The sequence below is a fragment of the Aquila chrysaetos genome, chromosome 15 (assembly GCF_900496995.4).
Source record: "Aquila chrysaetos chrysaetos chromosome 15, bAquChr1.4, whole genome shotgun sequence".
NCBI lineage: Eukaryota > Metazoa > Chordata > Aves > Accipitriformes > Accipitridae > Aquila > Aquila chrysaetos.
In genome coordinates, this window is record NC_044018.1 from 14,034,043 (window position 1) to 14,178,221 (window position 144,179).

The 144,179-nt window shown below is 38.6% G+C and overlaps 1 protein-coding gene across 1 annotated transcript; it reads right to left on the reverse strand.

The window, feature by feature from the left end:
• Positions 1 to 117,927: 117,927 nt before the first annotated feature.
• On the reverse strand, positions 117,928 to 119,989 carry LRATD1 (LRAT domain containing 1). Its single transcript, XM_030037859.2, has 2 exons — positions 119,852 to 119,989; positions 117,928 to 119,144 (listed from the first exon to the last, which is right to left on the reverse strand). The coding sequence occupies exon 2, from the start codon at positions 119,105 to 119,107 to the stop codon at positions 118,253 to 118,255; it is 855 nt and encodes a 284-aa protein (XP_029893719.1). The 5' UTR covers positions 119,108 to 119,144; positions 119,852 to 119,989; the 3' UTR covers positions 117,928 to 118,252.
• Between the last annotated feature and the right edge of the window lie 24,190 nt (positions 119,990 to 144,179).

Here is a 144,179-nt window from a genome sequence, read left to right on the forward strand (position 1 = left end):
TTTATGTCTTATCATGCACAGATCTTTCATATCTTATGATATCTGAGATGACACCAGATGCTAACACCTGGTAAACTAAATATCTCTTTAAACTCTGCTAACTGAACTGACTACATTTCTTTGGACTAACCTAGCAAAACTTTAAACATCTAAGTACGGACACTTGCATTTAAGTTACAATATCAAATTGAATGTTACCCTTCATGTCCAGTCCTTTGTGTTCTGGGGTTGTTTTTCTGTCTGCTTTTTTGATAAGGGTACTCACTGCAGAAGTGAATGATATGAGGTCAGTACCTTCTTTAGCTTGACAGTTAAATTTTCCATGTCCAAATTCACAAGTGGTGTTTCCAAACTGTGTTTCATTTATTGAAACAACTGAAGAAATATGATTACAATTTGGATGAATCTGTGTTGGTTGTACATCCCAGAAAACTTATTTTCTATGTTAAAATACTTTCTGGCAAATTCACTCAGCCTTAGGCAGACTATTATGTACACAGATGCCCTTTGTATATTAAAAGTTTGGGAAATATGCTTTAAGTAAGTTAAAACTAATAATCTTTAATTTAGGCTGTAGGTCTTTTCAGCATGACTCATACCCTCATCATTATCTTACCCTTACAGCATTACTAAAATACTAGTGTAATTAAGATGAGTATCTTACAAGATTTCTCCGGAGGAAATTTATTACAGAAAAAGAATACTTTCCCATTTTTGACATCATGAGACATAACTTCCCTTTATTTTCATAAAACTGACAATATAAGACTCCTACTACATGGTAAAGAAGTCTTCTATATGATTAATGTCTTTAAATACAATGCTAATAATTGCAGAATACCAAATGGGTAAAACTACTGTACTACTGTATCACGAATAATGTGACTTCACAGTCAGAATTAAAATGCTTAATAGAGTTGCTCCAATGTCAAGCTCTATTTTCAGTCATTTCAAGTATACGTTATTATCAAGGAATTTAAATTGAGCCAATATTTTAAAAGACATAATAGGCAGATAGCAAGACAGAGAAGTAAGCATGCGCACGTGCGCGCACACACACACATATGCATAAGTTGAACAGCCTTTCCCCACAGTTTTACAGAAGTATTTAATATTAGTATCAAACACTAAGCAAATCAGGTAGATGTATGCATGACATCACATACCCCCGAGACCTTTCTTTAACTGAAACTACATTAAAAATAATAATAATAAAAAGCTTGATGTCTACAATGAACTTCAGGGGGAAACAAGGATTTTCAACCAACTGCATGAAGAGTGGTTAGCTTCATTATGTTAAACAAAGTTTTAAATCAACAATGGTGGCTAGCTGCATAATCAACAGTATGACCAGTTTGTTTTAACAGCTCAAGAAGAGCAGAATTTTTATGTTAAGGTCTTCCCTGTGTTTACAGTCGTGGAAGAGTAGTGGCATTGGTGTGCCTGAGAACAAAAGTTATCATTAGATTTTTAGTGGTATTTTTGTACTTTTTGTCCACTTAGTAAAGGTAGTTTAATGTACCATCATAAAGACTGAGATACCTGCGTTTTTTCCTGCACTCACCATCTCAACGTATACATGCAATCATCTCCATTACACACACAAACACAAAATATGAGGTTATCTTATGATCCCTGTTACTTTGTCAATTTGCTTTGCAAACAGATGTTGATATGAGTATGATAAGGTGGTAAAAATGAAGAGTGACCAATGATGTTCCAGTGTAATAGTTAATCCCTTAAATTTCTATTGATGTTTGTGTTTGCATATCTATTCTACAATGCAGTGCACAGGGTGACAGACCAGGAATTGCTAGAAAAAATAAAGAGGAAGAAAATAGTAAAATAAAAACTAACATTTAAGTAGAAGATTTTGGGTTTGGAAAACCTCATGATTTTAAGAGTTAATATTAAGTATGCTCCTGACACCGGCTTTTAAAAAGTTTGTATTAGAAAAATAACACCTTAACATCAACAGGCTAAAATACAGCAGCTAGTGTTGCTTTCCAAAATTTTATTGTTATATTACAAAAGTTAATAGATAATTTCATATTATTTGTGGGATTGAGAACTAAACCCACAGGTATTCTTCTAACAGTTAGCACTTTTTCGCCTATGCCAACAGAAATGCCAAAGCAAGAAAGAAAATTTAAGAGACATGTCTGCCCTGTAAAGACACATGCAGTGTTTCAGTGGACTTTTAATTGCCTTTAAATAAGCTAACTTCAGTTCTGGAAATAACCTAGCAACAAGGAAAGGGATCCTTGCGGGTTTCTTCACTTCAGATTTGCTGTCCTGATTTCAAAGAGATCCCAAGGAATAAATAGATGAGAAGATTATATGAATAGACCAATTCAGGAATTCAAGGCTGGATTTTTTTTTTCCCATGTAGAAAAGTAGAAAAATAGTCCCTTAACAGTTCCCTTATAGAACATTTGAGGAGAAGGAACACTCCTACCTCTGAAGATGCATCTGAAAAAAAGCCTTCCATTATCCCTTCTGAAATGTGATTGAAATACTATACCAACATATCTGCATTGAAGACAAACAACAAAATGGAACTGAATATAGCAAATTTGCTGACTTCACCATTCGGGGAGAGGACTTTGCTCTGTTCATTGTTTCTTTGTGCAGTATTAGCCTTATGAAAGTTTTAAATCATACAGCTCAGCTGGTCAGTGTGATAGTAGATTACAGAGGCAACAATTCAAAGCTGCAGGAGCATGATCCATTTTCACTTTCTTTTGAAGAGACATGCTAGAGTTATTCCAGCCAGTTCAAATGACTGAGAAATGGGGAAATCAAAGCAGTAATAGAAAGTACAAACAAAGCCTAATGTCTGCTGGACCTGATTCCCATACTTCAGCCCTTCCAAGTACAGAAAGTTGACACTTCTTGTCCTTTACATTTAAAGGCCAGTCTTTCCTCCCCTGTAGATAAGAGACAAAGGAGTCAGTAGCGTACAAAGGTCCTCTCTTTCTTCTTCCCTGGGTTACTCCTACCTTTGTCTCCTAATAGAAACCACTTACTTTTGTGTTCTTTATCATACTTTTTTTTAAAAACTACATATATTAGCTGAGGCCCTTTTCCGAAATAGATCCTGACCCCTCTGGCTGCTTTTTTAACTGGGCTGCAGTCTTCTATGTCAGCTACTACTAATTGGTCCCTTAGTTGCAGCTAGAGACATAATAGGTTTATATTGGCCTCTTTAAGCTTTGATAAGGTCTTTACATCTCATCTTATTCACAATACTCCTGAATACTCATCATGCTGAAAGATTCAGAAGATCAGAGCTTTAAAAATTCTAATGCATTTGGTATTAAAAATTAGTCCTCAGAGTGTGTCTTTGGATTTGAGTGAGGTTGCTAGTCTTAACTTATATATTCTGCAGTGATGATGTATGGAGATTGTGCAAGGAATTGTTCGAGTGGATTCAGTGATCAAAGGATCCGCTGCTGTCTGACCTAGCAGAATGCAGTTAACTGGTTTCCCCATAGAAATACAAGTACACCCTTCACTGAAATCCTGCCAAATGAAGTAATATTCATCTTTATAGTGGGCTGTGACTGTACCAAGTGAATACTTAAAGATCACAGTCAAAGCTGTGAAAAAAAGACACTGATATATTATGATTCAGAGAGGTGACAGGACGTATTGTTTGTGGAAAAAAACCGACTTGTGGCAACATGCCTGCTTCCCCAGGTTCTGGAGCACAGCCAGCTACATTGGTATTATGACACAAATGAGTTTGTAAAGTACATTTAATGGTGTATCAACTTGTTTCATTTACCTGATAGCAGCTTTTTATAATTCTTAAGAGTTTGCATTTTATTCTGTTTGCTTTTCATTTTTCTTTGTAGTGCATAAACCATCCAAAATTTTTTGGCATGAATTGCAATGATGTTTACATTACTAGAACAGCAAATGTATGAGGATATTGCACTTTATGGGATCATTTTGATTTGTTGTTTGTTCAGCTTCTGTTTTTATCAGTGTCCAGTAATAGTGTTCTCTAATTGTCCCATTTATTTTGTTGAAATAGTAATCAGCCATGCATCTGAAGTAATCAGCTTTAGGAAAATGAGTATTTTTCAATGAGTTTCACCTATATACTTTTGTTGCAACTTGCAAAGTGTGACTTCAGTGATGTTTAGTGCATTTTTTGGCATGCTTCCATTAAATTTTGTGAAGCCATTTTAAATAAAAAAATATTTCAGCAAAATGAATGATGAGAATTCCAAACAAGTGGGCTGTTTTCTGAGCTCTCTTCCAACTCTCTCTGGGCACATATACTTACACAGAGAACAATGCAAATATAGCTTCTGATATTGAAGCAGTCTGTCCATGTTCAGCACTCTGCATTGCACCTGAACTATTAAGGACAGCAGTGAATGAGACTTCTGGATTCACATTGCCTCTTCTAGATTCAACCCAAGTACAGGCCATGGCTTCCAAGTACTTTGGATTCTGTGTTTAGTTGGGGCAAAGTGACTCTGGACTCATGTGTCGATACTTCTTATACAACCTTAAGCTCTCTGCATTCCTAACGTTTGAAATGTGGAGCAGAGGGAATGATGCTGGCTGGGGCCCTAGCTTCAGCGTAGGTCTGGCTCCACTGCTGATGAGGTGTTGCAATCTCTTGTTGTAACTTGTTGACATCTCTTGTTGACGAGCATGTCCTCTTTCTCCCTGAAGAACCACTGTTTTCTCAAACCACAGTTGATGAGGAAGGCTATGGCCAATATTACCTACTTCTTCTGATAAATCCACTCCTGCTATAGGCTTTGGTTCCATCTCTTAATCAAGCAGTGACTATATGGATGTAACATATATTGGTTCTACCATTCTGACAAACCTGGGAGACTGCAGAAGGGCAAAGTAGAATAGCACAACATTACCTCATTTGGGTAAATTAATAGTTAACTGACTACTTTCAAAGGGTATTTTAAAAAGTAAAATAAATATTTCATACCTTGTTTATTCTTAGTTTAAATCTATCTATCTATCTATTATTGCCATTTTAATAGAGCTTGATGGACCCCAAAAGAAATCAGCATTATTTCTCAACTTTGTAGTAAAGCACAAGCATCCAAACAGTAAGGTAGTTGGATTATTGAAGGGAGAACTTTATAATGAGATTTCTCAGAGGAGCACTTCATGAAAAGCCATATTGGCTGTTGAGGGCTACAACAAACTGTAATGAGATTTAAAGACTTGTCTACCTATTCTTTCACAGCTACAGAAAGATCATGTCCTTGGAGAATTTACTACAAACACAAGAATGCTACAACCAATTTAAAAGTACAAGTGTATAAAAGGGGATATTTGTACCCTCTGTTAAGATTAAGTTTCCTCCTATTTCTGAATTATAAAAATTTTAGGATTCACTGGCATGCTGTATATTAATATTTTATCCTTGCCTTGAGGATATTGATCTTAAATGTAAATTGCAGCATCTGCACTATTCAGATCCTAAGTTATCAACAAGTCAGATTGATCTGCACTTATTATAGAGGTTATTGTGAAGCTTACTTCAATTGATTCGTTTTATTCAGCAAATGAGTTGGAAAAGAACAGAATTTTAGATTTTGTGACCTGAAACTATGAGTACTGAATACTAAGCTCTCTATGGTTGATTGAAATATATTTTAAAGTGGATTTTATTTGTTTGGGTTTTATCTATCTGTTGTGCACAACTCCATTCTGTTAAATTACAAAACAATAATTACTGAGACCCTAAAGGAGAAGTTGGAAACATTAGTACAGGAACACTCTTTCAAGATGTCTTTAATTCAGTGTAGCAGAACAATATAGTCAATAGGCAAAGCAACCACCCTAAGCTGAACTGAAAGCTAAGAACTCTCATGCAACAAATTAAATTAGCCATTTAACACATAATGCAACATACTTGAATAAAGATGGATCCAAAACACCAAAGAGGTTACAAACACACAGACTGTATCTGTACTATTGCTCTATTGTGACTGAAATTAAAAAATACTTTATGTCGAAAAGAGCTGCTACTGAAGAGACTGAAGTATTTTAGATGTTGGTTCCATCCAACCTAAAGTGAAGAAAATGAAAGTTTAACAAGCAAAAAACATACCCAGTGAGAAAATGTTTCATCATTCATGCACAGATCCTTTCACGCTCTTTGAAGTGGATTTCAGAAGGGAAATAAGCTGTCCTGTGTCTTTAAAGCCACCTGGACAATTTAATGCACTGTCTTCAGTGCTGAGACATATTTAAATCAGTTTGTCTTTAGCCTAGGGAAGGGTTGCAGGGTTGTTCTTTTGTCCCCAACAGTACTATGATCTAGGTCATCCTAGGATATGTCATCCTGGGAGTGTCAGCACAGCTGGGTGGAAGACAGATGTTTTAGGATTGCGATGGATCTTGTGCTTGTGGGGTGATCAAGCTAGGTGAAGACAAAAGAATTTGGCTAAGAATTTCTTAACTGTAGATAGAACTCAAATAGGTACAATTAGCATTGAAATAACATGTAATTAGTTTTTTAGCATATATGAAATAATACAGTGACATTCTTTTTTTAGGTTGTTATTAATGGCTTAATTATTCGCCTATGTGATCTTAGCAATAATATGGAATGATGTTTAACCAAAACCTCTAATAGCAGAAATGGAGAATATAATCAATGATTTATTTCAATATTTTTACCTTCAGGTTATGCATAGCTTTTTTTTTTTTGTAGCAAGATCTCTCTGTCTCCTAAAGTAAGTAGTGCATTACAAGCTTTGACACTGTATTACTTAAACATACTTATTTCTAGTATGCAAGAAGGAATTACAGATTACTGTAGTTCAAAACACAAGATGATTAGTTTAAAAGTATATCTACCAAGAGTAATGTCTCTCTCAAACTAGTCTTTTCTATAGGCTGTGTTATGGAATTCATGCCATATATTAGAGGATTGATTTGAAACATTTTTGCTCACTGATGTAACCTCAGAAGATCATCTACTGATTATCTGTTTTGATGAAACAATATTTCTAAGTTTGGTTCCTGAGTACATTCTCAGTTAATGCACTGCTGGAAAAATTAAAAAGAATTTTGAGAACACTTTCCTCAAGATGTTCTCTTATGTTTTTTGGGTCTTTTTTTTTTTTTTTTAAATACTTCATTCTGAATCATTGCAGACAGGTTGATTTAATTTAAAACATATGAAAGGACAGAATTCTCAGTAGGTTGATTAATCTTTTCTTTTTCTTTTTTTTTTTTTTTCTCTCTGGGGTTGGAAATAAGAGGTGTTCCTACCACTTTTCCACCACTTTAGGCTGAAATCAAAGGAGATGAGCTGTTCATACAAGATTACAAGTACAAACAAACTCAGAGCATAATGTATGTCCATTCTGGATTTGTATTTGGCTCATATTTATAATTTGGGGTGAAGTTGGCCCTGAATCTTACTCTACTGTTTTTTCATACTTCTCTGAGATTCAGCCATTAAACTACATGGATTTGCACAAGTTGAAGATCCCGTATTGAGGATGTTGACCCACAGATGTTACATGCGGACAGGAAATACACTTAATGAAAACATGAAGAGGAAAATTACTTCTTTCAAAATGATGGTATGAACATAAACAAACAACTTGAATACATCTTGAGTTAATGAAACCACTGATAAATAAAGTCATTCGAGACCCTTGAAAATGGTCTGTCTCCCTGTGTGCATGTGAGAACAGGAAACCAAGAAGGTAGTATTGAAACTATTGGGTTTCTGTGACAAGGTTTTGGTAGTGGGGGGGCTACAGGGGTGGCTTCTGTGAGAAGCTGCTGGAAGCTTCCCCCATGTCTGACAGAGCCAATGCCAGCCGGCTCCAAGATGGACCCGCCACTGGCCAAGGCCGAGCCCATCAGCGACGGTGGTAGTGCCTCTGTGATAACATATTTAAGAAGGAAAAAAAGTTGTGGGGCACACAGAAACGGCAGCCAGAGAGACGAGTGAGAACATGCGAGAGCACCAGCCCTGCAGACCCCAGGTCAGTGCAGAAGGAGGGGAGGAGGTGCTCCAGGCGCCGGAGCAGAGATTCCCCTGCAGCCCGTGGGGAAGACCATGGTGAGGCAGGCTGTCCCCCTGCAGCCCAGGGAGGTCCACGGGGGAGCAGATCTCCACCTGCAGCCTGGAGAGGACCCCATGCCGGAGCAGGGGGATGCCCGAAGGAGGCTGTGACCCTGTGGGAAGCCCGTGCTGGGGCAGGCTCCTGGCAGGACCTGTGGCCCCATGGAGAGAGGAGCCCAAGCTGGAGCAGGTTTGCTGACAGGACTGGTGACCCCGTGGGGGACCCACGCTGGAGCAGTCTGTGCCTGAAGGACTGCAGCCCGTGGAAGGGACCTATGCTGGAGCAGTTTGTGAAGAACTGCAGCCCATGGGAAGGACCCATGTTGGAGAATTTGTGGAGGACTCTGCCATGGGAGGGACCCCACGCTGGAGCAGGGGAAGAGTGTGATGAGTCCTTCCCCTAAAGAGGATGATGCGGCAGAGGTAACGTGTGATGAACTGACCGTAAGCCCCATTCCCCATCCCCCTGTGCCGCTGGCGGGAGGTAGGTAGGGAATCCAGGAGTGAAGTTGTGCCCGGGTGTGAGAGACTGAAAGAGTTAATGTCTCAAACATAGTGGTGGGGCAAGTTCTGCTTAAAGATAAACCCTGCACAGCAAGGAACCAAGGTGAAAAGCCCATCAGCTCAGACATCAGCAACAGGAGGGGGAGGACGTGCTGGAGGGTGCGCAGCTCCCCGTTCTGATACAAAGATCAAACAATGGCCATGTCTGCAGGGAAGGAGAAGTTACTCCACAAAGGACCCCCAAGCCCAAAGGCTCACAAACTGCTCATTAAGCTGATGAGTTTGGGTGCCCGCCCGAAGGAGGGGCAAGGATGATAAAAGGTCACAAACTGAAGCCCCAGGCACGCAAGCCCACCGGGACTGGACCAACACTGGACCCAGGACCAGAGAAATCTTTCTCTCTTCCTTTTTCTCTCTCTGTCTTCTTCTCTCTTTCCTTTTCCTTTTCCACAATCCCCACACCTCATCCATTTCAAGATATAAACTGTTGACCAAGTCTGAGACTAAGAGTGGATCCAGCCGCCCCTGGGCCCTTCTCTGAGGAGGAGTCTGGAAAGCAAGGGGGTCTGCTCTGAACCTCGGGACTCAACGGGAGGGATCTCCGTATTCCCTGAATCGGTGTATATGGTTACAGGGTTTACAGAAGTAGTCCTATGCCAATTCCTGTTGTGAGAAACCCTGGCACCTACTACCACGCCTCCCCAGTTCAGTTTGTTTCTGTCATGAATAAAATCTTTAACCAATCATTTGGTGTCATTTCACCTTAAGTTAGCCTGAGGGAATTTCAAATTAAACAGGACTCCCTGGTCTGTCCAGTCTGGGTCGTGACACCGGGAAGAAGGAATGGGTGGAGGGAAGGTGTTTTGAGATTTGGTTGTATTTCTCATTACCCTACTCTGGTTGATTTGTAATAAATTGAGTTAATTTTCCCCAAGCTGAGTCTGTTTTGCCTGTGACGGTAATTGGTGAGTGATCTCTCCTGTCCTTATCTCGACCCACAAGCTCTTTGTTATATTTTCTCTCCCCTGTCCAGCTGAGGTGGGGGAGTGATAGAACGGCTTTGGTGGGCACCTGGCATCTAGCCAGGGTCAACCCACCACAGAAACACAGAAAGAGCAAATGGGAAGTTTCTCCCTTTCTTTTGTCACCCAAGCTGGCTGGTTCTATTGTAGCTTGGGTATTTCTTCAGGGTGCAGCAATCCATCATGTAAATATACCCTTAAGTCACTTTGTGTCTGATATTTGGTGCTGTTCTGTATGATAACATAGTTTTCATAAAAGTCTATTGGATTTTTTCTTTATATCTTTGGAAGGAACTTTTATCTGGAGATGGAAATGAACAATCCAACTGATATTTTGATTGCCATGGTTAAAGAAGAATAAGAAACAGAGAGATCAAACCTTATCAAAAGTTTGAACTTAATTTTAATTTTTCTGATGGGTGAATATTGATTGCCTGGTTTTATTACTAGACATTTTTTTCCAAGCGGCAAATTTACAGTGTTTTAGTATTGGTTGCCTGCTGATGTAGTAACATTTTCAAAGCATTCATTGAAATTTTTAATGCATTTGACGGTGAGCAGGCTCACAAACTTAATTTCTTCATACAAATCTTCAGGTGTTTTATGCACTGCTGATTTCAAAAGAACTTTACAATCTAGAGTCTGTGAATGACAAGTTCATGCCATCCAGTAGGAGCCAAATAGTATATCACCAAAGTTGGGCTGATGTTGATTTGCCTGCAGAAGTTAGAGTGCAACCTCATAAAGCAGTGAGAGTAGTTAAAATCCACAGACTATAACAGAAGAGGGTAAAAGCAGGATTTACAAGGTCACAGACCCATTTAGGTCAAAACTGACCCTCACATCAACAAACCAAACGGAATTAAATTCATGATGAATTCAGAGCCAGGGACAGGCAATATGAAAATCCGGGGAGTAAGGGGGAAGTTCAGGTGGTATAGTGTTGCTGGGACAGAGCTGAGCTCCTGCAATTTAGGGAACATCATCTACTTCAACTGAAGTGATACCAACACTAAGGGGAAAAAACAGTGTCTTCTGCTTTCCTCTCCAGTACTTAAATACAGCTATTCAATAAGTTCACTGTTTACCTCCTTGGTAGTGTTTCAGCAACTATGCTAAGAGAATCCAGAAAGCATCAGAACTGAAGGCCTGAAAGTCTTTACTGTTCAATTTCAGGTTTACTACTGGGGATGCCCAAGACTTTTATTGCCTTAATCTTTTAGGTGTGAAAAAGAGAGGAACATGTGCTTGTGTATCACATTGGGAGCAGGCCAATCTGAATTTGAGAGCTGAGAATTCAGGAATTCATCATATTATACAGAAGAAAGGGAAAGAATGGAACCTCCTTAGCTCACCTTAAATCTGTGGCTAGATGGGGAGGCACAACCGTAAAACATATAGTACAAATTAAAGTGATAGAAAGCTTGAACATCTTCCAATTAATACCCCCCCCCCCAATAAAGAATAGATAACTCATATATTCCTTACAAAATAATTAACTAAAATATACTTGACATTAAAAATATTGTCTTGCAATTTCTGATAAGAAAAACTGTCATCCTTCTAATCAACAGAATTATGTTATAATCTACTATACCTCAATTTTTCAGAGAAAAGAGTAAACAGTATCCTATAGAAATTCTAGGAAAAATCTGCAAAGGATACTTTTAACTCAATTTTGTGCTTGTTGAGTATATACAGGATAGGAGTTCTTTACCCTGTTACAGGTGTCTAAGTGTAAATCTCTGTCCTCGTGGTATTCTCTTTAAACTATTTTTCAATTTGGTCAAAAGAATAAAGTATTTGTATTGTATGATCGTTCTGGCCTGCTTTAAATACTGTGGACAAGCAGAGAGGAGTGTCAGATAAGTAAGTTCTTAAACTGTCTTTGCCAAAAGACACTTCATTTTGGGCAATTCCAGGTTGAGTAGGTCTGATAAAGCATTCAGAATATAGAGAGCACTTTGGGTCATTAACACTGTCACAAAATACACATGGAGTACTGGAAAGACAACACAAATACTCATCTGATTTATACAGGACAAAATTTTATCTGGCCTTTTTTGTGTCTGATCATCTTATGGCAATCAAATGGAAAGTGTCCCATTGACTTCACTGAATTTTAAATCAGACCCTAATGTGTTTCAAGAAGATAACTGCAAAATCAAGCATGAAGTGTGCATGTGCAAATATCCTTTTTTTTTGTGAAAAATTGGCAACTAAAGAGATTTTGCATGAATGCAATCAAAGAAGCAGCTGAAAATGTTGGCACATAGCACTTGGTTTGAGATTTCTTCTATACACTTGACATGAAATCACTTTTTCCTGATATTTCTATCCTGAGGAAAACAAATAAACACACAAACAAACAAACAAACAAACAAAAGATTATGAGGACAAAAGCATTTAGAAGAAAATGAAAAATAGAAAAAACCTACTTTTCCACAATGCTGTTCATTAATGTCAATATTGTCTTCAGTGAAAGGTCAGTTTTAGAAAGTAAAGTACTATTTCTTAAATAACTTTCTGTTTTTACTCTTACAGAACTATGTTTGGCTCTTATTTTGCTTCCTTACTGGTCATTAAAAAAGAAAACAAGAACACTGACATTTATGTTTTCTGTCCTATTTGCACACTCTTACTTTTGTTTTCTTGTTTGCTCCAACTATCTTTCTGTTTTGTCACACAAAGCTTACTTGCATTAGTTTCTGTCTAGATTATAGATTATTTACAACAGAAACAGTGCCTTATTGTACTGGTTTTGGCTGGTATAGGGTTAGTTTTCTTCATAGTAACTCATATGGTGTTATGTTTTGGATTTGTGACCAAAACAGTGTTGATAACCGACCCAAGTTTTAACTATTGCTGAACAGTGTTTCCACAGCATCAAGGTTTCTCATGCCACCCCACCAGCGAGGAGGCTGGGGGTGCACAAGGAGTTGGGAGGGGACACAGCTGGGACAGCTGACCCCAACTGACCAAAGGGATATTCCACACCATATGATGTCATGCTTAGCATATAAAGCTGGGGGAAGAAGAAGGAAGGGGGGGTACATTCAGAGTGGTGGCATTTCTCTTCCCAAGTCATCATTACACGTGATGGAGCCCTGCTTTCCTGGAGATGGCTGAACACCTGCCTGCCCATGGGAAGTGGTGGATTAATTCCTTGTTTTACTTTGCTCGTGCAGGCAGATTTTTGCTTTACCTACTGAACTGTCTTTATCTCAAACCTCTAGTTTTCTCACTTTTACGCTTCCAATTCTCTCCCCCATCCCACCGGGGGGGGGGCGGGAGGAAAGTAGCAAGTGGCTGTGTGGGGCTGAGCTGCCTACCAGGGTTAACCCACAACACTTAATGGTCTTGTCAGGTAGTTGAAATTTGAATACACTTTGGTTTGTCAACAAACTTTAAATAATTACTAATATCTCCAAGGGGAAATCTCATACTGGCTGTTTGTGTATGTACACTATTTTCTGGTAGGTGCCTGTATTTCTTAGTGCATCTCAAAGAATGGGATGAACTTTGGCTGTTTTACACATTTAGAGGTTGTAGATCCTGAAGAATACTAGAATAATCCTCCAAATCTGGTCTGCTGTACAACACAGTCTATTGGAATATCCTTGTAAATCATTCTTCTGCAGTGGAACAGATATCCAACAATAAGAAGAGCTGGTGAATTCTCCACAGCTCTTGTTCCAATTACTGATGCCAACAGGTGTTAAATATTGTTTCTTTTTTCCTAGACAGATTTCATCTAGTTTCAGCTACTACATCTTTGTCTGCCAATTTGATGAGTCCATTACCAAAGTTTTCTTTCCCGTGTAAGCATTTATACTGACTGACCAACTCATGCTTTGCAGGCTAGAATGCAAAGGCTAAACACTATTATAAAGGTCAAGGTTGATATTTATAGTGATGTATTTGCAGTTCAGGCTTGAAAAGCAGGAGTTCTGTCTCAGCTCTCATCCACAGTGGTATAACTGATGGACAGATCCAAACCGCATGCATTATCTATAACATGACGTGAGAATGACTAAGGCAGTTACATTTAAAAAAGAACATAAAGAATTTTCTCATAGATCAAACCAGTGGTCTACCTAGCTCAGCACCTTCAATAGTGGCAATACAAGATTTAATTCAGGCATACTGAAAAATCTACCCACTTTTTGTAGTCCCTTTGCTCAAACTGATCCAGGTTCCAGAACTGGTGTATTAGGATATGAGAGCATACTCTATTACTTTTTCCTCTTAACATCCACTATTGGACCTATGAATTTGTCTATGAAGCTGTATAAATTCATAATTTTTATGAGATATAAGTAGATACTATGTATCTACTTTTAGACCTAAGAATCCACTCACAGTTTATGAATTTCACTAATTTCTTTTTGAACTTGCTAATATTGTCAGCATCCACAAAATCTGATTTTATACCCACAACATCTGATTCCAGTTCACTATTTGCTGTGTAAAGTATTTAACCTATTTAAACTGATCTCCTACTAGTTTTTCTGGGTTTCCTCTTCTAGTATTGCATGATTCAGTGAACAACAGCTCTGCATTCAGCTTAAACATGAGATCCTTAATTTTAAAACCTTTCTCAAAATCCTCCCCTTTTAGTCCTCTCTCCTCTCCTCTCCTCTCCTCTGCTCTCCTCTCCTCTCCTCTCCTCTCCTCTCCTCTCCTCTCCTCTCCTCTCCTTCCCACATCTTAGTTGTCCTTCGCTGTATTTGTTGTAATCCCATCACATCTTGAGATGTGGGCACCAGAACTACACAATCATAGAATCTTAGAATAGTTTGGGTTGGAAGGAACCTTAAAGTTCATCTAGTCCAGCCCCCCTGCAGTGAGCAGGGACATCTTCAATGAGACCAGGTTGCTCAGAGCCCCGTGCAACCTGACCTTGAATGTTTCCAGGGATGGGGCATCGACCGCCTCTCTGGGCAACCTGTGCCAGTGTTTCGCCACCCTCACTGTAAAAAATGTCTTCCTTATATTCAATCTAAATCTACCCTCTCGCAGTGTAAAACCATTACCCTTTGTCCTATTACTACAGGACCTGCTAAAAAGTTTGTCCCCATCTTTCTTACAAGCCCCCCTGAAATACTGGAAGGCTGCAATAAGATCTTTCCGGAGGTTTCTCTTCTCCAGTCTGAACAACCCCAATTCTCTCAGCCTTTCCTCACAGGAGAGGTGTTCTATCCCTCTCACCATTTTCATTGCCTTCCTCTGGACTCACTCCAACAGGTCCATGTCTTTCCCGAACTGAGGACCCCAGAGCTGGATGCAGGACTCCAGGGGCTGTCTCACCACCCCGAAGGAGAGGGGCAGAATCACCTCCCTATTCAAGACATGGGATCACCAAGTTTTCAGCTAGCAGCAAAATGATGACCTCTGCCTTGCTCATACTATTCTTCCTTCTGAATGCTTTTTATTGGCTGTTTTTTAGTTGCTGCTGCATATTAAGATGATGATGATAAATCTTTGAAATCAATGATGACCTCAAGATTTCTTTCTTGCATTGTAACTGTCAGTTCCAAGTGCAGTTTTACATATGCATGACATATTATTTTTCCATGCATTGCTTTACCTTTATTCACACTGAACCTCATCTGCCACCTTTTTGACCATTCAGTTCTTTTTATGAAGTCCTTCTGGAGTTCCTAAACTTAGCCATGACATCTGAATATTTAAAGACTTCAGTATCATCCTAAAACTTGGATATTCATTGATTGCTCCCTTTTTCAGTTCACTGATAGAAAAGGTGTATAGAACCAGCCTCAAAAGCTGTCCTTGTAGGACTCACTGATGACTCTTCCTCATCCTGAAAATTGTCTATGGAAACCTCCCCTATGCTTCCTGCCCCTTGACCAGATTTCAGTTCTATAAAAGGGCCTTTCTTCCAAGCCCGTGACAACTTATATTTCTTGACTGGACTTTTCTTTTTTATTCTTGTCCACAGGATGCCCTTTGTCCGTGTGTTCACTGACATACCCATAACACTCCAGCATGCTAATGAGGCCCTTTACAGAGGCCGTGATGACTCTTTCCCACCAAAATATGTTTATGCATTTGCTCAGTGGTCTTATTCTTTATTACTGAGTCTGTCATCTTATCAGGGATGGAAGTCAGACTCCCTGGTCTGTGATCCCTGTGAGGGGAGATCTGTTTTTTAGACAGGGGTTACATGCTGGCACAGTGGTAATTTATAATATTCAATGAAAATTAGGCAATCTTTGGATTTTTTCCAGGTGCTAAACAACTTCTTCTTGGTCTTCCTCATGAGTCATGTACTTTGAGAATAATTTTTCCTTTTGATTCTTTAGCTGCAACTTCTTTTGTGCTTTGGCCTACATACTTGGCCACACTGCCATATAAAGAGATAGTGTTCAGCTGACTATCAACCATCATTCTTAATTTCTTTCAGGATCATTTTTCAGAGCCACTGCATTTCCCACCCTGCAAATATTTTTAACCCAGATACCAGTCTCCACTTTCGGCCATAGCTTTGTACTTCAATCTAATTTAGGTAATTTCATAATTATGATTTCAGTGTATAAAAATGTTATCATTAGTATATAAGTAATTTGTATCTACTTATTTCATCATTTAATTATATGGGTTAGATACTGAGAGTCCATGCAAATAAGTGTACTATAAAGAGATAAACTCCAAATATATAACATGAACAAATAGTGAAGTTGTCTAGAACTGTTACTATGCAAAAAAAGTAGTGTTTCATACTATTTTTTATTGGTTTTTTGAGAAACAATGTTAACTTTTATGTCTGTTTTAGTAATAGTACTAAAATTATTGGTAAAATTTCAACATTGGGAAAAATAATACAAGTGTTGTTATTTTATTCCCTAATGTTTGAATCTTGTAAATGTTTAGACCAATATTTATCCATTGATACAGGATTAGTTCTATGGATTGGAATCAAATTAAATATTGGCGGACATAAACAGACATAAACAGAAAGAAGTTGGGGAGCATTAAGAACCTAAGCAATCTCTATCTGGAAGTTTGGGTTTTCTTTCAAATGCCTGTAACTCATCTTATGCTGATTGCATATATATAAAGTAGGGTACATATGAGAAATTCATGTTACAGGTTTCTCAGTGTGGTTTAAAGTGTGTTTAGAAAGAATCTGGTTCTCAGGATGACTCTAGTTTTCTAAAGTAATTGCTACAGAATTTAAAAACATCTCTGTAGATCTTATTTGTTTCACTTCTACAAAATGATGAAGCATACAGAAAATTTGTCCAGTACAAGGAAAGTGACATAGATTGTTTGCTTCCTGCAGAAGAGGTACAAAATATGTTACATGAACAATATGCAGTCAGTTCTGTAGCTCACTGAGAACTTTGACTCCCTCTGTTTTATGAATAGGCAACCTGAAAAGGAGAAATTACATTTTGAGAACTTTTCTCCATTGAGATGGGTACACATGCATAAACTCCATTACAGATGAAGGGGTTGAATGCAGAGATGAGTAAGCAGGACAGAGTTCCAAATAACAGGTCTTGAATGGTCTTATTTAAATTTACATAAGAAAGCTCTAAAAGCTGCCCAGTGTAGTAAGAAATGGGAGGGGCCCATAGCTTGTTCTTGCTTGCCAACTATTTCATTCTACTTATGCCATTTTTCAACACCAGCCTACAAAATTCTCCATCTCATTCTCTTGAGAAGATACAGAATAGAGGAATCCAACTTTTATCACAAATTCCTTCTGCTGCCAGAAGAATTTCTGAAATAACACATACCATTTACCAGAATTTAACTCCTGAATTTCTTTAATCTTCATGTGTTTCTTTTAATGATTCACTTGCAAGTCCAGATTTCAACGTATCAAACTAAATACAAGAAATAGAGTTACAATTTCATTCACAGGAGTAACCAGTTTATGACTGAGGATTGCCTTTAAAATAATGAAATGACAATCCTAAACTAGTCTCATTTATCAGAGGTCTTAGAGAACAGGTTAGTTCTGTGAAGAACAATATAGGTATAGGTGGTCTTGCCTTGAAGAGAATGAACTAGATAATCTCTTGAAATTCCTTCCAGAGCCACCCTCTGTGAACATTTCTTCTAAAGTTACACTACCTCTCAATTTTTACCAGATCATCTTTGACTTCCCTGCATCTAGGGAATACTGTAGGATAAATCTCCAGTGGTTCCAAACTTGCTGTAAAGAGAAATGAATCACTTGAAAAAAGTTGAAAAGTTTTCTCTGCTACCCATGTCATGATGATGAATTTCAATCTTTTGCCTAGATAACTTGTAAAGGAAAAAAAAAAGGGGCAGGGGGGGGGGAGAAAAAAAAGAAAGCAGCTGCTTAGTTGGAAGTTTTATTGCAACTCTGGTAGATTTTGGGAAAATAATTGCTTCACTTTTTATTTAAAGTGACTACTTGTTGGTTAGAAGTCAGAATGACTGTACATTGTGAATCTGATGTAGTTCAATCCATGTATACATTATGAGAAAAAGGATTTAATTTACATACATTTATCCAACAAGGCATTCAGTGGTCTCATTCGTCCATGTTTCAAATACTAAGGCACTTCCTTGCAACTGAAAGTGACTTTTAAGAACTTACCGCCCTTTGCATAGATGATGCTCTCTCTTAAATGCAAATGATCATCATTTCAACTAAAATGCTGTAATTAATCATAGTTTCTTAAAATATGCTAATACAAGTAATTTTCAACCATGCAAATCGAATAGGGTGCAATATTTTCCATACTGTAAATATTATTTCTGTAACAACAGTAATTGCCATTACAAATCAGAGGCTACGTCCGTTTTGATATTTTCCCAATAAAAGGACCCCTGCTGTTAATGTAATATTAAAAGACAAAGACTTAGCATTAATCTGAACCCAAGAGCTTCAAATGAAGTAGGCTAATCAGTTCTGTTTTCTGATTATAATAGCACATTTGGGTAGTCATTTTTAACGTTAATCAATGATTCACCTCTTTCCTATTTCCTATGAATGCTAAAAATGCAGATTTTTCTATTCTCCAGGGTTTTAAGTTTGCATTTAATTATAAAGGGAAAGCTGATCAAAGAGAAGAAAAAAAACACCTACATTATTTTTGTGTATGTGTTTTTTTGCAAATAATTTTTTCTGAGCTATGTATTGGTACTTATTTTAAATACTTTTTGATAATATCAGGTACTTATTAAATTTTCATAAATGCTGAAAGATTGAGGAATTTGATTATTTGTCCAAAACATATATTAAAAGCATTTGATAGTCAATATTCTTTTCTCTAGAAAAACTGAATAATGAAAAGTCACAGAAGCAGCAACACAGGGCATATAGAAGAATGGGAAAGCAATATATGCAATAGAAATTATTATGGAACATATTTTATAAATTCTATGAACTAAGCGCTGTTGCAGGAAAAAGGATTATAGAAAATTTGTTAGTGCTGGATGACAAGCTTATACAGGTAATCCTACTGAAACTGAATGAAAACCTGCTAAACAGCAGGGGCTTGATTGAGTTTTTGATTCAAGCATCGAGTCTAGTTTGATGTTTTGTAGGATGTGCTTCCTGGTATCCTGCTGTTGTTGAAAAGGTCAGGTGTCTCCCACTGCTTTTTTTGTCATATCTGCCAGCCTCATATGGATTTTGGGGGGATTACGATATTGTAAAGGACCCACCAAATTGAGCAATAGGTGGCTACAGGTAAGTGTTTACAGAAATGTTGGATGACTAAGGTTCCATGGTGGACAATAGATATCTAGAAGCTTGAACTCAGCTTAAGGTTGACATCTAATATACACTTAATTGTCCCTACATAGACATCTAACACCATTTCAGATAAAATGTTTTGTACAGCTTTTAGCTGCAGATCCACAAGGATTCCTGTCTCCTATGATAGTTGTATCATATGTACTAGGTCTGTGCAAACCTCTTGCGCACCCAAAGGCAACAAGTCTCTGTGACTTAAATGACAACAGATATTTATTTGCTGGCAACTGAAAAAGCCCCTAAATTTCAATATTTTATTCTTAAATTGAATCCCAACTCTACCACATAAATACAGTGCAATTTCAACTGAGATGAGGATCAGATTCCTCTACTTCCTAAATCAATCTCTTTTCTTTGTCTTTTCTGCTATTGTAGGCCTGCTGTATTGTTCATACCTTCAACCCTCCACCTTCCATCTCTGTTTCCCCAAGTTTGAAGTCCCATTTAATTCAGAACTCTTTATTGCAGTATACCATGTAGAAATATATATCCAAAGTAGTAGTTTAGCTCTGTGCTTTCTAAGCCATTTTCTTAATTCCTCACCATTCTTAATAAAGTATTTTCTGGGCTCCAACTTCTCTTTAACTTAAACTAAATGGATATTAACTTCACATAATTTATTCCACTACTGACAATGGTTTCCAGTAACTTAGACTTAGAACATTATGTACCATACATGTCAACTCAGAATTCGAAATGAGGTAATTTCTTTAAAATTAAAAATACGAAAAGGAAAAAATGGATTCTAAACTAATGCATTTCAATTTGAAATGCATAGCCTGCTTCATTTTCCTCATTATATAGGAAAGGTAATTCAGAAGTCTACAATCTTCCAGCTGACACTCTTCTAATGATAGTGAACCAGATTTTGCCATCCTTATACATGAGTAGAATTTTCTGCAATGAGTAGTCTCAAATTTTTATGAAGATGGCCACCACTGGAAGTTAATGAGGATGACAAAACTGGGATACCTCAAATGTTAATGAATGTTAAGAATATTAAGAATAGGGTGAATGGAGAAAAACTAAACTAAGATAATTTTCTTTTGAATAAGAGCTTATAAGTTCCTGCATTTTTAGCCACGTACGTTAACATGTTGGAGTGGTTTTAGCCGATTAGCTCTCTCTGAGATAATACCTTGACATGGTGGTAGCCAACACACTGTGTTTGACTTAGAGCAGGAATGAAATCTCTGTGTTTGAACTCTGAGAGGCAAAAGGTTAGGGTTCACAGACCAGGAGATATGACTTTCCTCTTCGGAGCTGAAATTGTATATTGTTGGCAGAGTAAGTTTGTTGTATATGATGAAAAACAGAAAATTAATAGACCTACAAATAGTAGCTACAGTTATTCTATTAAGTAATTACTAATAATAGATCACTGAAGTGCATGAAAATTATTTTGGGCATCCTGTCAGTTCCAAACCCCAATAATGGCTCTTTAATGTAAACACCTGTGAAATCAATTGTACATCTCACTATATACAGCAGGAGGATAACAGAAAGCTATCTTGGAAAACAGGGTATTTTAGAAAGAGAACATTGACTACATGTTAATGATCTTATTTCATTCTTTCAGCTCTTTCAACTCAAAGTGATACTTTTGTGAGACTTACAAGAAAGATATTTTTACATAAAGGTGTCTACAATTATTTTGTAATTTAATTATTCAGACCTCAAGTCTGCATCAGCCTGGATTTTTCTAGAAATTTAAAAGAACAAAAGGGACTGAAGACTACTTTATAGATACTTTCTTGAATAAGAGATGTATATCTCATTGACAACCAACATTATCCAACAATTTATAACATAACAGCACAGCAAAAAGCCACTTAATTTCCACATTAGTTAAAAATAAGGCATTAGAAGAGATTTTTCATTTTGCTAGCACTGTTTTCTAAATTTGAATGAATGTTTAATGACATACCAAGAAATACTTGAAAGAAAATACTCATTTTCTTGTTTAAAATGCTCAAGTGTATATATATATGTGTGTATATTTAGATCATACAAATGTCACATATATGATCTATCTAATGCACAGTTTGGGTAATTTTTAAGCACAACAAAATGTTTGATGATCCAATTATTATAAATTAATTACTGTAAACCAGGTGGAACTGCCAATGGACTTCCACTAGTTTGATGGAATTCTGTGAATGAAATGTATACCAGGCTTTCTCTTGACAGTAACTCTTAGGTATTCATTAAGGATTATATTGCAAGTTGAAGTGTTGTGGTGATGGGGACTTATGCTATATTTCTAATTCTCTGTCTCTGTGTCACTTTGGGGATGAATGTGGAAGGAATGGGTTGGTATCTGTGACACCCAGGGCAGCACCCATTTGTGCTGGCAGAGGCTTTGAAGGAGGGGAGGCTTTGGAGCAGCATCAGCGCTCCACGGACTTTCTTCTGTCTCTCTGTGTCTCAATGTAGGTATACAGTAATATTGTTGAACTTGTTACTCTTCTGTTTCAAGTTATAGTGAAAGCTAATATGCCTCTGTGCCTCTTTACCTTAAAATGCAGCCACATTTATCCACAATCTGTCTCTTTGAGATATGCTCTCTCTACCACTCTTGGGTCATTTTCAAAGGTGAAGGTGATTCAAAGAAATCCTAATGTCATCTTTTTTTTTTTTTTTTTTCCCCCCAACTGATACTTTTAAAACATGTAGACAAATATCAAGACATTTATTGGGGTATGACTCTATGTATGACTACTGAATTTAAATCAAGGGCATCACTGTGAAAGAGGTTCAAGATAAAACTTTGTCATAAAAAACACCTCAAAGTGTCTAGGAAATAATGTCTCAGTAGTTGACGATTAACCAGAAAGCTATTATCTTCCACATCCAGACATAGTTTGTTTTATTTATTCTTAAAATAAAAAAAAATAAATCAGCTGAAACAGAAAACTTCTGCAGTGTAAAAATAGTATCTTTTAGGCAAACAGGTTTTTTTTTTTTTTAGGCAGTAAAAGGAGACTGACAAATTCTTTGATAGAAAGGCTTTCACAAAGAGTTCCTTATATAAATGTATGACATGAAATGGTGTGTGGTCCCCCCCCCCCCCTTCTTTATATTTTATGGATTATTTCTGTGGTTAAAATAGAGTGGTGTTCTAGTTGAATTACAAGTGCTAGATCATGTGGGACATGTTCAGATAGAGGTTGGTTCAATCCAGATGTGTGTTTATATAAATTTACTTGAGGAAATAACAGTTATATGAGACTTGATGTCTATGACAGTACTTTGAGGAAGACCAAAATGACAATGCAGCTAAAATGAGGCTTAAGCAGGATTTAGGTAAGATCGAGAGAATGATTTATAAAAATCTCTCCTCCACTGTTGAACATGCTTAAGTACCTATTATGATCTGGATCATGCCCAGAATTAACACTGCACTGGATAAACTGACCATGTAAACACCTATCTCTTTCAGTTGGTTGGGTTAGAGTATCCAAGCATTCTTCTGATTAAGTCCATGAATATTCCTGTATCACAGCTTTCAAATGTAAAGATTTTAAACAGTCCATGAAAAATAAACTAGATTTGCAGGACTCCTTTACAGGTACCTTTAAACAATAAGCTGCAGCATTGAATTCCTCCATATTTGCTCTTATTCTGGTGTTAATCTTACATTCCTGAGTTCATGACAACTGAGATTCCTTTCCTTGGATATTTTGTTTCTCCTTAGGACATTCTCTCCAAAATTGGGAGCCACAGGTTCAGATTGAAGAGTGCTGAGAATTGCTTACAGTTTATCCCAAACTCAGTTTTTTTCAGGTTTTGAATTAAATCTCTGGAGCACAGGTGTTTACCTCACTAACAGGAATAACCTTACAGCTATCCAAATTATTGTTTGGGAGAAAACAACATTGTCATGCCAGAAAAGGGTGAAATACACTTGAATGCAATATAAGGTCTTTTAGGCTCATATATGCTACAGAACCATTATTATTTTGGTTATACTATAATTTCCATAATACTGTTTGGCACTTTCTGCTTATATAAATACTTATTAAGGCTAAAAGCTTTAGAGAGTTTGACTGTGCAATATAATGTCATGAAACATTATTGTGAAGGGTGCTTGCACTTTTGGACCTTTGTGTGTACATTAGAGCATAACCTTCCTCCAGGGCTCAGTCTCATTTACTGCACAGCTAATGAACAGATATTGATGTGGTCCCATGTTATCTTTACTACATTGAAAAGAGAAGTGATAATATTCCCCACAGGTTTTCTGAAGCAGTCCTTACTATAATATGCAAGTGCTTCGCAAACACTGTTTTTTATTTCACCAGTAGCTTCACAATATGAAGAATTGTTATTCTTATTTCATATATGGGTAATCTGGACAGAGGGATGACAGACAGAAACACGCATTGTTTTTGGATACCAGTTTTGAATATCTAGGTCTGATTTATGTCAGCATATGTTGCATCATATAGCACTCTGTATTTAAATATAACATAGTGCCTATAATTTCAATGAAAATATTCAAACCAAAAATCACAGCCTTTAATTAAAACCACAGGAAATGAGGAACATACAAATAATGAAATGTTTGAGTAGAGTGATTTTTTCCATTACATAGCCAGAACTCAGTTCACCAAAGCAACAGTTATCTTTTTGATAAAACTGTTGCTTTCCTTTCCCCAAGTACTACACATTTCCACCTTCTGTAGTAAATGGCACAGGACCGTATGAGTAAGTTTCCCTTTCTGTGGTTATGCTTCATCTGTAGTCTAGTTCTATTCTTGTGAAATAGTGGGAAGAGCTGTTATATAATCATATAAAAAAAAAATTGGGCATACAAAAAAGTGGTAAAATTAATAAAAATGTCAGCATTTGGCAAAAGTAGTATGGAAAATTTCCAGCTAAATATTTCACATTGATAAAATTATTCTTGGTTTATGATGGTCTTTCAGTTCTCCCCTAGACTCTTTTCAATTAGATGACATCTTTCTTGAAATTTGATGCTCAAAAATTGTATGAAGTATTCCAATCAAGGCATAATCAGTGCTGAGTAGAGTAGAGGGATTACTTCATGTATTCTCCGGGCTTTAGTCTTCATGCATGCACGTATGTCATCTTTCTTGCAACTGTATGACCTTGTTGACTCATTCTTGACTCGGGCCCCCAGTGACTCCCATACCTTGTAACACTGCTCCCTAACCACCAGTTTTGTGTTCTGCTGTCGCAGGGAAGGAGAGCGGTTCAGGTTGCTTAAAGAATCACCTGCAATTGTATTAGCAATAGAAAAAGGTTTTAATAGAAATTTATATAAAAGTGCGACTTCACAGAATTCTATGTCAAGGCTCACTCTATTACTTAGTACATGGATGAAATACACTCAGGAAAATGAAGTTAGAATTAAACTAAACTTATGTATATAGAGACCGAAAACATAATAAGGTAAAAAGAAATATTACAAAGAAAAATCAAGTTAGAATTAATTTCTTGTTATTTGTGCAAAGATTGGGAATGTGGAAAAGTAGGGGAGACACTCCTATTGAGTCATGAGGTTCAGAGAAGACCCCATTGCTTTCTAAACTCCTGTCAGAATCTAGGTGCGGCTGGATCAACTCCTAGTCCCAGGCTTGGTCAACCGTTTATATCTAAAGGGATTATGAGTATAATAGCAGCCTGAAATTCATTCACAGTTGAATAAAATTCATGACAGTAATTTAAGTATGAATTTGAAAGTAACAACTTACAATATACTTGCTATAATATACTTACTGTAGACTATTCAGGTTAGTACATGCACATGCATAAAGACACTAAGAGATATACATATAAGAGAGTAAAAGAGGTATACCCGTTAAAAACTCCCCTCGAGATAAGTGAAAAAATTCACCTTGCATGCTTCAGCATCTTTCTCAACGGGCGAAGGGTCGAGCCTCAAGGAGCAGAGAGTATCAGCCCAGGTCGTGTTGGCTTTCGTTGACAGACCTCCAATTTTTTCAAATGGGAAAGTTTACAAGCTCTGAGAGGTGTCCCGCTCAGAGGGACATGCTGGTCACAACCTGCTGTGGTCCAGGAGAGATCAAAGGGCCTCACTTTGTACCGCTGCTTATAGGTTCAGGAGGTGATTGACTTTAGTCATCAACAAATTGCCGGAATCCCAGCTGCTTTGGTATCATTTCACATGCAGATAAGGAAAGCTCTGAGGCTGTCTGAGAATAACTTAAAACACAGAGCGGGGATGCTCCAAGATTGTCAGGGAAGGACTGGAATGTCTCAAGGTTGCTCTGAGAGAGAACTGGCTATCTCTATTCCCACCCCCCACTTCCACCAGGCAGCAGGAGTCCTTGAGTTGCACAGTGTATCTCCCTGTCTTAGCTGTGTAAGAGTTCCTGGCGCAGTCAAGGGTCGCTTAACTGCCTGACTCATTACACTTGTGCTAAGGCCTAGTGAGACTTCCCAAGTTCATAAATCATCCTGGAGAGGGGGAAGAAATGCACCACCACATCTGCGTTTGTGCCCATAAGCTATATCTTGTACTTGTCTACCTGAATAGCACCCCATTTCTATCTCAGTATGTCTTCAATTTGTCAAGATCAATCTGAACCCTAATTTTGTCTTCAAACAAACCTCTAAGCTTGGCATGAGGTTTTAATTTTCTCTATTGTATCATCCATTTTATTAATTAAAATACTGAACAGTTCCATATCCAGGGCCTAGGGCAGATCCCTCAAGAACTGTGTTCAGCAAGTCTTCCCATTTTGATAGGCAGTCACTGATAACTACCCTCTAAAAATGGCTTTTCAATCCTCCTTCTTTAAAAATGTGAGTGTTTCATTTCAGCTTTATTTATTCGGTCAAGTTGCTCACGAGAAGGACATCTGAAGCACTGCCAAGAAATCATACAGCAGTCAAGATAAATAATATATACTTTTTCTTTCCCATGCTCACAAGACTAGCTACCACGTTGCAGAAGTAACTTAGAATGACTTGCAAGTTTTTCTTAAATGTCCATGTATTACTCATCTCCATGTTATCTTGTAAGTAATAAGGAATAGTTTGACTAACTTTTACAGTATTTTTCTGTAAGTAGAAGCCAACTGGTCTATAATGATCATTTTCTCTTTTGATAGGCATGATGGGGTTTTTTTTCCAGTCTCCCAGTGTATCGCATATGGTTTAGGAGTATTCAAAGTATATCAACAGATCCAAAATTTTGTTAACCAGTTTTGTAACTATCCATATAAAAAGCTAAAAAGAGCTTTCTAAACTAAAAGAGCTTTCTAACTGTGCCTTCATTTTATTAGGCTGAATTCATAGCCTTTTATCTGACCACCTTACTACTGAAATTAATGTTTTTATAGCTATATGGTTTTAAGCATTATTTAAGGTGAAGACATATGAACAGATTAAAAAAAAAAAGGGGGGGTTAAACACTTCAGTCTTTTAGAGACCAGACCCTTCTTTCTTATTATTTCTTATTTAGAAATGTACCTGCAGAAAGATTTCCTGCTAGTATCAACAATCCTTTCTACTTCCATGTCATTCTTACCTTGGTATTTCTGATTTTCTTATGTACTTAAACAATTCTTCTGCACTTGTGTTTAATAAACTGGCCTTAATTTAAACTTCCGATGTAATCTTTTCTTCTGTTTGAATGTTAAACTTTCTGTCTTTCCTCTGCAATAAAGCACTTAGTACTTGTGTCCTTTAAATTAAACTCCTGCTTTCTCCTTCTCCCCCCCCCCCCCCCCCCCCCTTTCTGGCTGACTGTCAAGATACTATTTCAAACCTGCCTTTCTAAAATCTATTTTTGTTATTTTGTCTTTATCTTCCTCCCATTCTTAATGTCATAAATTCCTTTCATTTTATGATCTTTTTCATACAAATTCTGTTCTCATTGACATTGTTGACCAGTCTCTCCTGCTGGACATGGCAATTGCCTTGCATTTAGTTATTCCTTTATCTTCTGTATCAAAAAATTACCTGGAAGAAATTACTTATTTGCAAGAAAGCAATTGGAAGGAGGGAATTCCTCATAACTCCTTTCTATTTCTGTTCTTGCTCCCTTGGTCACTTTGAGTTTTCTCTGTTTAAAGCATTAAGTATTCTAACTTTTTTACTGGAATAGAAATCGGGCAGACAGTGCATTTTAAAGGGCTTGGGATTTCTTTTGATAGTGAACCTAAGGAGAAGGTTGAGGCAAATCCAACTCAAAGCTCTGGCTAACTTGGGTCTCATCAAAAGTTTTGTATTTCTCCATAATATGGCCTGAGAGAAATTATAAAAGCACTTTGATATATAAGGCAACTTTTCTTTTTCTTCTTCCCTACAGGCAGGGAATATATTTGGTGTGTTTGCTACAGAGATGGAAGAATATCTAGGTTAATAGAAAAGCATATGGAGAGAAGGTTAATAGAAAAGCATATGGAGAGAAGATGCATTTTACAAGTACAAAGTTAGCATCACACCAAGTACACAGATGACTAAAAGGGGACTATTTTATATTTAATAGCTGCCTCTTTCCTGGGACACATCTGATTTCAAAAATCAGAAGGGATTTGGCTTCATTAAAAAGCCATAACTCTCTCCTGCCACTTTTTTTAGGTGTGGTTCCTAAAAGGCAGTAAGAAATTCCTGAGGGATCTTCACTCTCATTGATTTCTCAAGAGGCATTTGGAACTGTGCAGGAAAAGGCCAATAATTAGCAAACCACAGACTTAATTTCATCTAATCAGTCATCTTTTGTCTTGTTCTGTAGGTGTTTGTTTTTTGTCAGACTATAAATTCTTCAGAAGGGAGAATGTGACTTACTTCTCATGCCACTTTGGAGAATACACAAATTACATGTATTTGTGACTATTATTTATTACCATAGAATATATTTAGAATCATAATTCTGTGGCATTCATTTAATCTTACACATCTGTAAGGGAAATGTGTCATTTTCATCATTTTATCTGGAAAATGATATTTGAGGTTGAATTTGAGATACTGTAGAAGGTGCTGCATACTTGTCTCCATGTAAATATTTTAAGCTTGATCTTCCACAGCCTAAGAGGGGCTCTAATGCTTGAGCTATCATTGCAGAAGTCTTGAGAGAAGGGCTGTTTTCAGAAAGATTCCCACACAATCTTTTCTGGGGAAGAGATAGTTGCAGTACCATTTGTTATGTCATGATTCAGGATATTTTACTCAAAACTCACTGATCTAATAATAAGCAGACCATAACTTCTCCTGGCTGACCTAGCTAGTTCTGCTAATGCCAAAGCTTTACTACTGACTGTAATCTAGTCATGTTGAAGTAGCAGTGTCGTGGTTTAACCCCAGCCGGCAACTAAGCACCACGCAGCCGCTCACTCACTCTCCCCTCCACCCAGTGGGATGGGGGAGAGAATCGGGAAAAGAAGTAAAACTCGTGGGTTGAGATAAGAATGGTTTAATAGAACAGAAAGGAAGACAATAATAATGACAATAATAACAGTAATAAAATGACAGTAATACTAATAAAAGGATCGGAATATACAAAACAATGAAATTGCTCACCACTTGCTGACCAATGCCCAGTTAGTTCCCGAGCAGTGATCCCCCCCACGCCAAGTCCTCCCAGTTTATATACTGGGCATGACGTCACATGGTATGGAATACCCCGTTGGCCAGTTCGGGTCAGCTGCCCTGGCTGTGTCCCCTCCCAACTTCTTGTACCCCTCCAGCCTTCTCGCTTGCTGGGCATGAGAAGCTGAAAAATCCTTGACTTTAGTCTAAACACTACTTAGCAACAACTGAAAACATCAGTGTGTTATCAACATTCTTCTCATACTGAACCCAAACCATAACACTATACCAGCTACTAGGAAGAAAATTAATTCTATCCCAGCTGAAACCAGGACAAGCAGTAAGTAAAGTACTAGAAGGAATCTTTTCCCAGAAATGAAAGGAGTGGCACAAATCTGAATGTGAGGTATCATTGAAGAAAATGTAAAATCAGAAGTCAAGAATAATGGTAAAAGGGAATTGTTTTAGACACCTAAATAAAAAATGGGTATGTTTAAACCTTTGGGTTTCAGCTGTTAATCTCTTAAACCTCAGTTACTATTAAATTAACTAAAAAATACAAAGTTAAGTACCCTAAATACTGGGATAAGGAACTGTGTTATTCATGCATTTCTCCCTTAGGCTGACAGTGATTAATTACCTGTATGACCGGAAGATTCAGAGGAAAGTTAGGTAGTATCTCCACACCACTGTGTTTACACAATAGTTAGGGTTGTGGGGAGATGGCAGAGACAAGATATTAAATTGGATATTTCCAAGGCTGTGTGAGAGCTTTGACCACTGAATTACTGAACTAAGTACACAGAAGGAGTCCGATTTTTAAAATGCTCCTCAGATCTCTGAAGATGAAAAATCTGTAGTGTGATTTAGATGCCTAATTTTCTTCTTGGATTTGGGGTTTATTGGAAATAAGGCCAGTTAGACTGAGTGGCCATAGAAAATCCACATAAATTACTTTCAGGAATAGGAGAGCAGTGGGGTGGAAAGCAGCCACAGTGGGGATGAGCCAGAAGTAGTACTTCTTCCCTCCCCATCACGCGACCCACAATTCATACACTGTGCACAGCAGAGTTAAAAAGACAGGGAGGTAAAGGCCTCCTGGTTCCTGTCTATGAATTTACTTCTCAAAAAGCTGATGCAGGTGGCTTTAAACGAGAGGCATTTGCTGAAGGAGCAATGACTTTTGCAAGCCTGTGTAGTTTGTAGTGCAGGGTTTGGAAACCCATAAAAGAAATAGAGCTACTCTAATGGAAAATGATAAAGAAATGGATTTCAGTTAGGCTTGCACTTCAGGAAGAGAAAATTCTGGCTATTTCCCAGAAGTCGTGCTAGAGAGATTTCAAGCCAAAGAAATGTAAGAGGAAAAAGTAAATTTAAAAAAGATAATGTGTACTCTGACCTCTAAAAAGAACTTGTATTTTACATCCCAACCATTCCCCAGTTCACCTCTGTGTATTCATATTTTCTCCTTATGTTTCTCCCTACTCTCCATGTCTATAAAGTAATTAGTTACTTATATCTTGCACTCTTTAAGTATATTAAAATCAGGGATTTATTTGTGGAGTGTACTATAATTATCATTACTAATGGAACTACAGCTTTAAGTAAGGAATGTTTACTCAGACACATCAAGTATTCACTATGAAAGCAATTAACGAGTTTGATGTTCACAGTTAAGTATTAATATTAATGTGTGAGAAACTGCATCCAAATCATTTAGAGGTGGTTAGGAAGGCCTCTGGGAGTGAGACAGCCATAGAAAGCAGTGACATGATTATAGCTGTATGGGAAAATAATGGAAACATCTACTCTCTAAGCATCCTCAATAGGCAAGGAGGATCCTCAAAACCTAAATGAATGTGACTATAAGTGGCAGCTTTTAAGTTTGATTTGCCTGCTGTAAAACATTTTACATTAGTAAGCGTCTAGGGTCTTTGCACTCAAATGTATTTTTATCACTTGTCTCCAAATCCCTTTATAGATAGTACAATTAATGGCACACATAAAACAAAATTGCACGACAATAATTTGCAGACCATTATGAGCTCAGAAGTGGAACTACAATTCTCATCTTCTGTTCCTGACACTGACCTACTGCCAGACCTAGGGTGAGCCATTTAACTATTGGCTTGATTTTTCCAGCTCTAAAATTGATGGGAAAGTTCTAATGTGTCTCAAGGTGTGTTTGGAGGGTTAATCAATAATGCTTGTAAAGTTCTCTGAATGTTGTATCAATAAGATACAAACTTAATTTGCTGAAAATGTGTTTGGACTGACTAGCAATCTACAGACACTCCATTTACTATGCAGTCTAAGAGGATAAAAAATGAACCAAAAATAAAAATTAAAAAAAAAATAGATTAAAAAATTATGGTCTCTGAAGGATGACAAGAAAGCTGCTTTGTTACAAGGCTCTGTGACAGTCCCTTTTCCACTGCTTCAGGAGATTTGCTTTCAGATTACTCTTTCTTCATTTCTAGATGACTCCACAGGAGTGTCTTTGGTTTGAGAATAGGGTAAATCTTTTCAGTGCATCTTTTTCAGTTCTGGTTACCTTACTGGAACAGATTTGGCGTTTTGACATTCAGCATGTATTTTATGCCTGTCTTTACTGTATGCATGTTGTCATGACTGTGTATGCAAAAAAGTACAAATGCATTGCTGAGAGATGTATGTAAGTCAGTGGTTGTGGGGGAACAGTGTAATGAAGAGAAACATGACATTCCCATAGCAACAGTGGCAAAGCTCTTTATGCTGATGTTGAGTAGAAAATTACTGATGATTTAAAGGACAGCAGAAATAAGCTGTATGTGATTCCAAAAGAATTTCTTACCTTGCCAGAAACAAGTCAATTTAAGGTCAGTGTCAAACCCCAGTGGCTGAATAACATTAATATAGAGCTGAAGGAAGATATTTGTTACCTACATCACTTAGGTAGAGTATATTGCCCTACAAATTAAAACCCACAATTTATGCAAGTATTTCAGGATAATATTACCTGTCTCTTGTCACTCCAGAAATATTTAAAAAAAAACAAAACCAAAATGAACATCTTTCTGAACAGTCTTAATATCAAGCCTGAGATGTTCCCTTTTTGTCTTTCTTAAAGACACATTAATATAATTTGATAGTGTTTACTAAAATACAGACTTATTCCCCAATGGGTTTTACATCTTGCATAGCATCCATCTATTGAATTTTACAGCTAGAGATGTTCTTACTTTTATGAGAACAATATTTTTCTAGGTGGAGAAACAAATTTCTAGATGCCAAATGCAAAATAGTATTCCAGCTTGCCTTTCATGAAGATTTCTGTAAAATCTAAGTCATTTCATTGGCATCTGTATTTCTACTTCTCATTAAAACTGCAGACAGATCAGTAGTATTACTGGAGAATTTGCAAGTGGCAGAAGAGCCTGCAAAAATCCAGTTTTAGTGTTTCTGTCAGAATCTTACCTGGTTATAATTTTCCAAACCAGTCATTTCATGCAGTGCACCAGTGTTAATTACACCATGTTGTATCACAACAAGAGCAAACCAGCTATTTAGAAGTTTGTGCATGAAACTACTGTACAGCAAGCAAAATAATTTTATCTCCAGTTAACAGCAGCCTCACAAACAATTTTAAAAAAATCATATTGGAAAGAGGTGCTAACAGTTAGCAACTCCTAAAAATCTCAGTCTTTTGACAATGATGTGCAACTATTTATTTTCATAACCCTTTGCTGGCTACCCCTTATCCCTTTGGCTAGGCTTTATTCTAAAAAGGAGATTCAATGTAAAACATTTTGTAACTTAAAAAGTTAAAGCTACTGCTTGAAGTGCTTCAGGGAGTATCACTTCATCATGAAACCACTAAATTACAGGGACATATCTATCAGTCCAGGTAGTTAAACATCACCCACAGGCCGGGGTTTTAGTCGCAATGCATTTGATGTTGATTTTAACTATCCCATTGCTGGCATAAAAGCAAAAATGAAAAAGATTTTCCTTCTTTAGAGTTGGTAGTTACTGACAAAATAATGCCAAAACAGGCATAAATTAGATAGTTGATCTGAAGCCCGTTAGGCCTAAGGATAGGACATCTGTATTAGTTCTTTGAGTATAGTGAGTACCAGTTCTTTAATAATTCCCACCATAATCCATGCATGGCAGGTCAGGTCCTGTGACACAGTCATAAAGAATTCTTAGTATGAGTGCAATATTTATGGAGATATGTGTAAGATATTTCTGTAAAACTGACACACCTCGTTCAATTAATTTCATATGGTTGGTTGTAGATATATATTGTTTTATGGCCCTCCCTTTGTTCTTGGAAACCTTGAGTTTCCTCCTTGTTATCTTTGTCATTTCATTTGTAAATAAATTCCCTGCCTTCTTTTCAATGTGATCTCAGCCCCCCTGTGCAGATCATTACATTTTCTCAGTCTTTCCTTTACCTGTGTCTTAAGAAATTGTTGGAAACATACCAAAACACATTTTATTTTATTGACTACTGTACCATTTTTAGCAGAATTAATTATTCAGATATCTAGTATACCACCAAACACTTTTACTGTTCTGCACACTACTACCAGAAAGACTACAACCTCTCATGCTCTCCATCAACCCAGGAAATCCAAACGTACTCTTAACTACCACTTCAGCATGTGTCATAACAGTGTTGGTGCAGTTTAAGTCAGCGTCATATTTATTAGTGTCTGTAAAATTCTCTAAATGATTGGACTGAAAACTGATATGGTATATGAGTGTTGATTTATTATTACAATAACTTTGTGAAATGTGAGATTAATTGAAGGATTGGTTTCAACGTATTCTAATGCCTGAGTTTGCAGATTACAAAAGAAGTAGGGCAAAAAGTGTTCCTCCATTTACAGTGTAATGGTCTCATAGTCAAGTGGATAACTTTACAGGTAGGAGATAGAAATTAGGCATTTTTATCACAACATGGTGTGAAACACTGAACCTCCAGTCAAAATTGTATAGGTGAATTTCCTTTAGATTAATTCCACAGTCCTCATCACTCCATAAATGTAAAAATGGCATTTGACCTGTTAATTTGCTCTATTAACACTCATGAAAGTGCTAAAAATCTGTGTAGTGAACCATTGGAATGAAATGCTTAAAACAGTGGGTAGGAACTACAGGAAAACTTCCACACTTATTTCCTTCTGGGTTTTGGTTAAACCAGAGGATGGTCAAATGATCTGCAAGTAAATATAAAATGCTATAAAATGGAAATATCTGATATTTGAAGAAAAAAAAGACAGGATATCTGGAACAAGGCTAGTCACTTTATATTACTTCTATTTAAAAGACTGTGTCATTTGTTACATTATCTGCTCAGTGTTCATTTTGCAATAAAATGCATTCTCAATGCAGCTATAGGTAAAATTACTAACAATCTTTTCAGTGTTACAAGGATTATTCTTGGCTGAAAAGGGGTTTACTTATTAGTGGAATACTTTTCCCCAGTCTTTGTAGTGATTCTGAGTTTTCCACACCATACAGTGTTTTCCTGTCTCCACTGTTTGGGACCTGGTGCTTTATGCTGAAGAATTAATAACTATATTTTGGAGCTCTAGTGTTTTTCTCTGGGTAGTCAGGAAAAGAAAAGGAAACCAGTGAACTTTGGTCTTTGCTTTCCTCAACAGAATAATGCGCAATTTGCTGCCTTACCTTTGGTACTCTTTTCATTTACATTATACTTTTTAATTTACAGCAGGACAAGCGCAATTGAAATACATTACTAGTTTCCAATTAACTTCCTGCACATGCTATTGGAAGAGTACAATGCTGCCTTTATGTGAAGATGAAATCCTAAGCTTATCTCTTGTCAGCATTAATGACAAAACTTGCTGACCAATATATTAAAATTATGTACAAGAAAAAATGCTTCCTTGGCTGTTCATATTGAGTCAAACTCATTCATTATGATGCTATATCTGAAAGTACGGACTGCAAAATGTGGGGGTTTAAAATCAAATAACATACTAATATTTACAGAAAATGTATGTCTTCTGATATTAAGGAGTAATGATTTTCGGGATGAACTTCTGTCTTCACTGAAATCAACAGAAATTTTGCCCCTGACTAATGGGAACAGAATGTCATGGTCATGTCAGCCTCTGACCCATCTGCTGATTTGTCCTGACACCTTGAGGAGTCACTGCCCTAAGAACAACTTTCTGTTTCTGTCAAATGAACTTGGGAAAGGTTGCTTAGCTGCTTTTGCTGCAACATGGTGAGACATGGAGCTAACTGAATTGACTGTAATTCACTTTAGCTTCTTCAATGATAGATACTGTTTTAGAACTCATTCATCAAGGATCATGTCCTATACATGCAGTTTTGGCTACACAATTGGCCAGACAGATGATTCAGGTTTCAGAATTTAATAAGGTTTTGTAGGTTCCATCACTTCATAAATTCCTAAACTGTGTATTATAATAAGAGCATTTTTATAAGACTAGTTCTGAAAAAAAATTAAGCATTATGATATTTAGCACTAGAGTGCTACAACGTAAGTCCTCAGCGCTGGGAGTGGAAGATTTTGGCACCCAGCTCCTATATGTTGTGTGGAAGAAAGATTCATTCATGTGTTGGGATTTTAAATAGACAGGACGCTAAATGCTTGCATGCCTCAGCCAATAAGAAAAAAGAAAACAAGAGTCTTTCAAATCTTCTGCAATCTGACATATTAAATTCAAGGACTTTCAGCTGGATTTGCATTTGTTTACAGAGTCACAGGACCACCTACCAGCCAACTAGACCAGCCCCTACCCAGTCATATGAGGGAAAAAAGTTTCTTCCAAATGTGGGTACCAAACATAATGCCTGCAAAGCTGTCAGTCCTCTGATCTGACCCCCTGCTTGTACTAAAGATTCAGGTGTGCATGGAGGCCTCTGATAGCTGCATGCAAGTGAAAAGCATATTATCAGATCTGAACAGAAGAGGAGAAAAGGTAGAATTACACAGAGAAAATGAAAAACCCTCAAACATGAACTGAAAAGTTGAGGCTGATGACCGAAAAGATCCCCCAGGTTTGTAAACGATGGCAAATAAGTGTCTGAAAGCGTATGGCCCCCGTAAGCTTAGTGCTTCTCAGTCTGTAATCAGAACAAGCCCCAGGCTTATTGGCTTGGAAGGACATTTGTTCCAGAACTGTCATTACAGTGTGTCTTTAATTCCCTGCACCTGATTCAATAGTTTCTTCACTTATCATTGTGCGTCATTCATCACTGCCCCACTCCCTCAAAAACATCACCTCCAGCAAGAGAGCTGAATGGTTTGAAAGTGAAAGGTTTCTGCATACCTTTTAACAATTGAAAGTTTTCCAACGTTTTGTTTGCACACCATCTATTACACTTACCTTCATTTTGAGCAAGAGTGTCACTGTAAATAATTATATTTTTAAAAAAGCAAACCAGGGTAAAACTTGAATATGAGTGTTCAATAACCAGCTATCCCACTTCATGCCCTTGTTTGTACTAAAGATAACTGGATCAACACTTCCACAAGTTGCATGCTCATGTGCCCTCTAGAGAGATTGTCTTATTTTGCATACATATACATGTATATAAAGACTGTAGAAGACATTTTTCCCTGGAACCCTTCTAGGTTTGACTTTTACAATAGGCAAATAAGTGTATCCTGTACAACATTAATAGTAATGATTTGTTATTCAGGAAAACACCAAAAACCATAGCAGAAATTAACATCTTATTTTGTGAAGTGTTGTGCAAAAAATATAAGAAAGCAGTTTCAGTGCAGAAGTTTAGAAATTAACTCACTGCATGCAAATCTGTTATTCAGAGCTTATGAAATGATTTGTAAGATCAATCAAGGCAGAGGCCTTGTTTGTAAATAGAACTTCAATTCTGTTAAATGAATAAGCAACCCCCAGTGGACACCTCTGTCTTGTTTCAATTTAGTTTATATTTGTCCCCCACAAGCTCTGCAGTCCAGGTAGGACTTTCTCCCTCTTATTTGCAAAGCTGACCACAGCTGTCAGGAGGGAAACCTTCCCCACCACAGTTAAATCCTAGTGAGACTCTGGGAAAGGCTACACAGAAGAAGAACCATGCAAGGCAGTCCAACAACCCAGTATAATTATAAAACTTCCTGAACTCCTAACTCAGTGACTTTCATTGACAGTGTCTCCCACCACACGTTTCCGTTAAAACACTGCTGGCCAAACCAAGATTGGGTTTCACAGGTGATGTAAATGTAACTGACAAGTAGTTATGTTTGAGCCTGGGATGATGCCAATCGTAGCACAAGCACATGGCCCATGCAGGTATGTGTGGGACACTGTGGAGCTATTCAGCATTTACAACGCTCAACCATGAGAGCTGCTTTCTCAGTGCTGCCTTCATCCTGGAAGAGGATGGCCACGTCAACAATGTTGTTTTGGGACTGGCAGTAATGCTATATATAGCCTGCACAAAAAAAATAGCAATTTCTTGGCCATGCACTGAATATTCCCTCTTTGTGGAGTCTACATCAGAACTCAGTGGCTGTGTACCACAGCAGCAGGTTACAGGGAGAACTTTTGGGATACTGGGTTGGGCCTGGAGAGCATCCTGCAGTGAACATCCCTGCAGTAAGAAGGAAGAAGTGCTGGCTTGGCGTGGACTTTATGTTGAGAATACATTTCTCTGTCCTCATTGTAATTACTGCTGAATGCAGCCAGCAGCCCTCTCAGCCCCCTTTGCTGGTTCCCCAGGCCAGGCAGGGAAGAATGGTCTTGCTGAAACAGTGTCCTCTGCCTACTAGTTTACTTATTCATGCGCAGGTCTGTAATCTTCCCTCTACCCAGCCGCTTTTGTTTGTGCATTTTTCACCATGTACAAAAAGTCTCTACAAGCAGGATTCGTGTAACTTGCTAGTCATGGCAAGTTTTTTCTTTTAATAATAGATGGCAAGGATTGTTGTCTTACTGACCTAGAGCATTAATATCTTCCCCACTCCCACTGAGCCACCTAATGAGTCCCTGTTAGCTGGCAGGCATCAGCCAGTTAGAGGCGAGTCAACCTTCATTATTCCTTGGGACAATTCCTCCTTGAACTTGTTTTTTCTGATTCACTATTTTTTTCTGTCCCAGTGTTTTATATCTTTTCATGAAAGTATTTTGAATCTTCGAGTTGATAACCATCAGTCTCTCAACATTCTTTCTATGTTTTTACTTTTCTTATCTTGCATAGCTTTACCTTACATACTGTCTTACAGCTCAAGCAACTGATCTCTTTGTAAAATTGAGCCAATACCACACAGCTGTGATTCACAAAACACAATCTTCTGTCACAGACAGCTGAACCTCAAGGCTGTGAGTTACCGGCCTATTCAGAAAGCCTCTATGTAACAGTTTCTCTAGTATAGCCCTGACATTTTGAAGAGGGTGTCGTGCAGAGGAATGTTTTGAAACTATACAGTTTGCTACCAGAATTGCAGTTTGTGTGTGGAGAACAGTTTCGTAGAGAAAGCAGCACTGCAAAATGCACTTGCATCCCTGATGCTTGGATCATGGTACTGAACTTGTAGGTGTCTGATAATAAGAGGTATGGGGCCCAAAAGACGAAGAAGCATGTAAATCTGTGAGGGACTACTAGCTTCACAGGCTGCTAATCTGCCTTGAGCTTTCCTTGATCTCCCCAAATCCCCTTCCCCTTTGCTTGTTTTTTTTTTTAAGCAGGCAACTGGCTCATAGTCCCAGGTCTGCTGAAACTACCATTTCAGCTCGCTCGTCAAGCTTGCCTTAGAATTAACAATTCCTCAGCTGCTGAAATGGCCAAAGAAAGCTGGAGCCTCCAATTCATCTTGCACTTTTTAGTGCCTTTCATAGTCATGACTACAGGATGGAACGGGACATGCTGCTGAGAAACAAACACTGTTTGTTGTCAGAGCATTTTACATGTTGCATCTTTTTTGCTTGGCACCGGTTGTTCAGAGGGTCTGGTAATAACAGGACTTGTCTCCAGGACCTCTGCACGAACACCTGAACAGACTGCCCTTCTTCCACTTTACAGGCTGGTGCACAGTGGGCTTTTGCACTTCTTTAGTGAAGTTACTCTTTGGATGGCAATACTGGAGGGATTTCTGGGGCAAAAAGACCACCTTTGTTGGGTTTTTCTCTTTTTTGCTTTCACGGAGTCTCAGAGTCCAGCTGGCACCTTAGGCTCAGCTCCCTGGCACGTGCTGTGAACTGGTGGGTCTGGAGCACTTCTAAATACCTATTTCTGGGTGAGCATTCTGGCCACTTCCAATCCTATCATGGATCTACATGGAGCTATTCCATGCAAAGTGTAAACACAGGTCTAGAAACTGAAACTGTACCTGAAAAACCACCAGTCTCCCCTCCTCTTCAGCCTTCCTCATATGTTTTGCTTTCTGTAAGAAGAAATCCTGGACTTGTGGACTATAATGTAGTTGCAGAATGACCCAGAGCTGTCTAGCATTTTCCAGGAGATAGAGTTTACTTTTTTTCTTCTTTCTCTCTTTGCATGTTTGCTAGATGACTAAATGATGTCAGATTTATGGAGGTTGTATTCATTACAGTCAGTAAGTGAGCAGTGTATTCTTTGCACACATCTGGTGTGAGAGGAGAGAATGAGTCCCTTAAGTAAAAGTTGTAATAGTAGCATTTATTTTTGTCTACTCTGTGTGTGTGTTGCATGACTCCTATCCCAACTATTTCTCTAAAAAAAGTATCTGATCTCATATTCCCTCTGTTCTCTATCATGTCAAAAATAATACCAAAAAGAACTGCTGGAAAACTTAAAGTAATTTCTGTATGTCATAAAATTTCTAGCACTCTGAAGGTTTCACCCTATTAGATTTAGAAGATGATAACTTGGGTCTGGTTTTGAAATATTTTGCTTAAATGAATATCTTTTGTACTGGTTGCAAAAATATGTTCTTCATGTTTAATTTTTGAACATCTGATCAAAACTGATTCATTAATATTCTGACTAGAAAAAAACTTTTCCACACTCTTTTGAGAATGTGGGAAAAAGTGAGTTTAAATATATAGTTGTCACTAAATAAGTCTTAATCTTGAGATGACAATGAGTTGGAATTTTCTGATTTATTTAGAATTCAGTCACTCATCACCTTGATATGGAATTAAAGTTGTAAAGGACTTCTGGAAATCAAGCTCTGCTTTCTTGTTTAAAACAGGCTGCCTATTTACAGTTTTGATTTTTTGGTGTAGAGTCTGTTTATTCCTTGTCCCTGCTGAGCATTAACTCTCCAGGGATATAACAAATAAAAGAGGAAGATCTGGACAGATACATTTGCAAAACTGCCATCATTATCACTGTAATGATGCTAGGCTGAGTACTAGTAGAGGCTCAGAGGTTTCCCAAATTGGGGAATAAAATGTTTCATATTCCATAGCTTTCAGAGCATGTGATACATATGTATAGTGTGCAGAATGCTACAGCTGTGCCCTGAGCCTTCCTGGGAGTTTGTCGTACATTTTTTGTGCCATTTTTTGTGTAATGGCACAATTCCACATTACTGTTCTGTCCTCTTTAGGATGGTGGCAGCCATTTCACAGCCTGACAGAAGTTACTTCTCCCAGTTTCAAAATTCCTTTCCTTATGGGAGAGCTTTACTTCTTGCTCTTTTACATTAACACCATGAACATTGTAGTTTTATTGGTTCCTCTGTTTTCTAGTGTTCATTTTTTATGTAGGCTATTCCATATGAAGTGCAAAGATAAGTCTAGAAACTGAATGAATTTTTCACAGTTCCACCAAATTTCAGCAGCTCATAGCTATTTAGCTTATTTATAACTGTCTGGTAGACTGTTTTATGTAACATTTAGTACAGGCTTTCACAGTTCCCAAGACAAATACTGCTGTTTATTGAAATGACCAGCAGAAGCACAGAGCAGCTTTAAACATATTCACTTATTTATTACATTTTTTTATGAACTGGGGGCTCTTTCCAAATTGTTATTCATGTAAAAACCTTGATACAGTTCCTGAGCAGAACTTTTTGAAGGTCAGCTAAGAAACCTGAAGAACAAATAGGGAAGTTTCCCTTTTTGGTCACTTTCAGCAAATGAGCTTTTAGAAAAGGTGAGGTTGTCATCATATACTCAACTGTAAAACTAAGGTTTTGAATGACTCTACTTTCCCTTATGAAGAGAAATTCTTAAGGATCCTCTAAAATCAGTCTTCCCTGATATTTCCTTGATAATTCTTTCCTACATTGCACTGCATGATATTCCATGAAAGATGACTGCCAGGAACATGGTGATTTATCTGCTGAGATAGGGGAAGGTCATTGACTTATGAATCAGTTTAAAGTTTAAAGTATGGGTAGGGGACTAATGACAAAGTGTGTGAAAAAACTCATGTTTTAAAAAAGAAGAAAAAGAAAAATGGTTTGCCCCATAGATTGAAATCTCACTGAGAAAAAGAATAGAAATGGCTCCAAGATTATCAAAGAAGAGATACAAGGGGACATAGCAACATATCTTGTTGAAATCTTAGTTATCTGTGCATTGTTATAGGAAGCAAACAAAAAGAAATCTTAATGTTAGTATACACAATCTGTAAACAAACAAAAAAGCCCTCTGGCATCACTTAGATTTAGTGAGATAAGGTCAGGACTGGAATATTGGTATAGAGCCCGATCAGGAAAGATGTCAAGAAGAAAACATTGTATATAGAGCACTCTAGAGAGATGAGAGAGGAAGCGTGAGATTTGCTGAGTGAAATACTAAAGGAAGGGAACCGAGGGATGTTGTGGGAGAAGTCTATCCTAGATCCCTGCACTAGTAGGTAGATTATGTTTTTCTTTTAATACAGGATAAATATCAGAAGGTGGGATTGGTAATGACAATAAACTTTCATTACTTGATTGCCTATTGGAAAAACATTACACCAGATAATTTTTTTTTTTTTTAAAGAGACACTTCCAACTTTCTTATAAAATGCAGAATTAATAAAGAAAATAGCAAATGTTGGTCATCAAGATCAGTTATTTTAGATTTGATTTTAATTTGATTTTGACTAAATCCCAATGACTGATTGAAAATTGGAAACTGGGGAAGCCAATTTATGTGAAAGTGACAACGAAATGATAGCATTCATGCTACTACAGAAAAGAAACAGCAGCAGAATAGTGGCAATGGATTTAAAAAAACCCAACAAAACAAAACGGACCTCAGACTCAGGTTCTGTAGATCACTCCTGACAGGAGAGAGTTCTCGTGAGGAAAGGGAGTTTAGGACAGTTGGCAGTTTCTAAAAGAGACAGTATTAAAAAAATCTTCTGAATACATGGGCTATTAAGCATAAAGGTACAAATACAACCACCACCTCAAGAAGACTTTGTGTTGAATATTACTGAAACTGCAGATTAGGCATTCTTTCTCAGTGCCTCTACTGCTGCCTGTTATGAGATGAATCTTTCCTCTGAGCCACTGTGACTATTCTTCTTAAGTTCTCATGATGATAGTGATTTACTTACCTCAAAGAAAGTGAAGAATGATGTAGACCATTATCTAGCTGCCTATTCCAAGTGCATAATCTAGATATTACAACATTAAAAAAGGGCACATGGCCAGCACAGAATGATTCAAATCAACTGACATTTTTTTCACTTTCATAGGTCCCTGAATTCTATGATATTGCAAATACCATTTTTTTTTTTAGCTGCACCCTGAACTTACCCTGCAATCCATTAGGTCAGAAAGAAATTACTGTAATGGCCATCAAGTCTCTTTCTCTAATGGCAGGACTGGTTTTAACTCTTTTTACTCTTTCCATGATAAGAAAAAAAAAAAAAAAGAACTGCTAAGAAAACCCCTAGAATAGTTATATTTATCACTGTAATCTTCTTTTTAGTGCTAATTTTAGTGCTTCATTTTTTTCAAAATAATTTTCCTTTTATTTTACTTACAGCCAAACATTTCTATGCTGTATTTGTCCTTTATGTCTTACTGTAGTCAATATGAATAATTGAGTCCTGCCCTCTTCATATTAGTACAATTGTTTGCAGAAAGCAGTTGTGTCTTCTCTAAAAATGTTTCTCTCATAATAACCTCTCTAGTTCTCTCTTTTTTTATCCTCTCCCCCGGCTTTAGCTCTTTGTATTTTCTATGACATTTATTATTGTGCAGCTATGCTCTGAATTCTGTCTTTGTACTACTTTGTGTGAATCGCTACAGAGGAGTTCAGGATTACTTAAATCCATCCTAACACCTTGACAGCATGAACATAGTTTTGATTGTTCTGGCAGCTCTCCTGAGATTAGTTTTGTTGTAGAAATAGACTAATTTCCAAAATGAATATTGCTTCCCTTCTCCCACTAGGGTGGCTCTGTTGGCCTACTGCTCCATAGTTCAGTATGATCTTGTAGTTTCCCTTTTCAAGATGTACAGTTCAACAGCTTAGTACAACCGGCTGGCTGGTCAAAGCTTAATAGCCTAATTTCTGAGAGTACAAAATTGCAGAGTATCCAGAGATACAAAATTATCCACTGAGGCCAAAATCTGCTAGTGCATTGTTGTACCCAAAACATTCAATTTCATAGATGTTGCACCTGTTGTTACAAAATTACAGTGGTCTTTACTATTGGAAGGGAATCTTCAGGATTCAATGCCAAATCACAAGACAGTTGTTGAAATGAAGTGTTTAAAGACTTAGTCATTTTTATAGCATGGGTTCTTCTGACTGTGGTTCTCACATAACAATCTGATTTGATGAAACATCATTGATATTCCCTGAGTGAAGATGAAAGGACACTCTACCAATTCTTATACTATTTTCACGAGCTATTTTCATCAACCTTGAACACCATCAACTTTCTATATGGACATATCAGAAAATAGAGCATTAATAGAACATGAATATTTGGAAGAAAATAATATTCACAAAGTAGTGAAGAAGAGTGTGAGGTGCTATCACTTGTGGACTCAGTACGCAATCCTCAGACCCTCCTTATTGACCATGAAGGCTGATGGGAAAGATACTGTTACTGGGTTTTGCATATCAGCACTTCAAAACATCAACATTAACTGTCTAACGAGTGGTATGATGTCTTGATGCATACCTCAAGCAGTTCTGATAACGTATTCTTATTAAAGATTTATTTTACCCTTCATCTTGCTCAGGCTTTAAGCAGGTGTGAAGGGAGGTGATATTTTGAGGTGTCCTCAGCCCATATGGTGCCAGCCCTTACACCAGTAGTAACCCAGGCGGTTTTGTGGCTGGCACAAGGCAGTATGCTTCTCCAGGAGGCAAAAGTAAGGTTGGGCTTCTTAACAGTGGGTGGGCAAAGAGCAAACAATGTTTATTTGAACATGTCAGTAAAATCGTCAGTAGGGAAAAGAACAAACCAGATGCTGCACAAGTGGAGGAGAGTCATGATCACCAGCTAGCTCTGCAATCAGTCAGAGTGGGAACCCCTGAGCGAGTAACCATTTCTGTCTATTACCTGAATGTAAGCACAGCATGCAAGTCGTTTGTTTTGTACTTAGGCTTTTAGACTGGAAAACCTCTATCCAATAATCCTGTTACAGCATTTCTGTTAAACTGTGCAGCCTGAATGCCAGTCAGTGAATTCTGTGCAAATACTCTTTTGTATTTTTATTTTTTTAATTTTAATACTCAGATGCAGATTTGCATGTATTCCTTGTTAGTTATGAAAACATTAAATCTGAACATACTTTTTTTTTTTTATTATTTTACTGGAATTTTTTTCTGCCTGTGAAAATTTACTCTGAATGCATCAAAAGCTTCTGCCAAAAAAATATATATACTTCATTTTGGTAACCACATATATATATGGCAACTATATTTAATTATTCCCCCCCTCCCCTAAATATCCTGGGGTATGCTTTTAAAGAAGAGTGGTTATTTTTTAAACTATTATTATTCACAGCTAACTTTGTCTGACATTTTGATATACGGATAGAGTAGAAGATGAACTGTTAGGGCAACGAGAAAATTGAATGTTAATATAAAATACTGTTTACAATTTTTTTCCTCATTCCTGTCTTCTTGTGGTCAGGGTGGGGACATGCATCTCAGACAAAAGCTTAACATTAGGCACTGTCAATACAGTTCTAAGATTACTGCCAGTTTAACAGATTATCAATATTATAAGTCCATATCAGTGACAAGTGTTACAGAATGCTTTTCTAAACTCACTTTACCCAGACATATAATTGCAATAGAGGTAGCCTACTCTACCCTTGACAAGCTAAAGCAGTGCAAACTGCAGTCTGTGCTGCTTTTAGCACTGGAACTAGCTAGTTAATCATAGAAGGGTCTTTTCTCCTAAAGGCTCATCATGTAAATAGGATGCAAGGGAGAGAACAGCAGTCCTACCGTATTATGCACAAAAAGTGAGCACTTCTACTTGCCAATGGCAGTGCTGTCTACCTCCTACCAGTAGGCTGAGTTTGAAGGAAAATGCGCTATGAGATTACTAATTAATTATAGTTGCTATATGGTACTTAATTAAATTAACATCTTGACCAAGGTCAGCCTTCTGGAAGACTGCTAGAGTGATAAAAACCAGCCCTATTTCCAGCCTTACAGTTTTATTTCTTCCATTTGCTTTATCAAAAACTCCTGTAACAAATTAAGTCTTGATCCATCACTGACTGTACACAGGGGTAGCTTTTGATCCAAATGCTCGCAGTACACAGCTCACATGTATGTTAGAGGTTACTCTTGAAGTGTGAGAAAGAGAAGGAGGAGAAGAAGGCTTCTGCTATTTGACTGGTGGGCGGTGGCTTTTCTTTCCTATACCCTTAGGGCTTAATCTTTACTTTTGAATCTTGAAAAAGAGTGGAGCTGAGAGCTGAAGCCCATTGCAAAGCAATTATCCTTGATGCTCCCATTTCCTGCAGTTCCTTTCAAGGGAATGACATTGTACAGAACTATGAATCAAGTATCACTTACCTTGAAGCCAGACATCCGTCTATTTAGATGAGTTAAAAATCAACATTTGAGAAAACTGGTCTAGCTGCAAATGGCAATAAAAACTAAACTCTGTTTTCAAAGCATTCAAAACTAACTGCAGTTAAGCAAGCTGATGAGCTGATGACCCATCACTGAAATGTCAGGGATCAGCATCTGGGAAAAGCCATGCTATTTGATGGAGTTCACTCTTGAAGTGTGTGAAGGGTGGAAGGGTCTTATTCTAGCTGATATGTGTGCACAGGCAAGCATTCCTGCACCTCAGGGATTTTAAGCAATTTTTTTTTATACCTTGATAAGCTACTCGAATTTGAGTGCTGAAATCTATTATAACACAATTGTCCTGGCTGTTCTGGCTCCTTTACTCTTCTTCTGCTAGAGAGCTGAGGTACCTGCACAAAGCATTGTATTACTCATTAGGATGGCTCTCCTCTTGAATAGATTTAATTAAAAAAAAAACAACTCAAAACCTTATATATTCATGGCATTCCCATTTTAGGATCATATGATAAATATTACAGTGAGAGAATTTAAATTACCTATATATCCTCCTTTTGGGCAACTGTAGTTGAAAGAGGCATCAGACATTAATTACTTACTTACAATTTATTGTTGGCAATGTAACTACCTGTTTATAACTAGAATCCTTTCAAAGCAAAATATTCACACAAAGTTTTGAAAACAGATATGAAATTGCCAGAGATTTATCCAGAAATCCATAAAGATAGAAAGGAGAAAGCAGGAGTAAGAAAATAAGGACTTTTTTTTTTTTTTTTTTTTTGTAAGGAATACAGTACAATTTTGTAGAGAAAAAAAAAAAGCTGAACTGTTTTGGGTTTTTTTTTAATATATTTAAAGGAAGCAGAAAAGTAGATTCTGATATGAACACATCATAAGAATGAGGAAATGGAGGCAGATATAATTAACATTCCTTGATAATAAGCATCATGTAGAATAACTGAAATGCATAGAGTGTACACTGCAATGCCATTGTTTTTTCCTTCCTATGCTCTGCTGGTACTCCTATTAGATTATCATAAAGTGCATTCAAGTAAAATTATTTAAGATTTTAAGCCCTAAGTGAGAGCAAGTTACACCTCCTGATTAAAAACATACCACTTTTAAATACTAATATGATGTCTAAAAGTTATGAAGATGAGCTTATCACTAGACATTAACCAGATGCTTGTGATAATAAGAATAACATATTGACCTTCCGTAAAATCTTTTGTCCGCAGATCACAGATCCAATCATCAGGTGTCTAGATCTTGTCATTGTTAGTCTTGTGTGTACTTATGATTCACATGGAATTTCAATATGCTCAGCTCAACTTCCTGTCTGACTGAGTACAGGTCACAGAATAACCTAGCTTAACTAAGACTTCCAAAATGCTTTTTTAGGTAACTGTAGCTGCACAGTTTGGAGAGAGCCAAAAGTAGTTATTTGTTGGCTTGAACATACTTGCAGTTTACAAGAACTATCATGGCTGGAAATAAAATACAGGGATTTTTCTTCCAGATTTTAGATTTTACATTTTTTTCCAAGTATTGATGAAGACATTCAACTAGATGTTATAAATGACTTTTTTTTTTTTTTTTTAAATGTCAGTGAATCAACTATCTTTTTTATGTGCTTGAGGAAGGATGAAGCAAGGTAGTCAGGCAGGCATATACTTGCAGTTTCTGCAATGATGAAAGGAAGAGCCACATGCAAAGACAGAGCCAATAGGAATGCATTGGAAATACCTTCTTAATTAGATTATAACCTAGCATGTTCTATGTGTGGGGTTTGGGTTCTTTTTCTTTTCTTTTTTTTTCCTTCCTTGTGGATTAGCTCCTTCAGGAAAGCAATACCTGATTAAGGATAGCAGGTCATTTTGCTTAATCCTCACTTTGTTATCATACAAGTGCAAAAAAGGACAATTTGACTAATATTGTCTGGTGCATAGATTAAGTTAGAGACATATTGTCAATGGTAATGGTTATGAAAAGGTCCCAGGAATGTTTTTCTTTAAGCAAAGAAAATCCTTAAATGATGACTTCTACTTTTTTTTTTTTTTTTTAAATGAAACTTGATTTATGCTGAAATATCTGCTCTATGGTTACACATAAACCCTGTTCTTTACCATGGAACTAGAATACTGCATCACTCTGCTGACTTTGTTACAGCTGCAAGGTACTTAGAATACTAATTAAAAGTATTAAGGGACAATATGTCTAAGGAACATGCAAGAGCATTAGGGTAGGAGCAGCAAGGAGGAAGGTTTTACATTGTCCAGTTGAAATACAGAAGAATGAATAGTGCCACAGTTTAGAAAATGTATTGTTTGCAGTCTTACATGATCATTTTCTGTGACTAATAGATTCTAATAACTAGGAGTTATCAAAACACCATGACTATATTTATATTTTCCAATGGACTAATATATCTGTATAATGAAATATTCAATTACCTTAGGGCAAGGGTCATGAGTGTTTATGTTGTACTAGCTATAACCCCCAAATGTTTCAAACATATACACAAATGTTGACTACTGGTCATTAAAAAAATGCAACCTTTAGAGCTGCATAAAACCTCTTTGGGCTATAACATGCCTAGGATTTTGTGAACGCCTATTGCAGCTTCCCATGACTGCAAGCATAAGAGAGGACATCCTTTGACTGCACATAAGATCATAAGAAATCAAACAGATGGGCTGGCATCTACTTCAGAACTGGGCATGCAGAATTAATTACTCTGGCATCCTCTCTGCATGCACATGTGTGTGCACACCTTATTTTAGTATCATAAAAAGGGAAAAACATCTATTGCTTTTTGGTCTTGTAGCCTGTTCCTTATTACTTATTCTATTGGTCATGTTTTGTCTAGTACTCCACCCTTGAGCTTTTATTATAACTTGAATGCCAAACCACTCTTTTTGAGCTCAGGGGTACACACAAAGCTAACATAATACCATTACAGCTTTATTATCTACATAAATAATGGATTTATTTTGAAGAACTTGCAGAAATTTGGAGAAAAGCTCTCCCTCCTTTTAATGTATGCAAAGCCAAACAATGCCACAACTCTTTTATACTACTGGAAGTGAGTGTAAATGTATTTTCCAAGGGCCATTTACACACCTAGAGTAGAGACGTATGTGGACTGCTGTGGGAAACTTTCATACTTGCAGCATTTAAAAACAGATTACATTTACCAATGAAAACAGCAGTGTTCCAGATTGCAAGTGCTTTGTCATAAAATGTATTTCTGTGACAACAGCCATATAGCAAAAGGAACTGATGCAAGAAGGAAAACAGATAATTGGGTCTATAATGGGACTGCTTTTCATAGACAGAAAAGAATATATTTTTAAGTAAAAATGAGCATTATGCTGACCAAGACCACATCAGCTGTCTGCAATGGTGTGGGAAAAACTTGTTCCAAGGATGCAGGAAATTTTTGTTCTGCCAAAAAAAGATTAAAACAACTTTCAAAAATACAACAATGTAAAAAATTTCTCTTTACAAACTGGTATATAAGTTTATAAACCAAGAAATTCAGGTGTGATTCACATCTTGTTCTGAGAGTTTATTATCACTGCTGAAGAGCAAGTGTTTCTGTTGCCTCTGACAACTGGGGATAAGGGGATAATGCTTATGAGACCAGAAAAAAAAAAATAATTGTCAGCAAAAAGCCACATATGCTACTTCACTTTTTCTAGTTGAGTTTCTTTCTGCTAAAAGCTCATTTGCACATGACTCCTGGAACAATGTCTTTGTAGTGTAAATAGCATGCAATAATGCTACTATTTCTTGCTACAGTAAGCATTCATTCTTTCATAACATAGTGAGTGCATTTTAACCCTCACAAGTCCATTGAGAAGATGGAAAGTTTCTACAAATGACTTCATTTTCCTAATTAATGTATATTCTTGCCTTAGACTGTATGTTTGTGTATGAATATACAGATATGTCATTTAATATAGTTTATTATAACATATAGACAGCATAACAGTGGAATGTATAAGCATAGAAGTCCAATGATATTGATAGATATTAAAAAATATTTTAAACATATCAATAAATAGGGAATAACTTTATAATCACAGCCAATTCTGAAGATAGTGTAGCTGCAGTAGCTGAAGGAGCTAGAGAGAATTCATTTTGTTGGCTTTGTGTATTTGAAACACTTTACATCTGGCCAATTTCACACTTTCTCTTGCATAGTCAGTTTTGATGAAATGTGCCCTGGTTAGACCTCATGAATGCTGTCTTCCCAGGAGTCCCTGATTCAAGCATTTGTATGGCTCAATTTATGCAATTTCTGTGCATTCAAGATTCAGGATATTTGGTGTTCTTAAAGACATAGCACCTGCAATCTTTTCCTCATATTCAAGTCTTCTTAAAATAAAGACATATTTTCACCTTTCTGGCTCTTGCAGAAAGCTTGAAAATATGAACATGAAAAAATTAAGTAAGTGGCCAATTAAAAAAGACACTGATCTTTGCTAAAAAGATCTCTTCATTTTCAGGGCCCAAGTCACAATTTTCATAGGCAATGCTTTCCTTGGTATTGCTGTGCAGGTGAGATAATAGCACATGATTTTTGTGGAAGCAAAACCAATCCTTTTTCTTATGTGATGGATAATGCTTTTAGGGATATTTTTCATGTTTCTATTTCAGATGTGTCACTAGAAGCATTTTAAGAAGTATTCAAGTAGATCAAATTATGCATATACTATCTAAAGAAAAATCAGTATTGTAGGAAAAGTGCTCAGTTTTTAAATCTGATGTGTAAGTAGAAGTGGTCATTGAAACAAAGTTTGTGTGATGTTTTCATAACACTCTTACTCAGTGTTTCTTCATAAAAGGACTTATGCTTTCTGTTATCAAGAAAAGTAACAAAAATGTTTACAAAATGCAGGTTAGGTTTTGTGTTATATAGATTAGCATGGTGATTTACATCATAAAATTGAAACTGTAAATGTCTTGGTACTCATGTGTATTGAGAAAACAGCCTCTCTACACATGTACTATGCCTTCTGAGCATTAAAACATGAATGATTAGTTTGATACAAAATTTAAGCAATTTGACATTTAAAACAATACCCAGTTGTTGTTGTCACTTCCAATGCATGTGTATTAAAAATAAACAAATTACTAGCTTGTTAGATAAATTAATGGAAATGTTTAAAATTTCTTCTAAAAGTGCTCCTAATTGCTTTTGAGAATTTCCCTGTGTAGTTGAATACAGTCCGAATAATTCAGGAGGAAACTCTGCAAATATTCCAAAGATACTTCCAATTCCCACCCTGATACAAAGTAGATGAAAAAAACTGCAAATAATGATGTTTTTCAGTTTAAAATAGTGGGTTACTCAAAATTTTCAAAACTGTCTTTTTTTATTTTTGTTCATTTTTTAAAGTCAGATAAATAACAGATAATTTTTAAAGAACTTATTTGGCTCTGTTGGCTACACAGGGAATGTGGGCTTTTATCTACCTATCTCAGGAGTGCTGTTTCATCAAACAGTTAAAATTATGTGAGGTAGACTGAAATCGAGCATCAAACTTTTTCCTAGAGAAAGTAAGTGATAAGAAGAACAAGATAAACTTTTAATAGTTTCCAGATACTAAGATGCAGATTTCAAAGCAATTGACATGAGCAATTGCTGTCAGGTTTTTAGAATGATCTTGGGCCCCATTTAAGAAAGATTGACCTAAATGGAATTCTTAACTTAAAGAAAAGTTAGCCAGATTTTCAAACCCCCAAATATGGCAAAAGCAGTGGGAGTTACGGTGAGCTGAACCCTAGGGTACCTTAGCCATGTCTTGTAGATGTCAAAACAGGAAGCCTAATATGCAAAACTGTTTCTGAAATATAACACGAAAATTTTATTTTCCAAGCAACTTCATTTCATAAAGATTCACTTGCTGCCATGTCTGGATGGGGAAGGCAGACTCCCAGTTTATCTAGCAGGGAATCGAAACTGCGTGTGAATTTTTGGCCCTGAGAGAACAGGTGGTGTCTGTGGGAGTGCCTGTGCCACGTGGAGGTGACCACACCAGGTATGACCCCACACGTGCATATAAAGACCAATGAGAAGAGGTGGATACCTGTGAAGGCTTCCACAGGAAGATCCTGCCTGCAAACTTCAGTGGCAGAAATGAAGAAGACAGCAGCTCTTCCCTGAGACCTTTGTGACATCTTACCTAATTCCATCAACAGTATATGAAATACTCTTAGCCAGTTCTGACTAGATACCTAAAATTTAGGCATAGCTACTTCCTTGATTCAAGCTTCAAACCTTTCTCACCGAGAAAGCAAAGTTGTTGTATCTTTAACCCTCTCTTTAAGGCCTTGTAGATACAACAACCAAACCAGAAAATGTATGAATGAAGCATCTGTTCAAAAAGCAATAACAAGTAAGTTATGTCCCCATTTGTATGTGTATATACAGCTACAAAAGCCAAGTCATAATTGTTTGGGTCACATTGCTATGGATATTTTTGTACATACTTATGTCTGTCACAGTGGATGTTTTGTGTTAATTTTATTAATTAGGTGTGGGTACATGTTTGTAGGCTTATGTGCCTTGTGTCAAGAAGAGCTGAAAGAGGAAAAGGCGGACAGGAATTTATCTTTTCCAGTACAAGCCTAAAATGTCTGCCAGTGATAAGTGAATCTGGAACCTGGAAGTATACAAGAATACGATAAAAAGACGTGTAATGTAAAAAGTGGCATTATATGAACTAAAATTGAATTCTGACTTTTAAGATTCCTTGCTCAGACATGAAGATAGAAGTAAAATCCCTAGCTTTTCATAACAGATTGAGTTTCATCTTCTGGTTAAGTTAGTGTCAAAGAAGCCCAATAAATTTTATGATGCTCTAATTAGCACTCTCACAAGCTGTTAACATTTTTACTTGCAGTCAAGTGGCATTCAGAGAAGTGTGAAATTCTTCTGCCTTTGAAAATATTAAGGAAATCAGTTCTGAAATGGAGAAGTCCACCTTAAAAGCCTGTAAATACATCAATGGAAACTGGAACTGCAAGACACATTGGATGTCTACTGTTGAATGAATTCAATGAATAATACTCCCTAAAACTGTAACTTTCCTGTATACCTACTTCTTATGTAAACTATTAGTTTATTTACATTAATGTTTACAGCCATTAAAATTACAACGTCAATCACATGCTCTTCAGCTGCAATCACATTCAATTATAAATTAATGTAACATAATTTCCTGTGGGTTCATGTCTCTCAGTCAATTGACCTCTAAATCAAATGATGCTAATTTTTCTGCTGTCTGTGCCTGTGTCTAAAAGCCTTCCTCACAGAGAATTTTGGAAGTAAGACAAGATGACATATTTGATTTTCAGTATTGTATTCTAGAAACAGGATCAAGAATTATTGGGAGCAAACTAATGAATTTTCAATTCCTGATTTCTCTTTTACCCACTTTACTGTTTTTAGGGGATGCTCAATGGGAGCTCTAGTCTTGATTGAAATTAGACAGCAGGTTCAAAAATTGCCAGAGGTATATACAGACATACACAAAGACTGTGTGATTACATGGACTATTTTTATCGGAAACAAATGAAAAAACATACACAAACTATTCCTCTCAGTATTGTTCAAGGTGGTGTGAGAATAACTGGGAATGAGACAATCTATTCTCAAGAGGGTAACAGAAAGATTGCTAAAAGAGGACACACACACACACACAAAAGATTCTTCAGATTTGTTTAGAGGAGGAAAACTTTTGGAGGTCAGACCAAGGGAATAATATAGATAACAGCTGCACCTGAACTACTCCAACTCTTTTCTTCCTCCAACCCGAGAAGGCTGCTAAAACCCACTTCCACTACTGCATCATAGGCTTCCTGGCTTACCTAAGCCCCTGACAGACCTTTTAAAATCACTCTTGCTCAGTGCTGTTTTCTAGAGGCAGAAGAGATGAGTAATGAGGCAGCGTCTCCTTCTATCAGCTTCTGACCTCCTCTCTTTTCTCCATAGTGCAGCCACTCATTAGGTGCCCTCATTTGGGCTGCTAACCACTAAGATCAAAAGCACCTAAACTGGCCAATCATTAAGCTGAATATTTTAAGTTGAATCACTGCCTAGGCTCCACTGACTGGATCTACATTGACTATAACAGAGAATTAAACACCTGCTATGTATGTTGATATCTACATGTGGAAAATTATATTTATGTGTTTTAATGGACACCACTGCTAGGGTTTGATTTGATTCCCGAAAGTCAGGTCATAGGGTAGAACACAGGAAAAAATGTCTAATGACACTTGAGTTGACCTAGGCTATCTGAGATATCTCCATTAGGTCGGTAGATCGGGTGCAGGACCTGTGGAGGATTTTTTTCCCCTCTGGGAAAGCAGCTGGAGCCTAGGAATGATACCTTATGACATATGATCCGGCACTCTGTTTAAGTAAAAAATTTCCCCCTCAGGTCATGTGAACATCTGGCACTGTGCACGTACAGAAATAAATCTGGATTAATTTACACAGAGCAGAAGCCCAGCTCTTGACTCTGACTCTGAGGTGTTGCCTCAGAGCTCTCACTGCACCACTTCTGAATGTTACTTTACACAGAGAGCAGGCTGTGATTTTTGATGGTGATGAAGTGTGTTGTGGGCATCCGTTAGTCCGGGATGAAGGTACTGGTGACTTGTCTGTGAATATCTTGCCCTTCTCCCTGCAATGTCTGATTTGAACGAAGAACTTAAGCTTGCTTCTTTCTCCTGCACAAATCTTCACAAGGGTCTTAATTAGCTACCAGGTAAGTAGTTTTGTGCAATGAGATTTTTTTCCAGTCTCTTTTTCTATGGGTATTTCATTTTACATAAAAAAGTAAAAATTAACTGCAGCAAAGACTTGAACTAAACTCTTCTGCTACCCAGCTGCTCAGTCTTCCTCCTAGACTATCTCAGTGAGGCTTTTACTTATTTTGTTTTTATATAGAAAATGATTGTCCCATTTTAGATATTGAAGTCCAGTTGAGAGTCCGGATCAGATCCATCTTTCCAAATAGGTATATGTACACTGCAGGCATTTACATAAGAATAAATTATTCAAGGATATCTTTATAGTCGATGATAAATAAATGACTGTGTGACAGTGTGAATAATTTTATTCTAAACCAAATTTTTGATATCAGTCTGATAAAGTGCCTTCCTCTCTCATTTACTCGACTATCTCAGTTGCAGCCATCTAAAGTAGGTGAGATATGCCTCACTGTTTGGAAGTCCTAGGAGGAAGGCAGATCTTCCTTTCAAGTTTATGAGGGCTAGAACTTAATCCTCTAGCCAGAAGGGTTAACTTAAGCACTTCAAAGTACCTAAAATTAAGCGTGCAACATGGAACCCATAATTTCTTTTGTAAGGGGACCTTAACATGAGATCACTTTTTTTCCTCTTTATGTGTTTCTTTTAGAGGATCAGTTGTCAAAGACTCTAGATTACATTTTCTGTATATTTCATTTTTAAAGAAAATTTGTAGTGTTATGGTCACAGTGCAAATGGAACAATTTGTCATGTTGTGTAGTTCTGGGATTGTATTTAGTGGTGACACAGCTCCCCAACTCTTCAAGGTTGACTGAAAGTACATTGACATAAAAAATATCAAAGTTCAGATTCAGAAAACCAGTCATTCATGACGTTGTAACTGAAACCTCCAGTGGTGAAATAATGAGAGAAAATTCTGCAAAAATACAGTGGGCTTCAAGAAAACTATGTGATTATTTTCAAATTCAGGGTGAAGGGTAATTGGGAGGCAGCTGTTATCCTGAGCACATTTTTAAGGTGTATGTTGTTTTACCTCACTGTTTCTAATATTTTGCACTTTAGTTGTAGTTTTCAGCAGAGAGCTTAAACTATCTTATTTCCTTGAAGCATGGTCCTTCTGACTCAGGTGTAATCACATTTGCGGGCAGTAGGGGAAGCTAACACAGCTGCTGCTCCTGTTAACTCATTCTGGACAAAAAGAAGAGGGTTTGGGTTTGTTTCTTGTTTCTGAAGTCTCAATGTTTGTAAGAATTTATGCCTTAATATTACTACCTTAATGTAATAGTGTTTAGCTTCTCAGGATGCAATATTTTGATATGATAAACATGAGGTACTAAAGAATGCTAACATCAATTAATTAGGTATCTAACTAGGATTGTGAATTAAATCAGTTTGACATTGATTTTAGCCAGCCATAAAGGCTTATATGGAGGGGAGGGTTTTGTCACACTTTTAAGGAAAAGTGAAAAAAGCAGAAAAAGAGAAGTCAGTAGGACTTTAAATAGACACTTTTCATCTGTTAAATAGTCAGATTTGTTAATTAACAGTTACAGTGAGAATGCAGTGTTCTGTGACTGTAATTAAACAAAAATAGTAGAAGAGCTATGTCACCATGAACAAGGGAATTAAAAACAACAATATAAGGATAGTAGAAGAAAAACAATCTGACGTCTTTGAGTACCAACTCCATCTGGACCAGAGACAGGGCAATGAATCAACTCATCTTCGTCATCTTGGTGGCAGAAGACCTCCCAAGGTGAGTGACTGAACAAAGCAAGCAATACTGACAGAGGTGACAAAACCGGAATACATAGCTTTTGGGCTGAAAGCAACTTGACTAAAGATTTTCAGAGGCACAAGGAGCACATGGGCACAGAAATAAACTGCAAAGCTCTGCTGTACCCGAGACATCTTGTTAGTGTGCTAATAGAGAAGGTACTCTGTTGTATGCACATACTTTTCTCTTTTCCATAGTTTCTACCAAAGACTGGGACTCACTGCACCCTCCAAGTCCACACCCCAGGCCTCTGCTTATCAGTGGCAGGAAGGAAAAACCTATTTAATTTACTTACTGTAATAGCAGCAGCAGAAGGCAACACTTACTGATACAGAATGAAGACAAGAAAACAGGATTAGTTTTGAGATCTGATACCTTTCAGCTCCCCAGGCCTGGCTTGAATTCTAAGAGCCATGACAGGTAATGAGATACCAGAACTTAAAACTACATTGTCCTGATTTATCAGATACTTTCCTCTCAGCACTTTGCTCTGCTTAAGGACCCCTAAGGCCAGAGATTATTCCTGTATACACCAACAAAAAGCTTGGGATCACAGCTTTGAAGTGCTGCATACTGGTTCCTAACTCAGGCAGTATCAGACTTAAAACTTCCAGTAGTTCCTCACACTTACAGCACATTGGTGGTTTTTTTTCTTGATACCACACTGTAAGCAGAAAATATGCTTCTGAATTCTGCCATAAGCAATAGCTTTTGAGTGCAAGGCTATATCATGAACCGTGAGAAAGGGACAGATAAGAATGGGAGTCCAAAACTACCCAACTGCTAGATAACCTTGCACCTCTCATTAATGTCTCTATGATACACAAGAAACTCATATACCCTCTGAATTTCTTCCTGGAGGAACCCATTTCTCCCAACTGGCAATGCAAAAATCCTATAGAGGCTGTTTCTGCTGTATGCACCCTGCAGATGCCTGGATCTGTACAGTGTAAACACTTCCCCAAATGCCAGCAGATCATGCCTGAGGCTGGATAAGCACATATCTTTTATAAATTCACATCAGCAGCGACTTCATCATGGAAGAGCCTGAAAGAGGATTTTTAACTACCAGAGAAATGACAACTGCATACATAAAATTAATTAGAAACCTGGAGGAAAAGAAAAATGCAAATTTACTATTGCCTTTGGTTGGTGCAAGTCTATTCAAGTAAACGGAACACTGGCTTCTTCACGTATGAAATAAATGTGTTTCCAAGTATTTAATATCTTGATCATAACAATGACTTGATTCAATTCTATCAAAAAGAAACCAAAGTGTGCTGAAGAAGGCATTAGGTATGTATACTCCACCAATTCAAAGAAGAATCCTAATGGAAATTTGCAAATTACCATTAGGGCTGTTGCAAAGAAGTGCTGCCTGATTAAAAAAACTCTGCTAGACATACAATGTTCTCAGGACACTTCAGAGCATAATAAAAGTTGATAGGAAATGCACAGCATATTGAATCATCTGTAAAGAAATACTAATAAGATTATTGTTATTGTAAAGAAATACTAATAAGATTATTGTTTTCATTTCACTTTTCAGTGTACATGTTAACTTCTATGAGTGAATGAAGTCTGATCCTCATTTATATGAATTAGTTTTATGAGTTAAATGAAGTATCAAATTAACTTCCCTTGGAATTATTTAATATCTTACAACATAAACAAACAACTTGGAAAGAACAGAAATTAAACAATTTGGATAACTGGAAAAGTCATATGCCTTATTATGCATAATTTGTGAGGAAAGAGCCTAAAAATGATCTATTATAAAGTTTTACATGTTTATTGACATATTTCTTCTGTTCTAGGTTTTGTTGCTATCGTTGAATTGTATCTGTGTGTGCAATTACTTTTGTTCATACAGCTGGCAGATGGTATGCAGCAAGAAACTCTTCTCATAATAGCAAAAGGATGGAAAGAAGACTGATTCTGTGAAATATTATGGACTACGTCTTCCTGCCTTTCATTTCCAATTGGATTATGAGGCTGCTTCTATGCATAACATTAGTAACAAAGCTGAAGAATCAGCGTTTGGTCTTTGAGGGCTTCCTGACCTCATTTATAAAGAAATCTTTTCTTTGTGTGAACCTAGAGTTTGCTAGGCCAAACTGAAGTTAGCATACATCACGTAGCTTCATTACTATCAAGTAGTTTTACAGACTGAGGTTCCTTTAACTTGCAGTAGAGCAGAGATGATCTGGGGTCTTTTGTTCTCTACATCACTTTAAATAAAAGGCCTTTTTGAACTACTGCACTTCATCATCATATTGATAACACAGGGATGTTTTCGTTACTGCTGAGCAGTGCTCACACAGAGCCAAGGGCTTTTCTGCTTCTCCCCCCACCCCACCAGCGAGGAGGCTGGGGGGGCACAAGGAGTTGGGAGGGGACACAGCCGGGACAGCTGACCCCGACTGACCCAAGGGGTATTCCATACTGTCCTGGTTTCAGCTGGGATAGAGTTAACTGTCTTCCTAGTAGCTGGTACAGTGCTATGTTTTGAGTTCAGTATGAGAAGAATGTTGATAACACTGATGTTTTCAGTTGTTGCTAAGTAGTGTTTAGTCTAAAGTCAAGGATTTTTCAGCTTCTCATGCCCAGCCAGCAAGAAGGCTGGAGGGGCACAAGAAGTTGGGAGGGGACACAGCCAGGGCACCTGACCCAAACTGGCCAACGGGGTATTCCATACCATGTGACGTCATGCCCAGTATCTAAACTGGGGAGAGTGGGGGTGGGGGGATTGCCGCTCAGTGACTAACTGGGCATCGATCGGTGAGTGGTAAGCAATTGCATTGTGCATCACTTGTATATTCCAATCCTTTTGTTATTACTGTTGTCATTTTATTAGTGTTATCATTATCATGATTAGTTTCTTCTTTTCTGTTCTATTAAACCGTTCTTATCTCAACCCACAAGTTTTACTTCTTTTCTGGATTTTCTGCCCATCCCACTGGGTGGGGGGTGGGAGTGAGTGAGTGGCTGTGAGGTGCTTTGTTGCTGGCTGGGGTTAAACCATGACACATACCATATGACATCATGCTCAGTATATAAAGCTGGGGGAAGAAGACAGAAGGGGGGGACGTTCAGAGCGATGGTGTTTGTCTTCACAAGTAACCAGGCTGAGCGTGTGGAAAGAAAGGAGCCACTTCAGCTTCCAGTTCTGTTGCAGGGCATACACAGGGCTTTACGGCAGTTCATAAGCTTGTTCAGAGTGACATTTGCTTATTGGTGTTCTAATTTTCTCTTTACTCTTAGCTTATTTTCAGACAGTCTGTCTGCTGTATACTGCTTCTTTTCCTCCTTGACCACTCTTTTTTTAAGAGGGCTGATCGCAAGTTTCAATAGTCACCAACTAGTCACCTTAGGGAATGGGGTGAGATGGAGTTTTAAAGGGAATGGAAAGAAACAGACACTTTTAGGTAGTATTGGTGTATGAGTTGTTTTGCACCATAAAATGTCTATTTTTCTGCATTCACTGTTGAACACGACACATGTGGCTATGCTCATTTAGCCAGTTGTATGCAAATCTTACTGGCATATGATGGTGGTAAATTCCTACTTAAGACCGTAAGGGCTGAACAAGGGAAATGTGAGTCCTTTGCTGAATGGGGTAAGTATTTTGGTTACAGCAGACACAGATAAGGCCTTCTTAGTCTTAGCCTTCACTGTTTCAGTCTCCCAGGCCTCTGTGCTTGAAGGCATGGTTCAAGGAGGAGAAGAAGAGGATAAGGACTGAGCCAGGGATTATGTGAGAGAACTTGATCCATTCAAGTTCATAGAACCTGATGGGCTGCCCCTGAGGATGCTGAGACAACTGGCAATGTCCTTGAAAAGCCATTCTCTACCATCTTTTAAGGGTTGTGAAGACTAGGGGAGGACCCCAGTGTGGAGAAATGCAAATGTTGTAGCCATCTTCACAAAAGGACAGAAGGATGCTCCAGAAAAATGTTGGCCTGAAAGTTAGTCCCTCAGAATATCATAGAGAAAATCCTCTTGGAATCCATTGTTGGTCAGTTGATGGAGAAGAAGGTGACTGAGAACAGGCAGCATGGATTTACCGAAGATAAATCATGCTTGACCAGCCTGATTGCTGTGGACAAGGGGAGAGCAAAATGGATAAAAATAAACCAGGCCATTACATGAGAGAATTATTCATGGTTTAAAGTTCTGATTTTATAAAATTCTGTTCTCATGGTTCTAGAAGTGTCACTAAATCCCACTGATTTGTGTAGCTTTAGAACTAAGCTACCATTAAAGCTGCCTAAAAGTCTTCTCCTGTGCAGTTCCCGCAAATGAGATTAAACTCTGTGTTGCACTGTGTTGGTTCTGCGATGGGTACCATGGCAATGCAAATTCACTTAAGCTGCTCTCCATAAACCATATACTCCATAGGAACCATGAAATATCAATGTGACATTTATTAGAAAAAAATAATGTGTTTTTAAAGCTTCTGAGCTGGCACAGATGTGTAACTCTCCATCTTGTTATATTGTAAAATATTCATTTTTAATACTTTATTATTCCCAAGGCTCATAGATTATAAGTGAAATTTTACACAGCCATACTGATATTAGTCACAAACATGACTCTCATTAATATTTTTTCTCCAGTTAATTATGTACTGAAATAGTATGAAATTGTAAAAGCTTGAGACAAGGTCAATCTAATCTCTTAGTGATGTAGAAAATATTCATTTCTCATAAGGAGTTCTGTGAGATCTCAGAGTTTGATCATTTAGCTAATTATGCCATTAATTTACATGCAACAGTTCCTCGTCAAAGCCTGTCTGATGTTAGATTTTTTTCACTGATACTTCATGTATTACATTTAATCCTACTGAAGCTCTATTTAAAATCAGTATCAAATTTTGGTAACATGTGACAGGGCAAAAGATAACATTTTGTAGCCCTTGTTGAACCAAGTTCCATTCTGTGACCTCACCTTAAATACTTGCTTTTCCTTCCATGTCCACAGATACTATAATAGATTATTTATAGTTTTAAGTACCACTGAAAGCACTCAGCTGTGATCTTTTTTTTTGCGTGCCTACTCAGAGGATTTGAGGAACTCTTTTATTCCTGTTGTGTTCATAAAAGAGATTTTTGAGATAAGAGATTAATAACATCGTTACTCATTGTTACAGTATTAAAATGTAAGATTGAGTTTGGGATATCATGTTAAGACACTGGTGGAAACTTTCACTGTAACAGCTACCAGTTGCACATTCTTTAAATATTTCATTAAATATTGGGGGGTGAGGAGGGGAAAGGAAACAAAACAGGTTAAGTATTTGTAATTAAAAGAGGTGAACAAAGCTTGATTTGTTAATTGTATCCATTATTTTCTTTCCCTTCAGCAGGAAAAAGTGCTTCTTTTATCTGGTAGTTTTCATTTCATAATGACCCTCATTTTCTTGGGATGAAGATAAAGCCAGGTTAGACAATCTCAATCTATTGTTGAACTTCCCTCTAAAAGAAAGCAGGATGATCTTAAATAAAATGCCAGGAAGAACAGTATCAGAGACAGAAAATGGAAATGGTATTATTTTATTTGAACCTTACTGATGAATATTACTGACACAGCTTAAGGTCTTAGCAGCCAGTCTGAGGCCTGAAAAACTTCTTCCAGTGTCAATCTATTTAAATCATTGCTTTTTGTTTGTTCTTCTAGTCATACATTCCTAGCAGTAATAGAAGAAATAGAATTGATTCAACAGCCTGAGCCAGGCTATTAGGCAGGAATCAGAAAGAAAAAGAATAGGAAAGAAAAAGAATAAGCTGGGAGGAAAATGATGCATCAGGGAGGGGAAAACAGCAGAGCACTGAGTATCATATCCTAAATGAAACTTAGGATTTAGCCAAAGCTGTTTTCCACCCTCTAAAAACCACATTCTATAATAAGACCTAGAAGAGCGAGTAGAGAGCTAATTCTTTTTTAAGAAGTCTTTTAATGATTAAACATTTATTTTAGTTGCTATTTGGAGAACAAACCTCAAATCCCAAAACTCACTAGAAAAAAGGGAGTTTAACCCCGATTACAGGGCAGTTCACACACCTGCCGCCTCAGTTCCATGGGCAGTGGTGGTGCCCCCTCCTGAAGCAGCCCAAATATCAGGACTGGAGACAGGGAGGTCTGCGAGATCACACTTTTGAGGAGCTGTGAGGGAACCTGAGATTCCTTCCCAGCCAACCAGGCAGGCAGCCAAACGGAGATAAACTTAACAGCACAGCCCTTCCATCAGTCTCTTGGACAGGCTGCTTGAAGAGAAGAGTGAATGAGATGAAGAAATCTGGGTGCGCTGTGATGCATATGTTTTATGTGAGCGCTGTTGGAACATGATCAAAATTAAACTATCTCTGCTTTTGATTTTGAAGGTAACAAAAAAAAGGGTACATATTTCATTGTTGATTTCAACAGGGATGATGAAGCTGCCTAGTATTAGAATAGAGCACTAAGCTAGGAGCCTGAGATACTGCAGCACAAAAGCAGCAGTGTCCCAGATCTCGAGCTCCTAACATATTGCCTTGTTCTTCAAGAGATTCACAAAAATGGGCATATCCAGCTTTTTATAACCAAACATACTTACTGTTTATTGTTGTTAATTATTCTTATTTTTTAAACTTCCAGTAGGTGTAGAAACACATAATGTTCCAAAATTCTAATTGTTTGTTCTAACATAGAGGAATAATTACTGAAATAAAAGACACTGAAATGAGACTGGGAAGCCAGACATTCCTAAAAATGTTCTCCATGTAACTAGCTGTTTAGCAATTATCGCAAGCACCATCGTGTGATGCTGCACAGGGGCAGTGGATAACTGTGACAAGATACTTCTGAAGGATTGAAACACTGTTTCCGTGAGAAAGGCTCAGCATGACCTGTGCATAAAAGCCAATTGACAGAATTGCTCCTAAAAAGGCCAGAGAGGAAGGATGATGCTGATTGCTCAGAGCTCTGGAATTTTAATCCTACATACCTTGTAGAGTGGGATCTGCTCCATGTGATCAGATTCACTCAGCTATCTTTAAGCAGTTTATCTTTAAAAGTTTATCTTTATATTTAGTGCATATAAATGAGGAGCCTATATGCCCTTGATTCCTGCTATAGTCAAGAGAGAAATATATTATATCCAAAAAGGCAATTCAGATCTTTGGTAAGATAACACCATCTGGAGATACTTTTTTACTGCACTGCCTGCAGAAGAAACCTGGAGCAATGGTGCTCCTGACGTAGGTGGCTTGATGAAATGATTAACCTTAGCTGGGATGAGCATGTGTCTGAGAATACGGGTCTGTAACCTGTGTATGAGTCTGAGCTGGCCCCCATTGATACTTCCCACCATAACCCTGTGTGAGGAGTTACTCCATATGTAACTAACTTGCTTTTGGAGCAGGGAAATATAATTTCCTAATACGTTTCAATTGTAATGAACTGGATTAGCCAAAGCAGCCTTCATTAACTGTTTATCAGGTCTTTTTGATCCATATGTTAAAGAGCAATGAGGAGATATCTGAGGAGGAGTCAATATCTGGAGCAGCAGTCAGCTCCTCATATCTGAGAAGTTCAATACCTGTGGTAGAGGAGCAGTGCAGCCGGCTCAGCTGTATCTGAAATGGCTGCCAACTTAGTTCACCTTTAAAGACCTATAGATATCCTTCCTCTTCTATTTGCAGGTGAGTGAGTGTGATTTTTTCATACTGATCACCTATATTTCTGAAAATGTTTAATGTAAAATTTTTATGTCATTCCCTAGATTTGATGGTTTTTGAATAATGGGAGCCTAAGCAGAACTGAATCTCTGTCTTGACTTTTTCTATGGACCTAAGTTTGTGGAGGAATCAGTGGAAAACAGTAAAGATATAAACCAGTTCCATGCTTGATCAGACAGAAATCTACGTTTTTTAAGTAGGCTTCTGTTCTGCACCAGGGAAGGCAGTGAGCTGAGAGAGAGATGATGCAGGGTAGTTTCTGGATCTCATTAAGAAAGGCCCAACAACAAATGGCTTAGCAAAGTAGCTGTTTTAATAAGCTAGACAAAAAAGAGGAATACGGATAGCAAGTAAATCTTCTGTCCCATCAGATGCTGGGCATCCTGTGTTTGTGCAGGGTCGGATGGACCCCAGATGGATTTTCCCACCGCATGCTGTGTAGATGCCTTCTGTGGCGAAAGTTCCCCTTTTCTGGTCCTTTGAGCTCTTATATAATTTTCTTACAGGAAAACAACTCTGTTCATAAAGGGTGCTTGCATGAGAACTTCTTGCTGCACTTTCAGATAAAGGCAAGGCCACAGAGGTGGCATAACTGCAGGTGCTGAGTGGGAGCTGCCTGCAGCCTCCTGTGTTGCAATGAGCTGGCTGAGTTTATCCTGTGTCGAAGGGATTTGTGCAGCACAGCACAGCCTGAAGGTCATGCTGTACATGCAGCACAGTGCAGCACAGCAGAGACCTGGTCCTGCTTGGGTTAACTGTTATGTGGAGCGCTCACACCTCGATGTGCGGTGGTCTGGTCAAGACCACTACGTTTCACCCCTTGAACCACATACAGTTCACCTTTCTCAAAGATATTTTAAATTACAGATTATCTTAGTAAACTGTTCAGTTAAGAGAAAGTTTATTGACAGATTGGACTGTTTTCTCTGTCACAACACCCACATATGTGCAGCACAGCCCAGCACGGGGCACTGCAGCATCTTCCCATACAGTGGTTACTCATGATAACACATGGGCTTCTCAAGGCCTAAGAAGGTCCAGTAGAGCTGACGATCCTGGTTTAGGCTGGAATAAAGTTAATTTTCTTCCTAGTAGCTGGTATAGTGCTGTGCTTTGGATTTAGGATGAGAATAATGTTGATAACACACTGATGTTTTAGTTGCAGCTAAGCAGTGTTTATACTAAGTCAAGGACTTCTCAGCTTTTCATACGGCCCTGCCAGTGGAGGCTGGGAGCGCACAAGAATCTGGGAGGGGGCACAGCAAGGACATCTGACCCAAACGAGTCAAAGGGGTATTCCATACCATATTACATCATGCCCAGTATACAAACCGGGAGGAGTTGGCTGGATGAGACCATGGTTCGGGCATTGGCTGGGCATCAGGCAGTGGGTGGTAAGCAATTGTATTGTGCATCAGTTGTTTTGTAGATTTTCTTAGTAGCAGTAGTAGTATTTTCCCTTCTTTTTCTGTCCTATTAAACTGTTTTTATCTCAACCCACGAGTTTTTGTTGTTTTTTTTTTTATTCTCTCCCCCATCCCACTGGTGTGGGGGGGGGTGAGTGAGTGGCTGCGTGGTGCTTAGTTGCTGGCTGGGGTTAAACCACAACACAGACCTAACCTGCTCAAAATCATTAGCTCCTCAAATACAATATTTTCTGCAAGGCTCCCAATATTGCTTCTAACTTTACTTAGACAGAGTCATTGAGTCCTAAACAACGTTATGAAAAAGAATTTCATGGTAAAGTAATTATGATCAGACAAATCCCATCTCACATAACCTCTGTGGTCATGGAAGGCAGCGGAACCAATGTGAGCAACAACGAGGTAGGGCACACAACATGGTGTCAATGATCCATAACCACTATATATCACCAAAATGTAACATTTATTCTACTGCATTAATGACAGGGGGAAAGCTATGGAGCATGGATCTTCAACTATATGGATCAGTTGGCTGATGTCTTCAGTCTTTCAGAAGGAGTGCACAAAGTCCTGGGTAGCTATGGCAACCTTGAAACTACGTAGGTCATGATTTGAGGAGTAGGAGCCTAAATGTCTTGAGTGCTTCTAGTAGAAGGAAGTGTCAGCAGAATAAGTGCTTGAGTGAAATGTAAAATCCACATTATCATTAATGGATATAGCAGAAGATGTAAAAAAATTGCTTTGGAAACTAAAATATGGAATTTGATGTTACAAATAACTCAAAGTCTAAAAGCTTTATGAGAATGGATGCTATGAAAGGCCACCATTTGTTTTAAGTCTGTACACTTAATTTACTTTCTATTTTGTAATCTCCTACTCGTTCTTGTAAGTGCTGTGCCGTAAGGAGCACAACCAGCTTGTTGGAGCTCCCAGAAGGAATCTTTTTCCAGTCATCAGAGATTTTCTCTGATCTACACGATCTTTGAGAGATAACAGAGGATAGTCCCATAATGACATTGATCTCAACACTGTTGGATGCATCCTGTCTGGTCCTATGGACTTGTTCTTATGTTCAATTTAAGTAACTAGTCCCTAACTCAATCCTCCTCTGAGTAGTATCTTTGTTCCTTGAACTTCGCTAACAATCATGAATGTCTGGGAGGTGAGGGAAGACCAAGGCAAAATACCTCTCAATGTTTTCTGTCCTTTTTCACTGTTACCCAACCCACTAATAAGCAAGTATCAAGTCAGCATTTTTCTTAATATTTTGCTGCTGATATAACTGTACATAGCCTTTGTCTTGCACTTGATATCCATCTCCAGCTTTGACTGCAGCCAATCTTTGTTTTTCCTAATTCCACCGTTGCATGTCCAGGTGATTCTCCTGGATAGCCCCTCCTCATTTTCACTTTCCAAATAATTCTTGTTTGTATTTGAGTTCAGTCTACTTTCTACTCTACTTTCTGCAATCAAAACAGACCATTCTTGTGCTATCGGGAGACTGTCCCTGAAGACCAACTGGCTCTCCTGTGCTCCCTCAGGGCAGCCTTGTATGGGATCCTGTCCATCAGATCCCTGATGAAAAGAAAATCTGCTATCCTGAAGTTCTACAGCTTGCCTTCTTTCAGGATCTAGAACCTCCATCTAACAGTCACTGCAACCAAAGTTGTCATTGACTATCACACTCCAACCAGTTCTTTATCTTTTAAGTTACAGCTCCAGGAGAGCACATCCCCTGCGATCTGAAGCAGATGCCCACCACAATATCTCCCTTACCATCCTCCTTCTAAAAATCTTGAGCAGTCCTTGGATAGCAGATCTCCATGTATTTAAATGATTCCTTTTTGTAGAGGGCACCCCCATCCCCTTGACTTCCCTGCCTGTCTTTTCCTAAGATTCTGCATCCATGGGAACACTCTAGCCATACAAACTATCCCACCGCATCTGTATAATCCCACTGGTGTCAGGTCTGTGACTGCACATGGACTTCCAGTTCCTCCCACGTGTTTCCCAGGCTGCATTCATTTGTATACAGGCAGTTCAACTGGGCCCCCCATTTCCTCGCTTTCTCTAGGAAACTGTGAAAGCCTCCTCCATTGCCATATGCCATTTGTGCTTCTCCCTTACTCCCTCTTTCTCTGTTTTTCTTTGCATTTTGGCCCCATTGCCTGAAAAACCTAATTTAAAGCTTTCCTAAAGACTGGACAAGCTTGCTGGCAAAGATGCTCCTGGCCCACTTCGTCAGGTAAGTCAGTCATGTCTCTAACCAGCAGTTGGTCTCTGGATCCTATTAACTAAAGGCTTGCTGGTGAAAGCAGCCATGTGGTCAGGTGTTGATCTGCAGTATGCATCTGCTCCTGCCCTAGCCAGTTGGCTTGACTAGGAGGATGGGGAAGATCGGTACCTGGACTCCTGCTCCTTTCAACCTAGACCCAGAGTCATACTGGATCCACTCAAGGTCTCCCTCAGGAGAATCATTGCTGCACCCACAGATGAACAAAAAAAGGTAGTAATCTGAGGGTTGGAAGAGCCACGGCACTTCCTCCATGCTGTCCTTGGTTGCAGACAAACAGCAAGGCCCTGGAAACAGCAGGTCTGATTTGCAGAGAAGTGCCTCCATTGTGTGCAGAAGGAAGTACCACATCTCCATTACGTGGTGCGGCCAGCTCAGATGATGGTCCTCACTTTCTGTAAGGGGCTTTGTACCTGTTCTCCAACTGAATGTCTGCAGGTAGAGAACAAATATTCTAGTCTCTGGAAGTCACAAGCTTCTGCTCCCAATGTCAAAGCAGACTCTATCTTCACTTTGCTCAAGTGTTGTTTCAGGGCATCTCTCCTTCTGTGCAATGTAGGACTTGCTTTCTTGCCCCTGCAGAATTTTCACAAAGATCCTGTTAAGTTACCATGCCTCTTCCTCTTTGCTTCCTTGTCTGGTGTCTTCCTGGCTCAGCAACTCCACGGCTGCTGCAGGATGGTCACTGTCATCCCCAGTTCCTGTCGAAGGAAGGAGCTCTGGGCATAACCTGTAGACCACAAAGCGGATCAGTTGTCCTGCTATGAAGGCTCTGGTGCATCAGAGGTGGTCACATCAGGCAGGGCACCATGTCTCGCCATGTGTTGTCACGACTGCTGTACCGAGTCTGGGAGCCTCACTCAGTCTCCAGCAGTGCCTCTGGACCCCTTCTGCACCAGCTGCCACATTAACCGCCTGCTTTCTCTCTGCACATCCTCCTCACTGGTGCTCCCTTAGATATCATTTCACCAAGGAGCCAAGCGTGAGCTTGCTCTCCTCCTGGTGAGAATTCCTGCTCACCAGCAACTGCTCGTGCTGTCTCGGTTCTTGGCTGCTGTCCCTTACTTGTGAATGTGGGGTCTGCCACATGCGCTCTCTTCCCATACTGTGTTCCCTACAGGCATCAGAAGCCTGACTTTAAAGTGCTGCTTTTTAATGCTGGGCACCAGAGCCAAGACGGTTGTTTTGGTGATACAAGATAATAATTTGCGAACTCATAGTCTCCAATACTATTGCATTCACACTCACTTGAGTACTTACTCTGTAAATAGTTCATGGTACTACCACTTGTTTCACACTCAAAATCTAACTTAAATCACAGTCTGTGGAGAATGGATTACTTATTGAAGAAATCTGTTTCAACAGAAATGAACTGATGTTTCCTTAGCATTGAATCATTTTTAATGTTTAAAGCTCAGTTTCAGGAAATGTAACCACTTATCCATATGAAAGCAATTTCAGATGTGATCCAACTTCCACTGAAGCTGACAAGACACTTTCTTTTTCTTACTAAGCAGAAAACATGGAATTTTGTGAGCAATTTACATCTTCTTCCCTAAAGACAAAAAAGGTCCCAAACATTTTCCCTGTCATTTAATCTATATGCAGATACAATGTCTCCATTATAAGTCTACCCTGCATTTTAATTTGCACTAACCATTCACCTCCAGTTTCATTAGGCAGTTGAACTCATTCAGAAAACCTCAGAATCAGCATAAAGATTTTAGTTTTGAAACAAGAAAAGGAAAGATTTTTTCCCAAAGAGAATAGGATAAACTGAGTTACAGAAATTAAAACCAGCAGAAATAGATGTCTGCAAACTATAGTATGAACTTTTATTTTCTCGTTGATACTGTTTAAAAATTGTCAAATTACTGATTACCAAATGGTAACAAAACAACAGCAATAAAAATGCAAGCAAGCAGAAAAACCTTGAAAACTATCATTCCATAACCAGAACTAAAGACATTCACCTATGCATAAAAAATTGTAGGACCAGGACCACTGCTGTGCAAATAATATTTTTCTTTATTGATAGAATTAATAAATTTTACACATTTAAAATTCGAACTGGTTATAACTATATTTTTTTTTTCCTTGTCCAAACAGCTTTTCCCTGTAGGAATCCTTCCACTGCAAAACAAATCAAATCAAAACAAAGAAAAAAACAATGAAAAAAACCCAACAGCATTTGGGAAAAAAGAAACTTTATCCTTCTTGTTATTTTTGTTCAACTCTAAAATAAAACTTTATACATTTAAAGGAACTTCCCCAAATCAACATGTTTCATTTGGAAGTTGTAGGAGCAAATACTTTGTTTTTCTCCAGTGCTTTTTTCTCATTTGTCCTTATCAAAACTATCCTTTAGTTTGGTATGAATTTATGAAGCATTTTATTAAATCATAAAATTGTGTTGCTGGAAAATAAATTATTTTCTTGAAAATTGGCTTAACTTTCCTCATGACAATGATGACATATAAATTATATCACTGATAGTCATTAAAAGACCCATTCTCCCAAGGAACTGAAGAAATAGTTTCCTTATTTTATTTTCCATTGTTATTTTACTTCAGTATATTTATGAGTTTCAGTGTAGAAGAGAGGAGAGGGTGTGCATGCATCTGCGTGTACGTCTGTTTATTCTGGATCCTGTCAAATACGTTTTATGCACAATAAGTAATCCAAGATGGGCTACTGCCACTGGCACTGCAAATAAAATCTGTGATCCAGTATTCCAAAAGTAGTTATGAAATTAGTATAAACTGGAAAAGTTGTTTTTATTTCTGATCATGCTTCTTTACAAACACAAAGACATACAGATGTTTTAGAGGCATATAGTTGATATAACTAAAACTACTTTCATAAATTAACTTTTCTGACTATTCTTAAATATCATATAAAGGAGGTTTTTTGTTTTGTTTTGTTTTCTTTGTAACTTGCAAAATCAATTTTCCAGAAAATATCTGAGGGAGGCATTCAGATGATTTTAATGGCCAGGTGATTTAAACACGTGTTTTTCACAACTTGTAAAGATCTAGTTATAACATTAAACATACCGGCCTACCTTATATTTCAACATCTCCTTCTATGCCTGGGGGGAGTAGTGGTCTGTGCATCTGAATAGCACTAAAAGTTGTGTTTAGGCTGCCTGCTATAAATTTGGTGCTGTAACTGTGGTGAGAGGTTCTGGCTGCTTTTTAGGCAGATCTCCCTCAGAATGTCTTCCTTTACACTCAGAGGAAAAAATTAGGTTGAAATTGGGCGACTCTTGATGATGAGGCATATCTATGGTAGTAAATTAAGCAGTGGCTGGCCTGCTCTCGGCCCTGAGGTCAACTGGCATGATCCGGCCCCTCCAGTATTTTCTATGCTCTTAACTTCCAGACCAGGATGGTCACAACCGTGCTGCATGGTGAGAACTTTGCCTGCCCCATGCTAGACCCTGAACGGTGCCTGGGAGTAGTCTGGAAAAAAAGTGCTAGTGGATATAAGCTGAAACCATGCCAAGTACACTTCTGACTGTTTTTAAGTGTAGATGATAGTGTGCTGGAGCTCAGGAACATTCCCAGGCATGGTTTAATTTATGTAATATACACATAGCCACGTTTGATAAGTTAGGTGTCATGACTTCACTTCAACGCCTTTAAATGTCAGGCAGCATTAAATAGTAAGCAATCTAAATTGCCCATAACTCTTCGGCTTTAAGCACTACCATAGTTAAAATGCCTACCTAGGTAGCCACTTATAATAGATAGGATGAGTATATCCTTCCGTGACTTCCTAGTGAGTGCCTGGGAAGTATGCATTTCCATACCGTGCTCTGAGCACTCAGCAAATCGATGGAGGAGATGGGGTGGGCCAGATGCTCACCTGCCTGAGAAAACTCACAAGGGCAAGATTCACTCTCCTTGTTAAGCAAGGAGCAGGTAGAGTTGACCCACACCTGTGGATCTCAGGGTATCTCTCCACTACTCTCATGGGCCCTTAAGTAGCTGTTTTCTCATATAATGCCTCAGAGGACTGGTAATCCCATAGTCTCCAACAGTATGAATGCAGGAGGGGAGCTACTCCTGGGCAGCTCAGGGTGACTCAGATTTTCACGTGGAAACCTATCTAAACAGAAAATCTGCTATGAAGTGTGGCCTATCCACAGTTAAAACAGATCTACTACAGCTAAGAATGAGAACAGCAGACCTTTATTCCAAATATTGACATCATTGTTCCATGCAGAGGGAGGAGTGTTGCTGTCTTGCTTTGCTCACCTCTTTGAGCTCCAATCTTCCATCTTTTTAATCCTTCACTCTGGGTAGTAGAGGGTACCTTAAGCAGTCTCTTAATGCTCAGCTGACTGATTGCATAAGTGATCATTTAGCAAACAGGCAGTATATTCTTCCTGCTCTCCCAGAGAAAAGAAAATTTAAAACCCCAAACACCACCACACTGGCTTTTTTGAAACAAAACAGCAGTGAAAAACATTTTCAGTAATTTAATTATCTTTTAGGCTGACAGCTTTAGCTGTATTTAAAAATTACCAACCGAGGGCTTTACATTAAGCCTGCCAAAAAAGGAACAGCAACTAACAGATGTGCTTTACTCTTCTTGGGCTCATCACCAGTGAGGTGCAGCTGCTGCTTTGACTTTGTCTTTTGTGGCTTGCTTTGAAATGTTGTCCTTTTTTTATCACTATACACTAGTTTTATTACCTTGCTTTTTTCTGAAGCCTAACATTTTTTTTGACAACATCATGCTGATGAGCTGCAAGACGGCTGCTCTGTGGATCTTGTGGTACGTTACAATTGTGTTAGTGGTGCAGAGAACAGGTTTAGGCAATATACATGTCTACAGGATGCAGCAGAGTGATGCTCATTTTTAATTAATGGGACACTTCTCAATGAAATGATGGCAGTTGTTTTATAAACAAGGCAGGAATATCAGCTGGAACACACTGAGTGTGTTTGTTCACCTTGGAAGAGAAATTAGGGTATTGAATTTGTTTTATTTAAACTGCATTTAGGAGTATAAAGAGATGGCAATGCTGGGAAAGTGATTTGGGTGGCAAAATTATTAAAGTGAACATTTCTCATCTTGACACTATTCATATTTGAATAGAATGGATTAGACACAGAGAATTTTCACTATTCTACCTCTTAGCACATCTGGTAGTTTACAACAGCATAAAATACAGAAGTGAAGATGGAATAAAATCTCAACATTAAAACATTTCTTTTTTTTTTTTCCAGCAACACAAAGGAGTGTGGAAACATGCTAGAGGACAACTACCTAGGCAATAAATAAGTGTCCTGGTTTCAGCTGGGATAGAGTTAATTTTCCTCCTAGTAGCTGGTACAGTGCTATGTTTTGGATTCAGTATGAGAAGAATGTTGATAACACACTGATGTTTCCAGTTGTTGCTAAGTAGTGTTTAGACTAAGTCAAGGATTTTTCAGCTTCTCATGCCCAGCCAGCAAGGAGGCTGGAGGGGCACAAGAAGTTGGGAGGGGACACAGCCAGGGCAGCTGACCCGAACTGGCCAAAGGGGTATTCCGTACCATGTGACGTCATGTCCAGTATATAAACTGGGGGAGTTGGCGAGGGGGCAGATCGCTGCTCAGAAACTAACTGGGCATCAGTCGGCAAGTGGTGAGCAATTGCATTGTGCATCACTTGTTTTGTATATTCTAGTAGTAGTAGTAGTAGTATTGGAGAATTTTTGCAAAGGACTCAACAGTTCCTTTTTTTGTTCTGTGGAATTAATTTTTTTTTTTTTTTTTTTTAATATACTGTCAGATATCCTTATATGTAACAGCTTCAGACTAAGCTAGGTATTTTTATCTGGAAAGAAGAACATTTTGTGGGTAATGAAAGGAGTAATTATAATTAGTTGAGATGCTGACATCCAATGGGGTAGAATTGTTATTTCATTTTACACCCTTAGCAAAAATGTACTTGTTTGATTCTTAGCCAGAAAATGTGAGTCTCATGCTGGGAACTAAGTGTGAGATTGAACATTGGCCACAGCTTTGAGTTAGAGAGTGGGTGGTAGGAATGAACAAGAACAGTCCAAGGGAGCTAGGAGCAGGGAGGAAGGGGAAAAGAGTTGATACAAATACTGAGAGCTGTGAGCACATTCCTCCTCTCCTCTTCCATACACACTGCCTGACCCTATCTGTGGTGTAGGAGCAGTGCAGAGCCTCTGTTTTCCAGCCTTTCTTCCTACGTAGGAAGCTCCTAATAAGAGCTGATCCTGAGTAGCAGACTAGGGCAGGGGAAGAGGTGGAGGAAAAGGAAAATTAGAAGAATGGGCTGACAGCAGACAATCCATCATCTTACCTCTTTTCCCACCCACAGTATAACCATTTAGATAGAGCTCAGCGCTGTGTGTTTTTATTAAAACAGCATCTTCTAGCTTACCCTTAGTTACTGTTCGCTGTGTCCAAGACGCCATGCAGTTCTGCACACACAGGTGACTTATAACCCCAGAGTCCGTACGACCTCAGGCTTGTCAGCCTCTCGTAAGCCAGAGGGGAGCAGGAAGGGAACCCTTCCGTACTCTGCGCCTGCACAGGAGAGAAAGGTAAAGGCTGGCTTGAGAGGCTATACTATTTAATTAGTCAGTGGGACTGGGTTCTGAATATTGTCATGGAGTCTGGTATTTGGCATTGACCCAAGAAACAACCTATAAAAGATGAAAAAGACACACTAGATCATACAGTCGGTCCTTCGTGTTACTTCCTCTGTACTGATCGCTTCTGTCCTTACTCCAGTCTACTTGACAAAATCTAAATAACCCATCTTTCCAGTTCTGTCCCTTCAAGCTTAGTCTGAAGTCTTCATAGCTTTGAGAAGTTATCCATGAAATATAAATATTCTTCTGTTTTAACAAATAATTGGTCTTGATTATAGGTCATTACCTTTCATAAAGACTTTAAACATAATTATCATGGAAATAAGAAGTAACTGCAAATTTGAAAGCCAGATGCTGCAAATCCATGTTCATAAAAGTAGTTTTTTATTAACTGTATGTCAATGGCAATATTCACCTCATTAAGAGACACAGCATGAGTATGAGATCTGAATACTGCTGTGTTCAATATTTAGATGGGCAGGAATCTAGTAGAACACTTAGTCTTACATACAGTGCAGAAGATGCCTTGATACAACACAGAAGAATAATCTCTAGAACCACTCACTAAACTTGGAGACACCTTGGGTGAAAAGCAGAAAATGCAGCTGGTGAGAGCAGGGGGGAAGGGAGGGGGAAATGCCTAACTCTTGTCGCTTTTAAGCAAAAAGCCCCACAGCCTTCTCCTTTAGCTGTGCCCTTTAAACGTGTGAACCTGCTGGTATGATTTCATATTCTGACCCACTTTCTCATAGGGGTTTAACCTAGGACTAGGACTCAGTAGTCTCATATTACTTTCTTCAATAGCTCCTAATGACTACCTACCCATAACTGATGGTGGTAGCGACTGTGAATTCCTGTTTCAGGTGTCTAACTCTCCATTCATCAGACAGAAAATGCAGGCACTTGGTAATGGCTAATTCCGGGACTACAGGAATACAGATAAATTTCCAGCATTGCAATACTGAGTGTTAGTACACTGACAATCCTCTTTAGATCACCAAGATTAGAATTTGTCTTATATAACTTTATTGCATTAAAGTTTTATTCTACTGTGGAGATAATTAATAGGGAAAATCCATCTTTTTCAGTCCTGTTGCATGATGGCAACACTGCTTGGAACAGGGAAGTGTACAAGAACATCTAGCATATACAGCTATCCATTTCTTATCTCATATTGAATACTACATCATTAATTTGTTAGTCTAAGTGAAGAATGCTCACTTAATAATTTAGCTGACATATTTGGTCACATTTTCTGTCTGTAAAAATTTCACAAGCACATTTCAGTTTTGCCATAAATAATTCATGAATGGAATTAGATATGTAACAGATGTATACACCTATAAAATGTATGGATTCATCGTGATTTATTTATTATGGCTACTCAGTACTTGATCTTTGATTTTTGAAATTTTAGCTAGCGTGATTTTGACTGTACCTTGATATTTCACATAACGACTAGGTGAGATTAAGATTTACAGCTTAATCCCTCAAAACACTACATGCAAATTGTCATCTTCAGAAGAATATACTTAAGGGGAGAAATAAGGAAAGGGATGCCAAAAGTGGCCAACTTTGAAATCCTCTTCTGAAAATTAAAAATAAAAATAATCTGATTTTGCTTTTCCTTTAATGAACAGTGCAACATTAATGCTAAGTGCAAACATTTTCACTTGGTTATCACTCTCAGAGAACTGTTTTTTCTCTCTGGATGGACTGTAGTAAAATCCTTGGCAATTGTATTTTTGCACAGGTGTATGCAGTAGAGCAGGAAAAGAGGTTAAGCAGAAACGTATTGGGCTTGTTTTATTGCTTCTGTGCCAGGACCTTGGTCAGAATGTTTCTATCCAACATGCCATTCAATGCCTTCTTTTCAAAATAGCATCACTTTTAAGCTTACACAATTCAGTCTCGGGAAGCATGTGTGCCTCAAGAATGTCAATAGCAAAGGAAAAGATTTGAGCCTACCTCAACTATTTGCTTTAAAATCTAGCTGTCTGACTTTACAAAACATCCCACCAAAAGAGGTATAGTTACAAGCAGTAAGAGATTTAAATCCAGTTCAAATAGATCAATGACTATCTTATGCTAGTTTCTCAAATACTTTCCTTTTCCAGTAACACCCTTTGGTTTGCACCTTGTGCTGTTTCCTCACATGTTCCTTCATACCTTTCCTGGCTTTCCTCCCCACCTGAGGCTCCAGTGAGACATAGGAGTTCTTTGTGAGCTCTCTCCAAGCCACGGCCCACCTGGTCACCCCTGTCACCAGGAGGACGAAACTGCTGGGGTGGATGTCCTGCCTCTGCAGCCTGGACTGCTGGTGCCTCCGAGCAGAGCATCACCACTGGGTGCCACCCACCCACTAGCCTGGCCCTAGGGGAGAAAAGACAGCAATCGAGGCCATTTCTCCCCACCACAGACATGATCCTGGACCTCACTGGGATCACTAGTCTATTCTGGTCTCAATTGCCTTCGCCTGTTTAACCCTTAACTGTTTTCATCACAAATCCAAAACATAGCACCGTACAGGCTACTATGAAGAAAATTAACTCTACCCCAGCCAAAAGCAGTACAGTCCTCTTCAGCTCTAACTAACATTTTGCCCTCTCCCAGCTTCCTGGGATCACCATGCACCTTCCAAAGCTCCACTCTGATTTTTAGCTTCTCACAGTCCTTTCTACCTCTTTCTATTTCTCCTGAAGTCATATGTAAAGGGATCATTATATAACTTCATGTGAATAGGGCCCGAAAAGGTTCTATACCATTTTTTCCTAGCTAGTATTTACTATACACTTGATATAAATTAGCTTGGAGATAGTTTTTCAATATAAAAAGAAAAGCCCCTGGACCTGGATGAAGGGAAAAAAAGAAAAAAAAAAAAAGGAAGAAAAAAAAAAAAAAGAGGTGCAGCTAACAGGAATACTTTATAAACCGTGAAGTGGGATTTTTCTAATGGACTCATTCTACCTCATTTTAGGTAACGCAACTGCAATGTGGCGTATACTACAGATGGATAACATCACAACAGCAGTACACTTTTATAACTGGCAAACAGGTGTTTGGGTTTATTTAACAATCTATCTAGCATAAAACAGATTTCTATTTATTATTGGAATAGTTGATGCATATGATGTTGTTTCAAGGAAGCAGGGAAGCCAAATCTCTGTGAAGCATTTGAGATTTAAGGTATTCCTGCAGATATTGTTTCATCTTCCAGAAATTTTTAAGAGTGCTACTTTCATCTCTTCTTAGTATACAGCATCCATTCTCTCCCTATAGTAATTCCCTAAGCCTATGATGGCTGCATCCCTGAGATACGAACAGAATTTGCCCCTTTGCATGTGTAATATGTGTATTGTGTACGTGTGAGAGAAAGAGTAAACACACTCCTGTTTTTTGTAAATATAATATGGAGCTAGTTTTTGTTTGTGTACAAACCATATTCAGTACTCACACAGATAATTCTGCTCTCCAGGTAAGCCTTTCATGATTATATGCTACACTGCTGTTAGACATATAAACAGCTGTTTGTTGTGCCAGGATGACTAACCGCTGAGGCTTTACACATATCTTGAACAACCCTATTAGTCCCTGTTGGGACTTGAACATGATGGAGATGATAAAGCTCAGGACACCCGCCACTGGTAACGTAAGCACTTGGAAATGTTATTCACAGAAATGAGGGTTACGTCTATAGTAACAAGCTGAACAGGAGCAGACTGCTGCAATGAATAATTGTTAGCATGTTCCCTGTTATGCCTTTGGCTCAGGCCAAAGAGCACTCTCCCAAGCAATGCGTAATTTAGGTTAGCATTGGCCAGGCATGGCTCCAGTAGTCAATACAGATGAAGCTACTCTATTTTGGCCAGGGAGAAAAGAGAGTTCAATAGTTTGTGTGCAACTCAGGGCCAGAAAACCAGCCAAGTGTATAGATGGAGCCAAAGTCACCAGACATCTAAACTCATTTGAGCGCTGGATTGGGTACCTGAGCGGACAAAGGAGTGCCTCAGCTCTCTTGTAGCTCGAATCATAAGTGCCAAAGTAGGGAGAAAACATGCTGATTACTGTTAACCCCATTGATATGCAGTCCTATGAAAAGAGACAGAACATACTCCAATGGCTAATTGCTGAAAACAGATACGCTTAGGTAAGATGTGAGGATGTTTATAGCCACTGAAGCAAATCATTAAGAGAAATGGTAGGTTTTTCACTTCCTAATGTCTCCAGATTAAGACATTCATGGCAAATCTGTTAGTCAATATCAAAGTATGAGGCTGAGAACAAAAAATAACTGGTTGAAAATGAAGGATCTGTGGTGCATAGGGGCTAAAACTACAGGTCTGAATAGTGCTGTGACCAAACCTTATAAACACAACAGTGAAAAAAACCCCATTAATATTCTTAATTTACCCATGGGGAAAATGAGCCGTGTTGAAGCTGTGTATCTGGCATGACACAGGGCAATGACAGAGTTTAAAGCGATGTGAAGGGATCTCTGAAACTTAGTAGCAGGTGCTCTCTTCCAAAATTCCTTGCCTGTCTCCTAATGGAAAAGAGCTGCAGAGCATAAGCAACTTAGGGGTTAAAGGCATTTTGATTTATTCCAACAAAAAAAAGGGATTTTTCCCCACGCACTTCCTGAAGATTATAGACTGTGTTATTTCCTTTAGCAGTGCACAGGTTCATGAATGATTAATGAAGTTTTAGGTCCAAAATCACTGAGTAGTGGTATATTGCAAGTTTTACAGCGTGATCTGTTACCAGCAAATGTATCTTTTGGTGTTTCATTTGTTGGCTATACTGTGCTATGAACTGGATAATCCTTCCAATGTTTCCCCCTTCCAGAAATTACCAGTTAGGTGGGAGCGAGAACAAAATTCCACCGCATAAAATGGATATTGCTGTTAAGCACCTTGTTCCTTGTTTGTATGCTTGGTAGGTGAAGGGTGAGGGGAGAGGATTTAGCTCTCATTTTCTGGCATTTTTCTTCTAGTAGTAAGGTATAATTTGCATAGCTTATCACTGCAGTTTTTTCAGCTGCTTTATTAATGGCCTTTTAAGGAAGCTAGCAATACTCATCTAAGTAGCTTTGTTTGGAAACCCTTGTCATGGTTGAGTTTTAGAAGCTGAAAGAAAAGGATGAGTCACAGAAAGCTTCAAGATGTGAGTGATCCTGCAGCAAAGATGAATGGAAGAGTACAGGGGTTAATAAAAATTTTTTCTTTTTTTTGAGACTATAACCCCTGCCTGTGAGTGTGAGAAGTTAAAGAAATTATAGAATCACAGAATACCAAGTTGGAAGGGACCTCAAGGATCATTTGGTCCAACCTTTTGGCAAAAGCATAGTCTAGACAAGATGGCCCAGCACCTGTCCAGCCCAGTCTTAAAAGTGCCCAATGTTGGGGAATCCACGACTTTCCTGGGGACGTTATTCCAATGGCTGATTGTTCTCATTGTGAAAAATTTTCCTCGTGTCCAATTAGAATCTCCTCAGGAGTAACTTGTACCCATCAGCCCTCATCTTTTCTATGTGACTCCTTGTAAAAAGGGGTTCTCCATCTTCTTTGTAGCCACCCTTTAAATTCTGGAACATGGTGATAAGGTGTCCCCTAAGCCTTCTTTTCTCAAGGCCGAACAAACCCAGTTCTCTCAGCCTTTCCTTATATGGCAGGCTTCCCTGTCCTTTGATCATCTTTGTGGCCCTTCTCTGGACCCTCTCCAGCCTGTCCACATCTTTTTTGTATAGCAGGGACCAAAACTGAACACAGCATTCCAGGTGTGGTGTGACAAGCGCTGGGTAGGGTGGGATAATGACTTCTTTATCTCTGATAGTGATGGCCTTGTTGATGCAACCAGCATCCTGTTGGCTTGCTTTGCTGCAGCAGCACACTGTTCACTCATATTGAGCTGCTTGTCCACCAGGACCCCCAGGTCACTTTGCACAGAGCTGCTCCCCAGCCAGATAGATCCCAGCCTGTGCTGCACTCCTGGATTATGTTTTCCCAGGTGCAAGATCTTACATTTGTCTTTGTTGAACTTCATAAGGTTCTTGTTAGCCTACTTTTCCAGCCTATCCATGTCTTCCTGCAGGGGGGCTCTCCCTTCCAAAGCATCCACTTCCCCACTCAGTTTGGTGTTACCAGCAAACTTCATCAGGGTACACTTGATCCCATCATCCAGACCACTTATGAAGGTATTAAATAGCATTGGGCCCAGTATTGATCCCCGGGTGACCCCACATGCGACAGGTTGCCACTTTGAAAAGGAGGTATTTACCACCACCCTCTGGGTGCAGCCTGTCAGCCAGTTCCCCACCCACCGCACAAACCACTTGTCTGGACCATAACGCATCAGCTTGTCAAGGAGAAGGCTGGGGGAAACTGTATCAAAAGCCTTAGAGAAATCCAGGTAGACAATGTCCATGGCTTGCCCACATCAACTGAGCAGTTTACTTTGTCATAAAAGGTGATCAGGTTTGTCAAGCACGATTTGCCCTTGGTGAATCCATGCTAGCTTTTCCCACTCACGTGCTTCATTTGACTTGTGATAGCCCCCAGGAGGATTCGTTCTATAACTTTCCCAGGGGCTGAAGTAAGACTGATGGGCCTGTAATTTCCTGGATCCTCCTTTAAGCCTTCTTGTAGATGGGGGTGACATTAGCCTTCCTCCAGTCTTCTGGGACGTCTCCTGATCTCCATGACTTCTCAAAGATTATGGAGAGTGGCCTCGCAACAACGTCAGCCAGCTCTCTTAACACCCTTGGGTGGATATTGTCAGGGCCCATCGATTTGTAGGGGTCAAGCTCCTGTAATTGTTCCCATACCAACCCTTCCTTCACTGATGGTGGGTCTGTGTTTGCATCAGCCTGGATTTTTGTTCCCGAGGCCTGGGGCCCAGCAGTGCTGGTAAAGACAGAGGTGAAGCAAGTGTTGAGAACCTCTGCCTTTTCAGTGTTGTTGGTGACTAATTCACCTCTCTTTCTGTTTCTGCTTGTTGTTTACATACCTGAAGAACCCTTTCTTGTAGTTTTTAACATCTCTGGCCAATTTCAATTCAAGATGAGCTTTGCTTTTCTAACTGTATATCTGCACGCCCTCACAATGCCGTTCTAGTTCTTGATGGGTATTTGTCTGCTTTTCCATTTCTGGTATGTTTCTTTTTTGGTTTTAAGCAGACTCGGAAGCTCGCAGTTAAGCCAAGGGGGTCTCCTGCTCTGCCTACTTCCCTTACCTTTAAAGGGGATGAACTGTTTTTGTGCTTGCAGGAGAGTGTTCTTGAAAAACTCCCAGCACTCGCTAGCTCCTTTACTCTCCATGGAAGCTTCCCAGGCCCTCCCAGTTGAGCTCTGAGCGAGCTGAAGTTTGCTCTTCTAAAATGAAATGGCAGTCTTGTATTTAAGTTATTAGTAATGCAACATACCCTCCTTGAGTGGTTTTATGCAATTGTGATAAACAGCATTGCAGAAGTCCATTAATAAGATGTTTCTCAACTCACTAATTTTAATATTAGAAAATGTCAATATGGTTTCCCTCCCAAGAATGTCAAAAATCTGGAGCAAATACTGGAAACACTCAAAAGAAGGTAACAAAAATACCCTCCAGAGGAAGTATCAGGCAATCTGAGTATAAAGTTGAATGTGACATGCAGGTAATGAGAATATGTAAAAGAAGAGGGAAAAATCAATACACAAACTATGAAGTTATAAATATATCTGATTGAGACTGGCCTAAGTTGCAAGTTCAAGCAGAAATGAGTAGACTTGACTTCCCACAGGCCCACAATTGTGTTTGTTGGACACCTACTCTGCCTTTAATGACTGTAATAGTCTGCAATAGAGTTTGTTCTTTAAACAAGCAGTCAGACTAAAAGTCTGTACCATCTACGTATAATTCTTGTTATGGAAATATTGTCCCCAACCAATAAGACAAATACTGTAACTCAACTTTCAGCAAGACAGACAGCTTTCTCTGTGATTTTTCAATATATTAGCTGTAGACTACCACAACTGTTACTAATTTCAAGTAACAATGACTGGAATAAGGATATGAGAGAAACTCAGATGGGATGAGATAAAAGTGTCTTCAAAGTAATGATTTTTTTTAATTAGATTAAACAAAATATATTACATTTAGTTTTGAACTATACCCCTCATGGGTGAAGACTACATACTTCTGCTTCAGCTCATGTAACTGCTTGTGCCGCTGTGCTTTGCTTTTTGCAGACAGAAGAGACAAGAGGGCAGAAAAGGAGTTCATGAATGGCAACACAGCAAAGTCTGGTGTGAGAAGGATTTGAAAAATGTATTCACTGCAAATTAAAATGATAAAATTGGCCAAGTTCAGGGGGTCATTAACAACTAAAGTACAGCAGAAGTTAATTATAATCTTTAACTAATTTATACAAAATAAGTGATTTCTGAACTAGAGATATAGATTAAATAATGTTTATACAAAGCATGTATGGCATATCTTGACAAGAAATCAATGTCTGTTTTAGACTTATTACTTCTACAGTGTTCTTCCTCTTCTTAGTCCCATTACAATCCAACTGAAAACTACTTGGGAATCTTTTATGAAAAAATCTGAAAAAAGAAACCCCAACCAAAAACCACTTAATGAATACGAGGCAGTTTTCTTGTGTTTAATAACCAAAAATGGTACTACACAAAAGAGAAAATGGGAAAAAGAGAATCTCAGGCACTAATCTGACTGGTGTTTTAGATAGTTCCGATGGGAAAAATTGGGTGGAGGGAAGAGAAAAGAACTGCTAAAATTGTAATTCAGAATGTTACGTGGTGCATATAAAACCAGGAGCAGGACTGAATTTTTATATGTAACTTTAGACTTCAATGTTGCAAACTCCAGCACCCAGGCAGAGCATGTATTCCTATGAGCAAACCGATTGTCATCAAATTCCATAAATAATAGTGGGTTTTTCTGCAGGAATAGATACTTTCTGGTGGAAGGATCTTCCCTAAAGCCCATGTAATGCTGAATTAAAAGCTTTTTTAATAAAATCCTGATGTGTTTTCTAGATAATCTTTTCTTAGTAAGTGGAAAGCAATAGAAAATTTTTCGCTAGTTAAGAATAAAGATATTTCAAATTTGCAAAAATAAACTAAATTAATGCTTACTTTGAATATGAAGGTCTAGCTAAAACAATATGAGATGTCCTTCCCGCTTCACATTCGTGATTTGGAGATACTAAAATAGAATCAGTCTTCAGCCCAGTATAGGTGAATCCTTTTCCTGAAATCTTTCAGTGTCAGGTCAACACAGAAGTTACAGCAAGGTGACTAACTGAAAGGATATCGAGCTATTCTCTAAGTACTCAGTTAACCCTCAAGTGGTTTGGATCAGGCCCTTCAGTAGTTTAATGAAAAGTATGTAGCACACTTCATGATGAGGTTTGCAAATTCTTGTTCATCATTTAAAAAAAAAACACCACCAAACAAAACCAAACTAAAATAAAACCTAAACCAGTGTCTGTCAGGAAAAGGTCATTCACAGATAACTGTTGAGAGTTATTCTACACAGAATACCATCTTTCAAACTGTGTGATTCTTGACCGTACACCTGTTCAAAAAACATCACTGTTATTTTCTTCTATTGCCACAGTAATGGATAAAGTGTATTTTCTTACTTTCATCTCCCTCCAAAACAATCACAGTATTTTACTGAAACTTCTCAAAAAAACCTTTATACTTCGGCAAACATCAAGGATAGAGAACACTAGCATAAATATTTTAAAAAACCCCAAACTCCCCAAAACAAACACGACTGAAAACAAATGATTGTCATGGGTAGTTACTTTTTTTTTTTTTTTTTTTTTTAAATACTAAATTGTGTTTTAACTAGGGCATGAGGGCATGGCGATGTTAAGAAACTGTTGCACTATGTTATCTTAAATCCTGCCTTAAATGAGGATGAGGAACCCAAGTTCTTATAATTTCATCACATATTTTCCCACACTGTTCATATAGATAAATACATAATCTTTGCTTTTCTGGATGGTCCATATTTTCCCTTGGTGCTTCACTGCAGATATGAAAGCATATGTAGGAGTGCCCTGATTTGGAAAGACAGATAACAGCTTAATTTCCATGGCAATCCAGGTCCAAGAAGACAGTTGCCTAGGAAAGTTTAAACTTCTGTGGTCTTCATCATGATCTTGAAAGTGACTATAAGAACCAATACAAGAGATGTGAGGCCAGTGATGGATTACTTAAGAGCTTGTTCCATCACATAGTTAACCAAGAAGAAAGAGGTGTTTAACCTGGAGGGAATTAAATCCACATCATTCCATTCAGTTCTTTTTCAACCCAGAAGAGTTCTCTTAGTGCTAAGCCATTGTAGAGCCATCACATAAGCATTTTCACAAGTGAAATATACTTGAAGTTTATGTAGTTAAGTGCACTGGATATATGGAAGTCAGGACATAAAAAGGACTTGTAGTGATTAGGATGCAATGATGGTGTTTGCAGTTACCTACTTACTATTTTGATTACTGTTCCTGCAACTGTTTTTCTTTACTTTTATTCTTTTAATCCAGTAACAAACTAGTATAAAAAGCACATTTTAAGGATGCACGTTTTGTTGACACCCATTTTCTTTTAAGCATACCCCTTCTTTCAGTGAAAATCAGGTTTATGACACCTAGTCTCTTTTAGGAAGATCATGGATCTTGCAACCTTGTATCTGAGTCACATATTGTTTAGTGAAGAGTATGACCTAGACATGCTAGAACATAAGGAATAAAGTACTTTCTCAGGAAGCAGAAGCAATAAATTCAAGCCTGCTTAGACTGAGGATACTCTGAAATTACAGTTCTCTCATTCCTGACAAGTATTGTAAATAGTAGGATACTGTAGAACAGTAAGACCACATTTTTTACACATCATCTTCCTTTTATTAGAGCCAACCTTACTCTACTAGATGTTGATTCTAAGAAGAGGATCAGACAGCGTGGATGCAAAGCCTAGGTGGAGAAGGCCTGATATTTCCTCCTAATTTCTTATACACTTAGTGAAAAGAGGCAGAACTAAATTTGTATTTCCCATTTTGTTTGCTCAGCTTTTTCTTCCCTCTAAAATAAAATATTAAATTATCATGCAAAATGTAAACTCTGATCTACCCTACTAGGAAGATTAAGAGAAGTTTATATTTTATACAACTGGATTCTTCACTTCTCAGGATGCAGATTTCCCTTGTTCACGTCTTCAGTACTGTGCTTTGTTTTAATAGTTTGGGAGTGTTTGTGTGATTTGCTGGAGGAAATGAGTTTGTTACAATGGCTGGGTTTCATCACACCTCATTTCTGATGTGCAGCATGTAAACTTCCATGGCTGAACTAATCACCTTAAATCCACTTTATGATCAGTGGAAAGAAATAATAATTTCTAGGACTTGATTCATCAGGCTCACTTCGCATATCCACTTCAGAAAATACTGAATTGTACCTAAAGTTGCCTATTTCTCATCATTGACTATAAAGGGAGTCCAAGGTGACTTGGTCAGATCTTTAGTAGACATCTGTCATCATCTGTGCTGCATGTAGACATGAATATTTGGGCAGATGAATCCTTTCCAACTTACTTTTGAAGTTACGAATGCTGTACTTGGGCAAGTATCTAACTTACTGCATTCCTAAACAATGCACATTTTTTATTCTATTTATTTGCATTACAATTTTAATGCACTTTCCTGTTAACTAAATTGGATGTTTACAGTTCAGCAAAAGGAATACTTTCGTATCTACCTATTTAAAGAAGGTCAGATTACTCTGTATTCTAACAGGATAGTCAGGGATGTGGCAGGGGAATTGGAACTAGATGGTCTTTAAGGTCCCTTTCAACCCAGACCATTCTATGATTCTATGTGGGATCTGGAGTAATCATCATTCAGTTTGGAATGGGCATCAGAAGGTCATCTAATCCAGCCTTCTGCTCAAACCACTTCAACATTGATTTCAGACCAGGATGCTCAGGGCTTTATCCAGTCAGGTCTTCAAGACCTCTGAGTGCAGAGAATCTGCAGACCCTTTGGATAACCTGTTGCACTGTTTGACTGTCCTCATGGGGAAAAGTTTTCTTCTTATGTCCAGATGGAACCTCTCCTGATTCAGTGTATGATGTTATCACTCACCCTTCCACCATGCACAGCTATGAAGGCCATGGCTCTATCTTCTTGATGACCTCCTCATAGATGTTGGTATGCTGCTGTTAGGTCCCCTGAAAGACATCTCTTCTCCAGACTGAACAAGCCCCATTTCCTCAGCTCCTCTCATGGGGCAGTGCTCCAGCTCTCCAACCATCCAATAATCACTGGCCTGTTAATACAGCCCAATATACTAGGATGGACTGCTGACTCATGTTTACACTGCTGCCCATCTTTGCAGCAGAGCTGCTCTCCGGCCAGTGCATCCCCAGCCTTTATCATTACAAGAGTTTCTTCCTTCCCGGGTGCAGGACTTTGCCTGAACCTTTGCTGAATTTCATGAGCCCATTCCTCCAGCCTGTCTAGGTCTCTCTGAATGGCAGCTTTGCCCTCAAGCATATTGATTGCCTAATCCTCAAGCTACTATACATTTGTATTTATTATATTATCATAATCTACATTCATATATTTCAATTCATCTCTCATAAGAAAGAAAGGAAGTTAGGAAAGAAGCAAGCAAGACAGTCTAGACCTTGAAACTGAGAAAAGTAGTATCTCAAGCTATTGAGGTTTGATCTATTTTTTTCTTTGTAGTGATATGACCATAGTCTTTCAGTGCTTAGCAACACAGTGAGTCTGACCTAAAGATATAGGGTGCTGTTTATCTTTCTGTTCCTGATTACTATCTTTTCAATAACATTTAATAAAAAAACCTGCTAGTGTCTAGTAAAGATTCCTAACATCAACTTTAGAAAAAAACAATCCACTGGTGGTTAAAAATCTCATCTGAAATGTCAAAATCCAGGTTTAAATTCCAAGACTGAGGGTAGATTGACCCTATAGACTGTAACATGGTGTTTGAGTATTTGTGCCTGCTTAGACAACAAAATAATTAAGCTGTAGGTGCACAAAGTTCCAAATAATCTAAATATTCTAGGCTATGCAGATTTCCATGCTCATTGCAGAAGATTGGTTGTGTCAGAATTTGCTCTGATGCCTCTACTGTGTAGCTATATCATCAGCTGGACAAACTAGGGATTCAGAAAAATACCTGTTAATCCTAGTGTGAAAGCTCTAAGTATTATCTAGTCTGAAATCTATCCTTTTCTTTCTTAAATGTTTTAGAAAAAAATCTTTCAAGATATGCAGAACAAAAACACATTTCACAATGCAATTTTTTAAATGAAGCAGATTTTCTGCTTTGTAGCCAGATCTACCTATAAATATTGCTACATAGCTTCCAGTAGTTTAGCTCCTCAAATCCTTCTATTTCCCAGATTGCCTGTCGAAGTGATATAGTGTATATAACACAGAACCAAAAATAATTGATATAATTTAACTGTTGTTATTTTAGCTGATTTTGCAAATCAGCACAAATTAATTTACTGTGATTATTTCTAGTAAAATAGATGAAATAGATTAATCTCTTTTTCCCTAACACTTAATTTCCCTGAAGAGACCAGCTGGGACTGAGAAAATAATTTAACATATATAAAGAAATGTTCAAGATGACTATATTATTCGTTTCTCCTCCAACAGGCTAATGAACTGTTTCTGATGTAGCTGGAGCTACATTTGAAAACCTCAAAATCTGGCCTTCCTTTGGATGTAGGGAATGAGGGACTTTGCTACTTCTTCAGAGATTTAGCTCATGGATTTCTTGCAATGTAAGACAGACAGTGATCTGAACTCTGGTGAAAACGCACATAGACTTCCTGCCAAAGCTTAATAAAGCAATGCTGTCTGATGGTTCTACTATTTGTAAGCTCCTGGACTTGAGGGAGAAAGAGAAGGTCTGAGTGAAACTCGCATGACAGAAGAAATTCTGTACTAATCACAAGTCCTGCTATGCAGACTGATGAACTCTGCATAGAAATATACCAGCATCCACTTTTTATCCAGCAAAATGTAGAGCTACTTATACTGGCAAACCCATGGATTTGAGATAAGCTACCAGGAAAGGTTTAATAAATATCCTCAGAGAGGTGTTTGGAGGTTACGATTGTGATTTGAATTTACAAGGTGGTCGATAGCTGCAACACTGTAGTAGGAAGCTAAATGACCTAAACTAAAAGCCTAACTTTTAAATTACTGGAGGTACCTGAGCGAACCATAGCTGTAACTCTTTTCTACCCATATAAACATCTGCTGAGCCAGGGACAGCACGTGTTGTGTCTAGCTTAAACAGGTGGGTTCACTTATAAATGTTCTCATTGGCCTTCTAGCTGCTGCCAAAGCAAATGCGAAGTGGCTGAGCTCTGCCTGAGCTGCCTTCAGAAGACACAGCCCACACACCATGAAAATCAGTGAAATTACACCAGGCCACAGCAGGTAACAGAGACGAGTTGGTCGAGTAGTGCTCCGTTTCCTGAGAACGGCCCTACTTCTCCAGTAACTCTCAGAAAAGCTGCTTCAAGTTTTCAAAGCAGTGTAGGTAAAACTGACTTGTGCCACCTCAAGGATGAAGAGCTGCCACAGCTGAACGGAGGGGGCTGAAGAGGGATAAAACATCCTGGTAGTGGGCAGAGAGCTGCAACAAAGGAAAAACTTAAAGATCAGGTTGTTCTGTTCATAGCTGCTACTGCTGCTGCTGCTAGACGGAAATACTCTCTTTGAATACCTGTGCACTTTCTGATTTACCTCACTTTCTGATTTCACCCTCAGCTGTGGGGAATCAGTGTTGTAAGGCACCGTAGGTCACAGGTACCAGCTGGTTTGTCTCTAGGTATTTGGCTGCTTACATTGCTACTGCTTAGTACCAGGTTTGATTCCCAGTATGATTGCATTGCCTTACAGAAGCTAAAGCTTTCTTCACTAAAATTGAGCTTTGCATGTCTGGAGGACAAAACAGATTAGAGAAGTCACTGTGTGATTGGTATGGTTTTTGCCCTTTGCTACAAAATTTCACACAGCCGCTGTGTCATGCTCCTTTTTAATTAAAATTAGATATAATTTTTAAAGGTAAGTATTTGTTTAATTGCAGCTTTTCAAACTCTCCTTGGAGTCTTTTCGGTTTGTTTTTTTTTTTTTTTTTTAAGGTACAACCACATGAAAGGCATTGCAGTGATGACCCTGACTTTACACCACGCTCATCATGATACACTGTGTCAGTTTGAGTGGTACAATTAATGCGACATGACCTTATGCCATACAGAATGTCACAGCAACATTTTGCTTTTTCCCCTTCATTCCAGGAATAGTTGTCAGAAATCATTTTTTATTGTGTCAACTACTCAAACACTTATATCCACAATGGTATGTGTTATAAAACACCTTATCTTCAAACAGTCTGGCAGTTAACCCCTGGAATATTTTCTCTCACCTTTAGATACTCACAGTGTTTTCCCAAATGACTGTATTTTATTTACCTCACTAAGTTGCACAGTTCAGTGCCAGTAACAAGCTCTCCTCATTATTTAACCAATCTGTACCATACACTAAGCTTCTATGTTTTGCTTTCATTTTTTTCTGGCCAGTCCACAAGATCCGGAATATTCTTTCTTGGCAGATCATGATTTCAGGATGCTTGCTCTCCAGATCAAGCTGATGTTTAAAAGCAAATTTCTTTTTCAGTATCCCTATGACTGCCTTTACCTGGTGTGTGGGAAATGGTTGTTGACAACGCTGCGAGGTCCTGAGTGGATAAGCAGAGCAGTGTATGGACTCAAGAGCCATCCCGCAGGTCTCCAAGAAGAATTTCTGATCAAAGCTGTGGAGGAAAAAAGCCTGCCATTTTAATTCAAACCTTTCATTGGAAGAGGGTAAGGTTTTATTGGTCAGATATTAGTATAAATTATTATAGTCAATGAAGCTTTGGTAGTTTGCATCCCCTGAACATCTGTTTTGACTGAGCTCAGGCAAACTGCTTACATGAATATTAGCCAGCTGATGACTACCTTATTTCTGTGCTACAAAGATTTTCTTTTCTGCTAACTGGTGACACTTCAGGTACTTGCTGTAAATTATTGGCTTTCATCAGACCACTGAAATAATGCCCCCCACTGTAATAATATTCCTATTTTGGTACCCAGTGTAACTCCCATGAGAGCTATTTATTGAATTAAAGGAGAACTAAAGTAATATTCTCATGGTGACCTTTTGCTCTGGAGTACAGAGAGCTGATGTTTCAATTCATTTATTGCTAAGATGCCCCTGTTGAGTTTGGTTTAGTGTTGTTAGTGTAAAGTAGCTCCCAGTTTATTCAGGAATTGGTCCTTCCAATGTATAAGGAATTTATCCCTTCACTGCATAAGTGAACTAGTCTGGGAAACTTAAGATCATATATTTTGTTCATTTTTGAACTAAGAAATAAAGAAAATCAGTTTTCCATAATTAAAATGTTAAAAATTTATGTTAACAAGTTCATCTTTGATAAAAAGAAAGGTAAAGGGCTTTCACCATGCTGCCCAACTTTGGAAACCTTGACTTATTTGCCTTAGTTAGGACAAGAGTCCTCCCAGGCTGTCTGTACAGTCACAGGAGAAAGATGGCCTCCTTAAGCATGACCCCTTGTAAATGATTACTTTCTGTGTTTTCAGTCAGCCTTCGGATGAACCCCTCACTCTTTCTCCCTTGACTCTGCTAATGACCCCGCAGAAAAAAAAGAAAGAATAATTATAAGAAATACCGAAGGCAGCCTGATCGTTCCCCAATATACTGTCCATCTAGCAATAGTGTTTTAGGTAGCTGCTGAACTAGATTTTTTAATCTGGACCACAAATAGTCTCTGAAATAATTCTATACATTGGTTTTGCCTTTTTTCGGGGGGGGGGGGGGGGGGCGGGGGCGGGGTGGGCAGTTAGTGCTGGTCTGTCCTTTAAGAAATACTGTATACAGCGTTCAGGATGCAGCTGTATACAGTGGAAATACCAAGTTTTCTGTGTTGCTCTCAATTTCTTTGCTAATAGTTTCTTAATTTTTTATTTCCTCTTTGACTTGTTAAGCAGGCATTTCCTTAGAAATATCTACAATGACTCCAAAAATCTGTCCTTTAAGTGATAATAGCTCATTTAGAACCTATCATTTTATACACAGTTTTCCCCATGTTTATTGCTTTGCATTTGTCAACGCTGAATCTTTTATATATTTTATTACCCATTCACTTCTGTAACTCTGTAATCAGCATTAGCATTGACTTTCTTGAATAACTGTTTATCAACAGCAAACTTTGTCACCTCACTGTTCATGTCCTTAACTGAATTATTTTTATTGATATAATGAACCCATGTCCTAATTCCAGTAACCTTCTTCTTTTGTGATTATTGGTATTTTTTTTTTAGACTTGAACTTGTTTTCTTATTTTAATGAGTTACCAATCCATAAATGAAACTTGTTTCTTGCCAATGATAATACATTTTTGTAAGAGCCTTCTGATAAGAATATTGTGAAAAACTTCTAAGAAAGAGCCTTGTTTATGCAAATCTGAATGGATCACCCATATTCATGTGCTATTTCACTTCTTCACAGAAACTTAATAGCTCTGTGAGGCACACCTTTCCTCCGTAAGAAAAGTGTTTAATTATTGGTATTGAACTCTGTATGTCACATTTATCCATGTCTCTCTCCATACTTGTTCAGCTGTCTATCCCTGCATCATCCCCCAAACCTTTTCTTAAAGGTCATTTTCTCATTCTATTACCAAATCCAGCTACCAGCAAGTAATAGTTACCTATTATCGTTAGTGCTTTACATGTTTAAATATGAAGTATCTAATCATAATTAAGTTAATTTAGAACTCTTGAGTGATTCCATGTGGTCCTTGAAATTTGTTTCTCTTCATTTTATTAATTGATTCTGAATCCAGCTGTACTACTGAAATTTCACTCGCAGGCAGTTACTAATTTCTACTCCCATATAAACAAACTCATCTGTCAAATTCCCTTAGCTATTTGTAGTGTATACTGATCTACAAATATCCATATATTGAATTTTACCAAAAGGTCTAGTGAATGCTTTTTCTATTCTTGATCCCCTATGTGTGCCACAGGCTCTGTATCAGGCTTCATATTTTGGGGAAATCTGTTGTTATTAAATTCTAAGTCATTGGCAGGTTGCATCTCAAAATCTTTGTGCCTCTAACTTTTTGTGATTTTGCACTTATTTTCCAAATTATACTTATTTCAATTTTTTTTAAAGAATATCAGACCCTAATTTAGGCATTTAGCTTCAGTTCCCTACATTGGGCTGCATAACTGTAAAGTAGTTAGTAGATGGGAGTAGGAGGAGTAGATCTAAGTGCTTTGATCATCCCAGCAGAAGTAACTTCCTGTTTGTTCAAGGTAATCAAGAATATTCTCCAGTGCATAAAGACTTATGCATTAGTGTTATAAACACTAAATGTTGGATTCAGGTACAGATGTATATGTCATTAATTTAATCAAATGTACAGTTTCTGTGTATTTTTTGCACAATAAAAATGTATAAAAATACAGGTTTTGCTGAACTCAAACTCATCTAGTGAAAGCAGGAAGCAAACAATTTGAAATCTTCCAATGATGTTTCATAACCTGGTTTTGAGGCCTCAGTGATCATAGCCTCGATCAATGAATTGTAATATTGACAGTGTCGAGTCAAATTTTTCAGACTATGGAATTTATTTACATCTTTGTTTAAGAAGGTAAGAAAAAGTAGTTTGAAGAAAAAGAGCTAAGACAAAGACAAATCTATACTAACTGAGCAATCATAAGTCAAAAATGATAAGGGTATACTCCAACCTTAAGGCCATTGTATGTGTGAATTACAATGCATTTATAACCAAATATATGTACCTTCATGTGTACATAGAAGAACAAAATAGATTCCAAAATGATCTTTGCAGTGCTGAGTTTTTTTCTTATTTAGGTTAGGAAATTTCAACACTATCCAGCTGCAGAATGTTATTATTTTTTTTTATGTAACTCCAAAACCAAGAACCTCTATTATCTCCTCTCACAACAACAACTCATTCTTTAAAAGGCCTGAAATAATCCTATTTTAAGTTTAAACAAGAATTTAAAAGTGAGAACATAATTTTAAGCATGGATGTCTCAGCAAATAAGGATGAGGCTGCTATCATTGTGCTGTAATCAACATTTCTGATGTTTACTCAGGCAGTATAATTGTGATTTATTGTCTTGTTATTTCTGTCACGTCATCTCTTAAAAATAAAAATAAAGTAAGAATTTGGTGCCAGAAGTTGGCAGTGAATGACCATAAACAGGGAATTGCAATGCTCCTCAAAAACATAGTTTTAACAAAAATCAGACATGTTACTGTACAGAATACAAACATGGCATTTTTCCAAATACCTACGGATTTAGGAGTGGCAGCTGTTAAATAAACAAGTAGCAAATGTGTGAAGTGTCATTTATCACTAATAGGAAGGCATTCACAGAGCAATGAATTTAAATTGTTAGCAACCAGCTACAGCTGAACATTTAAAAAAAAAAAAAAAAGCAGGAGAGAGATGGAGAGAGGGAGAAGGAAAAAAAGAGAAAGAATGAGAGAGAATAAGAGAGAGAACAATGTACTGCTTTCCAGGGGCAGTATATAACTATACCAAAGGGTAGACATGGGGACATTGTCTCTATTCATTTTCATTTATTTTCTTTAGAAAAAAAAACCATAGCTTGTTGCCAGTGTTATTTTCCCCACTTGCAGCTGCCCTTTTGGGTTTTTCTGTATGTTGTCTTGCTCCCCTTCTTAGTGTTATAACTTGTAATCCTCCATTCAAGGACTGCCACAGACTGATGTTGGTCAGCTACACAGCAACCTGTTGCTTCTTGTCTGAAAGGAGACTGTAAATTCCTCAGGATGCTTCCTCATGCTTCATATTATGAGTCAGCACAGAACGGCCCTGTGTCATTTGTGAATCCTAGCGTAATGGAGGCAATGAATGATAATAAAGGTAGTTAGAAATTAGGGGAGGGATAAATTGTCCTCTTCTTGAAGACTTCTCTCCATAGCTTGATGGTTAAGGCAGGAGAAGGAGATTAATTCACACTTGCTGGAGCAGGCTCCTGACCCAGCTGACAGCAGAGGCATTGTGGATCAAGAATATGATGACTTGGGTTTACAGGATCTGCTGTTCCTCAGAGTGGTGTCTACATGAAACATGTATTTTATTTGCACTTTCCTGCAGTAGCTCATGCTTTTATTCTCTGTCAGGACAAACTAGTTACTTTCCTGTTCTTGCTCTCTATTAATATATAGCTTCCAAAATTATTCTTAAAATAGACCTGTTGGGAAGATTCCTAAGGTGAACAACCCTGAATTGCAGCTTTCAGAGGGGAAAAAAAAAAAAAAAAAGAAAAAATTCCAGGAGATTCCTGTTATCTTTGTATATTCTTTTATGGACACTTTTTTATTTTCATCTATCTCCAACAAAAAGTTAAGAGAAACATTCAAAACATAGCATACAATTCATTCAGGTAGATCCCAAGTGTCTTACAAAAATAGTGATCCTTTACTGTGCCATTTTGTTAGGAACAGATATTGACATTTCATTCCCCCACTGATTCACTGGCAGAAGCTAAAATTAAATGCAAGGCCAAAAATCGTATGTTGAGTAATATCTTACTCTATGGCTAGTTTAATTAAAGTCAGTATGCCTACTGCTAGATGTGGTTTAGCTTTCCATCAGTGAGGGTAAAAATATCATCCTAAGAAAGAGGACTGTAATTTGTCAATTTTGAGATGTGAATTCTTTAGAACTCCTACTTGGGTTCTTTTTTCTTTCACAAAACAGGGCGCATAGAGCCTCGTATGTCCTTTTGGGCAGAAGATTACCATAGAGCACATTAGCACAAGGACTTTTATCCTCCTATATCATTAATTAACTCAGTTTTACTTTCTCTGCTTTGTGTTTGCAAGCTTTTGTGTGACAGCTGAACTCTTGGTTAATACGACAGGGACTGAGCCAGGAACCTCAAGAGCTGAGAACATTAAATGCAACAGCTTGAGTGAAAAAACCAACCCTCTGTAGCTGGGAGCTGTAACACTCGTACCGTCTGTGAATAACTCACTAGTATGCTGCAGTTCCTGACTTCTCAGCTCTGATATACTTTGCATCATTTCAAACTAAACTTTTTGTTCATGTATTTACACTCAAATACCTTATTCATTTTTGCTGGGAGTTTAGCTCTCTGAAAATGGCAGACAAGCTTTTCAGATAAAAATGGCAGACACACTTAAATCATCTTCTGTGATTTCCAGTAAGGCTTACTCCAAAGATGTGAGGCACAATTTAACTTCAGCTATGTAAAATAAATGTCTAACAGAAAATAGTCAACTAAGCTACCTTTACAGCCAATGGAGAGAAACAACGAAAACTGTTCATCTCACTATTTTATTTGCCTGTTCTAGTGGAATGGATAAATTCTAGAGACACCAGTCCCTCCTTTGGGTGGCTGTCCTTCCCACTTGCAATGAGTATCAGGTTCTGAAATATGGGTGTTCAGTGCTGTTTGAGACACCATTTCCACCTGGCTTCCAGCCATCACTCCAGAATGGAGCGGATTTTTTGCATACCTTTTTTGTTATGTCTGCCAACTCTGGGCTGATGTCTCAGATACCCTACAACATCTGAAATAGTAGTGCACAACTCTGCTTAGGTACCTGAATTATTCCCCTGACTATAAGCAATGAAGAATGGTAAGGGAATTAGCTACACTTTAAATCCTAATTTCGTTGACATCGCTAGCAAAACTGATTTAATTTTAGTTGTGCAGGTGCAGACCATTACCTCCCATGAGCCTCAGATTAATAAAAAATACACCTGAGCAGACAGTCTAGGTAGACAGCAGAAAGTATTTGCAAATAATTTTCATCTCTTTTGCTGGAAAATGGTAAGTATCGAAGATAGTTATGCATGATTATTTTTCAGCAGAAAAAAAGACTCCCAAGTAAGTTTACCAGCTGGGCTTGAGCATTTTGTGTGTTAAATAACCAAAAAAAAAAAAAAAAAAAAAAAAAAGAGAGACAAAACAGTTGGCTCAGAACAAACAGTTGGCTCAGAACATGAGTAGTGAATTGTGCAATTTTTACATTTTGAGTTTCACTGCTAGGAATATCTTTATTTCTAATCAACAGAACAAAATCACATAGTTTTAAAAAGAAATGTGCATGATTGCATTATACAGCCATACAATCTATGCCTGCGCAGTTTTATTATGGAAAGTTGTTTGCTTTGTCTATTAAGAAACTGTATAGTGTCTGATTCAAATGAAATGAATTCAAATGTCTGACAAATAGTGGAGGGGCTGAAATCTCAGAGCTGTCCTCTACTTTGAAGTTTAAGTCCCTTTCAGAAGACATCATGCCTAAATAGATCTTTTTTATTTTTTTTTTACACTCCCCATAATATCATGCTCTTCACTACTCAATGCTAAAATACTTCAAAGCTAAAGAAAGAAAAATGCATGTATGTAATGTACACATTATAGCAAAACCAAAAGAATTCATGTGTTTATAAAAAGATTTATGAAAATGTTTTAGCTGTTTACAATGCTGGTGGTTTTCTGACGACTTTAAGAACATGACCATAAGCCCTTCAGAGGCTAAAGACTGACTTAAGCAGCATCTTAGCTGAGTGACAGCAATGGAGCAAGACACAGCCATTTACACATTTCTAGTGGCAGATCAAAACCATAAATAAATGGAATTCCTTTGAAAATTTTTTCTGTAAATAGTAATCAAATATAATTATAAACACCAGTTCTCCAAAGTCTCGATAGATTTATCTCACTCTTCCTAACAACAATAAAAGACAGAAAGTAGTTTACATCTAAGTTCAACTGGTTTCAGGAAAAAAAAAAAAATGGCTAGAGCAGTCTTCTCTGTAGATTAATATGCCATTTCATTGAAAAACAGAATTGGTGTATTCCAAAATTACAAAGGCTAAAAACATCCACCAGATTCATACAGAAAAATAGCAGGTTTGCAGAAGAGCCTTAGAGCTTTCAAGCATTTAATTTAAACAGACAATGTGTGTGTTGCTTTGCCTGTCACTAGAAGCTGTTGTTTTTATGATGATACTTTCCATATTCAAACACTTTTAAAATATTGGATATTTATCTTTTCCCTTCCACTGAATTTTTATGTTTTTGTTATGTAAGTAACGCAGAGAGGATTCTTTCTGAGCATGCAGTAATGATACTACATCTTCATAAATGCATAGAAGAAGAAACAGGACATCAATAAAAAGCACCTGAAGTGGAAAGAATTTTGACAATAAACAAATTTTTAAAAATTAAAACTAAAACAGCAGTCTCCAGTCAGAGACTGACATGAATCGCTGATCAGACATATAACTCTCCATGTAATTGTTTCCCCCTTAAATCCTGCAGATATAATTCAAGTCTGGAAGGAAAAACACTAAGATGTCATTCCCTACTGGGCTACCTGGGCTATTTCAAAGTCTTGGAGGGTCTAAACTGAGTCACGTCTGTTGAATTATTGTCATGTGAGAAGCAGAAACCCTCTTGGCAACTGACGTAAAGACGCGGCTCTCTGAAAGCCATGGATCTCAGGAGCTTTCCACACTCGGAGCCGCTGTGTGGTGGCCAATGTAAGCTATTTTCTGGAGGTCTGGCTCTCACCCATCGGTCTGCCTTCTCCCAACAGACTGAGAGGGATGATGAGGGAAAGAGTTAAAATAATGAAGTTGTGGTCATTGTTATCTTACTGATCCCATATGGATTTGCAGAAGATCTAGATTTTCCAGTTTCTCCACAGTCCTGCGACTGAATTTAACTTCTTTATAGGCCAAATACTAAAATTCTGCACTGAATACTATTTCTGCCTAATTCTTACTTCATGACTTAGAAACCTGTGGAAACTCCTCCCTTTCTGAGCTGTTTAGCCCTCTGAATACTTTGGCAGCAAATCAAAATTGACACCTGCCTGCAAAAGCAAGAACCGTGTAACTCCCAAAACGGGCAGTTCTTTGAGCACAGATGGATGAAAAGAGTATAAAGTGAGTCAGTGTTGAACATCACAAACTTCCATAGCCTGGGATATCCCTTAACTTCAGTGAAAACAACAGCTAATTCCTTTGCTGAAAGGGAAACATTTCACCTACACCAGATTTAATGACTGGAGACAGGAATGTCACATTTTACTGATGTTCAGCCTGTGTGTAAAGCGGCTCACATGCTCTCCTAATGGCTTTTTAGCAACTATCTATGACAGCATCACTCCTACTAAAGCATAAAAGTAAGTTGTCAGCTTTTGCATATTGTAGGCTGAGCTCGTTCAGTTCTCTAGCCATTAGTATTGCCATTAGTACTTTTTGAAAAACTTAACTGTGTAATTGTGGATACTGCTGATCACAACACATCTTTAGAAAATGTAGCCCCACATCTATTTACTTCCCTAATGACTGAATCTCACATCATTCTTCTGCTGTCAATTTGCTCCTTAGAAAACTAGGATTTTTTTATTTATTTAATAATTTTTGTGTGTGCTTAAGACAGCCTGACTCAAATGCCACTCAGTTTAGGGATAATTACACATTAGATGCTATAAATGGACACAAAGAATGTATTTCCCTAAGAATCCAGAAGAAGAGGAAAAAGAATAACAAAGAGCAGGCTTTAGAAACACTTGTAAGCCACTTGTCTATCCATACCAGCTGTTTGACGCTAGCACTCTCCTTGAAATCATTTTTAGACTGAAATCACACAGCAATGCTGCTTCTGAAATGTTAATGTTTTCATGTCTAAGGCAAGACTAGATTATTCTCCCCTGAAGTTTTTTAGCAGGCAGTTAGGTCCTGGCCAGCACCACCAACATTTTGGACCCCTGCTGATGACAGAGTAAAAGAACTGCCTTCTGCCTTGCTTTCAGGGAATAAATGCTCTTTGTGACTCACACTGCCTTACTCCTCTTGAATGCAGCTGTCTTTTTCTCATCAGTTCAAGTAAATTTACAAGGGTGCTTTAGTGAGAGAAAACTGAAAAGGCTGCTTATTCTCCAAGCTCACTATGTTGGCTTTTTTCTGAGAAACACTCATTGTTCAATAATGATATTCCCTGCCGAACTCACAAATTGAATCTGGGGGAGAGACAGGGAGGATATATTGAAGGTTAAATTAAATGACAAGTTTTATCAGTGTGGTCCGTAAGATCATAATGCGTTATTTATTTAGGGCTTTTGCCGGGACTGGGATTGTACAATGTGGAATGTCCTCTCTGGAATATTTGCAAGATTTGTCCCATGTGTTTGGAGCCTACCAACTCCAGAAATCTGCTGTGGTGAGCCTGTGGCTTTCTGGCAGTCCGTTAGTGTAATGAAATAGTGGTTATATACTTCTACCTGGGCTGAACCAAGCAAGCAGTGGAGCTTATCCTCTCTTTATTTGATGTTACATCTCCAGCACTGTCTAACAAAGAAAGCTGAATTTAATTACAGCTGTGTCTCCATTCCTGGCGGTGTGATTGCGGAAGGTATCCTACATGGGTGTCTGGAGAGGTGAACATATAGATCCTCAGGGGAAGAGCAAAGACAAGATGACAGGAAAAGTAGGAAAGAACAAAACACCAACTCTGTGTTACTCCTTTACCAGCACTGTTTTTTTTCTTTGGTAGGCTCACACAAGCAGCACTGGCCGAGGTTGTGCTTTTTACTTCGGCAACATCCTGAATGCCCCATCATGCCAGTCGGCATCATCTGTCACATTAGAGAAGCAGTGAAGGAGCACCTTCGCTCCATCGTTCTTAGCAAACCTGCTTAACGCCAACTCAAAAGGTATGCTACCTTTTTCTCATAGCCAGCCTGTTCCCTCAGAGCACCGAAAGACAGCCCACCTTTGTCTCTCAGGCAGTGGGTGAGTACTTTGAAAGAAGAAAACAAGAGCTCATCGGCTTGTGTGAACCTGTCAAAGCCCAAGATAGATCAAAAGAAGCAGCAAGACAAACTTTTGGGTGCAGTCTTGGGAGGAAAGGAAACGTGGGAGGAAGTGACAGCAGACATTAAAATACTGTATGTAGTGTTTTGCAGATGAAAAATGTCAGACATTTCAGATGTTTTTGCAGTAGACCTGGTTTAGTACTGCATAGGTGATTGCACAAAATGTTTCAAATTAATGTGGCAAGTTTGCTATGCTCTTATTTATATCTATTTTAATTTCTCTGTAACACTGAATTATTGCAGCCATTTTGGATTGAGGCCTAACAGCTTCTTTAAACCTTTAATAATTGAAAACTTGCAATTCATTTATTGCTTTCCTCTGAAAATGGAACTTCAAAATATTTTAAACTGCTGTGGGAGAAAAAAAAATCCGCATCTGGAACTAATTTGAAATTTCATCTGTATTTTGCCAAGTTCTTGAGTACAACGCTTTATAACATGATCTGACAGTTGGACTCTGAGGATAAAGAAACAATTTGCTTAGAGCAACTGTCTAAGTTACCTCTCCAAACCACTTCATCTGTCCTTTTCCTACTGGCCCTAAATTTGTGTCAGGTAATGTGGAAGGCCTGCCAGTATTCTTTATAATCTGTAGGAGAAAAATAAAACCAGGGAAGAATCTTAATAATTTTCTTAAGAATTTAAGAATTGCTTAAGAATTTGCTTTAAGCAAGAAAATTTGCTTTTAAAGTGAGGAAGATGTTAAGATGTATGTAAAAATTCATAGTGTACACAGGGAGTTTTACAATGTCTTTATAAAAAACCACAATGCCAATTAGTAAAGAATATTTGGAGCCTTGTCTCAGGTATCTAGCAGTCTCAAGAAAAGCATTACTAAAGTGGAAGGACTCAGAAGACAGTTACAAAAATGAGGCCTAGAAAAACTCATGGTAAAAACACAATATGTTTCCCTTTCTTAGCATGGTGAAAAAACTAAGGATAGAAAATCATTAGTGATATATCAAAAGTAGATTGGGAATTTCTTGCTGTATCATAGAACAAGAATTGATTTTACATGAGAAATAGAGGTAGGCTATCAAAACACAGAAAACGCTGAGACAAGAACTTAATTGAAAACAAAGAGGGAGCAGACGTTTGTAAGTTCTTCAGACTGTTCAGAATTATAATCAATTATAACGAATGTTGTGGAAAGGATATTGTGCCTTTTTTTAAATTAGAGAGGAAGAAGATAAATATCTACCTATTGTCTTACAGCCTCTGGTGTTGGTCACTGTAAAAAGATGGGTTAGTGAGTTCGAAAAATGCATGGACTGATCTAGTAATAGAAAAATGCTTTCAAAATTAGATGTAGATAATATAAAATTTGGCTGTTAAGGTTTGAAATTGTAAACTCAATTCAGAGACTCAACAGTTCATTGATCAAAGTGAGAGGAAGCCCAGTTTAGGGGATACAGCAGGACAAAGCACAAAAACTACTAACCTAGGAAACTGCCTAGTGTTTTTTTCTGATTTGCTTTGTGTACCTAGAGAGGGAAACTGAAAAGATAAATTCTTGAGACTTTTATTTCCCTGCCCTGAATAGTATCTATCTTTCAGTTACATGGATACACAAAATTTAGATTAAACCATTGGTGTCAGCAAATCATGGATATTCTCTATAGCCAAGCTAAGACTCTCTCAGTACCCTAAAGTGACTGATACAGTCACGCTCATTTTCAGCTGACATTAATGACAAAATGGCCATGATTGAGTGCACTTCTTATTTTATCCTAATGACCATTTCACCTGTTGCTGCCTGATTCCCATCTGCTGTCAGTGTCTGAGACAGCCCATGAGAAACAAGGACAGGCGAGGCCTCCTGAGTAGAAAATTTATTCAAAATTCCTTTGTTTGGCCACTAGATGACTCTCTGATCTATTGAAATTTAGCAGGAAAAGCAGTAGAACCTGGGAACATAAAAGTGGATGCCGGGGGGGTGGGGGTGTTGTTTTGGGTTGTTTTTTCATTTGTTGTTGATATCAGTAGTTCAGTATGCTAAAACAGCATGCGACAATCTACCCAGAGGTCAAGACAAAATTCAAGCTTAAGTATTTTTGTTTTTTCATTTGTTTGTTTGTTCGTTTCCCTTCAAGAGTCTCCCAAGTCTTAAAGATAAGGAATCATACACACACACAAAAGGAGAAAATAAGCAACCTTGACAAACCTAACAGGCAAAGGTGAGACTCCAATGTTGACATCATCACATGAAAAATAGGTGATGGTAGGAAACGGTGTCTGATGTTCTTTGGTCCTGAAAGCTCCATATAGTTTCAATTCATTCCTTCAGCAATTTCAGTCTCGTCATGAGAATTGGTATGATTATTCCTCTACTTCTACCACAAAAGCTTCAGGAAGTTGGTGTAGCATAAAAGTTACAGTTACTCTGCTTCCCACTTCTTCCTGCCTCCCTCTTCTCCCCAGTAGAGAAATAGTACGGTTTCTAATAATAGGGGTTTGAACGCAGGTGTATGGAAGAAAAAATTCAGCTCTAATTCAGTGTTCCACAACTGAGCGATGTCTTGATGAAGGTCATTCTGAATCATGAATTGTAAGGCTGGCTGCAGAGTTGACATCTGCAGCATTTCAGAGCTTGAGAAGCCTAGTAAGCTGACCAGGTAGGTTAGGCAACCCTCTGAAGAGAACTAGTGGATGAGGATTTACAATAAATCCCAAGATGCAGGCTGCTCTGACGTTTTCTGCTGAATCAAAGAGCAGATGGTATCGCTGCTATTTGGTCTTCAGAATCTTAAGCAGGCTTCTATGCTGTGAGTATGAAGCTATTCACTGTTATCTATTAAATTGGATGGCAATAGGCAACTCAACAAACCAATTTTTGGTAGGAGTACTTTCATTTGTTTATGAAAAGTCCAGGAACTCTCACTCCTACAGCAGAGATTTATTCTTTTTTTTTGATGTTTACAATCCTTCCCAATCTAAATTACTGTCATGTGGTATAAAAAAATCCAACATGCCCTAAAATCCAAATACATTTAACTGTGTCATTGGTTGCTGCTTATGTCTGATGGAGTAAAAGGGACAAATTTGAAGATCATGTGAGGTCAATATTTACCTAGCTTAGTTTTTGAAACCATGACCAGAATCACCAATGAACCAAAACCATTATTTGTCCACCTCTAGAGATGATCATATTTTCAGAAGACATTATGAAAAGAAAATTATTTGATCAGCAGAAGTTTAGTGTGATATCTGAAAGTAGGAGAAAAAAGATTTATTTGGTTCTCTATTAAAATGTTCTAATCCTTAAATGCAAGCAAGAAATAAAACCAATTATATCTACTCCTTACAACCGAAAAAGTGTTTTCATCAAAGTAATGAGGATTTCAGAATTATTTGGATTTTTATATGCATTTTCAAAACTTATTCTAAAATGCACTCGTTATGAGTGAATAACTAATTCAATTTAATAAAACAAGTGTTAACTATTACATTTTTCCAAAAATAGATATTACCACTTTTTATTTCAAGATGGGATTATTTAAATGTATTTGTAAATTCTTCCAGTAATGAAAAAAAATAAGTAAAGGTCAAGCCTTAGAATAAAGACCTGGTGCCAATTATATTACTGTAAACAAGATATCAGTTTCATTCCCTGCTTTATCTCTGATCTACTTTTTACGCTTCATGAGGAATGACTTAAGCAGGGACCACGAAGTGGTGTTGGAATTTCTCAGGCAGCCATTTTCATTAGATAATTTTCAGTCAAGTGTGAAATTCACCAAGGGACCATTTAAGATTTCTGCATCCTTTTTTTAGTCTGGATATCCTTTATTCATCTGTCTTTCTAGATAGGAAATGTCATTATTTGATGGCATTTGATAGAGTGATTTATGGCATCTGATCAATTGGAGCTTATACCATCACAGCAAACTTGAAAAAAGTATAGATGAGCAGTGAAATAAGGATATACAAGTGCTTCCCGTCATTGTCTTGCATTGTAACATTTGTCAGCTAGGACCTAAATTTCAATACTGCGAATTCAAGAGGTCAAGAAGAGAACCTGCAGAAAGGTAGCTTGAATTTTTTATTACATAAATTGACCTTTGATACTTGAGAGTTGTGCAACATTAGCACTTCAATGTCTTCTTCATTTTAAGTAGTTTCTTTCATATTCTGTGCCATGGCAGTTACAGACAGAGTATAGCCATGGACAAATTGAGTCTAGAGAGAGCTTCAGAAGCAAGTCTGGCCCTCATTCAAAACCCTTTGAAATGGACGAAAGAGTGTCTATTGACTTCGATGGACTTTGGCTTGCCCAGTCTTGGGTTCTGATCATGGCTTCAGATGATGTTCATATATTTTATTCAATTGCTGATTATTTATATGTATTGAACAGCACTTGGAATAGGTCCAGGACTTTTGCTTCCAGGATGGTGCTTTAACAGTGAATGCAAGAATATAATTCCTTTTTTTAATATCTCTGAATTTTCTGTGATTTCCTGCACAGTGACACAAATTTTGCATTAGGGACATCTTCCATCACTCTAGAATTAGGCCAGGGGTGACTGGACAGGTGAGGTAAGACGGAATGCTCATGGACAAAAGAGGAAAGAAATTACTGTTCTCATAAAAATTACCTCTGTAACCACTCAGGCCTGGGTCAAAATTACACATATCAGGTTGTGGCAGAAAACAGTTTTCATTGCATTTCACTGGATTCCAAAGCTAGCTGACTGTGGGAAAAGGTAAGACTGCAAGCATTATAAGGAACTGTCAGACCAAGAGCAAGGTACCTGGGAAATAACAGCTTTTCTGCTTTAGAAAAGCCAAAGAGATGTGACTAAGTGTTCCTGTGATTTCAGAAAGTGAGACTAAGTCTTTGAAAGTTTGTGGCCTCTACCTCCACTTCTGTGAGTGGAATGTGCTGATCTAGGAACATTACAAGGGGGACAAATGATCTTACCACCTGCTGCCTGAATCGAGCACTTACCCACAGGTCAGCAGTCTTGTCAAAGAGATTTGCATTGATGGAATATGAAATGGCATTACCATCAAAACATATAAGATCCTTTCCTTTGAAGAAAAGCAACAGCTACACTAACTTTGAAGTTTGAGGACAGGAGGGTAATTAGTTCAAAAGTACTAGACACCAATGGAGAAATGAATTCAATGTTGCCACTAACAGAAACTGACAGTTTCAAACCCTGAAAGATGGTCTTCTTACAACAATTTTCAATGACAAGTCCCCAGCTAATGAGCTGATTTTGGACCATAAGAATGGAATCACCCAAATAACCGTGTCCAGTCCTCAAAAAAAGCTAATCTTTCTGCTATACATAAATAGATTTCACAGAACATCTGCTCCGTGTGCCACCATACCCTCATGAGCCACAGACTATTTCCAATAATCCACATGTCACAGGAATAAAGCAGAGGAGATTGTGGGAATTGCATGAATTCTGTTAAATAAAACTTTGCAGATGATGTTAGAAAGTGGACTACACTACATGCTACAGAAGAGCAAACTCCCTCCGCTGCTTGCAAAAGACTGAACAAGAATCAGGTTAATGAAGAAAGAAGTCCTTGAACATATGAACAAAATACAGCAATTAAGCACCTGAGAAATTACAGTGCTATTAAAGGTATCAAACTTGAGTCTTCTGCCTGCCTTTAGCTCTGTCTTAACTTCACCTTTCTTCAGCTTACATTAGCCTCAGCTTTAGAATTTATTTTGAGATTTCTCAGAGCTCTGTTATAATCTCTCGCATCACTTTCAAACCATTTTTTTTGGCATTGTTTTGAATAACAGCTAAGCTGAGCTGATAATCTTCAAATATGTTAACTCAATCACAAATGATTACATTCACTTCTTACACTTCATTCTCCTGAAACGCAGTCTGCTGTCTTGTCGCTGTACTGACCATCACTAACACTAACTAAATGAGTTTTGATGAAGACAAGTGGCTATATCTCTGGCTGACTGGACATCCTGTCATCTATAGAAATACAGAGCATCATAAGTGTTAAAGCCTTTACTAGTATGGTTACCCAGCTGATATCCTAGAGGATCCATTACTGTGTAAGGATTCTTAATTTCATAATGCTTATTTTTCTCACTAACACAAGACATCCTTTTAAATGTAATCTATATTAGTTATCCATGTCTTTTCTGTCTGTCTGCAGTTATGCTACCTAAGATTAAGGTAAGACAAACTTCAACAGTCACCTGAGAATTTTCAGCAAATACAGAATGTATCTGGGTTTTTTTGAACAGAATCTGCTATAACTAGCATAAAACATGAATTCATAAATATGTGCTGATAATTCTTTTTTTTTTCAGACAAACTTGAAGATTTCACTAACAATATTTAAAACTTTGAGGGGTTTGGAAATCAGCTTTACATTAGAACACGTCTCACACTCTTTCCCCTCAGAAAAGTTAAAATCAGTTGCAGATCTCCTAAAATGAGCCATCAGATTAACATTTTCTAAGATATCAGTGGTGGGTTCTCACACTGGAAATCTATTCCTCTGGCAGGCCACCAGAATTTAAATTTGGCAGGCTGTAGTGTAGTGTAAGGTTTACTTGTTCAATCAAGCATTCAATTAACTAACATGTCAGTATGTTGGTCCTTTGTGAGACAAATAAAAGGCAGCTAAAGTGCATTGAGCCATCTGAATGGATAGTTGTGTAATTAATATTTGTTTTTAATTTATTGTAAGATGTCCAGATGCTCTGGCAATCAGTTCCTGGGAAATCCTTAAAATAACTGACTGAGTTCTGTAAACTTACTAGAGGGCAGCAGGTTTTCCTCTGTGTGTGATTAGAATTGGGCAAATGATTCATGAGACCTTTTCAAATTTTTTTTTTTTAACCTTTTTTTTTTTATTAATACATTGTTTACAGTTACCATATAATTTCTGTGTAATTGCTTATTTGTTAAATATTAGGGTCTAACAATTTTCTACAGTCTATCTAAGACTGTCATTGTTTTGGGATCACACAGCATTCTCCAATTCAGTAAACCAAGCTTTATTAGTCTGAGGTTTGACAAAGCAGTGGAGCTCATCTTGGGAGAGAAGAAAGCATGTAGTTTCAGGACATTTTTTTCTCAGTTAATCTCATCTTTGTTAGCTACTCCAGCAGTAGGTTAATCCGAGTTGTGTAAAAACTAAACAGGGAGAGAGAAAGGCAGTTGAAGGGGGTGATTTTATTACATGCGTGTTGAGATAGGATGAGTTGTCCTCTGAAAACATGGCTCTCCTTCTACTGCTTAAATGAGTATACATACAACTTACAGGTGAAAAAGTTGGAGGAGGGAGGAAATCAGAGCCTTTCAGTCTGTTTTTGTCCCACTTAACTACAGCACGTAAACTAAGCGCATTGCTATGCTAGACACCTCCTATAGCCAATGGAGATGCAGGTATCTTCAGAGAATGATGTAGCTTGGACACCCCATTCCCATTAAGTACTGAAAAAGCCTAAGTCCATATTGATAATTGAAATCAGATGAATCAGATCTTTATGTAACAAAACTTTGTATTTCGCCATGGTCTCAGAGTAAATGGGATGCTTCTCAGCTAACCAAAAGAGATAAGAAGCTAGGCTGAGTGGCTATATTGCACGTTTTATACTTACATTACGTGATGACACTGACACCATAGGAATTGCAAGAACATTTCTAAACATCACTTCACTGGCGACCATTTGTCAGGCTTATATGATACTACAGGCCTTAGCGGGAGGACTATTATGCGTGCCACTGTGCCACCTCCAACACACTATTTTGTGTGTCTAGTAAGTCCTAGAATTTATTTTTATCTCCATTCCCTGTTGCATTTGCATCATTCAATTTTGCATTGCCCCCCACTCATACATTGGATGAAATGTCATTTGCAGAAGGATCATTCCCACTACTATCACCCCTGGCTTATTTTTCCTCTGACCAAAGTCGCATTGATTTTTCTATTGCCTTCTTCCTGGCTAACAGTTAATGATCACACTCAATGTACAGATAATAGAGATGCCAGTATCCTTATAGTGGCTAGCTGTGATCACACAGAGCCATTCTCGCACACAAATACTCACAAACAAAAGTAGTAATAGAGATCCCACAAGCATTCATATCTAAAACTACATTTATTTGAATAATAATCGAAACCTCACCAAGAAGGCGTAGATTAGCTCATAGATCAGATTTAAGGAATACCTTTTCAATCTCTACATCTTGCATTCAAGATATAGTGGGTTCATTTTTAAGATAAACCTCTTAGCAACTACCTTTTTTACATGTAATATACTGGGCTAACCTCTGTGTTTAAAAATTCTAATATATTTAATGTTTAGTAGGATACAATATTCAATTCTACGTTTTGTAAGATTTATTTTACATCTATGAAAGCTTTTTTAAAGTATGTGAGTAATATTTTCCAAGCTCCATTTAAGCTGTCCTCAATGTTCAGTTTCTGACTGGAGACTGCTTGGCAGCTCCATTTTCAGGTGGCAGAAGTTTGATGTTGTTTGGAAAAAATAACCAGTTTGAGAGGTCTTCAGTGAAGTGCTGAGAAGATGAGGCACCACAAATGACTAGTCATATTTGCAAAACACTGACCATTATGAACAAAACCAATACAAAACTAATTGTTCCATGGTTTTGAGCTATTCAGTCTGAAACTAGTTCATCTAAGATTTGGAATGCTTAAAGAATATGACTTGAGTTTTCCTGTCAATGTGACAAATTTATTAAACTCAAAATGGTACATTTTCCTTTTCCTCAGCATTGTTTGTTTCAGTAAACTACACCTGAATTTTGAAAAAAGGTCTATGGATCTTGCAAACTGAACTGTTCCATAAATACCGATACAAATCTTACTCCTTTTTGATGGAAAATAGAAATATATGACAGTCCATAGCTGAACATGAAACAAATTCTTCCTCTGACATTTTATGTTCCTGCTTTATTTCCATTCACGTTATCTTGGACATTATTCTTAGGAAAGTCATTAGAAGCTCAAAGGTATGTATGAGATTAAGGATTTCAGGAGAATGAAATTGAAGATAGGTTTTCAGTACTGATATCACTTGCAGTATGCAAACATTTGACATTTCTATTGCTCTTGGGTACATTATCAGCAGACAGTGAACTCAACTTTGGGTTCCTATGGATTAAGAAAAGTTACTAGTGTGTTGTGAAATGGAAAAGCAAAAGATTATCTTCTTTATTCAGCATAAGTATGCAAGCTTCTAGCATGCCAAAATGTAAAGGGTATCATTTCTATAATTGGTGCTCCTAACACAGTGAAAGTTTTATCTGTGTGTTTCTGAGTTTATCTGTATACAAAGCATAAATATAAAAGAACAGCCCAAGATTTCTGCTGAGCGTGACTTTTTTTTAGAACCTTTTTCTTCTGCCAAGCTTTTTTCCCCCATTCCTTCAACTTGAAGTTGAGATAAAGAAGTAGGAAACTCTTTTACAGGCCTTAGCTAGAGCTAATGGGACCCAGGCAATATTACTGCCAGGATGAATCTGCATATTAACTGACCCTTTGTGTAGGGGTCTAGCACCTGACACTCTTTTATATTGCCATAATTAAAATGAGTTGATGGGTCAATTAAAGTGAACTTTTCAATATTAATGACCTTTGATTACACCTGACTGAAGAATCAATGGTATAAAGTCAGCACAGGCTAGAAATACTAATCCAGAAAGCCTGTCAGGTAGGCAGACATACATGTAACAAGGTCTGAATTTAAAGCTAAAGTAGGGCTGTGTCGTATTAGCAAATAAACAGAGTCATATCATATAGTTCTATGATAAACATTAACAGGTCCTTGCATTCATCTAAGGTACCTCTGTTCAATGAAGTTGTAGCTTAACATGCAATCTAAGTTTCTTAAAAATAACTGTTGCTGACACTCAGTCAGATGTTTTAATTACCAGCAATGTTATGGTGGTCCATGATTTCTTATACTGCATCTGCTTTCAGTAGCAATACATTTATTTATTTATTTCAATAAAATTCTTTTATTAAAGGACTTCAGCAGGATAGGTGAGTGAATTCTTTTTCTTCCACAGCCTCTGGAAATGACAGTATTCTCTGGGCAAGGATTCAGTTCTGACAGTCTCTACAACAGTGATTTCTAGAGATGGGTTTGTTCATGGAAAAGGGCCTTATACCACCCACAAGTGGTTTGATGAGGAGGAAGAATTTTGGATAGGTAAAAAGATCCATAATCTTTTATCGGGTGAGACAAAAACTTCATGGGTAAGGATGCAGAATAACTGGGCTATTCTAGTTCTTGAAATGAGATTTCATCTGTCAAGGACTCAGAAGTATAACTCTCAGCAATCCAGTCCACACGGAGCACTCACAGGTCCTGACAGAGCTGATTTTCCCCCTGTACCCATTAGGTAAGATTTCTAAAAGCAGTCAGTGTTAGCCTAACTGTGGCCCAAATAAATTTGGTGAAGGTTCACCAATGAGTTCAATGGGGAGAGTCAAACCAATAGTGAGTGCTTTTCAAAATCCCACCATTTAGCTTTCGAAATAAACATATCAGTTCCAAGAAAAGTAAGATTAGAAAAGTCAAGAAGTATCAATGCCAGCCACCTCTTTACTTAGGAACAACTATACAACAATAGCTGAGCATGTCTGAACAATAGAACACAGCTAATTTCAGTGTTATGCTTCCAAAATATTGCAATGAGGGGTAAAAACACACAAATTATGAAAAAACCTTTGTGGCACTATCCATTAAAATATGCCAAAGAGAAAGACGGATGGATACTTCGCTGGAGCATTCTTTTATTTATAAATACACAGTCAGTAGCAGCATAGTTTATTCTAAAAGGGTACTTCATTATTGCAAAGTGTAGTGCTCCTTGATATTTTTTCCTCCAGTAAGTAGCAATATGTCAAAACCCACATATTTAACTCACTTCTCTTGATGTCAGAAGACCATGGCATACCCTAAAGAACAAATATTTGAGTAGTGTTAAAATCCTGTCAGTGAAGTCTTGGGTATCCATCTGTTGCACAGATAATATACATACTGAAATGACTGCCATTTATTACCAATACTAACAAAATAGTCAAGACTTCTTGTGTGTATTTATGCATAATATATACACACACAGTATGTATATTTATATACAAGTATATCAGTTATATATCAATATGCATATAAATTTCTGCTTAAATAATTACAAACAATTAGTATTTTTTTCAGGCTCAGTTTTTATATTGCTTTCAGCTGACTGAAAGGGCATATGGAAACAATAGGAACATACGGAAAAAGAAGATCTGGTTTAAGACCAGATTGTGATATGTTTACTCATGTTGAATAACATACAAGGAATATTCCTTCTGTGGCATAAAGTACTCTGCCGTGAAGAAGTGTCACAATGCAGCAGTTTGTATTTACTCACGCTGTTAGATATTTGCTATTTATTTACCTGCAGCAGTGACAGCGTCATGTCAGAACTAAATCTGGCGTTTGATTGTTTCATTTATTTGCAAGTTTTACCCCATGATAATTTTCTTGAATTAAGGTTACTCTTTTATTTACACAAACTGGGAACAAGCTCTTACCTCTACTGTATAGGAATTACCAAGAAGGATTATTGAATTCTCCCATTTATAAGCATTATGCTGCTTAGTTTATGAGCTTAAAAATACAACTTTTCAGAATAGGTTGCCAATGCCACTCTGTATCCAAATAGTGTTTTAAACTGTGAAAATTATTTGCTACTTAAGGCTGATGACACACTGCATATTTTACTCACCCTATTTTGCCTAGGAAGTAGCATAGATCTCCAAAGTGTGAATGGTTTTACGTATGAGGGGTGCACGGTTACTCACCCTCATGCACCTCGGAGAAGAGAAAGAAAGACTAGAATTTCAAGCTTAGCTCTGGACATCTTCCTTCCACAGCCTGAAGTTTAACTGCAAACTCTGCCACCCTTTTCTGTTGTACACACGTTGGTTCCAAATTCCACCTGAGTTCCTGTCAAAATAGCTGGAGATATTGGCTCTACAGCACTTCAGAGGCTCAAGCCAGTACACTAAACTCCAATTTTCTCTCTGTGCCCAACACATGTACCCACACAGCCCCACAAGAGAAAGTCAAAGGGGTGTTTGAAAAGCATTAACCCACTTTACCTAGGAAAATGCCAATTTGCATAGATGATTACTGTATGTACAAGTAAGAATATGCAGTTAAGGCCCTTCTGGTAGACATCACACACATGAGCCTTCCATTGAATTCTACAGGAGGTTGATGCTGAGGTCTTGATCCTGGCTAGTCCTGCTGCTTGATTTTAGCCCAAAATAAACGCCACATGAAGGGGATAGATCTTCTTTTATTTTAAAGATCCTGATCCTGCAAACACTTGAAGAGGCAAGCAGTTTTACATACATGGATTATCTGGAGAATCAGAAATGCCCCAAAGCCCCAAAATAAAAATATGGGGGGAAAAAAGAGAAAAAGCGTCACCATATGAAAGCATCATTTCATTCTGAATGGCGTCTGCTAATGGAAGTTCTATGATTCCTCTAGACATATCCACCTGAATACATTTGTGCTTGATGCAAAACATTTAAAATTAAGAAATGAAAGTGCATATTACTAGCTGCTCAGTTATAAATCCTATAAGACAAATTCTAGTTTATTTCTCAAAGGTAAATATGCTTAAAGTAACTGTTAATTTCAATGGCATGGTGGCATTTCAATATACAAAAAAATAGAACTTCACTGGAATTTGTATTATTTGAACAAGATAATACTATTTTGCAAAAGAGAGAATGCAGAGTGCCACAACCACTTTAAAAAAAAAACAAAACAACCCAGCACTGGTCGTTTGTATCTGTATAGATTATATCTATATAATCTGGAGTAAATCCACTGATACACCAAGTAACAGAAGATTCTTAGTTCATTGCCTTTTTCCAACCTAACGTCTACGCTACCCTCTTTTTGATTTACAAGCAGTTCAGTAAAGTATCTGATCCCAGTATTCATTAATTTTCTTTACAATAAAACTGTAGCAAAAAATCTGACAGATTAAACTAACATTGTGTTAGAGGATCCATGAGCACAGGGCAGTTTTACAGGTCAAATCTGAACTCAAAGTACAGGGAAGTTAAATATTTCATAATAATAAAGTAAGCAAATAAATTCCAGACTTGCCATGGAAACACTGACACTCATGAACTAACAGCAGCACTTGACCACACTGTAGTCATATATTATTATCCTTTAGACCCTAATTCTGCAGTGAAACTGTCCTCAGCATGGTAGCCCAATCATACCTCCTTACATATTTCTGGATTAATTCTTTGGAACTGGGACTTTCATCTTTCTCCTGGGTTATAAAGCAGAAAACATACTGTTTGCACAATGTTAAGCAGCAACACATACAACTTTTTAGTCACAGCCAAGTGTGATTATGGGCAGAACACTGTTAAGCTACTCTAGTAGACATCTTTCATAGAAAATACTTAAATCTTAAAACTAGCAGTAGCTATCCCAGCCCACTACCTCCTCTGTAGCTGCAGACAGGGGGTTGGGAACCGGGCGGGCTCAGGTACCTGATCCCACAAGGTGCTGCATGTCCTGAGACCCAGCATTCCCTCAACTCCAGCGAACGTTGGTTGGAGTTACAGATGTTCAGCACATCACATAAACAGGTCTATAAACTCTGACAGATTTTTGCACATCACTTACCTGAATATGAAGACACTAAAATGAAATGAGGCAGGATAATTAAGACTGTGCACACTCTAGCACAGACCGAGGGCCATTTCTTGTCACACCCTGAAGGACGTATCTCGTTACACCCTGCTTTTAATCTGAAATCCACATATGGATCAATAGCATATTGCCCTAAAAAATACGCTATGAGGGGGTTTGGGTTTTGGGTTTTGTTTTTTTCATTTTATACAACCTTAATGACTTGAAAGGGGAAAAACATCCTACCAAATGAAACAAAGTAACCGGGAAACATAAGATGGAGATGGAGACAAAATCTGACAGTGACAAAACCTATTTTGCTACCCATCCTTATGGTCCTCTACCTACATGCACAGCCAATAACCAGTAAACATTTTGGTCGTGACAGTAGAACATTTCACAAAGGCTCTCTGTGTTTCAAGAGGACATGAATTGAATTTTTAATAAAATGTTAGCCTCAAAGCAATTCAAAAGATTGCATTTTGAAAAGACAAAGAAAATCGTATCCAAGCAAAAGAGATTCTATAAAACTGCTACCCAAATAGCTAACAGAAAGCTTGAAACGTGACACAAAAGAAAGATGTGCAAAGTATCCTAACACCGCAGTCATATTACAAGTCAGTACTTCAAGAGCAATGAATGATATAAATATTTACCCTAGGTAGCTAGACTGAAGAATGTAAACAGATTCCACGGATATAATATAATTTGTCAATATCTTTACTGCTGGAAATGGAAATGTTAACCCAGGCAGGTCACTGATCCTGAAAGATGAGTATAATCAATTACATTTTTTACCTGTCAGTCATTCACATCATTGCCTTTCTCGCAGCTGACTGCTCCCCTGCCTTCCATTTCTTGTTTCAAGGCACTGAACAACTTCTTATACCCACTTTTCACTCAGTCTTTTTCACCATTTCCCTACTGTCGTCTCAGACTAACACTGCTTGTTTCAGAACTAGTGTGTTTTCTTCCCTTATTTTCACAGTATTGCCTGCTTCCACTGTCTCCCATCTCAGAAAGGTGGCCCTTCTGGTCTCTGAACTGACATCTTAAATCTCACTTCTTCTCAAGGTCCACAAATTTTAACCACCTCCTAAACAATAAAACCTGATCCAAAGCTCACTGAAGTCAGTGAGAACCTTTCCATTAACTTCAATGGACTATGAATCAGGACCAGATTGCTGTCACTAACTCTGGACTGAAATCTAGCTCAAGAAAAAAACAAAAGGATCTGTATGGGTATCTTTGTTGTTAATAACAGGCTGCTACTTGAACATAGTCACGGCAATACTATATCCCAGGTTAATACCATCTGTGAATATTTCCAACGCATTTTCTCCGGACCTTATGCAAAGGACTAAGGCCTTAATTTTGTTGTTACCTCTATCTGTACAAATTTGGAGCGATGCCAAAGACTTCTGACAGAGCTTGAATAAATAAGCATAGACTGATTCCTATCACTTCCTTTATATACTACAAAATATCGTCCTACATCTAGCTAGGTAAAACAAGGAAAATTGTTGTGTTTATGAACCAGGTTAGTAAATCATTACAAAAAAACCCAGAGTCAAAATGGCTGTTTCGGTAGAGTGATGGAGTATTTGGAAAGCACAGTGAAAAGTTTAAAGCCAGTCTGTTTTAAATTCTCACTAGTGAGGACATGCAATGCTGTTCTTGCAAGGATCCTCTCTCTAATCCTATATTATTCATCTAAAGGAATTTGAAGAAAAAGCATTCCAGAAATCAAAATTATCAATGTGACTGTACTGCATTCATCCCATCTTCATACACATTCTGTTATTTATTCCCTCTTCATGTAATTCTCCCTGCCTCTTGCAACCTCAGTTCTCTCATGCATATTTTTATAAGGGGAAATTCAAATAAATTACTTTTGCCCACTCTTCCTTCTCCTAGCACTTAAGTTTTAATTTTTTTGTCAGTACCTTAGGTGTAAAACTGGTGCCTTTCTGCAATCCCACAGTGCTCCCACCAAGTGATAGAGGGAAATAATTTCTAACAGACAATTTGGGATATCTAATGCAGTATAATAATCAAGATACACAAAACTATGTAGAGGAGACTGCTCATGTTATGGAAGAAGCTATCATTATCAGACAGCAACTATTGCCAATATAAAGCAAAAATATTACACATTTATTAAAAGGTATGTTGTGATTTGTGGCTATTTCAGCAGTAATTTGACAGTAATGACAATTCACATTTTTCACATCTTTACCCTGTATTGTACTAACCAAGGTACTTCAGGGGAGCCTATTACCACATAACTTTGCCAAGTGTATCAGCAAACACAAAGCCAGTTAGATGACCTTCACTGAAGGGGTGCAGTTTGGGGGGTTTGTGTTTTATTTTTTGGTTGTCTTTTTTTTTTTTTTTTAAGAGATATTTATGCTGACACTTTTATTATAATGAAGTACACTCCACCCTCACAGCTTCAGCTACGGGAGGCAAACACTTTGTAGAAATGAAATTACTGTTGCAACAAGGTTGCTTATGACGTTGTTTAATACAAAAAGGAGCCAGGACACAGTACATGGATAGGGGGTGGAGTGTATTGTATATACAGAAGAGGGGTATTACTTCTGTTCTGCCACCTGACATTGATGTGGGAAGAGGGGACAAAAACAAATGCATTTTCTTTCCAGTACTGAAACATGCAAAGACAAAATGCTTATTACAAGTTGTATGCAGCTCAGAATAATAATAATACAGCTCTAGAAATGCCCCAGTATACTTAATTTGTTTAGGTTTTTTTTTAATAGATGTTTAATACTCTGATCTTTCACTTCAAAACTTAGAATTAAGCAATGAGTGAAGAGGATCTGAAATACAGACAAGGCATTGCTCACATCACATTAAGAGGTATCTTTTAAATGCAGCTGTGGATTTCAAAACTTAAACTGAACAGGATTTTTAGTTGCTTGGAATTTGAAACGCAAGATGAACTTGGCCACATTACATCTATTTTCTATAAGTGGAATTGTAAATATGCAATAAATTGCTGTTTCAAAGAGGCAACATGCAGAACTGAAACCTATTTGTTTCTTGCAGGATTCTGTTGACCTGTGCATGAAGAGGTATTGAAGCAGTGGTGCAGCGAGAATCACTACAGCGATACAAATCCACAGCTCAAGCATGAGATCCTAGCGGCTGGATTTCTGAGGAGCAACGCTGAGTACACTGTTCTCCAAAATACACCACTTTCTTTAACCAATGAATTTAGTTTCAGGAAAACAGCTGCTCACCAACTTTTTTCCAAATGAAAAAAAAAAAAAGGCAGGGAGGGTAGGAGGAAGGAAGGGGTGGAAAGAGCTTATGCATTATGGTGACATTTAGCAGAGAGCTGCAAACAAAAAGCAAAGGCGACAAGTATTTTAAATGGGATAGATTTCAACCAGAAATGTGAAAGCATTTCCCCCTATTAATATCTTGCCAGAGTTGGCTGGGACAAAATTTGGGTTGCAGCTACAGGCTGAAGCAACAGTGCTGAGAAACAAAACAAACAGGTATTTACCCCCCCCCCCCCGTCCCCGTCCCCCCCCAGCCCCCCCTTCCCCTCCCAGTTAGCAAAGTATGACTGATGCTTTTGGTTGGCTGCAAGGCAAATATTAGCTAGAATCTCATTTAGCTAGATCCACATCCATGGCCCCAGATGTTTAAAACTTATCATGGATTAAAGCCATGAAATAAAAATTTAAAAAAAATTTCAATTTGAAATTTTATTGGCGTGTTGCTAGAATGGTCAACATCGATCGACAGGAGAGACTTTGTCCACACGCTCCGAGAACAGCCTTCCTGCACCTCCCCCCTCTTTTCTTCCTCTCTCTCTCGCTCTTTCAGCGTTAATGCTCTTGAAAGCCGAACAAAATACTGGCTATGGGTGTAAAGAATGCTGGTTTTTTGGAATGTTGCCATGGATCCCGCTTCCAGTCGCGTCCCACGGAAAGAAGGTGCAGCCTGCCGTCTCTGTGGCAGGCTGGTCTCCCCGGGCAGGGCAGAAGGAAGGTAGCCACGCACCCCCGCTACTCCCTATTCTTTCCCATCCACTATAGCCAGGTCTTTGATCACCCTCAGTTTGCCGCTGGCATCGATCCTGCGCTTCTCGCGTATTAGATCCTCCAGGCTGTGGAACCTCACCGTGTGCACCTTGTTCTCGGCCAAGTGGATCTTGAGATAGTATTGCTGCTGGTGCTGGGTGCCGGCAGCAGCCTGCAGCTCCCCCCCGGCTTTGAACTCCCTTTTCCCGAAGCGGCACCAGGCGGCGAAGCTCTCGGAGTTCGTCCAGCAGATCTCGTCGCTTTTTAAGCCCAGGTGCCCGCAGGCGTTTTGCACCACCAGCTCGGCCACCAGCGGGCGAAAGCGGTACCAGCTATTCACCACCCGGCCCACGTTGCCCGCGGCCGCCTCGTACAAGCTGTCCTGGCGGATCTGCCCCTGGTGCAGGTGGATGATCTGCCCGCTGCCCACGTACACCGCCCAGTGCGGCGGGGGGTGCTCCGAGGGCCCCAGGTAGAGCAGCTCCAGCAGGTCCCCCGGCTTGCAGAGGGCAGGCAGGGCCGACACCGAGTAGACGCTGAGGTCCCCGGCCTGGGGGCCGCTGCTGACCTTGGAGAAGATGCATTCCTGGCCGCGGAAAGCGGAGAACTGGGTCTCGTTCAGCACCAGCTGGTGGTGGAGGTGGTGGGTGGGCGTCTCCTGGCCAGGGCTGCCGGAGCCCTTCACGCTGTACTTGTCTGGCTGGCCTCGCTCGTCCAGGTCCTCCTCCTCATCCGAAAAGAAGTAAGCCACCCCGACGCGCAGCTCGTCTTTCTCGATCCCCGAGGGGTCCCCGGTCGGCAGCTCGCTGTAATTCAGGTGGGTGATGCGATCCAGTTGATTTCCCATCAATGACAGGGCGAGGCGAGGGCAGGAATCGCCGGATCTGAAGGAAGGGTGGGGTGGGCAGGGACAGAGAGAACAAGAGAAGGCAAGGAGGGTGCAAGCGGAGCGAAGGAAGGAAAGAAAAGAGGAAAGAAAGAAAAAGAGAAAAAAAAAAATCAAGGCACATACCAAAGATTTCGGCGATTCCGCCCTGAGCCCCCATCCCTCCCCCGCTCCTTCCCTCCCCTTCCCTCCGTGCGAGGCAGAAACTCCCAGCGCGGATCCTTCCCCCTGCCCTCGGGGTGCGGGGCAGGGCACGGCACAGCCCCGGCCCCCCCCGGCTCTCGCCGGGCCGCCCGAGCCCCACGGTCCCGGGGGTCCCCGCTCCCACCGCCGCGGGAGAAGGCGGCTCCCCGCCGCCTGTCAGCTCTGCGCGGGGCGGGGGGGGACGACGACGGAGTTGCCCCGGGAGCCTCCGCTCCCCGCTCGGCAAGGGGATAGGGCTCCCGGGGCGCGGGGAGGGTCTGGCCCGGGGGGTCCCGAGCCCTTCCCTCCGCCTGCGCCCAGCCGAGCCGCGCTGGGCAGCGCTGCATGCGGGAAGGCGGCTGGAGGAGCACACGGCCTCGGAGCCAGCACCCCCCCCCCCCCCCGATCCCCGCAGCCCGGCCGGGACTCCGCACGGAACGGGCAAAGAGCCGGCGATCAGCACCCCCCCCCCCGCCTCTCCCCGCCAAGGTGTCCCTCTCTCACCCCGCCCCCCCTCCGTACCCGTGGTCGCCCAGCGCCAGAACCCCCCCCAAACTCCTTCAAAGTCGTCCTGTCCCCATGGGCGCTGCAGAGGAGGTGAGCTCCGTCCTCCCCGCCGAGCGCCCGGCTCCTCCGCCCGCGCCGCCCCGCTCCGCTCTGGGCTGCCCGGCCCCTCCGGCGAGCCTAAGTACCGGCGGCGCCGCTCCCGAGCCCGCCCCGGCCCCGCTCATTGGCCGCGCCGCCCTGCGCCCGGCGGCGGCGGGGCTCCGCGGCGTCACTGCCCGGCCGGGCCCCGCCGCCGCCGCCGCCGCCGCCGCGCAGGGCCCCGCCGAGCCCGGGCGCCCCCCGGGCCGCCCCCGGGGCTGCGGCTCGGTGTGGGGAGGCGGAGCTTCCCGGGGGGAAGGGGATTAAAGAGCGTGCCCACCGCGGTGTGCCGCTGCCGAGGGATCCCCGCACCGAAATGACAGAAAAAGGAGGGGGGGGGGGGGCGAAGTCGTTTCCGTCCAGAAACACCGGCCCAGGCTTCAGCTGGAGGGTTGCACATGGCCAGGAGTTGCTCCGTCCCTCGAGGTGGGATGCCCCTCCGCCAACTTTCGCAAGCTCAGGCCGTACCTGTGCGGTCCAAGCTGATCCTCTGGGCTTCCCTACAGCCCCGAGAGACGGGCTTTTCCAGAGGGCTGTTCCTCTTGCCTGTTGCACGACCTACCTGCTTTAGGAAGGCGTGAACTGCCCTGCGGAGGTGCCTGTCTCTTGCCATCGCCCGGGTGGGACGTTGAAACGTTAGGTGGTTGACGCTAGGTGAGGTGGCTCTGTGTCTGTCGTTCCACATCTGGCTGAAGCTGCGGTCGGGGGCTGTCCTCAGGATGTGACGAGAAGACGTGCTATGAGTTGTCTTAACTAAAATACGAGACTGCCTGACAGTAGCAGTCCGTTCCTTCCTAAAACGTATGAAATTAAAATCTGTCATCTACAGTAGTTCATACCAATACATGCTTTTACACCTAATTTTGCACAATATGGAAATGAAACTCACTCAGAAATGATTAGTTCGTTTGACCACCATTTCCCGCCGAGGCAGTGTCAGCGATGGGATTGTAACCTAGTTCTTCTGAGTTCCTAGTCTTGTGCTCTAATCATGCAAACTTCTGAGAAGTGAGAATTTAAATATTTTAAGACACTTCATGAAAAAATCTAATTACATTCATTGGTTCATATGTGAATCATATTATAGTACCATTTTTATCTAGGAGTAAATTTACTACTTTCTTCACAGTGGAAATATTTTTGTCACCTAGACCTAAGTATTTCTGCTTTCGGTGTTTGTGGATAGTATCTCTCTTCACTGCTGGCCTTTTTCCAGCCTTCAGGTTTCATTAACTGAGAACAATAATGCCATCACTTTATTCTCATGACAGAGCGACATACATCCTTAAATAAATATAGTGAATTTCAGTTTCTCAGGGTACAAGTTGTATACCTAAGTTCATATGGGTCAAATATTGAGTTTCTTAGATAGACCTGTTTACTTTGAATGACCCTTTTCTTTTTCCATTCAAATATTTATATGGCTGCCTTTCTAGAACAGCATTTTTTTGTTCTCATTACATTTTTAACATACGCAAAGGCATCGCATTATAAATGGAAGAGAAAAAAAGGGTGTGTTTAGTGATATGACATTCAAAGGCTGACATCAGTTATTTTTCACTGTGGCAATTATACTAATCTGTTGATGGTTACAGACTTCCCATGTCTCATAAACCCAGGGGCTACAGCCTGAGACTCACAGGAATTAAGCTGATTTCCAGCAGTCAAGGATGTAGCATTCAGGGTCTGTAGAACTAGAAAGTGAATTTGAAAAAAAATATATATATATAAAAAAAAGGATTCTCTTCTAATATATGCATTTAAAAGTTTCACAGGACTAAGCATAACAGATGGATGTCATTAATCTCTGGAATTGTGTAAATGCTTTTCTAATGATTGTCAGAAATTATATGTTCTTTTATGGCATGATCTTCACCAACTGCAACATTTTAAATTGAATTATGAAAACACTTTAATAGGTTTAGAGTTAAGGCTGTAAAACAGTGTTTAAATATTTTGATCTTTTTTTTTTTTTTTTTATAACTGTTAATGTGCTTCATTGTTAAAGCTAGTCCAAGTTGAAGGCCACTTTCCATAGGCCTTCATCAACAGTTTCTGTTTTCTAAACACTTCACATTTTTTCCCGTTTAAAGTCTGCATCTTTTTAGGTTGCACTCACACAGTTCACACTTCCCACATTTGCCAATCATCAAGGCTATGTGGAGTAATTTTTAGATAGTTCTAAACAAACAAAACATTATTTCATCTTTTCCATGCAAAATAGTGGAGAACAGACTGCTTCAGTAAACTGCAGGTGCAGAAGGAAGGAGTCTGGGTCTAAGGAAGGCTCTGCATTTCTAACTAGGTGGAATATCTCCTGCCAAATTTTAACCATTTTCTTTGTGTCTACCATGCTTTTGGAAGTCGGCTCAATGAGGTTATTCCATCTCTTGCTGAAGCACTTACAATCCCGTACAATCCACATCTCTCCCCGACCTCTGTTCAACACACCTCCAACACCTGTTTTCTCATTTCACTTCAGTTCTCTTGGCTGCACACTCTGTCTCATCAGTTCTTCACGCTCTACCTCCATCCCTCAAGAAGGACTTCCCTCAGTTTTTCTTCAATCCCAATTTTAAATTATGAAGTGTCAAGAAGTTGCCTTAAACAAAAGCAACAAACAAACCAAAAAAGCCCCAAACTTATAAGTATGCTCATACATAACTGTGATTAAAGGACACTACATAAAAATGATACAGATTATGTAAATTAACGCTTGAAATAAACCTCTCAGTTTGCAGGCTTCTGTTGACGTTAGAGGATGTTACAAAAGCAGTACAGTGTCCACAGAAGTATATCGTCGTGGTCTGCTGGAGATGCTTGTTTTGCCTGAGCTATTTTGATTAATAAATTTATCATCTCCTTTAGGTGTTTTACTTCTGAGAGCTCATGGAGGCTTATTTAGCAAGGCCGCAAGTGCAGGCTTGGCTGCTTTCAGGCCACGGCACTGGCGGTGCAGCTTCGCTCAGTTCACGCTCCCATTGACCAGCTTCAGCCTCGCTGACCAGCGTCATAATGTCTCCTTGCACCAGGACATGGGAATTTGCCATGTTACTAACCCTAGTCTGTTGTTATGAACCCTAACAAATTTTTCCTCATTCCGAGCATAGGAGAGAAACCTGATAACATCATCCTCTCTGGTTCTGTCCCGGTCTACTCCGAGGGAGTGAACTTACATTTTTCCATTGCTGTTTTTTCCTTTTGTGCCTTTTTCCATCCTTGGCATTTTGTCACTGTTGCATTTATGTTTAATTTAATACAGTGAAAACTCTTAAAATATGTAACAAAATAGATACCCAGTAGCTTATTTTTTAAACCTTATTTTTTAAATGTTCTTATCATCTTGCCTTGAGCTGAGCTTTGGATGCCTGGACCCCTGTTGCTAAAAGTGGAGCTGAAACCTCTGTTGATTTGAATGAGCAGAGAACATTTGTGCAGAAAAATTTAGGAACACATGTTTCAATAAACAACCAGAGATAAAAAAAGTGATGGCAAGGGTGGGAACTTTCCTATGTATGATAAACTTTCTCTAGATTGTAGAAATCTGCCCATTACAGTTCTGTTAACGTTGAATCTCACATGCTCAGGAACTCACCTCTATTTCTGATTGCAATCTGGTCTGCCCGTAGGCACCTAGACATAAAGGGTACCAGGAAGGTTCTTTTTCACCTGAAATTCTCTACAGTGGCATACTCCATGTGTACTTCTGTGCCTATACCCTCATCACAGTCTTCGTGTACCTAAGGCCTCAGAGACACAAGGCGTTAGTCCTTTGAGAAACCTTTGGTCTGGACCACAACTAATGTAGGTGGTAGAGTTGCTCACTTCTTGCAAGCAGCTTTGCATACATATTGTCCACATACCAAGGCAAGGCCATAATGCCCAGATCTGGGATATTCTGGGTAAATGTGTGCCCTGCCAGCCCTATTGCAGCAGGCACACTACGTGACTAAGTACCGTTTCTACACCTAACTAGTCTGGGAGAGTCCTGAGATTTTGACCCTTGAGCTTTGGACAGCTTCTGTCATTTTTATCCAGTGATGGTGAAATATAAAATGTGAAAACTCACTCAAGAAGATAATTGTGGCCACAGTTCTGCCTTTTGCTTCTTTTCTGCTCTTCTACTGGCTTCTGGTGGCTTCATGATTCTTGCATGCATAGGGTCACTTGTAAGTAAAATTGGCCAGGGGCTGTTCTCTGGCCCTGAGGTATTGTATAACAATATAATTTTCCAGCTGAACTCTCTAAACTCCAAAGCTCGGTGGCTGCATCCAAACTGCCTATTAGGAATTATTCCTAATCCATTTTAATCCCTAACCTGTATGGAAGAATAGTAGCTGGCCTGTGCCAAAGCTTTTCAAAAGGCCGTGCTTCCAATTAATAGTATGAATAATACTGTGCTGGTCCTTGGACATGTGACCTGGCCCTGTGTAGCCGACTATTTAGACTTAACCCAGCTCCTGAAGGAGAAGTGAAGCACGACCAAGTGTATTTTTTGTCAGATAACGCTTGTAAAGACCCCAAACTTAATTTCTGCTTCCTGATCGAGCGATACAACCGAACAGATATTGTAACAGAAAAGATTTTGAGGAGGGATGGAAAGGAACTACCTGCCTTCTAAACATGTTTATCTTTGGAAGACCATTACATAGGCAGGATCCCGAACCGGGAAGCCTCATCACTTTTGAGCTGCCAGGGAGGAGCAGGGCAGGGTGCTGGGCAGGGGCTGGGTGTGGGGAGCTGGGGGTGCCCTCACTCCCAAGTGCAGCCCCCCAGTGCCCTGGCAAAGGGAGCAGAGCAGGGCTGGGGGACCGGGGCCAGCTGGGGACCAGCCAGGAGGTCACGGCAGCCATGCAAGGCCACCCCAACACAGGCAGCCTCGCCTAGGCATGGGGCAGAGCTTCAGTGCAGCTCCCAAGTCAGGGGCTGACGCTCCATCCACACCTCCTGAACGCTCTTCCTCATAAACTGCTTTTCTCCCAGACATCTTATCCGAGGTTCATCTTATCAGAGCTGATCTTGAACACAGGCAGCAAACCCCGAGGAAGCGAGGGGAGAGCTTGTAGATCTTGCTGGTGCACTCGGGGCCCTGACAGTAGCGTCATATTCATTCGCTGGCGTATGAAAGAAAAATAGCTGAGGGACTAGATTTTCATTTAGATGTCTGTCTCTCTACACTAAATGGAAACTGAATGCATAGACTTTTTTGGGGGGTGGGGGAGGTTAATCTTAAATTACCTACTATGATATGCAAAGAAGCCTTCCCCAGGATTACAACAACATGCTTCATGAACATTTGAAGAATTGGATGTTGATGAGCATAAAGTTAGATCAATTAACAGTGAATCTTATTTCTTGATCCTTGTATTTCCAGGATTATCTTCTTCTCAATGTTATTTTGAACATTCCAAAATGCTCTGACATGCCACCATTTCCATATAGAGACAGAAGCAGCAAAACAACAACAACACAACAACAAAACCCTCTAAGCACACATGACCACAGTCAACTAGGGAAAAATTGCTTATTCATAGCAGAATATTTACAGTTACACAGGCTGTGTTTTGGTTCAGGAATATAGTCTAAAACTTCATACTATTTACATAAATTTCATTTTAACTTTTATGTCTGTAGGAAATAAAATAAAATATAGCCTAGGCTTGTGGTGAGCCTAACCAAGTGATTGTAGCTACAGAATCTGTTTTTCAGTGGCTATGCGTTTGAAATCTTCTGGTAAAGTGAGCCTGATCTTAAATTTGCTAATTCAATCATATATTGGTCCAAATAGGTTCAATATAATAAGAGAATTTTTATTCAGGGTCTGTCTTTTTATTTTTTTTTTTTCCAGTAAAGATGGAGTTTCACATTAAATTTAATCATGAATAAGAGGATTCCAATTGATAGCGAACTTTAACCCCAACTACCTACTCCTTCAACTTCCTTTATAGCTGATCTTGTGATCATGTAGTTAGTTACAGGGTGAGTTTAAATTTACAGCACTGCTGTAACAAGGTGTTGAATACGTGCCAGATGAAAAACATCTTTTTTAAATGTGTTGGCACTCTGTAGCTGGTACTCTGAAAATGAAACAGTCATGAGTATTGGTCCCTTCTGAATATATGATTTTGACATGGCTTTAATAAAGGTGGTTACATTGTTCCTTCTGTAAAAGGAGGATGATAATGGCAGCCTAGTAGGAAAATTCCCATAGGCTCCTCTAGCTCTAGCTACAAATAAATCTAAAATAAAAATGACATCATAATGTTTGTACAGGAAAAAAAATATCTCCAGAAACTAGTGCAGCTTCAGAAAATAAGCTGACAGAAAAAAAGAAAAAAAAAAAGTATTTGTAACTGTCTTCTAATGCAGTCTTATTAGGTAGACCACTGTCACATGGCAAAACAACTTTTTGATGTCTTTCTTTAACTAACATTTTACAACTGCAGGCAGTGCTCTCCTAATCAGACTTGTAGATTGGAAACCTTTTTAGAAATATCTGACCATAAGAAGTAAAGTAGTGGTTTGGCACAAAAAATGACATTTTCAGTGTATGACGCTCCACCAATGATGTGTTAACTCTGTCCCTAAATGACCTAATGAGAAATACATAATAAATATGTATCTAAGTGCACATTGGTTACTTAATTTTTACCTTATTATAAGCTGTTTTCCAAGCTTCTGAAAGAGAAAAGGCAAAATGGTTTCTCCAATATAAGACATGAACTGTTCTTGCATTTCCCCTTTAAAACTAGAGAGATTGTCCATTATACATAAATTTTTTTTATTGAAAAGCTGTTGGCAACCTAAAATTTGCCTGCGTGTATTATAACAGGGTTATTTTCTCAGTCTTTTCCTTTTTCGTATGTGCTTTAGGATCTTTTATTAAGTCATTGTTCTGTAGCTGCATTCTATTATAATTCTGCTCGTTTTTAATAATATGTATGATACTTCTGCTACCCTGAAGGACTCCCATGAAAATTAAATGTTTAAATGAAACGAGCACCCAATGCTTCTTTCTATTAGGCTAGTTAATATTTTAGAAAATATTTTTATCTGTGAGACTTTCAATACCTCAACTCCAAAATGACTTTCTAAATATTATAAGCAATAACAAATACCCCTTGACTGAATAGCAAAGAAGAAATTCAATCTGTGCAACAGTTGCTATTCATAAACTGTTTGAGCTTCACTCTTATGGTTTATGATGTTAGTTGAACCCTTTTGACTCAGTTACAGAACTAGATTCAGTCGGGGACTCATACCTTGCTATATATAAATACATTTTAGAGTTAGCCTCTATTCTCCTTTTTCAAATATAGAGCCCGATCCTGGAGACCTAAGTCATTCAAAATTCATATCAATTTTACTGCCAGGCCAGCATCATCCTGACTATAATACAGAAAAGGCTGTCACCAGATATATGCACACAATTTCCTTTGAAGCCGATGAGGTCTCTGCTCACATTCATAGCAAGAATACAGCCTTAGATGCTTAGAAATGACAAATGTACACAATCAGAATTCCTTCAGCTTGCTAAGGTGTATAAGTATTGAATAAAATCATCGAGACTGCACTGTGATGCTTTTAAAAATAAGTTTCAGCTCAACAAAAATTAATTTAAGTAGTCCAAATTTGTAATTTCAATACTATTTCCCGTAAAAATTTCTAAACAACATTTTCGCAGCCTCTAAACTCAACTTTGGGTCTCAAATACAAGTAGTGCCTATTCATGTATATCATTCTTCCAGCTAAAAGTCTGGCTGACCTAATTAGACTTGCAGGTTAACCCTGTTATCTTCATACTTCTTTTTGTGATCTTGTCCATACAAACCTATTGTTTTCAACAGTTTCTTTAGAGATGTAGTGTACCAAACTTTAACCAGCTACTTTATGTATAATGCATAAATGAGTATAGACTACAGCTCATTTTACTTAGCTGTGTTTTTCCTTCAGTAATAACGGAAGTAAATAGCCATGCAAAATTCATGTTTATCCCTAAGTTTAGAAGATGCAGCATGACTTGAATATACTCAGGATAAGTTGCATAAGGTATGACAGTACTTTACCTTAACTTCCTCCTCCCCTCTGAAAAAAAAAAGCAGAAATTAATGTGATTTTCACAGAGAAAAAAAGGAAAAAAAATCTGATTTGAGACAAGACTGGTTTTGTACCTGTTTGTTTTATTCTCAGCTGTGCTACAAAGTCCCTCAGTGACCCTGGTCATGTCACTGAGAGCTAGGCCAGGCTGGTGCCTGTAATTATTATTTAAAGTGAAAAAAACAGAAGCACTTTTCTGTTTGAAAACATGGGCAAAATTTATATCATATCCTACTGTTACTCATCTTAGCTATGAAAAATCTGGGTTCAGTTCCCTATGTAGCCAGAGTAGTTTAAATCTGTCATTCAGTTTAAGTGTATCTACTAGTTAGACACACTACAGGCTATCTGATTATTCTCCAGTCACCATGTTGTAACCCTGCCCTTGTTAAGAAAATAATTCAAGGAAACACGAACAAAACTTTTAACTAACTGATTAGCGTGCTCACCTGAAGGCAAAGAAACTTGGGTTCCTATTCCTGTTCCCATAGTTCAAAGACTATTTAATGTAAAAATGGAAATAGCCTTGAGATGAGAAAGTTCTGCAAAAACAGGTGCTTCATTCTTTCCTATAAAGCAGAAAAAATAACCGGATCCTGCTTTCCTGATAACTGGTTTCTGATTTGGCTGCTGATTGCAAAATGGGCGGTCAGGTGCATCACGGCTTGTGGCAGGCGTATCTTAAAAGCCCGTGATTTTGTGTCGTGCTCGTGCCTGCGGTGGCTGGTGGGTGTTGCGGAGCATGGCACAGAGCCGCAGGGAGGACCCCAGGGATTTCGCACGAGTTCACAGCGGGCCACTGTTGACAGGTGCTGTGCTGCTTACGCTCAGGAAACTTCAGGCATGCCTGTAATGAGAAATGCTAACCTCTTGTAAACTCAAATCTGTAGTCTCTCTTGGGTTTAAGTGCCTCCAAGTTTAGGCAGCAGCTGTTGCTTTGCTTCTCAGATTAGAGTTTTCTACCTAAACATCTCCATTTTCTCCCAATCCTGCTTTAGATGTTTAAATCTTTTATTGGCTCTATCTCTTAATCTCTGTACTGCTTACCTTCCCCTATGTAAATGGAATATGCGTACTTCTTTCACCTCCCTTTACCTTCTGTGTTGCCTGATAGCAGTTATATAGGACAAGGGCTGTCTATTTGTTCACAGTAATTCTCACAAGTCTGTTTCTTTGGGGGACTGTTCAGACCTTTACCAGGAAACAAATTGGTACTAGGAGAGTTAGGTGCTAAATAATATACTGAACACAGCTGTTCCTTACCAGGAAAAAAAAAAAAAAAAAATCTGTGGCAGTGTGAGATGGTAATTTAGGACATGAAAGATGGTAAAGCTACAATGTCAGTGCTGGTCTGGGGAGACAATGTAACACTGTTAATGAAACAAATGATGTTAATACATCTCTGCAGGGGACATGTAGGTGAAATGCAACAAACATGGGATATGGAGGTACTGTCAAAGAGAAATTAATTTAAATAATGTAACTGCATGCTTATTTCATTTCACTTACCTGATGTTTCACATACAGTGCTGTAAGCATTATATTATTTTGGATGTCGTCAAGTTTGAGGGGTAATAATCCACAATATGGATGAAATTCTGGGTGTGAAAGCATGGCCCATGCAGCCCCTGTGTTGTGTTTGCAGAGTATGAGAGAATTGCTAATGATAAAAGGTCTTTGAAGGCTCTGATGCCTGGGATAAGCTTGTAGAGATTGTTGTTTTATGACTATTTCATAGGGAGATACTCACCTGAGGCTGAAATGGTAACCCCAAGTCCAGAATATGATGAAATTCACAATTATAGAGCCCTGATATGGCCAGTGATTCTTTTAGCTCAGTTTAAAAAAAGCTGCTTATGAGTTGTGTTGCATTCAAAACTTTACCAGACATTGAAAAAAACACCCCAAACAAAAATTTAACCTACGCAAAAAATAATTTTCTGTTAAGTCAAACGTTTTTGATCTGAAGTGGGATTCTTTAAACATGCAAGTTTTTTACTTAAAAAAAAAAAAAAATAGATAATTAAGTATGAAGCATAAGTAGGTGGAAAGTGAAATTTTCTTTTGAAAGATGAGGGTCTTTTTCTGCCTTAATTAGAAAGACTAAATGCTAATGTCAAAACAAACATTTAGAATCTTCAAAAATGCTGAATATTTTGGGGCTGAAAGGTTTTGCTGAATTTAACTTGGATGTGAAAAATATTTTTGATGACTGAGTAATATATTTCTTGGTACACAGAGTATTTGCCAAAAGAAAAAAATTGTAGCTGTTCTAATAAACTATCCTGACATTAGCATGTGAGCTGGGCTTATGACTACAGTCATATATAGCATGGACACATGAAATGCTTTTCCAAGACCAGAAACAGATAATTCCTTGCAACCCTGGACACACCTGTACAGGAGAACTGGGCTTTGATAACATCCCCCCACTAAATATGATTAAGCCTTATTATGTGGCTAGTTGAGGATTACAGAAATAAATGAAGCTAATAAAGAGGAAAGAGTCTCCAAAAAACCAACTGTAGTAAATTAAATTGAAAACGGTGTAAGTCACATATGTTCATCTCAGCTTTAACTAGGCTCATGATTCTTAGTGAATCATTTATTTGACACATTGTTTCTTTTTCTTTTCCATTTTTTCTCCCCCCCCCCCCCCCCCCTTCTGTTCACAAATAGCTTATGGAAAAATAACTATTTCATCAAATGTATTGATTGGGCAAAATTATTTTGTTGCATAATTTCCATGAACAGAAATTGCTTCTTGTTTTCTTATCAAGTTTCTTGATTATTACTTTTGCTCATGAGCAGAAGCTTGTAAAAACCCTTATGGTATGAAAATGTTTGGGGCACAAAATTCAAACACCTCTCTTAAGTCCTCTGTGTAAATGAAATAGTGGGAATTTCCATGGTTCCAGGATAAAGTCCCATCAGTACAAGATAACTGGAAGAAAGATAAACCCCAAAAATTCCAAAGGAGAAATAAAACACTATATTTTTAAAAAGAAAATTATTAACCCCTTAGGAAAAAAAATACAGAGAGTAATGCAATGCTTGTAATATCTAATTTTCAAAACTGAGTGTATTTTATGGAACAGTCAAATAAAGTAATTGGTTTCCATATAGTCAAAGGAAAAATAAAAAGAAACACTTTCATAGATTCATTATCTAATCTGCCTCCTTCCTTAGCAATATCTCTGTGAGTAGTGGTAGTTCATGTACATTGTTTTGAAGGTCTCTACAGTTCGAGAGTCCATAATCTCCCAGAATGCCTGTTTCAGCACTTCACTATTCTTACCATTATATTACTATTTTCTAATATTCTAATCCTAATTTCAAACTTTCTTGCAGTTTAAACCCATCATTCCTTGTTCTGTCTCTTAGGTCATGGAGAATAATTTATTCCTTCTCTCCTACTTGCAGCCTTTTATATATTTGAAGAAATTCCCCTTTTAGTCTTCTCTCTTTTTTTTTCTTTCCTTTTTTTTTTTTTTTTAGTTAAAGAATCATAATTCATTCAGTTTTTTTTCTCTCCAGTTATGTTTTTTAGAATCCCAGTTGTTTTTATTATTCTACTGAGCTCTCTTCAATTTTACATCTTTCACAAACTGTGGTGCCCAAAATTGAAAAAAGAAACCCAGCTGAGGCTTTAACAGAGCAGAGTAGAACAGAAGAATTGTTTACAGGCTGCCTGTCTATTTATACCTTTCACTATGGTCTATGCCTTTTTGCAACAAAGTGGCATTGTTAATTCACATTTAGATTGTCATCTAACTACACCTTTTTCTGTGAAACTGTTACGTTGTTAGGTTATTTCCCACACCCCTGTTTCTGACCTTAAAATTTTGCAATCTGCGAGGCTTGTAAATCGCTACAACTTACTTATTGCCCTGGTGATTATATTCACAAATTCTTTTGTCTTAGCAGAACTCTGTATCAATAAATCTCTTGTTGACAGAGCAGTCCACCCGTATAAACTGAAAGACCCTGAAGAGAAATCAAACTCTGCAGAGAGAGCCTGAATAAGATTTTAGTAGTAGATGGTCCTCTATAGGAGGAAAAATTTGCTTGCCATAGCTGTTGTCCAGTAGTTAGAATTCATTGAATCTTTCTTCAGGTAAAATTCAGTTGTGGAAATGGAGTGAAAAAGGACTTGTGAACATAATTAGTGTAAAAGCTTTTAAGGATGGAATATGTATTCATAGAAATTATTAGTAATGGTTGCCCAGCTGTATTCTTATTCCTAGGCAATTCAGATTTGCTAAAGCACACTGTTTGGAAGGACTAAGGCTTAACAGCAGGGGGGGTTTCTGTCCTAGACTCATAGAAGTAGTAGTTGGAAGGGATATCTAATGCACCTCCTGCTCAAAGTGAGCTTGATATCAATACTGGATCTACATCAGCTGTGGCTTTTTCTAACCGTGTCTTAGAAAGGATAGAGATTTCACCACTTCGGAGACTGCTCCAGCGCTGTCCTATCTGTATAGCGAGAAAGTTTTTTGTAACGTTCATTTTCAACTTCTCAAGCTGCAACTGGTTGCTTCTGCTTCTTGTTAAATTGTGTGCCGCTACGAAGAAGAGTTTGGCCACGTCATCTTTGTAACTGCCCTTCTTCTAGTAGTAGGCTGCTTTTGGATTGTCCCTTAGCCTCCTCTTTGCTGGACTAAACACTTATAGGTCCCTCCTTTTCTTGTAGGACATATGCTTTAGGCTCCTAAACAGCTTGTTTGCTTTCTGATGGACCCTTTCCAGTTTCCTGACACTCATTTTGAGCTGTGGAGCCCAAAACTGGACATGGTACTCCTGTTGCAGCCTTGTCAATGCTGTGTAGAGTGACACGCTAAGTGCTGGCCTCACTGCTACTAGTATAGCCCAATATGCACTTTATCTTCTTCATGTTGGCAGTGCAATTCTGCTCATATTCAGCTTGATACCCACTGTAACCCCCAGGTCCTTTTAGGGAGGTGCCACTCAGCCAGTACCGCTGCATGAGGTTTTTCCACCCCACACACAGAACTTGACACTTCTCTCTCTTGAGCTTCACAAAGCTTGTGTTGGCCCAGTCTTCAATTTTCTCAAGGCCCCTAGAGCTGAATCTGTATCATCTGGTGTGTCAAACACGTCTTCGGAAAAATTACTGAGGGAGCATTCTGCCTCATCATCCAGGAGAATATATTGAACAGCACCGTCACTGCTTTCAAACCCTAGAGTACTTGTTTCATTACCAACCTTTAGACCTAAAGCCATTGAACACTGCCTTGGAGCCCAGTGGTGCAGCCAGTTTTCAGTCCAGTTAAAAGAGCGTATACCCCACCACACTTTCTCAGCCTCCAAACAAGAATGTAGTGGAAGGCATTGCCAAATGCCTTAGCGGAGTGAAAGTTCCAGGAACTGTTACCCCTTATCTTCCCAGTCAGTCATTTTGTCATAGAAGGCAATCAGGTTGGTCAGGTATGATTTGCCTTTGTAAATCTGTGCTGACTGTTCTTGATTGCGTTCTTGTCCTTCGCCTGCTCATAAATGGATGCTAGGAGGATATATATCCTCCATCCCACCAGGGACTGCGCTTTGTGTGTCCACCTGATAGTTCCCCGGGTTGCCCTTTCTTAAATATGGGCCTGATCTGTCTTTGCCGTGGTTTCTGATAGCTAGTAAACAGCTTTGTAATTACATCGGCCAACTCTTCTACAGCCTTTAGTATCTTTTCAGGCTCTATAGATTGAATAATCCGTTTTTTCTAAGTAATCCCTTGCCTGTTGCTACCCAATCATTCTTCTTTCCGAACCTTGCTGGTATGAGCAGAGGGCTGGGAGCAGGATTGCCTGGTAAGGGCGAGGCAAAACCAAAGTAAGTATTTCAGTTTTCCTTGTCATTCATTGCTGGGTTATCATCGCCATCCATCAGCACTCATTCATTCGGTTGCTGACTTAATTTTTCTCCATTACTCTCTCACCAAAATAGATACATAGGTCATCAAGCACGTCGAATGCTGCACCACTACTTACCTTAGTAATAATGTGGCATCTCCTTACCAGCAGTGGTCTCACTATCCCCTAAAAACGACCCTGCTATTGTGTTGTTCTGTGGGAGAGACCTAGTATCAGGAAGCTTTATGACACTCAGCATTCCAGAAATAAAGAAGGGGGGTGGTATTTCAGATTAGGTGACTAAGTTCAGTGGATACTTTTGACACTGATCTCTCTGAGCTTCTTTTTGCCAGTAGGATATTCATTAACCACACCGGAGATTCTGGTTCCTTGCCTTCTCGTTTGGTGTCTGGTTAACATCATCCTGGTCCAGCCTTTCCCCCTTAGCCATGGGCAAGCTGTAGCAAATGCTTCGCAGACCTGTGATGTGCAGGAAGCACGAGGGATCACGTGTGCTCATGCATTCGGTCGGGATGCCACATACATGGTTGAGCGATGTGCAGCATCCTCAGTCGCTCTGAGGCCTAGAACGTGTGCAGCTCTGTGCACAGCACCGAGAACTGTGTTAGGTCAAAACAAGTTCTAGCAAGCTTTTTTCCAGAGTATGCAGACATGAGTTTATAATTTTCTTTTCAAGTGTTTAGAACTGGTCAAATTTCTATGTATTTTTTAAAAGGTGGTAAAAAGCACCCTGACTGCAATTGTGATGTTCGGTCTTCAAAGCGTGGTTCAGCTTTATAAAATGAGGTAGCTAACGCTTTTTTATGTTAATTTTCCCCTAATTCAATTCCCCCAAATGGTTGAGTTGTTTGATTGAATGTTGCCCACCAAAGAAACAGCCTCAGGCAGGCATTTATCATAGAAAATTTCAGCCCAAATCATAATTATTTTGCAAAATTATAAGCTGTGAAAACAGGGATTTGTAATATGTAGTGTCAGGGAGCCTCTGTAGTATATTATACTACTACCTTCCTGCACCAGTAAGTTACTGGTATGTGATTGGGTATTTAATAAACTTTTTGAATGATATATTTCCTTCTTTTTTCATAAATGGGTGAAAGAATTTGTTTCAAAATGCTTTGGATTTGTGTAGTTTGTTGTTAAAACACCTAGGCACAAAAGATCTGTAATAAAAGTGAAATGGCAGTCTGAATTCAGAATGCCCATGCTTTTGTGTTTTGATGTCTCAGCTTTCATGCTATTTTTATGTTGTTTCTTTCATCTTTAATTTTACCAAGAGATTCATATTAGATGCATTATTAATCCCTGTAACATTGCCTTCCCCTTTTCTGCACAGTATGAGAGATTTCTGGTTTCAATAGAAATAATAATGTGTGAGATTATTTTCTACATTTAATATGCGAATAAACAAATAAACAATGTGGATTTTCTAAAATCTCCATGCATTGTAATTTTCTTTCAAAGATTTCACTGATGCATTAGGAGTGAGAGACATGAGCAATCACCAAAAGCTTTCAAGCAATGATTTTAGCTGTGTACTTTATAACCTGAGAATTCTCAGCATGCAGCACATTATAACACATACTGCACTGGAAAATAAACAGAAAAGTGAAGTATAGTAACTGGACATTCCTTAGGGGTTTGACATAGATTAAATGAAACACAATTCCAACATGTTGATGAACTGCAGAAGAAGAAATTAATGTCTCACTGATGATGGTTAATGGGACCAATTAGAAAATGTGTTTTGAAATGTGACTGGTACAGTTATGATGCCTGTGACTGAGAAGGAGAGGCGGGGGGAAGGGGAATAAGGGATGGTGAATGGCTAGTGGAAAGACTGCTAGTTTGGGAGCTGGGGTTTTTTTGGTTGTTGGGTAAAGGGGAAGCTGATTACAAATACTGTTCCACTTTGAATTGAAATGTATATCATATTCTTTTCATGGTTTTATTTATTCTGTAGACAGTGTCACAGCTGCACAAACTCGTCAAAGAAAAAGGAGCAGCATGTAGTAGTGAAAGTCTGGCCATAGTATTTCTACATAACTACAATAAAAAGGGAACTCATAGGTCTTCTACAGTGTTGATCGCAGTTAGCAAAATAAACTGATGGACATCAGGCTTCCATTCAAGCTGGGGAGCAACAACAATAATCCACTTAAACAGATAATTAATACTGAAGGAGTATTTTGGGCCCCAGGCATCAGCTGGCAAAAGGTAGTGTGTTTCTATGTAAGGTAATGTAGCACCTTTATAGCTGACCTCTTTACTTCTGTTAGAAATAATGATCATTGCAAGGGTTAACGTTTCCTAAAATCTGTAAGCAATTTGAAATCTAAGTCTGATTTGCAACAGTGCTGCAGGACTTCTCCCACTGGCCTTCCACAGAGACAGAGATGTGATGCTGCTGTAGGTGTAAATGCAATACAGTTGCTCCTGTGTGAGTCAGCCCCGAAGCTGGAAGTACTGGGAGGTATGGTGGAGCCCCCGTGAACAACCCCTTTCCACACAACCCAATTAGGATCTGGAAACAGAATGGCCATGTCCTTAAAGCGCTCTGCCCGCACCAACAATAACAGCCCCTCTAAGGTTCTGGGTGCATTTTTCTGGTTACCAACATTCAGTTCTGACCTCTCTCCTGGTTGTGTTCATAGCTAGAAATGAGAAGGGCCAATGTCAGCAGCGTAGTCCCTCTCGTCTCAGCAGGGCTCATGTCCTAAGGTCTGTGAAGTCAGCTGGGGTGGGCCCATGAGCCCAGGTTGCCCTCCAGAGAAGAGCAGTCACTGGTGCTTCAGAGCACAGCACAGAACTCTAAAGTGTGTTCCACATTCCACAAATATCATGAAAACTACCTTAAATTATACTCTTAGTGATCATGTGCGTTCATCTAAAGCTGCAAGGATTGCTGGGTTTTCTTCAGCAATGCTAAGGCATGCAGAAATTAAAGTGTGCAATATGTTTCATTTGCTGTATGCACGTAATATATCACCACAAAGATTTGAGTGGGGGTTTTTTCCAGAAAAAGTGCCAGGAAGATTTGGAACACTCATGAAAGTGGTAATTCTTCCACAGTTTTATTAGAAACTGGCTAATAGTACTTTAAACTGAGAAGACAGAATAAATGATATTTTTAAATAATGTAGTTTAAGCAACAGTTTCAAACAACACAGAGGTAAGCATTGAAGTGTGTAAACTAGATTCTTATTTCAGTCACCAGTTATTATAATTCCAGCTTAAATTTAATGAAATCAGAAGAATTATTCCAATTTTTCATAAGGCAGTTATACTGGGTCTGGCTAGGATAGAGATAATTTTCTTCATAGGAGCTCATATTGTGCTATGGTTTAGATCTGTGGCCAAAACAGTACTGGTAACACACTAGTCTTCTAGCTTTTGCTGAACAGTGTTTGCACAGCATCAAGGCCTTCTCTGGTTCTCACCCTGCCCTGGCCCAGAAAATAGACTGGGGGATGCGCAATAGGTTGGGAGGGGACAGAACCGGGCAGATGATCCCATCAAAGAGATATTCCTTACCATATAACATCATGCTCAGCAATAAAAGTGAAAAGAGAGGGATTTAAGGAGGTTAGCCACCTTTTGCTTGGGAACAGGCTAGGCATTGGTCTACCCGTGGGAGGTGGTGAGTTGCCTTTGCGACATTTGGGGATTTTTTGTTTTCTTTTCTCTTCTTCCACTTATCTTTCATTTATTAAACTTTTTTTATTTTTTATTTTTTTATCTTGACCCCCAGGATTTCTTGCTTTTATTCTTCCTTTCCTTATCCCCCATCCCACTGGGAGTTGGGGAAGTGAGCAAGTGGCTGAGTGGTGCTTAGCTGCCCGCTAGGGTTAACCCACAACAGGCAGTACAGCAAGACTGCGGCAGATCTGCCATGTTATTAATTTGTTTCATGGAACAGCACTAAATGATATAAAACATCCACATTTGGCTTTGGAAAGATAGAACTTTAGAACTTACATTACCAAGCAATGGAGATCAGTCCTGTTGGTTTCAGTGAAGCTACTTCTGACTCAAGCTGTTCTACCTGAGATGAGATTATTGTCTGTTAAGGTTTCCTTTCCTCCTTCATTGTACTCCTCAGTGAAAAATATTTCACAACAGAAAACAAATGTAATTGGGTATAATTCATGATTCATGGAACAACACCTGCTGTTCCAAGTTCGGACTGAAAAACACTAGGAGACGTGTTAACATAATGTGAGACAAATGCTGAAATGGTGTAAATGACCATAGTTCCATTGTTTTCAATGTGTGTACATGCATTCAGCCTTGTTTAAGTGTATTCAGGCTGGAATTCAGCAGAGTTACTATCAAAGTTTTAATAAGAAATATAAGTACGAGGCAGCTGGAGCTGGTGCATTCTGCTCTTCTTGGTTTTGTTGTTGTGGCTGGGATTTCTCATACAATAAACAAGCACTGTTAGAAATACCCTCTTTTTAAAATTTTAATAGAATTTCATCCATAAATACTTCTCTAAATACCTCTGTTTTAGTAATCATAATGGAATATATTCACTGCAAGAGTCATAAAATAGATGAGGCAGTGAAAATGTTTAGGGAATGTTAGAACTAATAATGATAATGATGCTACTAGAACAGTTGGAGCACAGCACACAAAGACACAGCACGATGTTATAGTAAACTCTATGCACTCTATGCAGAATCAGCGGTAATCCAGGATTGTATAACTGGTATTACAGGCTGCACTGGAGTTGGTGTCTACCTCTGGGATTGGTTTGTGTTAGCAGAGCCAAAAATAATATAAATGTTTGTTTGATGTGTAGAGTACTTCCTCTCGCAGCATTCGTTCTCTTTTCTGACTCTTCACAGTGCTTAGGCTGAAGTTTTTGTTTTATTATCTTCTTTGGTCTTTAGCTTCAGTTTGTGAAAGAAAGAAGGTTCATTTTTTCTGTTCCATTTGGAGGTGCAATACTCAGTAGACCAGCAGTGTTATACCACATCAGGTCTGAGTATATCACCCAGAGCTGCAGAGCTGTGGTGCAGACTCACCTGGCTGTTAAGTGTTAGGTACTTTTACAGGAAAGCACCCTTAATACGCTGACCTCTTTTGGCAAGCAACCAAGAAATATAAACAAATTTAAGTTTCTGAGTTCACAAGAACTGAAGAATAAAGAAAAATCCAAATGGAATAAACTCTTGGCATGAAAGAAACAAAACTGGTCTTCAAGAGTATATATTTTTTAACTCCCAGTGGGTCATTTTGAATGACTGATTATGTGTATGTTGCATGCATGAGTGTGCATGTTCATGTGCATGTGTGTTAGGAGTCCAGTGGAATTGCCACCAATTTAGGACACATTTTAGCTTGGAATACCTCCAGAAGTATGAGTTTTGCTGGAATTTATTGATAATAGCAATGTTAATAAAATCAGCAGTAAGATCAGTTATGCTGCAATATGGAAGATGGTTGAAGAACCTAAATAGAGTAAATCATAAATAGAATAGCTTCATTAAAAACACAGAACTATGAAGGAGGTGTTTGCTGTGAATTAGGTGTGTGCCAAGCCCAGGGTGGATATCTTCCAAAATCACCCTACCTCGTCTACCCCACATATCCATATTTACTTTAAGCTGAATAAGCTCAAAGACGGCTGTGCAACCACTGTGAAGGTTTTGTTTCACTATGCAGAAATTAGTCCTAGATTTGATAATGCATAATTAACTAATGGTGACCTATACTTCAGAAGATTATCAATGCTGATATTGTCATAAATAACTGATAACCTGAAAAATAATACAGTAAAAAGTTAATTAGTGCACAGCACTATATGCCTCAGGAAGAAAATAGTGTGTGTCAGAGACCTGTTTTCCTAACCCTGATTGATGATTCCCTTTGAGCTTAATAACAGTTCAAAACTGGGATCAAAAATTGTATCCTTGCTAATGTCTTGAAGTTATTGAGTTATTGTGTAGAGTATTGTAACTACTCTAAAGTAATGATTGGCTGTGGGTTTGCTGCTTTTGGGGTTGGTTTTTTTTGGTCTCGCTGGTATTTTTCATCCATGCCACATGACAAAATGCTTTGGAGAACTAAACTAATCAATTACAGTGTTTAATATAACAGTGATTCAAAGAAATTGAGAGACTCTGGCAAGGGAGACAATGTACATGTTCAGAAGAGAACTGGAAATAAATGAAAAGTCAGCGAAGACGAGGGATGCAGGGAAATGCAAATCTAAGTAATAATGCAAAATAAAGTGAAGCATGAAAACACACACAGACAAGCAAAACCTAACTACAGAATACACCATTTTCCAGACTGCAGCGGTATTATTTTGTATTTCCTTGTCTTCCACTCTCAGAAGTGACTATATTTAATGCAAGTTTCAATTCTAATTATTTAAAATATGTAAAACTACCAGGTTTCATTTTGAGTTGAATGGATGTATCCATTCTTTTTCTGCGTAGGGCCCTATTCTGCTGCTATTGAAATCATGGATAAAGTTTTCAAATAGCAAATCTTGGTATGGGATTTGGACTTGGAAAAAGAGTACTCAATAAAGGTAAACCGAATATCATTCAAGAGTTAATATTTTTAGCACTTATTCATCTCTAATGGGAAAAGGGAGAAAGGCTTGAGTCTAAGAGAAACAAAATGAACCAAACCAAAACCAATTTATCTTGTATTACAAACTTTTTCCCCTTCCTTCTTAAAAACACTCCAAAGGCTGGAACTTACATTGGCTTTGAGAATGAGTCTGAAAGCACATTTGGTTTTGTGGGGTAGAAAGTACTTAACCTCTCAGCCTGGGATATTGAACTAGACACGCTAGAGCCTGTGCTGGGCTCGGAGGGCAAGTAGCAGAGCATAGGTGTGTATGCATCTGTGTGTATATGTGTATAAATATATACATACACATACGTGTATATGCATATGTATATGTGTGTGCACATATATATATCTGTATGATGATACCATCTCCCAGTCCAAGCAGGATGGCTTTCACCTGCTGGGAGAGGTCCCTTACCTGTGCCACCATCCCTCCTAAATGTGTCCGGGGTTGCCTGGGGGCGTGCTAGGTGGCAGGGACCAAAGCTGTACTAGCAAAAGCGCTGACAATTAAAAAGGATTACAAGAATCCAGTACCCCTCTCTGTCCTCCCTCTGTCTTCTCCAGTCATGTAAGCATAGTCCTTGAGGTCACCTCTCTGCTGCGCAGGAAAGCGGTGAGCCAGAGGGACTTTCCCAGTTGCTAACCAGCACGCTGGAAGACTACGCTGCAGAGAAAAGACAGTAACTGCCTCGGAAAAGGGACTAAACGGCAGAAGAAGATCTGAGAGACGATGTTCAAGACATCCCTCAGTCAGCTTTCTGTCTGGTGGCTTATCAGGGGGCAGCGAAGCATATCTTAGAGTAATTTACAGGGACGCCTCGAAGATGTTGTGGAAGGCCGTGATCCAGCACGCTATCACATATGCCAGCTAGACTTTCACCAAGTGAAAGACAACGGCAGCTATGGGTACGGGCTCTGCTCTGCAGCACCGGTGCCACAGCTTACGCAGGTCACGGAGGCAAGGTATGCCCTTATGATGGCATGAAGAGGAGGATGAAGGGAGGAAGAAGGGAGAAGTGGTAACCAGACACTTTGGGAGGCACAGATGTAATTCTGGCAGGAAAAAAATATTTAGCTTTGCTGTACACAATGCTATTGTACATTCAGCTTATATCTGTGAGTAGATTTTTTTTTTTTTTGCTTAGTAGTTGAGCTGAAAAATTGGTCAGAGCAATAGTTTAGAGTTGGCCTGTTGTTTAAGGGTTATTAAGATGGGTTTTGCTATTCATTAATTGTGTCAGACTCAACAGGATTTTAAAATAAAAAACACAAAGCATTCAGCATAACAAGCTTGTTAGCAAAACTCATTAGAGACTAACTTTTAATTTTGAAGTTTTAAATTTCTCAAGTGAAATTATTTGCTGTAATTTAACTAAATTCATAAATACTTTCCTTTCTCTTAAAATTACAATTTCTGACAAATTTTGTAAGAACAAAAATCATGCATTTGGCCTTAAGGAAGATTATGACATGCCAGCGAAGCCTAACAGAGTTACATGGCCTGTAGGCACTCAAAGTAATAGATATAATATGAAAACTATTACCAAAGTTAATTTGATTCTGGTACATTAAAAATAGACTGTTGTACAGATTTCAAATGTCGTTCCACTTCCTACCCTGTGCAGTGTGTGGCCACTGAACCCTTCTACATGCAGATGCAGAAGAGTGGCTGCTTGCAGTTTTATTTCTGCTGCGTCTTGAAGTAAGGAATGAGGTTGAGCTTGGGCTTACAAGGGCTAAAATTTGTTCTTTCAGGCAACTTGTGAAAGTGATGTATTTTTCCTGGCAGGCAATCCAAACAAGTCAACACAGCCAGACTATCCTGTAATCAATTTTGTATTTTATATTTTCATGCAACTTTCATGTGAGGACCTCGTCACATGGCATGGTTAGATCTGTAACATGTAACTACTGTTTGTATAATAACCTGTAACTAGTATTTGAATAATATGAATATTGGCTATTTTTATAAACAATAAAAAACTCTTTTCTGGTAGATCAAAAGAAATTTTATTTAAAATATTTTGCTCATGAAAACAGAAGCAGATTTGTAAGATGATTTCCCCCCCGCAGCATCCAGCTTGAAAAACAGTTTCTGTCCCAGAGAAAGTGTAATATGTGATTTTGTTCAATGAGTGGAAAGCTTAAATTTGTTTCTTTTCCTTAGACATGTGATAAAAGAGGTTGAAAATTCTGAAAAGCCCAAGGGGAAAATGAATATTTTTTCTTAACTTGCATTCCATTCTATATTCTAAAAGGCTCCTGGGTCCTTTTATATTAACTTACTTACAGTAAATTTTTCCTCTTCTCAGTCTTTGATACCTCATGTGTAAGCAGAACATATGTATGCAAAAGTTGACAGTAGTGGTTTATTAATTCTTTCATGCAGGCAGAATGTTCATGGCAATTAAAGATAATTCAGCACTCAAATATGAACAAAGAAAATGTTAATATGTCTGTCAAAAACTCAGCTCAAAGATATAAAAAGGAAAAAAATGAAATAATTAATTTCCAACAACTTTTAAAATATACTACAAAATTTGTAATAGCAGTACCAGACAGCGCATGTTAACTTTCCTTTTTAAACCTTTCTTTCATGGTTTTTACTTAGTTGTGAAAATTCACTGGAGCCAGATGTTTGGTTTTTGAAGATATTAATTAATTTGTTGGTGGATAAATTTTCAGAAAAATAACCTACGTTACTGAGATCAACATTTCTTTTTACAGCCATATAGATTTGAAAAATATTGAATTTTTGAGTTTTGTATGACTCAGATACATGGAGAAGTGCAGGGATTTTTTTTTTTTTCCTATTTTCTTTCAGTAATAATGCAACTATTGATGCATTTTAAAGGTCATAATTTTTCACTTTTTAATACATGTGTAAATCAAACAGGATGGTTGCACAGCTCAAAACTGAGTGTAATAGCCATGCCTTGCACTGTGAGTACCAAGTAGTCATGAAAGTGTAATCTCTACCTGAAGTAATACAAGATGGCTAAAATGAGTGTAATGGCTCTTCTGTTTCACTGTTTTTCCAGAATAAGACATGGAGTTCTGAAACATTTTATATTTTAAGATGCCATCAAAGAAATTGAAGTGAACAACCCCCAAGTAATGCACAAGGACTACATAACAAAGCAAATGGACAGCAAGGTCAGCAAACTAAGCCTCATTCACTGGAGATGGATCTCATTATCACCTCATGTTAGGTGTTTACAGAAACACCTACATTTCAGGAAGCAGCCTTATCCTTGTGGTGTAGTCTATGGAGAGAAACAGACACTGCAAATACAAAGTTTCTCATGTCTGTTTTATAAATCTACGTTAGGAAATAATGAATGGCACCTAGAAATGCCTATTCCTCTTCACTGTCAGGGGAGTCTAGACAGCAAGTTCAGATGTCAACTCCCACTCTGTAAATGGCTACGGTTACTCAGGTGTATTTGACTTAGATTCACTTCTAGGTGGGATTTTAATTTTCCTGGATAACTTTCTGTGGTTGTCTTAAGTTATAAGGATCTGAACCAGAGAATATTGAGGTAGCTTCCAAGCTTTACAGAGGCTCATTTAAGGTTAGAAGTTAAGTTAGATCAGGAACTGTGGATGGTCATTGTATATTATAT

Excerpts from the sequence above, each read along its gene's own strand:
- LRATD1 (XM_030037859.2), bottom strand. The coding sequence starts at position 119,107 with ATGGGAAATCAACTGGATCGCATCACCCACCTGAATTACAGCGAGCTG.